Source organism: Chroicocephalus ridibundus, chromosome 12, assembly GCF_963924245.1.
Source record: "Chroicocephalus ridibundus chromosome 12, bChrRid1.1, whole genome shotgun sequence".
Classification (NCBI taxonomy): Eukaryota; Metazoa; Chordata; class Aves; order Charadriiformes; family Laridae; genus Chroicocephalus; species Chroicocephalus ridibundus.
In genome coordinates, this window is record NC_086295.1 from 5,682,962 (window position 1) to 5,786,003 (window position 103,042).

The following is a 103,042-nucleotide window of genomic DNA, read 5'->3' on the forward strand; positions in this document are numbered from 1 at the left end:
CGTGGAAGGTCCTTCATGGGAGTGAGGTCATCCTGAACCTGTACTCAAAGCTGGTGTTGCGCTTGCCAGGGTGAGCAGGGCTGGTGGGTGAGGCAGAGCAGCGAGGCCGTGGGGGTCCTGAGGGTGCTGGGGAGGATGGAACGTTCCTGGATGCTGGAGAAATGTCCCCAAACACTCACTAAGGGGCTGGTGAGGAAAGCTCTGCACTGTGCTGCTGCATCTCCCTGGGGATATTTTCAGCTGTCCTCACTCCAAAGGCATGGTGTCGGTCTGTGATGGCCGGCAGAGGCAGAGATCCTCCTGTAGACAAGGTGCTGGGAGCAAACTGTCAAGAAGGCTCCATGCTCCTTCATCTTAACTTGTCCTTCCTCCGCCTGAAGTCAGAACTCTCCTGGAAACCCCTCGGTCCCCGTTGCACACTGGGACTTCAATGATCTGCTAACAGGACCAGGAGGCTGATGAAAGTCCTGAGTCTAAAATGTTGTCCCAGCTGAGCCCAAGCTTGCAGCTCAGCCACAGATACCACTCTTCTCTGCTTTGGTCTCCTCTATAACCCTCCAAGCCACTTCTTTATTTCTCAGGATTTTTCAATTTCTGAGCGGATCCTCGGTAGAAACGAACATCACGTCACACATCGCACTGACCCAAGACACCCCCGGTGACCTCAAGTTGGTGATTAAGGATTGCAACAACCTGCTCGGCGGCTTCAGCGTCAATCTGCGGCAGGGGTGAGTGTGGGAGCCTTCACCACCCCCGGTCCCGTGTCACGCGCCGAGGTGATTTGCAAGGACAGACCCATCACACGCAGGAGCCGAGCCTGATCCCCTGGGCTCAACCATGGCCACCGGCGTAGGGCTGCGTCTCCCGCTGGAGGCAGGTTTCTCCCACCCTTGCCCCCGAGCTGCCCAGCCAGGCTCCAGTTTCCAGACTTGAGGCCACCGAGTGTTTCAGAGAAGGTTAATTCAGCAAAAATCTCGAGGGCATCACGCAGAGTAAGTGGCAGCTCCGTTATCCAGCCATGAGGAGCCCACAAGGTTTTTCGCATAGAAAAGCCAATCTATTTTTTTGAGAAACCTGCAAGGGGGTGGGATATTGGTATGTGCACGGGAAAACAGCTGAAGATAATGGTCAGGACTAGCTCTTTGCAAGTTTGCAGTGGGGCGAAATTTCAGTCTCCAATCTGGGCATGGATTTACACGTTAACGATCAAGATGTTGAGAAGCAGGTAAAAAAGTCCCGAGCTTCTATAATTCCTGCTAAAGCCTGGGGGAGCTGTGGGCTTGCAGCATCTTTTAATGCCAGAGATGAAAAGAAGAGAATCGGTGCTCCTCGCCGGCGCTCGCAGCGCTGCAGGCCAGCAGAGATCGGATTCATCTTGATGCCGAGCCCCGGGTTTTTGGCAATTTCCCTGGTAATTTTTGTCTGTCTTTTTTCCCTTCCCAGCTTCTTCACCAACATGGTGAGCCGTTTGCTGAACAATTCCCTTCAGTCTCTCGTACCCGCGCTGGTGAGTGCCTGGAAGGCCTTCCCTGTGCCAAGCTGCACGTTAACTGAAATTAGCGCTCTTGTAATTATCCAGCAGATTTACGCATGCATACATAGAGATATTTGCACGCGCAGATAGGTGCCCACAACCCGTAAGTGAATTCCGCCAACTTCCTTGCTCTTTCTTACAGTCAGGATTTATTTGTTAGAAGTAATTCAGATTCCGTCGTGCAATGTTACGGGATAATGTGTAACCAATTGCTTTCTGAAGCTCCTCCCGGTACCGAGCCGATGCGGTAAGCAGGAGCGACAGCCTCGCTTAGAAAAAAGGGGCCCGTTAGAAAAAAAATCTTTTATTCCGTTAAATAGAATCTGTGCCGTTTCGAGAAGAGAGCTGAACGATTTACACCGCTCTTTTCCCACGGAGGTAAACCGGGCTCTAGGAGCTGATCGTTCCCTCTTGATCTAAAGTCTGCGAAACTTTAACGATCGTTAGGGAAACGCGTCGCCGCCCCCACGATACTCTCACCAAGGTTGTGCCACTCGTTACCGTTGCAGCTTTGCCCGTTGGTGAATATTTGGGTCAGCATCGTCAATATGAAGCTCCAATTCCTCAACAGTAAGTTGTCAACTTTTCTCCTCTGTGTTAATTTTTTAGGGTGACAGGAGTTTTGCGTGTTTAGCCACGTCCGCAGGCAGGGGGTGTCCTCAGGAGAGCCCGAGCTGTGGGAGAAGGAGTTACTCAAAGCTGCTGTGGGTGGCACAGTCCTGGCTCACCTCCAGGACGCTGCCGGACGGCGCAAAAGCATCACAATCCTGCTTTTCTCACGTTTTTTGCTTTTTTTTTTCCCCCTAACTGGGGCCAGACCCGAGCTGCTGCCAAGAAAGATGGCTCTGCTGGGACCCCCCCCGGTTTGCATCCCCCTATCTTTGAGTCCCACACAGCCGCAATTGCTGCTCCAGCCTGTGCAACGTTGTCCCCGCTTACCCAAAAGTTTTCCCGTGTGATGAGACATGCGCCTGGTGGCTCCAGGACAGCGGGTTTCAAGGGAAACTTTGAACCCTGAGAGGTCTGAGACCCGCAGGAAGGACGAGGGGTTTTTCCTCCTCTGGTGCTGAGGATGTCACCGGGCAGGGACGTGGCTCTCCCGATCTCTCCCAGATGCTCCAGGCAGGCAGGGCAGAGCTCTCCGCAGGCTCCCGGACAGGCAGCCGGCTCTGCCCAGCCCTGATGGCCTCTCCCTCTCCCCAGATGTCGTCTCCTTTGGGCTCCTGGGGAAAATCCACTCTGCCCTCTCCAAACTGCCGGTGACATCCCAGCAGTCCGTGGAGCTGGATTTGCAGGTACGGCCGTGTCCCTGCCCTGCGTCCCCCCCACACTGCCTGCCCTCCCGCCCACCGCAGCCTCCAGTCACACACTTTAACACCTCCTTGTTTTTTTTTGCAGAATTCCCCATTCCCAAGCGCCTTCATCGACTGGCTCCTTCAGAGTAAGTCCAGCCCTGGTGGGGATCCCCAGTGGTGTCTGTGAGCCACAAAGGGGCAGCGGCTGCGGGGACGCATGGAGGGGACACAGGGGTAGTGGCCAAGAGGGTCCCCATGGCCACAGGGTGCTGATGCATCTCAGGGTGAGCCCCCAAAAGCACTTCCACCCCACATGGTACATCTTTGCTGTGGGGCGATTGAGGTCCCTGGTCCTCGGAGACATCCCCCGACTCTGGCACGGACAGGTTTTACCCGTCAGCGGCGGCTGCTTCGCCACGCTCGGTGGCTGCAGGCGTACGGTCACGAGACAAAGTCGGTGTGCTCCTACTTACGGCCTGCGCAGCCCTGGAAAAGTCACTTCACCTCTCATAAAAGGATTTAATAATATTTACTTAGTAGGAGTGAATAATGGTCCTCAGGATGCTGTGAGGATTAATTAATATTTGCAGAGGTGATTGGAAGAGGTTCCAGCTTCATATGCATGCAAAGTTAATATATAGAGGAGGGAAGGAAGAGTTGGAAGCCGTCCCAGCTTCCCCAGAGGCATATTCCTCAGGGCACTAAATCATCTCTGCCCATAAAGCCGGGGGCTCTCGGGCCGCCGGCACGTCGGGTACTGCAGAGCCCGGCCCCGCGGGCGGGGGCTCGGGGGGGCTGGCGTGCACTGACCTGCGTCACTCTCCCCCAAGCCACAGGCGTCAGTCCTGGGAGCACTCTGTAGCCGTGGGGCCAGCAACACCGTGGGGTAAGGATGATTTGCTGGCTGGGAACTGGCTCAGAGCTCTGCCGGCGGACGTGCCGGTGGATGTGCCGGTATCGGTGCCCGGGCTGGGCAAGACGAAGCCAGCAGGGCTGACTCTGCCGCCTGGCAGTGGGAGGTGACAGGGGGCACGGGGCTGCTGCTCCGAGCTCCCGCACTGCCCAAAACCTCAGCCCCCGTGTCCCCACAGGTCCCCCTGTGGGCAATTCCCACCGCTCTGCCCTGAGGAGGAGGAGGAGGAGGGAAGGGAGGATGATGACCCGATGCCCATAGAATAGATGTGAAAATGGAGCAACCCAACCACAAAAATTTCTTCTGCGCTACATTTCAGCCTTACCAGACCTTGGTGTTTTCGTCCTGACCAGGATTAGCCACACTGATGGTTAGCTTTGCCAACAGTTAGCTGTGCCGACAGTTAGCCATGCCAGGGGTTAGCCGTGCCAGTGGTTAGCTGTGCCAGCTGTTGGCCATGCTGATGGCTGGCCACGCCGGTGGTTAGCCGTGCCAATGGTTAGCCATGCCAATGTGTACCCGTACTGATGGTTAGCCATGCCAATGGTTAGCCATACCGATGGCTAGCCATGCCAACGGGCAGCTGTGCCAACGGAACTGCTGGCAGCACCACCAGAGGCAGGAGCCCCAGGTGACACCCGTGTGCCCTCCTGGCTGTCACGGCCGTAAGCCACTCGTTACGGCAATCACTGACAAAGGGACTGCCCCGACCCTCCGGCCCTTCCTCATGCACGCCCGAGTTTCGCCCGGGCCAGGGGCTGTGGCAATTGGTGGCCAAGGGGACACTTTCCTGGTGCTGGACCGAGACCTCCCAGCTGGTGGCAGTGATTTGTTCCCAGTGCAGCCGCCCCATGGGAATTTTGTAAGTTTGCACTAACTGCACCAAATTCCTGTGAAGGGAAGGCAAAAAAGGGACAAATGCTGACGAAGTGTAAACGCTTTGTCTTTGCTCTCCTTCTGCTGATTAGTTGGCCATTTCAAAAGGAAATTTTGCTGTTTTCAGTGATTTCTTACTGTTAAAAACAAGGCAAAAAAGGCCTGCAGTCTAATCCAAACGTGCACTTAGCTGATTTGTTCCCAAAGAGTTATGCTTTGAACTGATCAGAGTAAATGCTATCCTGTCTTGTAATCTCCGAGTGGATTTGGATGTGTTGCATTGTGGGTGAGGTGGATTCACATCCCTTCTGTTACTCCTTACAATAAAAAGGATTTTTCTTCATCTGCATTCAGCACGTGATTTGGTTTCTTTCCAAACTGCAGAAGGATTTTTGCATTTGCAAGGGTTTTGTTATTTATCTCTCCTATCAGCTACAGGGGTAACTCACATGCAAAGAATATTTAATAGATAAGTCTGCTGGAAAAGTGGGGAACCACGATGAGCTGCGGCCCCGGAGTCGAGTCTAAGCCCTGCCGGCCCCCTGCCTCTCGCGCCATTTAGCTACAGAAACGTGGTCAATGTGAGAAATAAATATTCCCCTCATTTGTATTTATGCAGATTTATTCTGCCCTTGTCCCTGAGCTGCTGGTTCTTTTATTCTCTGTTCCTGCTCCCCGCTTGTTGCCAGCGAGCTGGGAGCTGTTTGACACGAACAAACACATCCCCGGCACCCTGCCGGGCCAGCCCCCCCCGGGCTGGGGCCTGGACCCCGGGGTTGAGCGGGCGGCGATGGCCGGCGAGCTCTTGGGCGCAGAAGGAGCCGTCCCCCGCATCAAAATGCGTCCTGTGCCACAGCCCCTGCGCAGGATGGCTGCACGGCAAGAGCTGCTGGGGTCAGGGACGGGTCCTTGAGCCCTGCAGCCTCCAGAGCCACCTCCAGTGCCACTAGCCACTTCCCAGCGCCCACACCGGCTCTGCTGGGTGTCCCAGATGGGGTGCTCCGGGGTCCCAGGGGACACCCGGTCCCCTGAGCGGTGGGTTTGCAGACAGCGTCTTCCCCGCTGCCCCCACTCCCAGGGCTGGGGCTCCCGCTCCCGTCCCGCTGCCTCTGCCAGAGGATGGAACCTGCTTCTCACCTGACATTTACGCTCGGCTTTTTGCAGTTTCTCATCCCAGCCGGTAACGTGTCCGCCGCCGGCAGAGTTCTGCATAGTGCGTGCCACCGCGCCGCCGCAGGTATCGCCTATTCCTAACGACGTGTGTTCAAAATGTAAAACGGTGAAGAGAAGCTGAAGGGCTGAAGACGTTGGGAAGCGGGAAATGGTGGGTGCTGGCGGCTGGTAGCCAGAAAGAACAGCACGCACTGCTGGGAGCCAGCTCGAGGTGAGCATTTCCAGTGCAGACCCCAGCCCACACCACCGTTCCTCGGCTGTGGCTCGTCCCCCGCCATCGCCCTCCACACCCAGACCCCGTGCTGTCCCCTTGTCCCCAAAGCACCCGTCTGATCCCATCCAATCCGTGGCTGCTGAAGAGCTGCCGGCCGGCACATCCCTGGCCCCGCAGCCGGGAGTAGTGCTGCTCTGAAACTTCACCCCTGAGCCGGTTTTGACAATAAGTGGTTTTTTTCTGTTAAATTGGCTCTCTGCAGAAACCAGGGCTCTGCCAAGCAGCAGCGGCTCTGGGGAGGAAAGGCTCAACTGGAGGAGTTATGAGATGGTGAGAACGATGGCTGCTCCCTTGCAGCTGATCCAAAAAAATCAAGCATTTCAGCTCAAGTTCCCCATAGAATTATTTGATTTGTGGGGAAAAGCTTTCAGTTTTCTTTTTTTTTTTTTTTCATGAAAGAACACAATTTTCTTTAGGGAAAGACCGCTTTCCTGTAGCCTACCCTGCAGCTCCTGCGTGCCGTGGCTGGGCATTCAGGAGTCTAAATGTTTCACCGAACACCTCGGAGTTTCCCACTGGGCTTTTCGCGAGTCGATGGGGTGACTGAGGTGCCCCCCATGCCCAGGGACTCCAGCCCAGCTTCTCCTGTCACTCCTCACTCCATCTAGCCGGTCGTGGCACCGTGTGAGTGAGCGATGCCCCGAGCACCCCAACCTCGACAGGGGGTTGGGATGCCACCCCCACCCTGCCAATTAAACGCAGAGGTAACGATGCTATTGGGCTGTGGTCCTTAGGGCTGCATTCAGTGCCTCCCTCCCGCCTCTCGCGCCGGCTGCAATGAGCACCCATGGGCTGGGGGCTCCGGGAAAGGCAACTTTATGCCAACGAGCCGCGTGTGCTCAGCAGCAGGAAGGTGAAGAGCAGAAGCCGGGTGTCCTTCGATGGCATCGGCAGAGCTGCGAGGGGAAGGACAGGGACGGATGGCATTGCCTAGGCCCAAGCTGTCTAATAAGTAACGCCTCGCTGGGCACGTTCGGTTTCCAATTCCTAAGGAAACGGAAGGAGCTGGACGAAAGAAAGTGCCAATTCCCAACCCAGGCTCACTGGCTGTGAATAATTGCAGAGACAGGTGTAAAGATTTCCTCAGTAATCCTACTGCCAAAAATGCCAAAAAGCAAATCCTTCCAGGTGGTGCGGTGCCACGGGGGTGGTTCCTGCCTCTGCTCCTGCAGAGCCGGGGGCGGGCGGCCATCGGCCACCATGAGACCCACGGAGCCCACGGCAGCACCCGTGCCGGGGTGGGCGCCGTGCAGAGCAGACGCAGAGAATGAATGGGAGTGGTATAAGGGAAGAGGCAGGAATTTTGCACTGGTTTGATGCACTAATAGCGATGTAAAATGGTGCCACAGGGGACATCCCTGCCGCCGGCACTGCCTGGCTCTGGTGAGCGAGGGTGGGTGGCTCTGGGGCAGCTCACGAGCCCTGTCCATGAGGGCACCAAGGTGGTTTTGTGTAGGATTTCCCCAACCTGTCCCCGAGGGTGTCACAGGGCGGGTCGGGGGCACCCAGAGGCTCCTCTCACCGCGCTGGTCGGCCCCGTGGCGGCTGGGATGTGTGGCCCATCCATCGCGGTGGCTGCTGGCAAGAAGGGATGTTGGAGGGCTACTGGGCAGAGCTCCTTGGCCGGAGCCTGGCCGAGCACCGCTCCGAGCAGTGCCAGCTCCTTCTGCTCGGCAGCACCTCGGGCTGTGTTTGCCTTCGAGGGGTTTGCCCTGACCGCACGCCGTCCTGCCCTCACCCGCCTTCTGTTAGCGCAACGGGACACCAGGAGGTCTGGGACTGTGGGCGAGGGTTTATTTTGGCCCCTGTAAATGCAAAACCGAAGCCCTGAAGGCAAACAGCAGGCTGGGCTTTGCCTGTGGCTCCGCTCTCCTCTTTCGTAAGCTGCTCTGTGGTACAAGAACACCCAGCCCTGCCTCAGCTGAGCGCGGGTGGGACGGCAGGACCGGCAGGTCTGAGCATCTCCCGGGCTTTTCCAGGGAACAAGGGGAGGAAAGAGCCCTGGGAGGATGGAGAGAAATCCATCACCTGCGGCCGGGGCAGGGAAAGGCCCTTGGTGAGGGGAAGTGGCTCAGGAGGACGGGCACGAGAATGCCAGCCAGCCGCCGGAGTTTGGTTTGTACCCCGAGCCTCAGGGCACCTTCTCGCTGCCCAGAGCATCCCGGCTCTCTGCTGATGGGTACCATCTGTCCCAGCCGGCCCTGCGCTGTGCATTGTCCTGAGCATGGGATGGGGAAATTTTTCCCACCGACAGTAAAAGGGCGTTTCAAAATGGAGTTTTGATCGAGAAATCATGGTGTAAGAAAGGCAGGTATTGCTTTTGCAGAGGAGAAAAGCCGTTTCCATCAGAGGTGACGCGATAAGGGAACGACTAAGACAAAGAGGCTCCAGCAAAGGCTTGTAGAACATCTCTTATCACACAGACAAAAGGACAAACTGATTCCTACTGGATTAGTGACTACAAGGGTAGTCAAACATTTAACCAGGGCTAATGACATTGAGCAATTTTTTTTACCAAAAAGGAAAGAAATAAACTAGTCAGATAATCCCTTTAGGTGTAGCATAAAGAGAAGTAAACAGAGGCAAGACATCCGGGAAGAATTTTAGGCGCCTCGGACAGACTGTGAACCCTGGAGTACCCAACCAATGGGAAACAGGGGAGGGAAAAAAATCAGCCGGGATTAGGCAATAAAAAGGTGTGTTTCAAGAACTGAAGGGGTGCCTACAAGCTAGGTCACCCGCTCTCGCAAGAACGTGAATAAATATGTGCTTCACAGAGGATTCTGCCTGAGCCTGTTTCATTCGGACCAGCACTTATTTCTCACAATGGGAAGAATCTTTCTTTAAAATATCAGAACATTTCCCCTTTTTAAAGAGAAACTGTTTTTTTTGAAATGCCTACTGTTTTGTTCTGATAGCTTCAAAGAAAGCCTCCTGTTAGTCTTTTGTAAACTTCCTCTAATTAAATAATGGAACGACAACATTAAACACAAAAAAGAAGTGGCAGGTTAAAAGATGAGGCTAATTAACCCAAAGGGAAGGGAGCATCTTGTTTAGGCTCAAAAGCCCTGTATCAGCTCGACCGAGAGCGGATCTTGTTTTTGTTTCTGCGCTTCAGCCATTACCCTTGGCATCCTCATGGATGCAGAAAGGGGAGGAGGACAATTCTGTCTGGCTTTTCGTTTTCACAGCAGTGCGCTGAATATTAATCAGCCCCAACCCAGCGCTGTAGGCACTGCTGCAAATTACCCGTTCTGCAGTTGGTCGTAGTTTGCTGTGTAATTTTTGCATGCAAGCCAACAGCAGGGGCTGGGCAAGCTAATTCTCCTCTGCGACCTGACTTTGCAGATAGCAGACACACCATGTCCCTGAAGCACCCTGATAGCTCTATTAGAAATGCCACTGTACGTCAGGTTCTTGTCATACCAGGGTTTCCTTTCAAGGAATCGGGCACCTTTCTCCTCCTCGTTAACGTGAGAAGTGCACGGAGGGGAAACGAGGTTTGTTCTTGCATTTAATCCTCTCCCCACGTGGCCGACCCAGCCCCGCTTCCCATCCTTACCCTGCCCTGCGCCCTGCAAGCGGCTCCTGGAAATGAAGCCCAGGGAATGCGTTTTTCTTAGTCTTAAGGAGATTCGGGTGTTTTCAACACTGACAGGCTTTGCTTTTGACACTGCTGAAGATACAATGAGAAAAATCCCTCCAGGCAAAGGCACTTGGCGGGGCTGGCAGCTCTGCTGTCCCCGTGTTCCTGGTGGCAGCAGCACTTCCCAGCAGCCCGACCACTGGGGAAAGTGGCTCCAACCCAGCAGGAACCGAGACGCCGGTCATGGTCCTCCTTGGAATCATGTGAAATAATTCCCTTTTGCTTCAAATTTCCTAGAGGGATGACTTGTAATAGGGATGAGAACCTGCCAGGCACACGAAGCACTGCAGCATCCCCCTGCCGCTGGCACATTACAATATCCCATATACAGTAACGTGTATTTATACACGTAGCCGGGGAAGAGGGCATCCTTCGGCTTTGGCCAGGCTGTGATTTCCTCTCTGCAGGTCAGCAGCTGACATGGGCTCAGCCAAACCACCACGGGCCGTGTTGGGTTTCCACTGCACGGGGCGGCTGCGCTGCTCGAGCCCGTCCTGCTGCCTGCAGCCCGGGGACGCCATCTCCCAGCCAGGCCTGCTCTGCTCCTTGAAATTCTGACGTTTTTAGGCAAAATGCTGTTCGGAAACCTACTTCGCTGCTCGATCTCGTCAGTGCTCCAGGTAAAAAGTCAACATTGCGGACAATCTCCATGCTGAGCACTGAATCGCGGCTCACGAGGCTGTATTTTCCTTTAACCAGCGGCTCGGCTCAGCCCCTGTTCCTGTGGTTTGCTGCTGCTCCATCTCCCCCCGCATCCCAGAGCCGGGGCCATGCCTGAGTCAAAGCTCCGGTTCCTAAACCCTCAACTGTAACAAAAGATCTCACATCACTCATGCATGGAGATCTTTTGCTTTTTCCAAACCAGCTTTCCAAAAGGTCACCCGCGTCCCAAACCTGCCCAGAGCAGCAGCACCCATATCTGACCTGGGGGGATGTGGTTCTTCTACCACAGCTTCTGCCTCCCGCAGAAGGGCAAGGGCAGCATCCTCCTGGCATCACACCGGCCTCGCTGACTCCAGTGACCACAGGGGGTCGGCCCCGAGGAGCTGAGGATGTTTCGGGCTCTCTGCAGTGGGGGGGGGGCTCTGCCTGCTCCCCACCAGGAGGAAGGATGCTGGGGCCACAGACCAGGCAGAGGCTCTGCTGGCCAGGAGGTCCCTCCAGAGGGTTTCTGGCCATCCAGGATTTTGGGGGGTGTGGTGGTTGGAAGGGCTCCGACGGTGACGAAGCTGAGCAGTGCCATGCCCTAGGAGCAGGCTCCCTGCCCGAGCACGTCCTGAACGTGCAGCATGTCCCTGGGGCATGGCCCAGACCAGGTTTCTGGGTGGGAAAGAGGACTTGTCCGGGAAATAAGAGCTGTGAAGCAACTCTAGCCCCAGGGCTATTGCCCAAAGGCTGGAGCTGCTGCCCCGGGCACAGGAGCGGGCACACCGGGAGCCTCCCTTGCGGGAGGGGACACAGAAAGTCATTCTCTGTTTTTTTCCCAGAGAGCGTCCAATACAGCTGTCCAAATGAATTGCACCACCTTTGCCTCATGGGAGGCATTTTAATTACTCTATTGACTGATGCTCTTGAGAGCACCCGGCGTGGCAGAGCTCAGCCCGGCATTAGAGGGATGCAGAGAGACGGAGCGAGGGAGCACGTGGCCATCCATTCCAGCCCCAGGCCATCGTCCTTCCCTGCACACACAGCCGCGTCCAGCCCTGAGCAGTGTCTGACCACCTTCACATCCCTGATCCCTGCCTGACTATTAAATAACTCAGCCAGCAGAGGGAAAAAAAAAAAACAAAATACTTGACAAAAAAATATCTTGGAAGATATAGAGTCATTAATGAAAAGCATCAGAAAATAGATATCGAGTAATGACACCACGATGAGAGCTTATTAATAGGGAAGCCTAAAGATAAAACTAATTTAAACCTGATGAGACAGGACATGTCATCTTCAGGAGAATGAGACATCAATAGTTAGCTGTCAGTAAAGGAAAGAAATTGCTCTCAAGGGAGGAGGGAGAGCCACAGGGCTCCCAAGCCCCAGAGAACAGCAGTTACTGTGACAGACTTGTAAGATACGCTCTGAATTCACAAAAACCTGAAAAATTGGAGCTGCCATTCACCATCAGCGCCCCTGTCATTGACATTCAGTTCACAGCCCAGAATGGCTCCAGGGAGGCACATTGCTCTGGGGAAGGGCTGGGGACAGAGGGAAACGCTGCCGGGGTGGGTGGGCTGCAGAGCAGCTTGGGGCTGGCCTGGGGGGGACATCAGTGGGGGGAGGCAGGGGAGGCGGGCAGGCCTGCTGCGGTGGAGAGCCCGCTGTGTTTCCAGCATGGCAGAGTTCACCACCAGCAGCGGAGCAGCCTTTAGGAGCAGTTGTACCCTTCCTGCTGGAACCTGGCCGCTGCCAGTTCCAGAAAGGAGTCAACTAAAGGTATAACTGATTTTAGAAACAGAAGACGTTGTTTTAAAAGTTCTGTATGTTGCATTAAATCCCTAAGCTTTACACAAAGAGCTGGCTTCAGCAGTGGTGATGGAAAGCTGCCGAAGGAAACCGCCATGGACCTCCAGCCCACAGCAGCACTGGTGGAGGGAGGAGGAGGAGGAGGCCTGGGGGAAAAAAAGGGCTGGCAAGTGCCTGAAGCCTGTCTACTAAAGTGAAAACCCACGAGAAAAGAGGAGAAGAGGGAAGAAAAGTGTTTCAGCTTGGCGCATCGCTCAGAGGCAATGCATCTCGTCACCTGCCACCGCTTCGGCAGAGCGGAGGTCTTCGGCTGACCTAAAGCAAACTGTGCTTACAAGCTGCCATCAGGGAAAAAATGTCAATCTTTCCCTCCAACTTCATTGATATTCAGAGGGAAAACAGATTGCAGAGCACTGGGGTTGCTGGGGAAGGACGTGACACACCACAGCCAGCCCCGGCGCTGGGAAAAGCCCAACTGCTCTGCCTTGGCAAGTCTCGGAGAAGGGAGCGGGGCTGGGAAGGGGGAGCGTAGGCAACGATGGGCATCTATGTTGAGGTTGTCCTCAGGCCAACAAAAGGCGGTGATGAGCAGCTCAACACTGGCCGAGAGCGCCCGCTGCCGCCTGTCCCTCCTCCCCGTAAGCCAAGACCGGAGGACAAACAGGTTCGCTCTTTAGGGCTGTGTGATGGGGGCGGGGAACGGAGAACAAACAGGCTCTTGTTCTCTCTGACGTTCTGCCAGGTGACCGTACTTGTGTGTTCGTGATGGTGTCCAGCCTCTCTCAACACACATCGCAAGCAGAAAAAAAAAAAAAAGGCTGCAGGTTGTGTGTTCTGAAATGCCAGTGGCAGGAGATGCCTCGGGGCATGGCCAGGGCTTGAGCGTAAATGTCACACTAGGTCTGTGCCGGGAAAACTGATCTGCCAAACGCCTCGTTAGGTGTTTGCCCACGGGGGTAACTGGGGCACAACTGGCTGGACGGAGGCAAAAAAAAAAAAAGTTTGTGTGTTCTCCAGAGGGACCCTGGGACAATTGCCTGGGAAGGAGGGAGGTGTTGGAGAGGGGAAGCTGGGCAGGGCTCTGCTCACCCCCGAAAGGACCGGCCGAGCCCTCGGGACGCCGATGTAACCACAGCCCAGCACGTCCTCCAGCACAGCTCAGCCCACCCAGCACCGGAGACAGGACCCCGCATAAATCCTGATGCTCCGCAGTGGTGGGACAGGCTGGAAGGAGTAACGTGCTCCTCCCTCGTGCGAGAGGCTGGGTGACAGGGCAGAGCTGCCATTACTGTTGCTGTGAGTCGCTGCGTAACACTAGGATCTCTCTGACACTCACCTACAAGCCCGGCCCCGTCCTGCTGTGGGGGGCTTGAGGGAGTCGGGGAGTCAGAGAGGTGCGAAGGAGAGGAGGTCCCCGGAGCTGCTTTGCTCTGTCAGCAGAGGCTGCGCTCAGAATGACACTCCGCTTTAAGCGGAAACTAAATTAAAACAAACCAAGTGGCTGAAGTTACAGGGCAGGGGCTGCGGGGCCCGGCAGCGCCGTCCTGCGCCCGACACTCGCTGTCGCTGCAGCCAGCTGGCCTGGGCGCGGAGGACGGCACAGACCTGTTCTCAGCAGCAGTAAATCCCAATTTTAATCACTCCATACCTGTAACGCTGGACCGGGTCGGAGCTGCAAGGATGTGCCGGGGTCCCCAGGCGCAGGGGCTTTACCGACAGCCACAGCAGTGACCCGCCGCCCAGCACGGCACAAGTCAGCAGGAGCATCCCGAGGAGCTGCTTCGTGTCTTGTTTATGCATCCGACTGAAGTCCCCAGAGGCTCGCACAGGCCGGAGGCTGCCTGCCTTTTTTTCCCAAGCAGGGGGAGTTTAACCTGTTTTTCTCACAGGTTGGCTTGTTTGCTGAGGGACTGTCGCCCTCTCCTGCAGTCCCCTCGCCTCCCGGCCCTGCCGGTGGCAAGTGAGGGTTTACCACCTTGGCCACCGACACCGAGCCTGGGCTAGTTCTGCATGTACCAAGCGTGGCTCCTGGGCTCCTTACTGAAGGTGTTCCATGCTGATGCTCTGCATTTCATATACATCCCCTTAATCCCCCAGCTCTTACCTAAAGAATCCGTCTCAGCAAAGGAGCTGGATGTAGATCCATAGATTTATGACTTTTCCTGTACTTTTCCCAGGGTGTGTGTCCTCAACACAGCATTTCGTGGGAATGGTTAAAAGGTGGTGGGTCTCCTTGGCTTGGGAAATCCACTCTGCCCAATACTGGGAATACAAACTTGGAACCTCGGGAATATAAAGAGCAGAAAGAGCAAGCAGATAAGCCCAAAACCATGTGAATAAACACACTGATCGTGCTTTTTTTTCTTTTTTTCTTTTTTTTTTTTTTTTTTTTTTCTCCTGCTTTCTCAGGCTGGTGACTTCTGGCCTGGTGGTGTTATTGCCAGCGGTTTCCATCCTGCGTGGATATAGGAAAGCTGGATGCATAGAAAAACTCTGGGGCTGCACAGCGAGGAGGGATTTAGAGTCGTGGGTCTGACCTGAGGAAGCCGCCTGAGTCATCCCTAAAACACACCACCACCCAGCATCCAACCAGTAGTGTTTTGCCTCCGAGGAACATCTCCTCCTGTGCCCAGAAGCAATTGGAGGCCAGCAAGGGCTGACTGCAGCTCTTTTCCAAAAGATCAGGATCCAGCTTTCGAATTATACCAGGGCTGCTGTCTCCTGGAGCCCCTCGGGAACGCACCAGAACTTGTGCCCAGAGTTTGGGATATGGAGGCGAGGGCTGAGCTTCATTACAAAATGCATCTTTATGAGGACACTTAGAAAATGGGCAGAAATTAAGATTTTTAAACACTATGCTCTGGATAACAAAAACCTAGCAGGCCTCTTTGCTGGTAAGAAATCACAGATAGTAATGTTCCTACCAACTTTGGATAGTAATTCCTGGATCCGTGTTTCTCTACAGAGCGGAGATACAGTGCATGTTTACTTTAACCAGTATTCCAGTTTGGACCCAGAGCTGTCTCACAGCAGCAATCCCGGCAAAACAAATGCCTTCCATCCCTGAGGTATGCTGAAATGCCGCAACACTTCAGCTTCCAATTGCACAGGTATAAATCAGCATGGGAGATTTAAAAATCCCATGGAGTCCAGGACTCTCGTCCCTGCTCAGACTGGGAAAAGAAACATAGAAGAATGAGAGCGAAGCGGAATGAACACGAGACAAAAGTTCAACTTTCCCCGCAGCCGAATTCAGGGAGCAGATCTTCTGCCAAGTGATACAGAAACCGCATCCCACCTCTAGCCCCCGAGAAAAAAACATTCCTGCTTTCAGGCAGTGCCAAACGACTAACTCAGCCTCCAAGGTCACTGTAAGCGCTTCCTAATGGTTGCTTCGCTGCCTTAAAACCTCAGCCTTCATTCCTGAGGCCTATAAAAACTAAGGAGGCGAGGCAAATGGTAAGCGCTACGGCTCCTTAGGGAGTCTGTGCAGAGAGCATTATCACCTCCTCATCAAAATGTAAAACCCAGCTCTCCTCCTCATTAGTCTCTTGCTCTTAAAATAATGATTGTAAAACGACCACAGCTGGCCTCAAAGCTGGATGGAGCGGGGAGGGCGCACTGCGGTCTGCATTTCTCGCTTGGAATAGGTGCTTGTCAGGAGAAGGTCAAAATGAACAGTAAAAAGTAGGTGTTAGCCCTTTCCAGGGGGTGCCGGCTTGGGCCAGGGTTTCAAGATGCATGGGAAAAACCTGCTGAAAGAGATGCTGCAGAGCAGTGAAAACTGGGCCATTTACCCAGTTGTTTTAATTAGCAAGCACATACTGGCTCCAGTGCCTGTCACTTTTGAGGGATGATGCTTATACATCCTGCTCCTTCCTTTGGTATCTCAAACCAAACAGCTTCTCGCTGCCTCTTCCTTAAAATCCCGCTGGTCAAAGGCTTACACTCGCTAGGCAGCAGAGGTCCAAAACCTGGCATCTGGGCCCAAGACCATTTCCCATTTGGAGGCAGGATTGCAGAACAGCCCGGTGTACGTATTTGTTAGCACTCACACTGACTAATGCTGATTGTGCAGATTTCACTCCTACAAGAAGAGAATCAGCTCTGAGATAATAAGCAAAAGGCATTTGTTTCTCAAACTTAAGGCCTGATGAATATTCGGTGAACCATGCTGTTTTCAAAGAGATACAATTATATCCCAGAAAGAGCTGAGCAGGAGAGAAGACTTTCTAGCAAAACCCTTTCATGCTTATTTAAAAATTCTGCAAATTCACATAGTGGCTGCTCTATTAAGAGTTGATCAGCTGTTCCTTCCAAATTTGACACTGGAGAGAGCCTTTTACAATGATTTATTTTAATAACATGGTTATCTATATTAAAAGGGATGATTCTTTCTCACATCTCATAAGAGAGAGTTTACTTACAAGTGCAGGTTACGGGTGTTTGTTTGAATTTAGCAGATCAGCCTGGAATATGACACAGTGTGGCCAGGGTTAGCTGCAGGCTGATAGAAACAAGGGTCTGTCAGACGCACTTAAAGAAGTTATTGGCCATTTCAACTGGTACGGCCATATCTCTCCTCCAGCGAGCAAAGAGCAACACATCCATAGATGTTTGGATTACAAAGCTACACTTAAACTTTTTACAGGCTGGAGGTAACCCTCAGCTGGCAGCCAGTCCTTAGACGCGTTCCCTTAGGCCTGGAGACAGGGAAATCCTTCCTCTCCAACCTACATCCAAATAGCCCCAGTGCAGGGGTAAGGGTGCACTCCCTCTGCCTCAGATACAACAGATTAAGCATCACTCATGCACATTAACATCATTTTATATTCCACAGTTCAGTGCCATATTCCATCATACAAGCACAGTGCAGGTTCTTCCTTGCCCTTTCCAAGCATTTTACAAATAGGGAAGTTACCAATATTTGGAAAGAATTCATCACAATCTTCTCCTGTTCACTGAGTTCCTCATGCCCTTTGGCAGTACTGCTTCCATCCTCCAGCCGCTGCTGGAGCTATATTTTCTAGGCACTACCAGTTTTTGCAGCTCCTAAACTCAACCGAGCTAGTAGGAATGACCTGCTCTGCAGGCAGACGTTTCTCGGGCTGGGCTGCAGAAGACGGGATCGAAGTCAGAGGACAGACCGTCAGCACTGCAAGGGGGGGCCAACCTGACAGCAAGTGAAAATACAAAATCACACTGGCAAGTCCATACACAGCATCCATCCCTTTTGCCTACAGACTTGCATGGATCTATGGGTGCAGTTTGTTGCCAAAACAGAAAAAAGAAAAAAAAATTATTATTTTTTTATATATATAAATATATCTCCCTGTTTCTACCCCATCTCCACCTGACGAAGCTTTCTTGTTTCTTCCTGGGGAAAATGTGCTGCTTTTGCCCACTGGCAGCAGGGATACCTCAACGAGAAGCCGCAGAGCGGGAGAGGGTAGTACGACAGAGCAGAACTCCCTTCAAGGTCTGAGAGCTGGCAGAGGTTACCTGAAAGAAACAGCACAACAGTCCTCAGGAACAGAAAAGCTGAGGAGGATCCATTCTAATTTTAGGCTCTCCTGGCAGCAGCTGCTCTAGAGAACAGCACTGAGCAAGAAAAAGAGCCCAAGGAAACAAGTATTGTAGACAGGTCACCTTCACCACCACATAGTCCCCTGGCTGGGCTCTGACCGGAGCCTTGCAGCCCGCAGCATCCTCTGTCTCAGCATCGCGGAAGATCACCTTGATGTTGCCGTCATTCCTCCCACACAACTCCGAGGGAGAGCGCTTGCTGGGCTGAAAGGAGGACAGGGAACATTACCTGCATGGCAACAGCTCTGATTCACTGCTGGGTTTTACTGCCTCAGGAATTAATTGAGCACTATTGCCAGTATTAAAATCCACGTTCCACATTGTTAAGCATGCCGCGTAACAAAGTCCCATGGCCAGAGCTGCTGTGTTGACACCCACACACCAAAGCCAATGTTTCAAAGCTTGCAGTAATTCAGTGCTTGGCCAGAGACGTGTCTCTGACCTATCCCAGCCCCCTGCGCGCAGCTCAGTGCTCTGGAAAAATCAGGCTGTCTGCTTAAGAGTGAAGATATGGTCTTGGAGTCCTAGGATTGTGCAGGGACAGTGAGAGGGGAAGGCAGAAGTGATGATTGCTGTGTACAGCCTAAGAGCCTCTTGGCCAGCAAGAGGGGAGGACAACTCTGTTCCAGGCACACTCACCCCCTCCACCAGCACCAGCTGAGACTGGCCCACCATTGCCTCGTTTGCCCTTGCAGCCTCCTCTCGGAAGACAGTAATGAGCTCCTCCAGCCGCCTCTGTTTTATGTCTGCAGGCACGTCGTCTTGCAGCCGGTGATATGCCCGGGTTTTCTGTAAACAGACAAAGCAAATATGGCTCCTCAATAACCAGACAGTCTGACATCAGAACCTTGTCTGACCCCAACCAGCCTGGCTGCTCTTCAAGCAACAGCTTCCCACACGTTACAGTTTATATTTACAATCTCATGGAAGGCTTTCAGTACCAGCAACATCCTCGAGATCCTCACATTCTTTCTGCACCACCTTTTTGGCAGAAGGTTTGATTTAGGGTGCTGAGCATCAGTGGATGTGTGAAGAAATTCTGCATCTCCTGTGTGAGATGTCTCTTTTGCCTGTCTGTCCACAAGGACAGGCAATGGATTCTATTACTTCAAGTCCCATGTGCTGAAAAGTGATCCTTTGCTTCCTTATGTTTCCCAATCTCCTGTCTTCTTCCCCATCAGCATCTTACACTTTGGAGAGTATTCTAATGGAGACTTGTCAACTCTCCACTCTTCTCATGGAAATACCTTCTGAAAATTCACCATTTCTTTGCAGGCTCGATTGACAGCCTCTGTAGCTGGGCTGGAGCCCAGCTACACCAGCAATTTCTCATCAGCAGGGAAAAACATACCTGCAGCCAGGTTTCTGCAGACATGGCTGCTTCCTTGCAATCACTCTGAAGCATCTGCAGAACCACGTTACCCAACCACCAATCAACCATGACACCGACACAAGGGAGCTGGAAGCCTTTGAGGCACAATGGTGGCTCTTGCAGAAGCACATGCCCTAGAAGTGCTGCATGCAAGCAAAAAAAAATCTACCAATATACCATGTCTTTAGGTATTATTTTCAATAGCTTTTTTTTTTTTTGGTGTCTCATTGTGAGAAACAGCCCTCAGGGATTAGGTGAGATACCCAGAGATAAGAATCTTCTCCATCCTTGCACTCACCTGTCTCATGCTGTAGGCAAACAGGAATCCTATATTGTAGCGGACTTCCCGCAGCAAGGACACGGTCTGCTGGTGATCTTCCTCCGTCTCTCCACAGAAGCCAGCAATGAAATCACTGCTTAAGCTCACTCCTGTAACAGAGACGCAGCTTTACACTTCCCTCAAGGAAGAGACAAACACTTCACTCACGAAAGGACAGGAAGATACAGCTGTGCTGAGCTCAGACCAAGTTAAAGAGAGCCCCTACCTGGAATGGACTCACGCACATGGTGCACAAGCTCTAAATACGCTTCTCTTGTGTATCTGCAATGAAGAACATATGGATTTACTAATCAGGAAACCCCAACATTGGTGAGGAGAAACCAGCATCCTAAATCTGAGGGTAGGGCACAGGACTCCCCATGGCGGTCACTCACCCTCGTCGCATGGCCTCCAGGACTCGTGTACTTCCACTCTGAGCTGGGAGATGAAGCTGTTTGCAGATGTTGTATCGCTCCTGGATAAGCTGCAGGACCTGTCATGGACAATCAGGAGACAGTGTTACAGAGAATTCAACTCTACCAGGATGCCAAGGGGAAAAGTCTTCCCCAGGTAAAAGCCAGCAAGTTGCAAACCTGCTAGCTTTAGTACAAACATGCCCCCTCCCAGGAGCTGCTGCTCCCATTCCATGATTCCATGTTCCATTTGGGGAACAGGGCAGAGGTCCAGCTGCTTATTATTTTACACTTGCCTCATCGGGAAAATCCTTGGGGTGTGGAGAGGTGAAACGGATCCTCATTTCTGGATCAATTCTAGAAACCTGGTCTAGAAGATGCGCGAAGCGCAAGCCTCCTGGTTTAGCTTTGTAAACTGTGCTAAAGCCACGACTGAGGACTGGGGCAGCAGCTGACTGAAACTGCACCTCAGACATATCTCGAAAGCTGTTGACATTCTGACCCAAAAGGGTCACTTCTTTCACTCCCTACAAAGACAAACAGAGAGGAAAAAATATAACCTGGGTCAGATAGCTAAGCTGCAAGGGCAGCCACGGTTTTACTCTTACTTCAAGGAGTCCCCAGGGAAAGCCCTCTCTTCCCTGTCTGTCTCAGAGTATTAGAAGGGGAATCAAAAAGCCACTGGTGGAACCCTATGATGACCTTGTCTCCACAGACAAAGGTGGTGTCCTTGGTCAAAGGTATCACTGAAAACACTTTCAATGAGACCCATCCTTCCGCCCACGGTTAAGGGCAGGCAGGAAGGCTGCTCTGCCTCACCTGATCTGAGAGCATCCTCACTTCTTGCAGGATGGATGCGATGGGGCGGCTCCTTTCACGGCCACGGGTGAAGGGCACAATGCAATAGCTACACATGTTGTCACAGCCCCGCATGATAGATCTGCCGAGAGGTAAAGTACAGGTCATACTACGATCGCTCCGGAAGAATCATCCACGTTGCATCCTGCCCTGCTTTGACCTGGCCCAGCACTGCTGCCTTCAGCACGCACAGGACCAGCTCAAACACAGCTCCGCAGCTTCCTCTTACAAACTGCTCCAGCCAGAGCTGGCTTCCGCTTGCTCCTAGCTAACACCTCCTAATTTTTCACGCACATTTCCAAGAAACTCGGAAAGCAACTAATGAGGCACAGACTGGCACTGCAATCTGGCAGTGATGAAAGATTCTTCTGCATCCTGTTCCTACAGAGGGTGACGCTGTCCTTCTGTCCTCTATGGCCACACTGAGCAGAGTCTGATTTCATGTTTGGTAATCTTATTATCAAAACTAAACAAATGGAAACAAACCCCACAGAAGTTACAATGCATGGAGGATTAGAAGAATTAAATAGGAGAACCTGGGGCAGGACATAGCAGAAGGCAGGAGATGAGAGAAGCATAGACTTTAGAAAGACGCAGACGTCAGTGGACAGAAACCACTCAGTGCAGCAGCTGGCTTAGACAATCAACGTTCTCAAAGGAGAGTAAGAGAAGCCTGCAGACAGCCAGAGCACGGCGCAGCCTCTCCAGGGCTCAGTCAGACAGCGAAGAAGCAGCAAACACACAGTCTGGTAGGCTCATGCTTCTGGGCTGCCGGGAGCGAGTGCAACCAGGCATTGCATCTCTTGGGTAGCTGCTGTCACCACCACGTCTGCTCTGCACAGCAATATTTCCAAACCAGAACGTCAGAAACATGCACAGGAAAAAAAACGGTACTTACACAAATGCTGTTGTGCCACCTGCACTAGTCTGGACAGGCAGAATATCTGCGTAAGTCTCATCTAGCGATAGCAGGACATTAGCAGCTTGCTGGCCAGACTCTGCCACGGCCAGCAGCCGGGGAAGGTCACGATACGCATCAGGGCCTGCCACAATATCCACTAGCTTCTCCCTGTGCAGAATCTCCTCCTTAAGCCTCTCAGCCATGCATCCTGCCGCCAAAGGAGAAGGGTCCTTGTGAGGAAGCGCCCACCCTCCATCACACCTCTGCACCCCTTCGCTAGCTGCTTTCACCCTGCAGAAAAGGCTTGATGCCGCCAGAGGGGAAGAGGAAACGCAGCACGGTGGGATGTGGCACAACAGCGTGTGCTACCCGCAGCTGCGCATCCCACCAGGTACCTAGAATCCCGATGCGGAGAGGTAAGCGAGCCTGCTGCCGCCGGGCTTTCAGTGCCTTGAGGTGCCGCAGGCGATTCCAGATAGCCTGCTCTGCCTTCTCCCTGGGAAGCCAGGAAAAGAGTGGTTATTCCAATTGTTGCACTTTAACAACCCCCAACATGAAGCAGCTCGAGTGCTTTGAGAGGAGAATTCAACTAAAGACAGGGAATCATGCACCTGATGGATCTGATGGTGCACGAAAGTGCCGTTTGTGGTGGGTGGATTATGTCTTTCTTATCTACTATCATTTAGCTCGCTTGGGAGCATCAGCACTGCAGAAATAACTGAGGGACTAAGCGCTTGTGGAGAAAAAGTCTGCCTTAGCCAGCCAAAATGAGCTACCTTGCAAGGGACAATGAGCATTTGATATTTCCTGCGTTCAGAAAAAACAAGCAAAGTTCCCCGTATATTTATATCCCAAATTGCCCCTAAATGTATTTCCCAAATTTTTAAAGTACAGACTCTGTACTAGAGCGACAGTCAGCTCAACAGAAGACAGGATTAAAAAAAATTAAAAATTGTCAAAGCATAAATCTGTGCAGGTCTCTAACGGCCCATGACACATGCACAGAGCTTACACTACCAAAGAGCTTCTTCTCACTGTATAGAAAAGCAATTCATAGCACAATTAATGTTACGCATTGTAGCTAGCTCTACCCTCAACTGAACAGGCAGTTTTAACATCTGCAAGCTCTCTTCCTCACACAACACATTTATTGCCTTGGTTTTCAAAGGGCAATTCCTTGAAAACTGTCCAAACCCAGCAGTGACGAAAATTTCCTTACCTCACAGAACAGGTGACAAGGAGAATCACATCTGCCTAAATTGAAAACAACAAAAAAAAGATGAATTTGTAAGAGCCAAACAGTAACTACTCATGCCCTGCACAGGTAACCTGAAGAGGCAGGCTATAAAACTCACTTAACTAAGTGAAAAAGATCTGCCCGAGTACACGGTGGGTTTCAACAAACTGAGATGCAAGAAACTAAGAGAAGACAAGCAGAGTCCTCCACTTAATGGCAGAAGTAAACTCAGACAAGGATGAGGCATGAGCATCCTGCTGCGTCCAATCGCTCTCCAACTGAGAGGAAACTCAGCAGTTTAAAGGAAAAAAAACCCCAACACACAGCTTTCCACCGTACCTGTTAAGTAGCTTCCTTTACCCCACAAAGCTTAGACTGCAAAAATCACAACACCCTGCAGGATTTCACTCCATACAAAACCTGCGACTCACAGGCACAACAGTAGTGCGATGCCCTGGCAGAGCTGAGGGACAGGAGAGCTGCCAAGGTGCCTTACCTCATCCAGCTCCTTTGTCCTCCTGTACCCGTTCTTCTGCAGGATGGCCCAGGCAATCTCTGTATCATTGACGTTCATCTGGCAGCCATAGGTCTCCAAGTACACTGCAACAAAGGCGGTGTGACGCAGAAGCCTGCCTCAGCTCTCGTCTACAACCTATTCCTATGACCTTTTCCATAGAAAGGAACCTTCGGTCCCACCACTGGGGAGGCTCTGGCAAGCGTCATGAAAGCCACCTTCGCTTGCAGCCCATAAATGATAAGCCAAAAGTAAAGTCGGACTCTGGGAAGCGTGAGTGCATCAGAGCGTGTCTCTCCGACACGACAGGTCTGGCTCAGGGCTTGCAGAGAAGCCAAGGCGGTGTTATTACTGAGATATAGCATTTAGCACAATGAAAGCCCCCCTTCCCAGGGCATTGCAGCCTGAAAGCTCTGCTGTGGCCCCGCCGGCAGCCCACCACTTGGGCTGTGGAGGGGTGCCAGGAACACCCGCTCCCCAGCCCCTCTTCACGGCGGGGGGAGACGCACCAGCAGGCACATGGCCAATGAGCCGGATTTCTAACATCAAAATCCCCTTTCGGGCCCCAAAAGCACCCAAACTACCCCTTTTCCCCCACGCACGCTGCAGCGACCCTCCACTCCGGCTGCGGGGCACCACCGGCCCCTAGGGCTGGCCTTGGCCCGGCTGTAAGGCCACAGCCGCAGGGCACGGCTAGGCCCAGCCCCGGCCCGGCCACCCCACGGCACCCGGGCCGCCCGCGGAGAGGGAACGGCGGCACCACAGACCTCTCCCGGCCCCGGGGGCCGAGCCCGGCGGCGGCTCGGGCGGCGTCTCCCCGGCGGCGGCCCCTCTCAGGAAGTGCCGCAGGTCCGGCCCCGCGGGCAGCGCGGCCCCGCGCCCCACCGGCCGCTCGCCCGGGCCGCAGCGCGCCCGGCGGGCGGCCCCGGGGCCCGAGCGGAGAAGCCCCGCCGCCCGCAGCGCTCGCCCCCAGGGCAGCATGGCCGCGTCCCGCCGCGCCAGGCCGCGTTGCCGCGGTGACGGCCGGGGCGGGGGCGGCCCCGCCGTGCGCCGCCGAAGCCGCCCCGCCGCCCCCCAGCCGTCGGCGCTGCGTTCCGACCCGCCGCCGTTCCGGCTGCCGGGAGGAGGCGGGGAACCGCCGCGGGAAAGGGAAAGAACGGTGGAAAGGCGATCGTGGAATCACGGAATGGTCTGGGTGGGAAGGGACCTTTAAAGGCCACCCGATCCCGCCCCCCTGCCGTGAGCAGGGACATCTGCAGCCACACCAGGTTGCTCAGAGCCCCGTCCGACCTGACCTTCCAGGACCTACAGGGGGCTACAGCAAAGACGGGGAGAAACTTTTTAGCAGGGCCTGTGGTGATAGGACAAGGAGTAACGGTTTTAAGCTAAGACTAGATGTAAAAAATTTTCTACAATGAGGGTGGTGAGCCCCTGGCCCAGGTTGCCCAGAGAAGCTGTGGCTGCCCCATCCCTGGAGGGGTTCAAGGCCAGGTTGGACGGGGCTTGGAGCAACCTGGGCTGGTGGGAGGTGTCCCTGCCCAGGGCAGGGGGTGGCACTGGATGGGCTTTAAGGTCCCTTCCAACCCAAACCATTCTGTGATTCTTTTTCTGGATGACATACCTGTAGAAGCCTTTCTAATTATTCTTTGCATCCCTTGACGAGTTCAGCTCCAGCTGATGGTCTGTGGTGTTTGCCACAATCACACAGATAAAAATAGCTGAAAAAAAATGTTCCTGCTCACCCGCCCTCTCCCAGGGGGCTCCTGGCAGACCATGGCCAGCCCCAGGGAAGGTACCACAAACTCAGACAGTGTTTCAGACAGTGGTTTCAGCTAAAATAGAGTTAATTTTCTTTCTAGTGGTTGCTGTGTTTCAGATTTGGTAGGAAAGTAATGTCAATAATGCATATTGTTTCAGTTGTTGCTAAGAGGTGTTTATAGTTTTCAAGGACCTCTTTTCAGCCTCCCATAGAAGTTGAGAAGCCTAGACAGGAGGATGGGATGGCCAGTGGAATATTCCGCACCACAGATGCCATGCTCAGTATATAAATGGGGGCCGGCTGGGGGTGGGTACTCGCAATCACTGCTCAGGACGGTGCCAATTCACTGGGCAGTGACAGTGACTTGTGTCATTATTATTATTGTTATTTTCCTTTTCTGATATTGTTGTATTAAACTATCTTTATCTCAAACCACGAGGGATCTGGTTTTTGTTTTTTCCTTTCTTCTCCTTTTCACCCTCTTCTCCCTACCCTTCTTGAGGGGGGAAGTGAGGGCGAGCAAGCTGCTGGCTGAGGTTAAACCACAACACGGTGACAGCACCACCACAGTCACCAGACCAACGCTGGCCACCTTTATTGCCGTCAAAGGCCTCTGGCACAGGGAAAGAGGGAGGGGAGGGGGCCAGGGACCCCCAGCTCCCAGTAGTGCTGGATGAGGACCCAGTGGGGGACACAGGGTTCAGGCCATGGGATGCTTCTGCCCCCAGCCGCGGTCCAGGGCAAGGCGGGCAGTGAGGAACGCTGCAGCACAAATGGTAGTCTTCAGTTCCAGCGGTGGGTCCGGGTGGAAAGAGGGGACGAAGGGGGCATTGTTGGTGCTTGAGGTCCTTCTCCGTCACCTTATCTCTATACCCGGGGCTGATAGCGAACGTCTGCTCCAAGCAGCAGGAAATTCTAGGAGAAAGAAAGCAAGCGTGGGGCTGAGACAGGCCCTGGCAACCACTTTCTGTTGCAGGCTGCTGTGTTCCCAGTGCCCACCACATTTCGGGGAGGGAAGATGGATGGGCACGTGTGGTTCTGCCCGCCCCATGCCTAATTTTAGCCCTGGAAAGGCTGTGAGGACATTTCACAGCCACGCCTCGCAATAACTGTTCAGCATCCCCGTAGTAGCACCCCTCTGGGGCTTCCCCAAGGCCTCCCACAAGAGGGGCTTTCTTCACTTCCCAGAGCCAGCACGGCTCCTTCCACGGGGGCTGGCAGGCGCTGCCTGTCCCAGAGCAGGCAGATGTGTCCAACACACACGCAGCATCCCACCAGGCACCACCAGCCGGGGAAGGTGGGAGCTCAGGTACTGCAGCTGCAGAGCTGCACAGGCTATAAAAAGGTCATTGGAAATTCTGGCCCCGGGTTTAAGAGCTGGAGAATGGGACAGTGCTGCCCTGGGGGTGCAGAGCCCAGACCCCCACCATGTGGACAGGAAAAGCTGGGCTCTGGTTTGCAGCTCTGCTGCTGGGATCCCCGCTGACCGCCGCATCCCAGCACGGGTCAGGGAACTGGCTTTGCACCGTGCCAGCAGCAGCAGGCAGCCAGCCTCCCTGGCAGGGGGCTCGGGGGCGGTGAGACCCTGGCAGGGAGCTCTGGCACCAGGGCTGGGTGCTGCCCTCACTCACCTGGTGAAACCGCACGAGGGTATTGGAGAGCTGTATTCTGTCCGGCAGCGGAAGAGGGAAACCCTCATCTAACCTTTCTGGAAAAGACAACACACGTGGCCACATTGGGACAGGAATGGGAGCAAGAGGGAACACAGGCTGTGCAAAGCAGGCAGCCATCTCCTCCCTGCAGGGCCTTCTTGGCCTCTGTTCCTCCGGGGGTAGGCAGAGGAAATTCCTCCCAAGCTCCACTGAAGGGCTGGGGGCTGCATGTTGTGACGTGCCACCCCCACCCCAGGCCCCTGCAGCCGCCAGCCCCGCTCTGGCCCCATGTACTGGGGAGTCATGAGAAGCAGCGAGCGGGGGAGAGGGTCTGGAAAGCATTAGGATGTGCATCGTGCTCATTTTTTTCCATTGTGTTCACTGCTGGATGTGTGTCACAGCACCGAGAGGCTCCCGCTCGCTCCTGCCCACGGCCTGCCTCTGCCGGGTGCTTTTACTGCCGTCTCCTGCACTCGCTGCAGGCTTTACCCACTGATCAGGCTTGGTGACAGGGATTTAATTAGTGAGCTGGGTCTGCTCGGACAGAGCGACCTGGCCAGCGACTACCCCAGCACCCCCATTCCCCCCAGCAGCTTCTCACCGTTAAGACGCGGGAGCAGGATACTGGAAGCGTAGATGTTCATTATGGATTGCAGTGTTCTCACCTGAGGAGCGGAGAGAGGGGGAAGGAAAAGAGTTTTAGTCTCTAAAAGAGCAGGTAACCAGGTACTGGAGGATAATTAGGAGAAGAAACAGAGACGAGGAGCTGGGATGGGCACGTGCTTCGCCAAAGAACAGCAGCTTTATCCTGCCACACTGGTGGGGTAGGAAGTGCAGAGATAAGAGAGGCAGCGGCAGCTGGCTCTGTGTCCTCTCCCAGTTTCCCAGGCTGAGGTGGGAGGCGTCCATGGAGTCAGTGTGGGGCTTGCGTGCAGCCCCATGTCCCATGCCGGGGTGCAAGAGGGTATGAGCCTCTGGGAAAGGCCAAGTATAGCTCACCTGGAAAGTGCCAACATCTGAGTGCTTCAGAGAGAGCTTCATCCTGCGCAGAGACAGAAGTGGTGGTGTAAAGGCTGTCCGAACGGAGGGAGCCATTCCCACTCTGGTGACACCTGTCAATGGCTGCGTGGTTCCCGCTTTCTCCAGCCCCAACTCATCCCCTCTGCACTGTCTCCAGGAGCCCAAAACAAAAGCACACCCCCAGCCACCGCACCGCACAGCTCCCCTCCTTACCTGCCCACGTTCAGACTCCCAACTATGTGGCCAGATTTCACGTTAATGACGGCAGACACGTTGCCTGTCTGGGGAGAGAGCACAGAGCTCTGGCAGTGTTCACCGCACCTTATCCCAAACCAGACACCCAAGGGAACAGCTCTGACCAGCCGAAACTCAGGGGGACTGCTGCCCATCCAGGGGCATGTTTACATGCAGTGTTAAATCTGACATTTGTCAGCTTGAATATGTTTCTTTTGGGGACATCTCCACTGCACTAGGACTGGGCTGGTTTTGGATGACGTCCAGCATCTCTCCTGGCAGAAGTTTTGTAGCAATGGCTCAGCAATGCCGAACGCAACAGGACCAGAGTCACCACTGCAGGCTGTGCCCAAACTCACCAGGCTGAGGAGGAAGAGAGGAGCCAGGCTGGAGTTGGGAAGGATGGCGTAAGCCTGGATATCCACGACGGGCTTGAGGGAGAGCCCTCCTGGTCCAATGTTCAGGAACGGGGCGGAGGAAGCAGAGAGCCTGAGCTTCATCGGCGTGTTTGGGTACATCTTCTCTAGCTGCAGAGGAGCAGGGAGAGGGTAGGGGCAGTGGCACAAACCCCCGTTCCTGGGGGACACCACCTCGCACAGAGCAAACCCCCAGCTGTGCACGGCAGGAGCTCGGGGGAGGGAGGGCTGGAGCACTCACCTGGGGTACGAAGGCTGAGAAGGTGGTGGTGTTCAAGTGAAAGTCAACGGTCTTTGGGATCTGTGGGGGGATGACAGTCAGACTGGGACAATGTGACATGGCCAAGCCCATGGTGATATCAGCCCTTCTGTCCCCACACGCTGCTGTGCCCGATGGCCCCAGCCCCATCCTGCAGCCCCCAACTCTCAGCCTCTGGGCAGCTCATCGAGGGAGCCCTCCGAGACCGCAGGCTGCTGCTGGAGCTCCTCTGCTGACTGAACCCATTGGCTGGAGACACAGGGACAGCCCCTGTCCCACCTGCGCTGCTCACCATGGAGTCCGTGATTTCGAAAACCAGCGCTCCAGCTGCGTGGTAGGCAAAGCCGGCTGTGTTGAAGAAATAGCTGGAGGCCCCAAAGTAAACCATGCGGTCGTGATCCGGGGGCAAGGCCAGCGCCAGCGGAGGGAAGGGGACGGCAGAGCGGTGGGCCAGGGAGAAGAATTCGCCCTGGGAGGAGGGAGAGAGGTGAAACAGGGGAAGAGAGGGTGGTGGGACTCAGCCGCTGACACAGGCTGGCAAACAGCGTTTGCAGGAGGTACCTAAACCTGGTTCCCCACCCGCCTGCAGCAATGGCATCGGCCAACTCAAGCGTTCCCAGGGAAGACTCTCACCTTCAGTGCCACATCCAGGGACTGTGCAGTAGCAGTTGGGGGTGCCACCAAGGAGTAATCAACCCCAGCAATTGCATCTATCCTGGCTGTGACTGTAAAACATGGGACAAATGGATGAGTGAGAGGGACGTGGCACAGGAAAGCAGGGAGGAGATGGCCTCCACCGACATCCAGGGTGGGCTTCCCGGTGCAACCGCTCAGTACCAGCTTCACGTGTGCTTGCTTCTGTTAGGAGTCAAAAATCACATTTCCCTCCTGACTGTGTCTCAGCCATGCGGACTAACTCCTTGGCACGAGGAATGGTCTGGTTTCCCTGGCTAAGGCAGCCCGTGCCCCCGCCAGCTCCGGGGCACAGCTCATTGGAGGCTGCGTGCAGATGAGCAGTCTCTGCAGCCAGACAGTGCGCAAAGTGACAAGTCTCTGCTGATGTGGTGTTCCCCAGCTCCCAACTTGGGTGCGGAAATAGAAGGAAATGGGGAGTGGACACAAGGTAAACCCCTGCCCTCATGGCTGAGAAATGCTAGGAAGAAATGCTCCTAAAAACCTGTGCAGCGCCCGTCTTGTACCTGGCAGGGTCTGGACGTAAGGCTGGAGCTTGCTGTGCACAGACTTGACCACGATATCACAGACCTGCGAGAGAGAAATGCAGCGAAGCTGAGCACGGGCAGCTCTGCCGTCGGTGGCAAGTCCAGATCCCCCAGATCAAAGCCTCAGCCGCGCTGTCTGCTTTGCTTCCCAATGCCATTTTTCTTCCTTGCAAACGCCTGCGCCTCCTTAAATAAATGAACACAGAAGGATATTTTTCTCTACTCATTAGGCAGCATATTAATTAAGTATCCAACTCACAAGCAGGTTTACACCTGCAAACTCCTTCTTGCAGCAAGCTCCCCACCCGCAGTGCAGCTCCACGGAGGCCCTTGGAAGCAATCTCACTTGTGCCCTTAGACTTTCCCTATGGCCCGTGAGTGAATTGTGCTGAGCAGCCAAGTCTTGGCTGAAACAGAGCAACTGAAAGAGGTAACCCACCCCCGCAGGGGCAGGACCACTAATTGCACCCACAAAGCAGAGCTAACCTGAGTTCCTAAAGCTCGGTGCTGCCAGGGTAGAAGAGCAAATCCCTCTGCTGCTGTCATCCACGGGTGAAACCCCAGCATTAGTGGGAGATTTAATTGTGGGCTAAACACCAGCCCTGGAATTTTACTGCAGGACACAGCCCTGCAGACAGCTGAGATAATCTGCACAAGCTCTCTTCTAATGCTTTCCCCATAATGGCACGGAAAACGCCAGGTAGGATCAGGCCATCATCTGTTCAACTGGGCATCCAGCCTGCAGCAGCTGATGGCGAGATGCAGAGCTCCGGAGGAGCAGTGACCACTCTGACAGCAATGCAGCCCCTGCTGTGCTGCGCCAGGGAGGAAGAGGAGGAACAGAGCCTTGGGCACGGCCTTATTGACAGAGGGTTGCTGCTCTTCCCTGTGCCCAGAAGATATTTGTCTGTCGGTCTGGGAGCACCCCATCGCTGCCTGGGAGGGAGCTACAGACGGGCAAACAGAGCCCTGATCCCAGTGACTGGAATCTCCCAGAGACTGAATAACCTGCAACCGAGAGCACGAGGACTGCAGAAGCACCTGCAGCGAGCGCCCGAGGCAAACACGGGCTGCCAGGGCTGGGGCTGGTTCAGGATGGGGCCATGCCCGGAGGTCCCAGTGCAGCACAGTCCCAGCCCCTGCCCTCTCCTGCCCATCGCCCCTCGCACCATCTCACACATGGAGAAAGACACTGAGAAATGTCTGTGGGGCAAAGGGGGAATCAGGGGAGGTGCAGACGCCAGCACAGCTCCCCTCCGAGTCCCAGAGCTGCCCTCCTTCCAGAAGGAAAAACTGCAGTAAAGGCCTTTGAGCCCCAGCTTTGCCCTGCTGCCAGTCCATCTGCTGCCACAGCTCCTGCAGCCTTGGAAGAGTTGCTTCGTGGCATCGGGAATAGCGCCTGGGCAGGATGGGATCTGCTGCGGGAGTGGGATTTGCCTGTTCTCCAGCTGCCTCCTTCCTGAGCAAGGTTCACATCCAGGGAGGCTGTAACTCCTGCCAGTTAGCCTTGTAGTAATTATTGCTAACAGCTTGTTTCCATGTCTTGTTGCAGGTCTCCTGCACGTCCCCTTTTGTACCGTGTGGACGGTACCGGGGCCTCCCTGATGCACCCCGTTAAAACAGACGGCAAGGGTCTGAAACCCAGAAATAACAATCTCTTCCCCAGCGATCCCCAAAGCATACAGGAGCGCGGCCGTTCAAAGGACAGCTCTGGTCAGGTTTCCTCTGTTACACTGAGTTTGGCCGAGGCAGAAGATCTAATTAACTGACCACATGGAAAGAGAAGCCTTTGTTAATTAGGAACCAGTTATGCTGGGCTGTGGCAAAGGCTGCAGTTTTCCAATTCAGCCGGAGCCACACGATGCTACGCAGACTGCAGTTAGCGATGCCCATTCCTCCAGCTTTCACCAAACTGGCAACACACCCGTGTGCTCTGGCTCTAGTTACATCCCTGCGTGTGCTCTGATCCTTCTAGCACCTCAGCGACACGTGAGGGCTAAGGACCTCCAGAAAAACCTGGTGCTCTGCCCTCCTTCACTCACGTACCTTGCCCTCCAAGATCTTCCGGAATTTGGACTCAATAGCATTATGGAAGAGGTTGTAAAGCCATCTGCAGAGAAAAACAGAGAGGAGTCATCCTTTAGCTCAGAGGCTGCTGCAGAAGCATTTGTCCAGGAAAGGGAGACACTAGAGATGAGGCACATTTGGGAACATCATTCCCATCCCCATTTGGCATCTAGCTTTGCCTCGGGGCTTACAGTTGCAAACAGAACTGCTTGTAAACCACCTGCACGCCAGTCTACTGACTGCCTTAAATCTCCTTAAACGTGCAGCCACAGCAGGAGACATTTGGCCAGATTTAAGTTCATTCAGTCGCGCATCTGGATGAGAAGCGCATCGCAAGAGTCCAGAGACAGCTCGGCAGTGGTGTGCCAGTGCAGGCAGTACAGGGGCAGAAGGGGCAGCCTCCAGGGGACTGCAGATGTGCCAGATTCCTTGCACCAGGGCCTGGAAACCACCTTCCCATGGCGGATGGGCTACACACAGAGTATTTCTAAGCCTGGACAGTGAATTTACGTACCCCAACCTGCCCGAAAAGCGTACTCGGACATTGGAGATGCGGGTGCTGCAGTAAGGGGTGCCAATGGTGGGTTTCCCGGAGGCGTCGTTGCCCAGCTTCAGGTTGATATTGACATAGATGTTCTCCACCCTCACGTCAAATGAACCATGGTCCCGGCTGCAGGGAAAGGAGGACAAGAACGGACGTTTCTTACCGGTGAGTCATGGCGAAGGCACCCTGAATCAGCCAGAGCTTTGGGACAGATCTATCTAGCTCAGGTTCTCCCTTGTAGTGAGCACTCAGAGGAGACCGAGAAGGCTTTTAAACTCAGGGAAACCCACTTTCACTGGAACATAAACTAGGAGAGGTAACCTTTGAGTGGAGAGGACCAAGATCAAGTAGGGGAGATGGGAGAGAGACAGGAGGGGTGATGCACAGCTCCTCCATTGTCCACCTTGTTCTAGCCTCTCACTCTGCTTTATCCATCTCAGTGGTTGAACAAGTGGCAGAGACCTCTGCTCACCACCAGTCCTTGCTCAGGTCTGTCCCGCTTACACGTCATCTCCTCAGCCGCTTGCAAGTGGGCTAAACGCTGCCCGATCAGCTCCAAAGGCTCCCAGCATGGAGGGAGACCTGGCCGGGCTCCCCCAGGGCAAGGGGCTCCCAAACGTGCATCAGGAATACAGTGGCTGCAGCCCAGCTGCTGGGAAGACAAGTCAGCGCATCTGGAGAGAGCAAAGCAACAGCTGCCCAGACACAAGGGAGAGGGAGAGGAGAAAAACCACAGAGCCCAAGCAGGGAAGGGAGCAGCCAGGCACATACATGAAGTGTATCTTCACCCGCCAGTTCCCATCCACGTCGGCAAAGGCATTGGAGATGGAGACCTGCAGGCCCACGTTGGGGACCAGAGAAATCCGTGAGTGCGGCAAGTGGAAATTACGAAGGTCCAATCTAAAAATAAATAAACACGAAATAAGAGAAAAGGAACCTGAGGGGTTCTGCCTCGACGCCGAGCACACAGCCCCAGCTCATGTCCTGCAATGCCTGGCAGGGACACAGAGAGGAAAGCGGCACTTTTGGAAACAAGATCCCTGCAGCCACTCAGATGGCAGCTCAAAACCCCAGGCAGCGGGAGCAGAGAGGTGCAACCAGGCAGTGAGGAGCTGGGATCTCTGCAGGGGCTGGGCTCCTGCTCCATGGCGTGGACGGGTGCCGTGCTCCCACAGGCAAGGCCACCTCCACCACCTGGGCTTCAACTGCAGAAAACCCGCCTGCACCGAGTGCGGTCACCCTGGTTCCCTTTTTCACCTTTGGGCAGAGAGCGGAAGCAGGAGCGTCTCTGCCTGCAGCGAAGTCAGGACCAGCATCTCTGGGAGCTGTGGAGGTGACAGGACGGTCCTCGCTGCTCCAGGGTTCCCTGTCATCCCCCACCTCTCCTCCCCTTGTGTGGGCTGGGGGTTCAGCAAGCTGCTCGGGGGCACTGGCAGGGCTCACCTGGAGAACTCATAGCGCACCTTCCCCAAGAACTTGATGCGAAAGTCACCCGAGAAGTCCGGCAGCTTCAACTGGGCCAGCTCCTTCTCCAAGACTGCAATCCCCTGCTGATGGGCTGCAGGGGCAGAGGGAAAGTGTCACCATCACATGCTTCCTACAGGAGCAGGGAGCTGTGCACCAGGAGCACAGAAAGGGTTAAAGGAAAAACCCAGGCAATGCCCTGGCTGCTTTCCACCTCCCAGGCTATCTTTAAAGCTAATCTCAGAGCACAGAGCCCTCTGAGCACACTGGCAACTGCCTGATGTCTTTCCACTTGCAATTGCTAGAAGAAGGTGGTGGCAAGGTGGCATGGAAAGGGGGGAGAGGTCAGAGTACACCATCTCCAGGTTGGGCACTGTGAGAAGTGTGCGGGAGGTCCCAGGCACTGTGCCGTCCCATGCCCAGCACCCTCAGGCAAAGCTGGATGGAGCCCACATCCCGGGCAGCAGCACAGCGTCAGTGGGTGCTGCATCCCTGCATCCGTCTGGGAAGGGGAGTCACGTCCTCCTCTCCCGCACGGCTGGCAGAGCTGATGAGTAAATGAGCTGTTTCTCACACAGTGTATTTCAATCCATAACAGGGCTCCGCTGGAGCCAGGGCTCTGCCTGCCTCAATAAAACCAGCGCGGGGCCCATCCATCTCCGTCAATGCCCCCCCTGCAGCTCCCCACCTCCTCTCTCCTCCGCCGCTCACTCCTGTGGGGCTCACGGCTCGGCTGCCCAGACACGAGCCACAGGAACGGGACCCTCCCACCCTGCGCCTCCCCCGACGCCACTGGGACACAGCCCCCCCGGGACCCCGCAGGGCTGAGCCCTTTGCAGGGGCTCCATGAAGGTGGCGGTGGAGGCAGACAAGTGCATCAGCAGGAAGCCCTGGGCGATGGTGCATTCAGCACCCTCGGCCAAGGATCCCCCCAGACCCCTCACACTCCATACGAGTGCCCAGCTCCACAGCTCAACCACAAGCACGCCTGCGTGAAGAGAAAAGAGAAGCTGAACCCACCATAGTCCAAGCCTGCCTGGGTGATCCTCACCACGAAGCCGGGGTTGGTGGCCCCAGCGAGTGTCAGGAACAAAATCAGCGCCCTGCAAGCCACTGCCAGGCTCTGTGCTCCCATTCTGGCTTCCCTGCAGTGCTGTGTTGCCGCTGGGCTCTCCCTGCCCACACCGCCCTTATATCCATGCCAAAACGGGAACCACAGGCGAAGGAGGCGTGCAGAGCCACTGCCGCAGCCCACACGGGGCGTCCCCTACAGCCTCAGGGCTTCCTGCTTGGCTATGGCCCCACTCCTCTGCACTGGTGGCACTGGTGCCTACGGCCTGGCACTGCACACCTGCACCCAGCAGCACACGTGGAGCCTCACCTCGCAGACAGGGAAGGGATAGTGGAAACCAGGAGGCGACAGCTCGGTTTCCAGCTCTATGTTGGGTGCAAGCAGTCTCTGCCTGCAGCAGAGGCAGGTGCTCGGTGAAGCAGACCTGCTGCGGGCACGGGCTTGGCTCTGCCAGCTGCGTTCGATGGGGCTGTGTTCTCGCTGCATGCTCTGCCTGCTCGGCTCTGCCTTCCCCGAGCAAGGGCTGGGGACAGCCTGGGCTGTCCCCGAGCCATCTGCCCGCCCTGCTGCCCCATGCCCCATCCCATGGGGCTCCCAGGCTGCTCTGCGCTCCTGGGCATTAGCTGCTGCTATCCCGGCACACACCTGCCAAAGGCACCGGTTGCAACCAGAGCAGCCTTGGGCACAGCAAGGGCTAAAGAAAGCAAGTTACGTTCCTCCATCCATATGAGCAGACCCCAGAGAGCCCCACACCCAGCAGGGCTGGCGAAGGGGCACCTGCAAAGGGGGAGCAGCCCCATAGTCCCTAGCTGGGAGAGCAGGGCTGGATCCTTCCTGCAGGCCGCAGGGCAGAGGTGAGGGAAGAAGAAATGATTTAAGTTACTTTCATTTCCCGTTGGGCAAGCGTCAGGACCCGGCACGGGAAACCCACTGTAGCTGATGCAGGCAGATCTCATGCTGGATCCAGGGAAGTCCTGCTTGCCAGAGGACACATCCCTCCATCGGACACTTGTGAAATGCAGCTATTGCTCAAGCACAGCCCGTGGCCGTGCCCTGCAACCCACTCCCCAGCCCATCTTCCTGACAGGGGGAGAGAGACACCAGTGGGCACGTGGCCAACAAGCTGGTCCCAAAAGCCCCCAAACACCTCGTTTCCCCTGCATGCACTCTGCAGTGACCCTTCGCTGTGAGGGCACCACTGACCCCACCGGCCCCTAGGGCTAGCCTTGGCCTGGCTGCAAGGCCACAGCCGCAGGGCATGGCTAGCCCTGCCAGCCCATGGGGCCGGCTCGGCCTTGGCCCAGCCACCCCATGGCACCCGAGCTGCCCTCAGAGGGGGGATGGAAGCACCAGAGACCTTTCCCGGTCCCATGGCCCAAGCAGAGGAGCCCCACCGGCCGCAGCACTCGTCCCTAGGGCGGCATGGCCACATCCCGCGGGGCGGCCACCCCAGGCCCGGTGCCAGGCTGCATTGCCACAGCGATGGCTGTAGGACATGGTGCAGGACATCCAGGCAGGGACAGGGTGTGAACGAGGAGGGGGTGGCCCCGCCAAAGCCGTCTGCCACCACCCAGCCCTCAGCGCTGCATTCCGCGCCGCCACCACTCCACCAGGCTTGGAGTCAGGGAATCGTAGAACGGTTCAGGTTGGAAAAGGCCTTGAAGACCATCGAGCCCAGTGTTAACCCAACACTGCCAAGTTACCACTGAACCACGTCCTTCAGCGCCACATCTACCCGTCTTTTAAATACCTCCATCACGACTCCACCACTTCCCTAGGCAGCCTGTTCCAATGCTTGACAACCCTTTTGGTGAAGAAATTTTTCTTAATATCCAAATCTAAACCTCCCCTGGCACAACTTGGGGCTGTTTCCTGTTGGACTTGGCCTTGTTGAATCTCAAACCATTGGCCTCAGCCCATTGATCCAGCCTGTTCAAATCCCTCTGTAGAGCCTTCTGCCCTCAGGCAGATCAACACGCCCGCCCAACTTGGTGTCGTCTGCGAACTTACTGAGGGTGCTCTCAATCCCCTCACCCAGGTCCTCGATAAAGATATTAAATAGAACCGGCCCAGTACTGAGCCCTGGGGAACACCACTCGTGGCCATCTGCCAGCTGAATTTAACTCCGTTCTCCGCAACTCTTTGGGCCTGGCCATCAGCCACTTTTTCATCCAGCAATGCGTACACCCATCCAAGCCATGAGCAGCCAGTTTCTCCAGGAGAATGCTGTGAGAAACAGCGTCAAAGGCTTTACTAAAGTCTAGGCACACAACATCCACAGCCTTTCCCTCATCCACTAAGTGGGTCACCTTGTCATAGGAGGTAATCAGGTTAGTCAAGCAGGACCTGCCTTTCATAAGCCCATGCTGACTGGGTCTGATCGCCTGGTTGTCCTGTACGTGCCGTGGGATGGCACTCAAGATGATCTGCTCCATAACCTTCCCCAGCACCGAGGTCAGACTGACAGGCCTGTAGTTCCCCGCGTCCTCCTTCTGGCCCTTCTGGTGGATGGGCGCCACATTTTGCTGACCTCCAGTCAGCTGGGACCTCCCCATTTAGCCAGGACTACTGATAAATGGTTGAAAGTGGCTCTGTGAGCACTCCTGCCAGCTCCCTTGGTACCCTTGCGTGGATCCTATCTGGGCCCATAGATTTGTGTGTGTCTAAGAGGTGCAGCAGGTCGGCAACCATTTCCCCTTGGATTACGGGAGCTTTATTCTGTTCCCTGTCCCTGTCTTCCAGCTCAGAGGGCTGGTTCCCTGAGAACAACTGGCCTTACTACTAAAGACCGAGGCAAAGAAGGCATTAAGTACCCCAGCCTTTTCCTCATCCTTTGTCACTGTTTCCCCCTGCATCCAATAAAGGATGGAGTCGGGGACCTTGTGGGGAGCCAGGCATGGCTCTGCCACACTAAAGTGAAATAACGATGAAAACATGATGGTCCTTGGTGCTTTGCAATGACCACAAGGATAAAAATAACTACAACAGGGGTTTCTGGACACGTGCCCTCCCCCAGGGGGGCTCCTAGAAGCCCGTGGCTACCCCCAAGCAGTCCCCCATCAGGGAAGGTACCACAGTGACAGCACCAGCACAGCCACGACCCCCGTGCCAGCTGCCTTTATTGTCACCAGCTGCCTCCGACACAGCAGAGGCAGGAGGGGAGGGGGCCAGGGTTGGGTTGGGGGGGCCAGGGACCCACAGCTCTCAGTAGTGCTGGGTGACTCCCCAGTGAGGGACACAGGACTTGGGCCCCAGCGGTGCTTCTGTCCCCAGCTGTCGTCAAGGGCAAGGCGGGCAGTGAGGAACGCTGCAGCAGAACTGGCGGTCTTCAGCTCCAGCAGCAGGGCCAGGGGGAGGGAAGGGACGAAGCGGGCATTGTTGGTGCTTGAGGTCCTTCTTGTCACCTTATCTCTATACTCGGGGCTGATAGCGAACATCTGCTCCAAGCAGCAGGAAATTCTAGGAGAAAGAAAGCAAGCGTGGGGCTGCGACAGGCCCTGGCAGCCACTTTCTGTTGCAGGCTGCTGTGTTCCCAGCACCCACCACATTTCGGGGAAGGAGGATGGATGGGCACATGTGGTTCTGCCCGCCCCATGCCTAATTTTAGCCCTGGAAAGGCTGTGAGGACATTTCACAGCCACGCCTCGCAATAACTGTTCAGCATCCCCGTAGTGTCCCCGGGTATAAGAACTGGAGAATGATGTGGTGTTGTCCTTGGGGTGCTGAGCCCGGAGCCCCACCGCATGGACAGGAAAAGCGGGGCTCTGGTTTGCAGCTCTGCTGCTGGGATCCTGGCCGAGCGCACCCTCCTTCCCACCCTATCCCAGCACGGGTTGGGGAGCTGGCTTTCTATGCCATGCCGGCAGGCGGGGGGCTCGGGGCAGCAGGACGAGAACTGGCACCGGGGCTGGGTGCTCCCCACTCACCTGGTGAAACCGCACGAGGATATTGGAGAGCTGTATTCCCTTCGGCATTGGCAGAGGGAAACCTTGAGCTAACCTGGCTGGAAAAGACAACACACGTGGCCACATTGGGACAGGAATGGGAGCAAGAGGGAACACAGGCTGTGCAAAGCAGGCAGCCATCTCCTCCCTGCAGGGCCTTCTTGGCCTCTGTTCCTCCGGGGGTAGGCAGAGGAAATTCCTCCCAAGCTCCACTGAAGGGCTGGGGGCTGCATGTTGTGACGTGCCACCCCCACCCCAGGCCCCTGCAGCCGCCAGCCCCGCTCTGGCCCCATGTACTGGGGAGTCATGAGAAGCAGCGAGTGGGGGAGAGGGTCTGGAAAGCATTAGGATGTGCATCGTGCTCATTTTTTTCCATTGTGTTCACTGCTGGATGTGTGTCACAGCACCGAGAGGCTCCCGCTCGCTCCTGCCCACGGCCTGCCTCTGCCGGGTGCTTTTACTGCCGTCTCCTGCACTCGCTGCAGGCTTTACCCACTGATCAGGCTTGGCGACAGGGATTTAATTAGTGAGCTGGGTCTGCTCGGACAGAGCGACCTGGCCAGCGACTACCCCAGCACCCCCATTCCCCCCAGCAGGTTCTCACCGTTAAGACGCGGGAGCAGGATACTGGAAGCAAAGAAGTTCATTATGGACTGCAGCGATTCCACCTGTGGAGCGGAGAGAGGGGAAAGGAAAAGAGCTTTAGTCTCCAAAAGAGCAGGTAACCAGGTACTGGAGGATAATTAGGAGAAGAAACAGAGACGAGGCGCTGGGATGGGCACGTGCTTCGCCAAAGAACAGCAGCTTTATCCTGCCACACTGGCGGCATAGAAGCGTAGGGATGAGAGAGTAGGCAGTCCTCTCCCAGTCTCACAGGCTGAGGCAGGAGGTGTCCATGGGGTCAATGTGGAGCTTTGGTGCAGCCCCAGGTCCTGTGTTGGGGGACAGAGGGGAATGGTGGGGGCTCTGTAATGGGCAAGGATAACTTACCTGGAAAGTGCCAACATCTGAATGCTTCACAGAAAGCTTCATCCTGCACAGAGACAGAAGTGGTGGTGTAAAGGCTGTCCGAATGGAGGGAGCCATTCCCACTCTGGTGACACCTGTCAATGGCTGTGTGGTTCCCGCTTTCTCCAGCCCCAACTCGTCCCCTCTGCAATGAGTCCCTATGCCCGGGACCTCCCCACCTGACCTCTGTCCCTGGGAGCCCAGCAAAAAAGCACACCCCCAGCCACCCCTCCTGCACCACTCCCCTCCTTACCTGCCCATCTTCAGGCTCCCAACTATGTGGCCAGATTTCACGTTAATGACGGCAGACACGTTGCCTGTCTGGGGAGAGAGCACAGAGCTCTGGCAGTGCTCAACCCACCTCACCCCAAACCAGACACCCAAGGGAACAGCTCTGACCAGCCAAAACTCAGGGGGACTGCTGCCCATCCAGGGGCATGTTTACACGCAGTGTTAAATCTGACATTTGTCAGCTTGAATGTGTTTCTGTTGGGGACATCTCCACTGCACTAGGACTGGGCTGGTTTTGGATGGCATCCGACAACGCTCCTGGCAGGATTTTGGCAGCAATGGCTCAGCAATGCTGAACGCAGCGGGAGGATCGTGCACAGCTCAAACTCCCATCTTTGCCCTGCTGAGATGCAGGGGAGAGCTCACCAACCGCCTTGTGTCAGCCAGAGCTGTGGCTGCACCGGGAGCTGCCCAGCCAGGACCAGAGTCACCACTGCAGGCTGTGCCCAAACTCACCAGGCTGAGGAGGAAGAGAGGAGCCAGGCTGGAGTTGGGAAGGATGGCGTAAGCCTGGATATCCACGACGGGCTTGAGGGAGAGCCCTCCTGGTCCAATGTTCAGGAACGGGGCAGAAGGGGTGGACAGCCTGAACTTCATCCGCATGTCTGGGTACATCTCCTCTAGCTGCAGAGGAGCAGGGAGAGGGTAGGGGCAGTGGCACAAACCCCCGTTCCTGGGGGACACCACCTCGCACAGAGCAAACCCCCAGCTGTGCACGGCAGGAGCTCGGGGGAGGGAGGGCTGGAGCACTCACCTGGGGTACGAAGGCTGAGAAGGTGGTGGTGTCCAAGCGGAAGTCAACACCATTCGAGATCTGTGGTGGGAAGACAGTCACACTGGGACAATGTGACATGGCCAAGCCCATGGTGATATCAGCCCTTCTGTCCCCACACGCTGCTGTGCCCGACAGCCCCAGCCCCATCCTGCAGCCCCCAGCTCTCAGCCTCTGGGCAGCTCATCGAGGGAGCCCTCCGAGACCGCAGGCTGCTGCTGGAGCTCCTCTGCCAACTGAACCCATTGCCTGGAGACACAGGGACAGCCCCTGTCCCACCTGCGCTGCTCACCATGGAGTCCGTGATTTCGAAAACCAGCACTCCAGCTGCGTGGTAGGCAAAGCTGGCTGTGTTGAAGAAATAGCTGGAGGCGCCAAAGTAAACCATGCGGTCGTGATCCGGGGGCAAGGCCAGCGCCAGCGGAGGGAAGGGGACGGCAGAGCGGTGGGCCAGGGAGAAGAATTCGCCCTGGGAGGAGGGAGAGAGGTGAAACAGGGGAAGAGAGGGTGGTGGGACTCAGCCACTGACACAGGCTGGCAAACAGCGTTTGCAGGAGGTACCTAAACCTGGTTCCCCACCCGCCTGCAGCAATGGCATCGGCCAACTCAAGCTTTCCCAGGGAAGACTCTCACCTTCAGTGCCACATCCAGGGACTGTGCATTAGCAGTTGGGGGTGCCACCAAGGAGTAATCAACCCCAGCAATTGCATCTATCCTGGCTGTGACTGTAAAACACGGGACAAATGGATGAGTGAGAGGGACGTGGCACAGGAAAGCAGGGAGGAGATGTCCTCCACCGACATCCAGGCAGTGCCGTGCCTGGGCTTCCCGATGCAACCGCTCAGTACCAGCTTCACGTGTGCTTGCTTCTGTTAGAAGTCAAAAATCACATTTCCCTCCTGACTGTGTCTCAGCCATGCGGACTAACTCCTTGGCACGAGGAATGGTCTGGTTCCCCTGGCTAAGGCAGCCCGTGCCCCCGCCAGCTCCGGGGCACAGCTCATTGGAGGCTGCGTGCAGATGAGCAGTCTCTGCAGCCAGACAGTGCGCAAAGTGACAAGTCTCTGCTGATGTGGTGTTCCCCAGCTCCCAACTTGGGTGCGGAAATAGAAGGAAATGGGGAGTGGACACAAGGTAAACCCCTGCCCTCATGGCTGAGAAATGCTAGGAAGAAATGCTCCTAAAAACCTGTGCAGCGCCCATGTTGTACCTGGCAGGGTCTGGACGTAAGGCTGGAGCTTGCTGTGCACAGACTTGACCACGATATCACAGACCTGCGAGAGAGAAATGCAGCGAAGCTGAGCACGGGCAGCTCTGCCGGCGGTGGCAAGTCCAGATCCCCCAGGTCAAAGCCTCAGCCGCGCTGTCTGCTTTGCTGCCTGATGCCATTCTTCTACCTTGCAAAAGCCTGCTTAAATAAAAGAGCACACACCGTTTTTCACTGCTCATGCGGCAGCATATTAATTAAGTGTCCAAGATACAAGCAGGGTTTACCACAGAATCATTTAGGTTGGAAAAGACCCATAACATCATCGAGTCCAACTGTAAACCTAACACTGCCAAGTCCACCACTAAACCATGTCCCTAAGTGCCACATCTAGAGGTTTACACCTGCAAACTCCTTCTTGCAGCAAGCTCCCCACCCGCAGTGCAGCTCCATGGAGGCCCTTGGAAGCAATCTCACTTGTGCCCTTAGACTTTCCCTATGGCCCGTGAGTGAATTGTGCTGAGCAGCCAAGTCTTGGCTGAAACAGAGCAACTGAAAGAGGTAACCCACCCCCGCAGGGGCAGGACCACTAATTGCACCCACAAAGCAGAGCTAACCTGAGTTCCTAAAGCTCGGTGCTGCCAGGGTAGAAGAGCAAATCCCTCTTCTGCTGTCATCCACGGGTGAAACCCCAGCATTAGTGGGAGATTTAATTGTGGGCTAAACACCAACCCTGGAATTTTACTGCAGGACACAGCCCTGCAGACAGCTGAGATAATCTGCACAAGCTCTCTTCTAATCCTTTCCCCATAATGGCACGGAAAACGCCAGGTAGGATCAGGCCATCATCTGTTCAACCGGGCATCCAGCCTGCAGCAGCTGATGGCGAGATGCAGAGCTCCGGAGGAGCAGTGACCACTCTGACAGCAATGCAGCCCCTGCCGTGCTGCGCCAGGGAGGAAGAGGAGGGACAGAGCCTTGGGCACGGCCTTATTGACAGAGGGTTGCTGCTCTTCCCTGTGCCCAGAGAGCATTCGTTCCTGGAACTGGGGGCACAAGGACTACACAAGTGCGTGCAGCAAGAGTAGGAGGCAGACACGGGCTGCCCCAGGGCACAGCCGGTTCCAGCCTCTGCCCTCTCCTGCCCATCGCCCCTCGCACCACCTCGCACATAGAGAAAGACACTGAGAAATGTGTGTGGGGCAAAGGGGGATCAGGGGAGGTGCAGACGCCAGCACAGCTCCCCTCCGAGTCCTAGAGCTGCCCTCCTTCCAGGAGGAAAAACTGCAGTAAAGGCCTTTGAGCCCCAGCTTTGCCCTGCTGCCAGTCCATCTGCTGCCACAGCTCCTGCAGCCTTGGAAGATTTGCTACATGGCATCGGGAATAGCGCCTGGGCAAGATGGGATCTGCTGCGGGAGTGGGATTTGCCTGTTCTCCAGCTGCCTCCTTCCTGAGCAAGGTTCACATCCAGGGAGGCTGTAACTCCTGCCAGTTAGCCTTGTAGTAATTATTGCTAACAGCTTGTTTCCATGTCTTGTTGCAGGTTTCCTGCACGTCCCCTTTTGTACCGTGTGGACGGTACCGGGGCCTCCCTGATGCACCCCATTAAAACAGACGGCAAGGGTCTGAAACCCAGAAATAACAATCTCTTCCCCAGCGATCCCCAAAGCATACAGGAGCGCGGCCGTTCAAAGGACAGCTCTGCTCAGGTTTCCTCTGTTACACTGAGTTTGGCCGAGGCAGAAGATCTAATTAACTGACCACATGGAAGGAGAAGCCTTTGTTAATTAGGAACCAGTTATGCTGGGCTGTGGCAAAGGCTGCAGTTTTCCAATTCAGCCGGAGCCACACGATGCTACGCAGACTGCAGTTAGCGATGCCCATTCCTCCAGCTTTCACCAAACTGGCAACACACCCGTGTGCTCTGGCTCTAGTTACATCCCTGCGTGTGCTCTGATCCTTCTAGCACCTCAGCGACACGTGAGGGCTAAGGACCTCCAGAAAAACCTGGTGCTCTGCCCTCCTTCACTCACATACCTTGCCCTCCAAGATCTTCCGGAATTTGGACTCAATAGCCTTATGGAAGAGGTTGTAAAGCCATCTGCAGAGAAAAACAGAGAGGAGTCGTCCTTTAGCTCAGAGGCTGCTGCAGAAGCATTTGTCCAGGAAAGGGAGACACTAGAGATGAGGCACATTTGGGAACATCATTCCCATCCCCATTTGGCATCTAGCTTTGCCTCGGGGCTTACAGTTGCAAACAGACCTGCTTGTAAACCACCTGCACGCCAGTCTACTGACTGCCTTAAATCTCCTTAAACGTGCAGCCACAGCAGGAGACATTTGGCCAGATTTAAGTTCATTCAGTTGCGCATCTGGATGAGAAGCGCATCGCAAGAGTCCAGAGACAGCTCGGCAGTGGTGTGCCAGTGCAGGCAGTACAGGGGCAGAAGGGGCAGCCTCCAGGGGACTGCAGATGTGCCAGATTCCTTGCACCAGGGCCTGGAAACCACCTTCCCATGGCGGATGGGCTACACACAGAGTATTTCTAAGCCCGGACAGTGAATTTACGTACCCCAACCTGCCCGAAAAGCGTACTCGGACGTTGGAGATGCGGGTGCTGCAGTAAGGGGTGCCAATGGTGGGTTTCCCGGAGGCGTCGTTGCCCAGCTTCAGGTTGATATTGACATAGATGTTCTCCACCCTCACGTCAAATGAACCATGGTCCCGGCTGCAGGGAAAGGAGGACAAGAAAGGACGTTTCTTACCAGTGAGTCATGGCGAAGACACCCTGAATCAGCCAGAGCTTTGGGACAGATCTATCTAGCTCAGGTTCTCCCTTGTAGCGAGCACTCAGAGGAGACCGAGAAGGCTTTTAAACCCAGGGAAACCCACTTTCACTGGAACATAAACTAGGAGAGGTAACCTTTAAAGGGAGACCTGGCTGGGCTCCCCCAGGTCGAGGGGCTCCCAGACATGCTTTGGGAATACAGTGGCTGCAGCCAGGCTGCGGGAAAGATAAGTTGGCACATCTGGAGAGAGCAAAGCAACAGCTGCCCAAACACAAGGGAGAGGGAGAGGAGAAAAAACCTGTCCAGACCCAGAGAGGGAGATGCAGAACAGGGAACCCGATGGGGAAGGGGAGAGCGAGGCACTTACATGAAGTGTAATTTCACCCGCCAGTTCCCGTTCACCTTGGCGTAGGCGTTGGAGATGGACACCTTCAGGCCAACGTTGGGGACCAGAGAAATCTGCGAGTGTGGCAATTGGAAACCACTAAGGTCCAATCTAAAAATAAATAAATAAAAAATAAGAGAAAAGGGTCTTGAGAAGGTGTGCCTCACTCCCGGACACATGGCTGAATAGGGATGGAGGAGCAGGGCCACCACGCCAGCTGCATCCCCACCTCCTGACCCACCACAGCAAGACAATGCCTGGCAGGGAAGTGCAGAGCAAAGCTGCGCCTTTAGGAATATGGCAAAGCAGGAGCGTCTCTGCCTGCACCAAGGACAGAGCCAACATCTCTGGAAGCCTTGGAGGGGACGGGATGGTCCTCTGTGGCTCCCCATCATCCCCCACCACTCCTGCCCCTTGCATGGGTTTGAGGGGGCAGCAAGCTGCTCCTGAACACTCTCAGGGCTCACCTGGAGATCTCATATCGCACCTTCCCCAAGACCTTGATGCGAGAGTCACCCGAGAAGTCCGGCAGCTTCAACTGGGCCAGCTCCTTCTTCAAGACTGCAATCCCCTGCTGATGGGCTGCAGGGGCAGAAGGAGAGCATCAGCACTATGTGCTTCCTACAGGAGCAGGGAGCTGTGCACCAGGAGCACAGAAAGGGTTAAAGGAAAAATCCAGGCAATGCCCTCGATGCTTTCCACCTCCCAGGCTATCTTTAAAGCTAATCTCAGAGCACAGAGCCCTCTGAGCACACTGGCAACTGCCTGAAGGCTGCCTGATGTCTTCACAATTGCAATCGCCAGAGGAAGGTGGTGGCCAGCTGGTATGGAAAGTGGGGAGAGGTCCCAGGCCCTGCTCTCCAGGGTGGGCACTGTGAGAAGTGTGCGGGAGGTCCCAGGCACTGTGCCATCCCATGCCCAGCACCCTCAGGCAAAGCTGGATGGAGCCCACATCCCAGGCAGCAGCACAGCGTCAGTGGGTGCTGCATCCCTGCATCCATCTGGGAAGGGGAGTCACGTCCTCCTCTCCCGCACGGCTGGCAGAGCTGACGGGTAAATGAGCTGTTTCTCACACAGTGTATTTCAATCCATAACAGGGCTCCGCTGGAGCCAGGGCTCTGCCTGCCTCAATAAAACCAGCGCGGGGCCCATCCATCTCCGTCAATGTCCCCCCTGCAGCTCCCCACCTCCTCTCTCCTCCGCCGCTCACTCCTGTGGGGCTCACGGCTCGGCTGCCCAGACACGAGCCACAGGAGCGGGACCCTCCCACCCTGCGCCTCCCCCGATGCCACTGGGACACAGCCTCCCCGGGACCCCGCAGGGCTGAGCCCTTTGCAGGGGCTCCATGAAGGTGGCGGTGGAGGCAGACAAGTGCATCAGCAGGAAGCCCTGGGCGATGGTGCATTCAGCACCCTCGGCCAAGGATCCCCCCAGACCCCTCACACTCCATACGAGTGCCCAGCTCCACAGCTCAACCACAAGCACGCCTGCGTGAAGAGAAAAGAGAAGCTGAACCCACCATAGTCCAAGCCTGACTGGGTGACCCTCACCACGAAGCCGGGGTTGGTGGCCCCAGTGAGTGTCAGGAACAAAATCAGCGCCCTGCAAGCCACTGCCAGGCTCTGTGCTCCCATTCTGGCTTCTCTGTGGCACTGCTGCCAGGCTCCCCCTGCCCACACCACCTTTATATCCATGCCAAAACAGGATCTGCGGGCGAGGGAGGTGTGCAGAGCAGCTGCCACAGCCCACACGGGGCATCCCCTGCAGCCCCAGCGCTTCCTCCTCGGCCACTGCCCCAATCCTTTGCACTTGCGGCACCTGTGCCTACCACATGTCACAGCACACCTGCACCCAGTGGCACACGCGGTGCCTCACCTCACAGGCAGGGAAGGGACAGCAAAAACCAGGAGGTGACAGCTCAGTTTGCAGTTCTACATTGGCTGCAAACAGTCCCTGCCTGCAGCAGAGGCAGGTGCTTGGTGAAGCAGACCCGCTGCGGGCACGGGTTTGGGAATTTATGGTTCCTCACCCCATGTGAGCAGACCCCAGAAACCCCCACAACCAGCAGGGCTGGTGAAGGGCCACCTGCCTGGGCTGGGCGGCCACAGCAGGGCACCGGGAGTGACTAAATCAGCAAGGTGCCCTGTGCCTCCAGCCCCAGGCATGGGGCTCCATCGCAGAGCAGGCACGCACAGGAGACGTCCAGCACATCAGGAACGAACACCAAAGGCAAAACTTTAGGGGCCCTCACGTGTCACAGCTCTTGGGCTCAGGATGGCTGGAGATGGGTGCGGGAGCTGGGTGCAGGCAGGGGCAAAGGGGGAGCAGCCCCACAGCCCCCAGCCAGGAGAGCAGGGCCAGACCCTGCCCAGGCTTCTGGCAGCAATAATCACAGAAACATGGTGGGAGTGTTGGAATGGAAGGATACAGGCTCTTCAGGAAGGACAGCAGAAGATGATCAGAGGGCTGGAGCACGTCTGCTATGAGGACAGGCTGAGAGAGTTGGGGTTGTTCAGCCTGGAGAAGAGAAGGCTCCGGGGAGACCTTATAGCAGCCTTCCAGTCCCTAAAGGGGGACTACAGGAAGGATGGGGAGGGACTCTTTATCAGGGAGCGTTATGATAGGACATGGGGTAATGGTTTCAAACTGAAGGAGGGTAGATTTAGGTTGGATACCAGGAAGAAATTCTTTGCTGTGAGGGTGGTGAGCCCCTGGCCCAGGTTGCCCAGAGAAGCTGTGGCTGCCCCATCCCTGGAGGGGTTCAAGGCCAGGCTGGACGGGGCTTGGAGCAACCTGGGCTGGTGGGAGGTGTCCCTGCTCAGGGCAGGGGGTTGGAACTGAATGATCTTTAAGGTCCGTTCCAACCCAACCGATTCTGTGAATCCTTGGAGCCTCCCCCCGAGCCCTGCCCATCCCCCAACCCCATGCACAGAGGTGAGGGAAGAAGAAATGATTTAAGTTACTTTCATTTCCCATTGGGCAAGCGTCAGGACCCGGCCCAGGAAACCCACTGTAGCTGATGCAGGCAGATCTCATGCTGGATCCAGGGAAGTGCTGCTTGCCAGAGGACACATCCCTCCATCGGGCACTTGTGAAATGCAGCTATTGCTCAAGCACAGCCCGTGGCCATGCCCTGCGGGGCTGTGACCACAGGAGGCCCCAAGGGACAGGGTGACCAGAGCCTGGGTGTCTGTGCTGGAGGACCTGACACGTGAGAGATCGGGGCTAGGGCTCTTGGATCCACTCTGCCTTTCTTCCCCCACATTTCAGATGCTGGCATGTGCAGGCTGCCTGGCAGACACACAGCAAACACCCACCAGACTGGCATGCATGGCTACATCTTTGAAGAGCGGCACCACAGTTGTTGTCTGCTCTCGGACCCAGGGCAGGAAAACAAAGACACAGCAACCCAGCAGGTCTGATGCTGATGGTGCCTGCCAGAGTGGGACAAACGGCCCAGGGAAGAGCCGTGTCCCACAGGCACCCAGACAGCATCCGTGGCCTGTGATGCTCCCACCAGTGCTGGCCCCAATCCATCCCTGAGGTCCAGGAGCCCATGGGCAGAGCTCGTTTTCCCCAGAGAGAAGAAGCCAAGAGCGGAGGAGAAGGTTAAAATGCCAAATCCACATTTGCAGCCCCGTGGTGCCACAACCTTGCCACTGCCTGTTGCCAGCGTTTTGATGGATCTTGCTTGGTGCGGAGGAGAAGCTCCCCAAACCCACACCTCCATGACACCATATCTCAGCAAGGCGGTTTCAAAACAATATTTAAGACATTCAGGATGAGCATTGTGGAACCAGAACCTCTTCCATGAGAAGAAATGAAATTATATAAGGAGCAGCACAGAGAGGAAGCAAAACCAGAAAGTCTTCCTTCTGGGTTTGAGCAAATTTTAAAGTTGAACTCAAAAAATCCTTCAAACAGCACAAACCCTGACCAAACACTCCTGTGTTTGGCAAGGAACGGTTGAAACCACATCTAAAGCCCAACACCGCGGGCTGTTCCTGGTAGTGCTTCCTGCGAGGGATGACAGCAGGTAGTTGAGTGTGAAATCCTGCCCTGAGCCTTCGGAGGGGAAAAGGCTTCATCTCACAGGTTGCTGCTGGGGAAGGACTGGTCCCCCCCAAGGCTGCCAGAGCTGGGCTGTGGTTTGCTGGGCTGTATGTGCAGGAAAGGGCCACCGTCAGGTGGGAGCCAAGAGGCTGGGAAGGCAGGGAGCGGCAGCAGGTCCATCTCCTCTGCTGCCAGCTGTCCCTTACCCAGGGCTGTGGGTCAGGACACCCTCCCTGCTGTCCCCAGGCCAGGGCTTCCTCTGGGCCCACACGCTCCTCAGCACGTGCAGGCAGTTTCTGATCCTGCCCACAGGTCTTTCTGCATCCCTCATGTGTTGCAATGCCCCAAACCACGCTGCAATCGCATGCTGGGGCTCCCTGGGGGGACCTCAGGGGTTGAGCTGTGGCTCTGTTCCCAGCAGCCACCAGCTTGGATCCGCTGGGCTTGCGGCCACAACAAGCCCTTTCCTGGGTGAGCAGCCAGCAAGGACTGGGTATATCCCAGCTGTCCCCAGGACAGCCTTTGGCAGACGCCGGGCAGTGCGGCAGGCGTTATTGATCCTTGGGCTGTGAGCAAGGACATCCGGACATGTTTGCCTTCTGCAAGAAAATCCGGCCACATCGGTTTGCCACAGTGCCACAACCGTCCCGGGAATTCCCCAGGGCCCGGGCAGCACGTGCTGGTGCCAGAGGCATCGCTGCTGCCGCTCGTTTGGCTCCCAGCCACATTGAGCCCCTTCCCAGGCAAGGACCCGACAGGGGCCGGATTCACCCCAGCCTTTGGCAGATGTAGGGCAGCGCGGCAGGCGTTATTGATCCTTGTGCTGCGAGCCGGACGTGCTTGCCTTCTGCAAGGAAATACGGCCACATCTGTTTGGATCCACTGGGCTTGTTGCCACAACGAGCCCCTTCCTGGGTGAGCAGCCAGCAAGGACAGGGTGCATCCCAGCTGTCCCCAGGACAGCCTTTGGCAGGCACAGGGCAGCGCGGCAGGCGCGATTGATCCTTGGGCTGCAAGCAAAGGACGCTTGGACACGTTTGCCTTCTGCAAGGAAATCCGGCCACATCTGTTTCCCCGCGGTGCCACAACCACCCCGGGGATTCCCCAGGGTCCGGGCAGCGTGCGCGCTGGTGCCAGAGGCATCGCTGCTGCTGCTGGTTTGGCTCCCGCTTGCAGCTGCGGGGCAGAGCTGTGACCGGCAAACACCCTGCTGGGGAAATGCAGGGGAAAACCCAGGTACTTGACAAGAAAAGTGAGAACAACCCAGCTGGTCTGGTGGTGGTGGGGGGGCAGGGCGGAAATTGGAAAACAGAAGTCCGCAGCCAAAACCAGAACCTCTTTCTCCCCACTTCCAGCCAGGTCAAGTTCGCTGCCACCGACAGGACAGGGCTCTGTGCAGGCACGGCCATCATGGTTGTCCCCAGACCCGCAGGGACTTCACCCAGATGTCGGTGAAATACTGCCAGCACCCAGGTGCAGGGGAGCTGTGGCTCGTGCCCGCTCCCACGTGTGCAGGACCACTGCCAGCCTGACACTGCCCACTGTCACCTGCAAGTCCCTGACAACCTTTGATCCTCCAGCATCTAAAAATACAGCTGGGGGACGCGCAGGGGCTCCTCTGCTGTTGTTTTCCCAGCTGCAGGATCAGTGTGACCCAGCCCCAGCTGTTCCTGGAGCCGGGAGGACTCTCCGCCAGCACGGGGTCGCTGCTGACGCCAGCCCTGACCGCTGCATCAAAAACAGGCGACTGGGAACACCCGGGGACCCGAGAGCTAAAAAAGCAGGAGCCCTGTGGGACACGGTGAGCAGCTGCACCCGGCAGACAAGGACCCTGGGTGCAGGGACACAGCCACAAGCAACGAGGCTCCCAGCAGGAGCTGGTGTCATGTGTCCTGGTGACATCCTGGGGGTCCCCCAGGGACCAGCGCTGCAGCCAGGGCGTCTTCTCCACCCGCTGAGGGCTGCCATCGCCCCCAGACAGGCAGGCTCCTCTCGCAGCACGCCAGCTTGTGACATGAGGTCTGTGAGCCTCATGGGAGACAAAAGGGGACGCAGAGAGCTGAGGGGGATGATTTTGCAGAAAAGTAAAAATAAAAATGCAGGAATGGTGACCTCAGGCAGAGCCCGGGGGGGATCTGAATGGTGGCTCTGTGCCGGCCGAGGGGCAGGGCAGGAGGCCACATGCAGCCTGTCCCAGCAGCTGCTCGGGACAAACAGGACATGGAGAAAGAGAGCAAAAGAGAGGAGGGTGAGCTCATGGGGTCAGGGGCCCTGGGGTGGCAGGGGCACCCAGGAGGCTCCCAGGAGCTCTGCCTTTTGCTGGGCAGGCTTGGTCCCCAGCACCTCCACTCCCACCTCCAAGCCTTGCCAGGGGGCGGTAGGAGGGCGCGGGGCATTCGCAGGGTGGGCTAGTTTAGCACAGCTGATAAGAGCACCCCAGGACCCAGGCTGGGAGCTGCTGCCCTCGGGCACTCCACAGTGCCAGGGTGGTGGGGGGCCACTGGGCTTGGCTTCATGTCCTTCCCCTCCTGCTCACCAGTGCCACAGAGGGATCCTACCTGCTGGTGTGGGACCTGGTCAGCCATGCTGCCTCCCTCCTCTCCCGGCCCCGGTGCCTTTCAGAAGGCGTATGAGCCAAAGTAAGTTCTTGGGCTCATTTCCGAGGTAACCAGGCAATTAAAGAAGGTCAGAGCATGAGCTCATGGTCTCCTTGCACTCAGTGAAACTATAAAAAGGCTGAAGCAGAGTATGTGAACTAGTGCAATTAAAGGAGCAATTGGCCACTGGTGGGGAAGGGAGGAGCTGGCCCAGCGGGCCCCAATTTGCATGAGGGCTCCTGGGCAGATGGCTTGGGCTGGGTTTGAGCTGAGGGACAGCCCTGCATGGAGCTGTGGTGGTTCCAGTGGGTCTGAAGTCGTGCGATGGGCTGCAGCTGAGCACTCCAGCCCCGCTCCCCACAGCCCAACCTCTGCCCACCCTGCGCAACCACCGGTGCCTGAGCCCTTACAGCACTCGTGATCTGTACTGGCGACGAAAGGGCTCTTGCTAGCTCCCAAGGAAATGGGAAGCGAACGCAAAGCCCTCCCTGGCGCCGTCCTCCCTCCAAACAAGCCAGCAGCCCAGCTGTACCTCCTCCCGTCTCGGCTTGTTTTCACAGCGTGTCCTTTGGCCGCTCGCTAACCCCTGGCCGAATGTTCGTTATCCAGACTGCCCCGGCGGCTTGCAGCCCACGCTGTGGCCATCCCACCCGTCCCTGGTCCTGTCCCATGTCCCAGCCCTAGTCCCATCCTTGAGCCCGTGCCCATGAACATGACGGTGAACATGATTTCAGCCTGAGCAGGGAGCAGAGGGTCCGGGAGCGCTGGACACCGTGCCCAGGGATTGAAGAGCCGTGCTGAGCAGCAGCAGTTTGCGTTAGGATAGACCAAATCTGTGGCTTTGGCTCTCACGCTGATTGTTTTTGTATGACTTTTGGTTGTTAACTCACACAGTTCAGCCTTCAAGGAGGTACTTTCCATCGCTGAAACATCCCAAGAGCCATAAGAGACACTTTTCTTTTAGGCCAATTCAGAAACGAGAACTCGGAGCCGCGCTCAGTGTTCTGTTCCGAATACAAACCAGCCCTGACAGGGCCTGTGTTTGTTTAAAAACAGGGAAGCCACCACCGATGCTGCGTGCCTGCATGTGTGCACACACGCAGCTCTGCCTTTTCCCGCTGCCGTGAAGGATCCCCCGAGCCGGGAGCGGGGGCTGCTCCGGGGGCCGGGGGGCGGCGGAGCGACCCTGCCCGGCACCGTGCCGGGGAGGGGTGGGGGGAGTCCGGGCAGGACCCACCGGGTTTTTTTTAATCCGGAGGTTTTGAAAACACCCACCGCCATGCACACACTCTCCCCCCCGCCCCCCCGGCCCCCAACTCCAGGGGACGGAGCCGGCGCCGCGACTCCCCCCCACCTCCCCGCCGCTTCGGGGCACCGGGCGGGGAGCACGGGGGGAGCTCCCCGGGAGGAGCCACCGCCGCGGGAACACACGGCGGCTGCTCGCCCCGACCCCCCGTTCCGTTCCGTTCTGTTCCGTCCCGTCCCGTCCCGTCCCGTCCCGTCCCGTCCCGACCCCCCCGTTCCGTCCCGGCGGCTCTCGCAGCGACGGGAGCGGAGCCGGGCGCTGCCCGAGCCGCCCCCCGCCAGCCCCCTCCCCCGGCCCGCCCCGCCGCGCTCGCTCTTTCTTCGCCTTTTCTTTCTTTTTCCTTTTTTTTTCTTTTCCTTTTTTTTTTTTTTTCTCCCCAGAAGAGGCGCGGCGGGCGGAGGGAGCCGGGCCGGGGCCGATGGGGCCGGGGCTGCCCGCCCCCGCTCGCCGCTCGGGGAGGCGCCGGCGGCCGGGGAAGAGTCGCCCGTGGACCGGCGAGCGGCACCGGGCGGGAGAACCGGGGCGGTAGGGAAGCGCTCGGCCCCCCAGGAAAGAAGAGGGAAGGGACAGTTGGGTGCCGCGGGGCCCCCCCGGGACCCTCTGCCACTTCCCAGTAAACATGGTAATTCCTTCTGCTTTCCTATCCAACATGGTAATTCCTTCTGCTTTCCTATCCTTTCCGCTGACCTTCCCTGCTCGCTGCCGGCCCCCGCGACCACCTGTGGCCCCCAGCCCTCCCGAGCATGGGGTGGGCGTCGGGAGCGATGGCGGAGGTCGGGTGCGAAGGCGGAGGTGGCCGTCGGCCGCTCGGGCAGACGCGTGTGGGGCTGCAGCCCGCGATGCTTAAAACTTCCCTGCCAAGTTTGGCAGGGAGCTGGGGTGCAGCAAGTGGGTGCTGCTGCGTGAACCGTGCCTGGCACGCGGGTACGGGATGCTCGGCGCATCGTCCCTGGGCTGGCCATCTCGGTTGTCACTGCAGCCGTCATGCGCCGTTGCCCCGGGTTCCTGGGCGATGCTGCGCTGAGCACTGGCCTCCCACCCCGCCGGGCTGGGGCTCTTCGTTAGCGTTTGCATCGTGCCCTGCCAAAGTTGCTGACAGCGAGACAGGGAGAGGAATTGTTATTCAGGGCTGGTCCTGGCGCTCAAAACTCGCTCCTTCCTGAGCAGCGGGGAGAAAGGAGATGGAGCTGAGTCACCCTGTGGCTTTGGGTACGAGTTAAACAACTTTACAGCACCAAAACACCAAAGCCCAGCTCATCTTGTTGGTGTAAACCACTTTAAAAAATATGGGTATTTGGGGAGAAATATCAATCTCTATTTAACAGCACTTTGCCTTATTAAAATGGAAATAGCTTTGCAAATGTAAATCTCCTTATGCTCTCTAATGCCTTTTGTTTCGGTTCTGCGCTCCCTCGCAGCTGGCGGGGGGACGGGGGCTAATTGGTTGCTTTTGGATTTCTAATGGCTCCCCGGCCGGCCTGGCCTCAGCTTCTCCCACTAACGCAGCACCACTGCGCCGTGGTTACCCCAAAACCTCCCCCGGTGATGAAGTGCTTTGTGACACTCAATGAAAACATGTTTAGTCATTCCAGGCCAAAATACTCCCCAGCACAACCCAGGCTGTGTCTGGTGCCTCCATCAGTCAGTTCTCTCCTGACGCTGGCTCACGCTGTCCCTGCTGCTGGATAAAGTCCTGGCGTTTTTATTCCTTTGACAGGGGAGCGGCTTTGTTTATTCAGTCCATTCATCCTCTGGGGCATCCCTTTGCTGTCGGGTTTTGATGGTGGTTTGGAAGACATTTCTTTTTTCCCCCCCCTGCAACAGGGCTGTCCCCTCCCCCAGACACCCCAAGTTTGTCCCAGACGGTTTACCCAAATTCCAGGCATTTCTCCCCAGCCGCCAGGGTGCGGGACTGGGCGATGCCTGGCTGCGTGTGCCAGGGGCGGCTGCTCCGGGGTCTGGGGGGATGGTGTTGCGAGAGATGGTGCGTGTGGGATGGGGCTTCTGGAAGCGTGCGCCTTGGCCTCGTCGGACCGTGGTCTGCACCTCTCTGCCGCGGTGGCACGGCCAAGCTGGAGGATGGCCGGATTTGGGGCTGCCCATCACCCCGTGGCCACAGCCTGCCCGGAGCTGACCCCCAGCGGCCCCAGTCTCGGGGGACCTGGCTTCTCTTTCTGTTTTCATTTGCTTTTTTATCGATGCGCCATGAGCTCAGCTGGGAAGAGTTCCGTTCGGTTTCAAGGGAGCTGGTTGCACGTGCCAGGGCTGTGCAGGGGTGACTCTGGGCAGCTGGCTCTGGCAGAGGCAGGACAGGCAGGGCTGGTCCATCTCTCCTGGCAGCACCGGGAGCTGCACAGATCCCCCTTTGCTGTTGCAGGCAGCGGCTCCTCGCCTCTGTGTGGGGACAGGGAAGGAGCCGAGTTCGGTGGTGCCCAGCGTGAAGGTGGCGGACACCCGGCCGGACTCGGTGCCTGGGAGCTGGGCTTTACCCTGCAGCAGGGCTTTTCCAGAACAAGGTCTCCCGTCCCTCCTAGGGAGAGCCGATGCCCTGGTGTGCAAAGCAGGACCAAGTGTGAGAAGACAGGTGTCCAACAGCAGAAAGGCTGGCAGCGGAATCAGGTCCCTGAGAATGGCCTTGCTGTCCTCCTGCTCTGCCCAGGCCCCGTGGCTTCTCCTGCCAGGGCAGGAGATCTCTGTGTGGAGACAATGGAGAAAAAGCCAAGAAGAATTAACCAAAGCGTGACTGCAAAGTGCTTTAGCTAAAGAGCATTAAAAGTAATTAAGCTGAATTAACTGAGTCCACTTTGTCTCTCTATGGGCTTCCAGGCCAGGGATTAGCTGAAGGTGGGAATTAGTTTCAGGCAGCTAACCCCACCTTCAGATAATCCCACCTCATTTCTGGGTGCCCGTGCAGGAGCACGAGGACAACAGCAAGCCATGGCTGCCCCAGGCACAGGACCTGGCTGCTGCCCCGGCTGCTGGGACGATGCTCATCCCTGCGTCCACTCCCCAGCGGCTGCCTGCGGCGCTGGGGTCCCTCTGCCGTGACATCTGGAGCCCAGCCCCAGGTGATGAGCTTGGCTTTGGCGTGGGCTGCGGCTGGTGGCAGATATAGGGGCTCCTCTGTACCTGGCGGCTGACGGAGGTAACCCACCACACTCTGCAGGAGGAGGAGGAGGAGGAGGAGAGAGGCCCTGCTGCAGAGCAGCAGATCCCCGGCCAGCCAGGCTGGGCCTGACCCCGCACAAACCTGCATATGTCCCACAGCAGCACCAATTCCAACAGAAAAGGTGCCATTTGCACCCCCCCCGCCGCCATCCCCAGCGTGATTTGTTGTTTATCTGAGTTTCTCCTGCAGAAATACCTGCCAAGGAGTTGGAGAAGTCTCTGTCTTTCCCGCTCGCCAATGGGCTCCTTTTGGCAGCCATGTCTGTAGTCACCTCCGCACTGCCTGTAACGCAGCTGGGATTTAATGGGAGCCGTCTGATGGCTTCCCTCCATGTACCCACTGCACCAGCCGGGTCTGCACAGCTGACATCTCCTGCAAAGCTGGAAGAGCAAACTCAGAACCGCCAGTTTACGCGTGGCATGAAACCAGCATCCTCACCGCAGTCGGGAAGCGGCGCAGGAGAGGGGGCTGTAGCCCGGCAGAGCGCTTCGCAGAAAACGCTCGGAGGACTAATTTTGAGTTCGGCGAATTCAGCGATGAGTCTGAACCAAAACACCCTATCCATCTTCCGATGTTTGTCCTTCCTCCCATCCGCTGCATTCCTACAGCGAGCTGCTGCTGAGCCCGGCACATCCCCACGCTCCATGTCTGGCTCGCCTTAACCCCTTGGCTGCTGCGGCTTCTCCACCTCCGCATGGACGGCATTTCCGAGTGGGGCAGCAGGATGTGCTCGGGGCTCATCTCAGGCTCCTTAAACCACAGCCCAATGCTGGGAACCGGACCCGGCCATGCTCACGTCCCCTGTCTGTGCGGTGCTTGGTGTGCTCTACACCCAGTGGCTCCCCGCACTTTCCAGCCCAGGAAGGTTGGAAGCCCCTCAAGGCTCCGCGGCGTTGCCAGCATGGGTGTATCAGGGACCCGGCAGCGTGGGATGGTGGGCACATGCTCCGCAGGGGGTGATGGCGTCCCGTTGCCGGGCCACTCTCCCCACTAACAATGCTTTCCTCCCGCAGGACGCCGGGTCACTGGACGCGGCGGTGCAGAGTGCCCTCCAGGCCCTCTACCCGCCTTTCGAAGCCACGGCCCCCACAGTCCTGGGCCAGGTGTTCCGGCTGCTGGAGACCAGCTACCGGGGAGATGGGCTCTGCTGCCTGCTCCAGTTCCTCATCCCGGCCAAGCGCCTCTTCGAGCACGTGCGGCAGGCAGCCTGTGTAAGCCCGCACGCCCCCCGTGCCATGGTGCCCTGCGTCCTGCTCCTGGCCATGGGGACTTTGCCCTGACGCCTGACACCCTGCACGGCCATGCCCTGCGCCAGGCTACCCCTCTGCTTGTCCCCCTCCCTGTCCCCGTCCCCTCCCCACAGATGGGACCTTGATGTGCTCCTTGGGTAGCTGCAGCACAGAGCCTGGCACATGCAGTCCCCAGGATAAGAGCAGGAGGATTCCCAGGTCACCTTGCCTCACCCCTGGAGAGGCTCCAGTGGGGGTTTCCCCTCTGTTAGCATGTGGGGAGCACTCAGCACCCCGGGAACGGCCGCGGGCTTGGGGTGGGCTTGCAGGATCTTGCTGTGGCTCAGCTCAGGGACAATCCAGTCACCAGGCTCTAAAGTGCCTATTGTAGGAAGTACAGAGCCAGGCAGTGAGAGCATATGGGGCCAGCTGGGAGGGTACGGAGCCGGTGGGAGCTCTTGTTCACGCGCTGTGTTCTTCCTCCCTGCCAGGCTCCCTACTTTAACTGCATCTTTCTTCATGAAGGCTGGCCCTTGTGTCTTCACGAAAAAGTGGTCGTCCACCTCGCGCCGCTCAACCCCCTCCTACTGCGCCCCGGGGATTTCTACCTGCAAGCGGAGCCCTGCGAGGAGCACTCGGCGCGTATCACCGTCAAGCACCTCTCCCACGACCTGCGCACGGTGGAGGAGACGCCCGTCCCTGAGGCCGCCTACGCGCTGCTCTTCACCAACGAGTGGCTGGAGGAGATCAATGGCAACCGGGACAGAACCCCCCTGCACACCTGCCTGGTGGCCACCGAGAACGGCATCACCCCGCTGCCATGGAGCAAGATTGCCACGCCGGAGTTCATCGACAAACCCAAGGCCGGTGCGGACCACACACCTGCAGGCACATGGCATGGTCCCGCTCCTGAAACTGCGGCCGAGCCAGCAGCACCCAGCACGCCCATGCCCCACAGCACAGCAGACATCCCGGCATCCTATGGCAACGTTGCGGGCACCATCCCAGGCTGCAAGGTCACCTCTCGAAAGTCAAGCCAGGGAAGATACCCAGGACTGATCAAAGTGGACCAGGCTGGGCTGCGGAAGAAGCCAACCATGCTGGCCATGCCCAGCCTCTACGAGATCATCAGCCAGAACCTGGAGGGGGAGTACGTGGACCTGCTGGAGCTCTCCCAGGAGCAGCTGGACCTCCTGGCCAGGTCCCTGCCACCTGCCTGCCCAGCGGGGCTGATGGGGTCTGGGGCCGAGGCGACGCTCCCCTGGGTGAATGGGGGGACAAGGGCAGATGCCTGGCCCTGCCGGGGGACACCGAGCTCCGAGGAGGGTCCCTGCACCCCGTGCCTGGGGAGGAAGCTGAGCCAGGAGCCAGGGCCACACAGCCCACGGTGCCGCCACCGCGACTCCTACCTGGCCGCGCTGCAGAACCCGGTGAGCTTCGGACTGATGGCAGCCATCCTGGAGGAGCCAGATGGCCCCAGCCCTGGCCCCAAACCGCCCCCTGCCACCCCTCATGAGACCCCTGCGCAGCTCGGGACGGGGGCTAGCAGCCCCACAGTCCTTGCCCGCCATCCCCGCCGAGCGAGTCCCGGGGCGCAGGTGGAGGCATTGGCGCGGCAGGGCAGCCCCCGGCTCCCTCCGGGCTCCAGCCACAAGTTCTCCTTCCTGAAGGGCCCACGGCTCGGGGTGGCCCCCGGGGACGAAAGAGCCACCAGCCAGCACGAAGGAGCCTGGAAGAGGATGTCTGCCATCTACTCGCCCAGGATGGGCAGAGCCAAGCCAGCCGGGAAAGGTACAGTCCGAGCAGGGCTGTGGCACCTGCCCGGACTCTGCGGGGGCTTTTGCATTTCTCTGCCTCGTTGGGTGTCACTAGCTCCTCTCTCCTCTGTCCCCACGGGCAGGTACGGATGCGGCAGCCACTGCCACCATGGAGGAGCGGTCCCTGGAAAGCACGGGCTGTAAGAACGGTCCCTCTGCGCCCAACAAGGGCACCTCTGGCCGGGAGCCACCGGCCTGGCAGGACCTGCATGCTGGGCTGCTGCGCTCAGGCATCGTGTGCCTGCCAGGTACCACGGGACCCTCGGGGGGGTGTCGGGAGAGTCCTCCAGAGGGAAAACGTGCTGCTGGAGAGGGTTTTCCGGAGGAAGGTTTCAGGGCTTTGCTGGAGGCCAGAAAGCCCCCAGGCGGAAAATATCCTTTCAGCTGGGCAAAAAAACAATTAAAAACATAAAACCAAGCAGTCTGCTCTGAGCAGCTGCCCCGGTTCCCAGCTGCACTGAGCCCTCCCACACCATTCCTCATCAATGAAGCCGTTCAGCTTTTAGCTGCCAAACACTAAATATTTGGCTTCTTCCTTTTCCCAAACGCTGAAAAACAGTGACAAAACCCATCTCTTTTTTGGGAAAAACGTCACCAGCAGCTCTGCCCTGGCATTTCCAGGGCTGGCGTTCTGCTGAGAGCCCTCGCGGGCTGTTGCTGCCCCTCTGGAGGGGCCGGGAGAGGCTGCACCATGGTGGCAGGAGGGTGGCACCGAGGTGGCCACTGTGCTGCCATAGCTGCACAGTATTAACCAGGGCTGAGCCCGCCGAGCCACAATGGGGCAGAGCCCGCTCCCGCACCCCTTGGCAGCCATCCCCGCTTGGCAAGCGGCAGCAAGGCCAATGGAAGCCCCGGCCCCTCTGGGAGGTTGCTCAGCACTGGGGCTTGCAGCTGGTGGGTGGCTGCTGGAGGGATCACTTGTCCCTTTCCCCACAGGGAGCTCGGACAGGATGGGCAGGGCCCTTCTGCAGGTGACCACCAGCGGCAGTGCCTGGGGGGCTGCGTGGTGCTCGGCTGCCGAGCTGGCGAGGCTCGTCCTCTACCTCTGCTCCCTCCCCAGGTAAGGGCCAGGAGGACCTGCCAGGTCCCCCGGCTGCTTCCCAGCTTAGTGGTCCCTTAGGCAGCCCCCGGGCCAAGCCAGGATGGATGCCCAGCATCCCACACATGCTGGTTTGGGCACAGCCTGCACCGTCCCCACGAGTCCACTGTCCCCGCTGAAGACACTGTGCGGTGCCTCTGCTGAAGGCATGTGTTAGTGAAGGGCTGGGGCATCTCATGGGGATGAGGCCATTGCCTGCAGCTGCCAGTTCCTGCCTGCGCTTACCCTACTGCCCGGGGTTGCGGAGCCATGGGAGAGGCCTTTGGGAGAGGGCTTCGGGAGAGGGTTTCAAGCGGGTCCTGCCCGAAGGGAGGGACCCCCACTTCACATGTCGCTTCTAACCAGTGCGATCTGCCTCCTGCTTTATTTCCCCTTGCTAGGCGAGAAGCGAAGGACGGCGGGCTCACCGTCGTGGTGGATGCTAGGAAGCAGCCGCCCGCTCCTGTCCTGTTCGCGGCCCTCCGCTCTGTCCAGGTACACCAGGCTCCACGTTCCTCTGCCATGGACTTGCTGGGAGGGGGGTCCCTGCCCGGGAGTGAGTACTGTCACCCTTTGGGGGCCCTTCAGAGCCTCCCCTGCGCCTGCCGCCCAGTACGATCCCCTGACTCGCAGCAGCTTCTCCAGCAGCCCCCAGCGCTGCCATGCCTGGGGCCATGGTTTTTATCTTGCTCACAGATTTTACCGATAAACATCGTGGTGCAGATTTACCGAGGCAGCTCTCGGCTGCCTGCGGCTGGACCGCAATGCACTGATCTAGAACACCCATGTCCCTCTTGCTGCTTCCTCCCCAGAGGCCAGTCCTGGCTCCCTGTACGTCTGGCAGCGCTTAAACTGCCACTTTGTTCACAAAGTTGCTGATAATTCTCTAACTTCTGAGCACATCTGCAGCAGCACAGACTTGTCCCCCAACAGAGCACAAAGACCCCATTTCCCCCAGCCCCCAAACCAAGCTCACACACGGCGCTTGCATCTCTCCAGCTCCTCAAACATCAGCCATCAGGCACCCACAGTTTGGGACCAAAGGTCCCTTTCCAGCCCCACGGGATCTCTCCTTGGCTCCTTTATCACCCAGCACCATGGTGTGCCCCCAACCCCTTCAGCATCCCGCTAGCTGAGCTCACCTGGAAGTTGGCTCCACAGCAATGGTCGATTCATCCTGGCAGGGTTTCCATGCTTGTGCCAAGGCAATGCTGCAGGTGTGCCCCGCGCTGTCCCGGGGGCCGTGAGGTTCTCCCTGCCTCAGTGCCCTGTACCTCTGCCTGCTCAGGGCTTGGCTGCAGCCTGTCCCATAAACCCTGTGCCAATCCCAGTGCTTCCTGTGTGGAGAAGCATGGCTGGTGCGAGCGGAGGGTTTGCTCACGAGGCTTTGTCCTTGGGTCCGTTCTGCCGGAATGCTGGTGGATGGGGACGGGGTTATGGCTTGAGCGACCCATTTCTATTTCCCATATCCGGGAGCTCAGGAGCCTCTTCCTTTGTAATGAGCTCACTGGCTTCGGCTGACTCAGGCAACTGGGCCCCGGCGTGACTGTGGGAAACCGGGGGGGCTGCGCCGTGGGGTTTGCTGGGGTGACTCTTCCCTGCCTCCCGCAGAGTGTCTCGCCGGGCTGCATCCACACCGTGCTGCTGCTGGCCGAGAAGGAGCTGGCTGCCCACCGCGAGAAGCTGCCTGGGGTGCAGGTGAGCCTGTCTCTGTCCCCTCCTCGTGTCCCTGCATTGTCTCCTGTGGGAACAGAGCCAGGGTGAAAGGAGCCTCCCACCTTGGGGGACCCTCTGTCCCCTCACCTGGAGACCCCAGGTCCCCTGCTCGGGGACCCTGGGCAGAGCAGGACCTTGCTGGGGCAGGTCCCCATCACACTGGGTGCGGGGTGAAGCCCTTGGGTTCACTGGACCGTGGAGGCAAGTAAAAGCTGCCCCAGGGCAACCAAATGCTTCCCCAGTTACCTCCAGTGGCTGGGCACAGGCACTGGGATAATAAATCTAAACTCAAAAGGGTTTATTGTTCTTTTAGTGCTGCTGGGTTTAATTAATATAATGTGACATATTAATGAGCTTCATCACCTAGCTTGGCTGTCGTGGCAGATTATTGCAGTGCCAGCGATCTCCCGTGCATTCAAACACCACGGAGCCGCCAGGAGATGCTCTGAGCGGAGCTGCCACACGGCGTGCTCAGCCCCGCCAGCACGCAGCATTCCCAGGGCCACCACGCCACACAGCTTAACGGGGCAGGGTGGCTTTGGGACAGGAGGGGGTTATGCCCCCTGCTCCAGGCTGTCCCTGGGGATGTTTCTGGGGAGGGACCTGGCACGGTCTTGCGGCACTCATGATCCCCGTGCCCCGCAGGTGGAGACCCTGGCATCGCTGAAGGCTCTGGGCCGCTACGTCGACAGCTCCCAGCTGACACAGGAGCTGGACGGCACCTTCCCCTACTGCCACGGCGAGTGGGTTCAATTCTTCCAGGTGTCTGTTATCACGCCATTTGCCATCGCCTCACCTTCCCACGGTGCCCTTCCATCCCCGTCGCGCCTTCCGTGTCTCACAGACGTCCCCGGAAAAGCGACAGGAAAACCCAGGAGAGGGGAAGGCAAAGGAGAGCTCAGCGCAGGAGGGCAACCCCTTCCTGCCTGTCTCTGCCGGCTCCTGCCTGTAACTGCCCATCCACCTCCACGCTCCCTGCCTCCTCAGCTTTAACCCAGTGCCCCATGGTATTCCCTGCTCAGGCCTGGCACTGCTCCTCCTCCTCCTCGCGGGAAGGCTGCCCTCCCACCCCAGCCCCACTGACCTGCTCTGTGTCCTACCTGCAGAAACTGCATCCCTTCACGGCCGGCCTCAGGCGGGCATCGGAGCTGCTGCAGAGCTGCATCCGGGAGCTGCGGAGCGCCGACGCGCTGGCGGGGACACAGGTAACGGGCAGGTTGTAGGGCTTTCCAAAGAGCCCGGCTGCGGTCCAGCACACAGCCACATTTCGCCCCAGTTGCCCAAAGCCTCGGTGCAAACGCTCCTGAACCAGTCGCTGTGGCCATGGGGCTGTCCCCTGTCCCCTCTGCTCGTCCCTCGGGGTGCAGCCCCAGGTGCCCGTCCTGCGCTGCCAGGTGGTGCCCCAGGTGAGACGCGTGTCTGACCCTCCCTCCGCAGGACGCGGCCGCGTGCATCAAGAGGCACCAGGAGCTGATGCAGAGGGTGCTGAGCGACCCGCAGCTGGTGTGTGTGCAGCGCGAGGGGGGGGCCGTGCTGGCCAGGCTGCGCAGGGAGGCCACCCGGCTCAGCGCCTCGGCCAACGTCAGGTAGGAGGGGGTGGCTTCACCAGGGGAGGGGTGCCAAGGCTAGGGACCTCCATCCTCCGCTGGCCGGCAGAGCCACCTCTCTAGGGACAGCCTGGTCCCCTCAAGCGTCTTTCCAGCGCACCCCAGAGCCGGCGCCGTGCTCCCTCCTGCCCTGCAGACTCCCTCCGAGCCTGGAGCTCGCGTCTCGGACAGCCTTTTGCAGCATTTCCCGGCTGGGGAAGGTGCACATGTCCCCGGGAGGGTCTCCTGCCCCAGGGCCAGGCTCCGGGGCTGCTCAGCGAGGCCTGCAGTGAGCCCTCCAGGCTCGTCTCAGGCAAAGCCACTAGATGGGGCCAAGCCCCGGCGATGCCGCACTCGTCCGGCGGCGGTCCATGCATGTAGGCAGCACTCGCACAGTCCTCCTCCCTTCTGCTCCCTTCTCTCAGCTGGGCCACGCCACACTGGTGCCAACGCTTTCCCGTCCCGTTTTTCCCGATATCCAGCTTGCTCCGTGGGATGGGGAGGTGCTGGGGTGGGTGCTCTGCTGCAGCACGGAGCCCGTGTGTGCAGGACCTGGAGCCTGCGCCCCCCAAGGAGTGCCCTCGTGTCCCAGGTGGGCTCTGAGGATGCACGAGGCGAGTGGGGAGGTCTCTTGGTCGGGTCCTGCCCCGGGCACCTGCTGGGCTCTCACCAGCCGCACGTGCTGGGGCATTGCCCATCTGCTCCTTTGGCTCCTTGCTGCCCGCGTGGCCACATGCCAGCGCCCACTTCCAGAGAGCTGCCCCATCCAGAGGCTCCTGCCCGCCGGACAGCTGCCTCGGCCGGTGTCTTCAGGAGGAGCCGGCAGCTCGCCCGGCAGCACCCGGCACTGACATCCCCTCTCCTCCCCAACCACCAGGACCAGCATGGAGTCGGCCGAGGGGCTGTACAGCCAGCTGGAGGAAGAGCTTCACAACCTGGTGTCCCAGTCCAACAGCTGCCTGGAGCACCTGGAGTTCCTCCAAAAGGTCCGGGAGCTCGAGGCCGAGTTCAGCAAGGTGAGTTGGGGGTCCCTGGGGTGCCACAAGTTGAAGTTGTCCTCTGCGGTGTTCCCACGGCTGAGCATTTCAGGCACATTTCCTCAGTTTTTGATGATGGAGGAAGCCCAGAGAATAACAGGATTGCTCAAGCTTTGATTCTCATTACGGGGTGACTGTGTGTAACCGTGCCTGGGACGGGATGCCCTGGTCGGGGAAGGAAGGGGAGGTGCTGCGGAAGCGCCAGTGCCGGTGGCCGGTCCCGCCTGACCCTCGGCCCCGCTCTCTCTTGCAGCTGGGATGCTGGCTGGACGGGGAGGCAGCGGCACGGCTGCAGGAGATGGGCACCGAGGAATGGAGCCCCGACAACTTCCAGGGCTCTGCTGAGCAATTTAACGAGTTCTTCGTCCAGGCAACAGTATGTTTGGAGGGGGCTTTTCTGTAACGTGCATCCCTAGGGTATCGCTGCCAGCAGCGCTGTTAGGTGGCTCCAGCCCCTGCCTGGTGCTTGGCAGAAACTGAAAATCCCAAATTAGAAATGTTCGAATGTCATTACAAAGTTTGATGCAGTCAGCCCAAATTCCTGAAGTTTAGAACGAGGCTTCCGGGCAAAACTGGGTGTCCCCAGGCTGGCTGGGTCAAGCTGTAGTGTTCAAGTCCAGCTTTGCCGGGGTCTTTGGGCAGCCGTGCTCTGGTGAGGGGGATGGTCGTGGTGCTCCTTGGTGCGCTTTGGGATCACAGAATGGGCTGGGCCTTTGGAATCATAGATGGGGCTGCTGTTCCCAACCCCTCCTGACCTCCGTGTCCTTCACAGCCCCCTTCCTTCCGCAGGGCTGGGCTGCAGAGCCTGGACATCCATCAGCCAACAAATAACATAATGACAAGGATTTGTTCCTCCCATACCCCTAGATACAGAGGCCCTTTAATTACCTGCACTGCACGGGGAGCAAAGTGACTGACCTTAGGACAGGATGATGCATTTTGTGCATTTTGAGCTGAGCCAGGACAGAGCAGAGGTTTGGAGAATCCCCATTGTCTTTGTTTCTTCTCACTTGCCCAGAAACATTTCCCATATAGCTTTGGTAGCGATGCTGAGCGCTGACCTGCAGAGATCCTCACCCTGCACACATAGAATCATAGAATCTTCATGGTTGGAAGGGACCTTTGAGATCATCGAGTCCAACCATACACACACCAAAAAAAACAAAAACAAAAAACCAAAACCCCACAAACAAACAACCTACACTACAATCTCTGCCACTAGAGCATGCCCTGAAGTGTCAAATCTAGATGTTTCTTAAATACCTCCAGGGATGGTGACTCAACCCCCTCCCTGGGCAGGCTGTTCAGTGCCTGACCACTCTTTCAGTGAAGTAATTCTTCCTAATATCTAATCTAAACCTCCCCTGCCGCAACTTCAGACCATTTCCTCTGGTCCTGTCATTATTCACCTGGAGAAGAGCCCAACACCCACCTCTCCACCCTCCTTTCAGGGAGCTGTAGAGGGCAATGAGGTCTCCCCTCAGCCTCCTCTTCTCCAAGCTAAACATGCCCAGCTCCCTCAGCCTCTCCTCATATGCCCTGGTCTCCAGACCCCTCACCAGCCTGGTAGCTCTCCTCTGGACACGCTCCAGCACTTCAATGTCCCTCTTGTGCAGAGGGGCCCAGAACTGAACACAGCACTCGAGGTGAGGCCTCACCAGTGCCGAGTACAGAGGCACCATCACTTCCCTGCTCCTGCTGGCCACGCTATTTCTGACACAAGCCAGAATGCTGTTGGCCTTCTTGGCCACCCGGGCACACTGCTGGCTCATGTTAAGCTGGCCGTCCACCACTCTTCCCCAAGCCTGTAGCGTTGCATGTCCCAGTGGAGCAGGTCAGCACCATTCCCTGAGCACGGAGCTTGTTCCTTCCTGCCATCCCTGCAGGCTCAGTACCAGCACGGCCTGGCCCTGTGTCAGGAGGCGGCTGAGGTCCGAGACGTGTCATTCCCCGAAGCAGACCCCTTCCAGGTTGCTGCAGCCCTTTTTCGGACGAAGCTGATGAGCTTCTACAGGCAGGTGGAGCGGCGACAGGCTGAGCGGGAGCTGCTGCAGGAGCTCAGACGGTTCTCCAGCAAGGTGGGTGCGTGGGCACTCCTCCTGCAGGACCCGGGGTGCCGGCTGGGCAGCCGTGAAAATAGCCGCTCTTGCATTCTTTTCTAGATCACGGGGCTGAAGCTGGACTGCAGGCAGTGCTCAGCCCGGGTAAAACGTGGGGAGGGCCAGGCGCTGCAGTGCCTGCAGAGCTCCTTCCAGAAGCTGTCGGTGGAGTTCGCCCTGGAAAAGCTGCAGGAGATGAAGGCTCAGGTGCACAGGATGCAGAGCAGCCAAGGGCTGGCAGCCTGGACCGAGGCACGGCAGAAGTACCAGGAGACCCGGCAGGTCCTGGAGGAGATGCTGGCGGAGCTGCAGGAGGCCTGGGGAGCACAAGCTGATGGGCAGGGAGACACCTTTGGCTCCCCCAGCTCAGGGTCTGCAGCCCCTTGCAAGGAAGCCCCAGTCTGCAAAGCAACCGCCAGCCCCGAGCCAGCGGTGTCGGGGGGCCGCGGGGCGGTGGAGCAGCCAGAACCCAACGCCCAGGGACCAGGACAGCCCCCGAGACGGGGAAAGCCCCGGGCCAGCAGCATTCCTGGCCCCACGCTGGGGACGGAGCTGAGCTCCCCACAGCCCCGCTGCCGGCAGGGGACAGAGGGTGACGGTGCCCTTCAGCGCCGTGTCTCTGCTGACACCCCCCTCACAAAACTCGAGAGCGGAGCCCGCCTGGGAGCTGCAGGACACCTCGCCCAGGAGCGTGGCCAGCCCCTTCAGAGGCATTCCTTCACTCTGCCTCCCCGGGCACATTTTCCAAGTTCTGACCCATTATGTCCCACCACTGTGCCCCACGGGACTGTCTCAGCCCCCGGCACGCATGGTCCATCTGCAGATAAACGAACAGAAACCACACAGTACTTCCAGGTTTCCAGCCAGAGCAGTTTCTCCTCTGAAGACTCAGACTCACAGAACTCCACCGAAGAAGCCCCAGCAGCGAGCCTGGCTTTGCCCCGGGACCTCCAGAGTCCCCGACCATCTTGCCCCTCTGAAAAGCCACCCCAGATTGTTTATCTGGAGAACCACCACACCGAGAGTCCAGCAAATGCCAAGTAAAAAACAGTCCCTTCCAGCTGGGGCTTTTGTGGAAGTCTCAATCACCAACTGGATGAGACATCCCATGCTCGGAGGTGGGATACTGGGACCTGTTGCCCAACCCTCGGTCCCCGAGTCCTTCAGTTCCCCATACTTAGCACTCACCCCGCTGTGGAATGGCAATAACCCCATCACGAGCCTCATGAGGTTCGTTAATAATCTACTAGGTGTGTAGCAATCCTCACGTAAAGTGCATTTATCCTTATCAGCGCCAGGTTTGCCTCCGGACATCGGTGAGGGTTCCCTGCAGTCAGCAGCCGTGCTCGGAGCGTCCCATGGGAGCGCAAACCCGTGCCGAGGTGTTTCTGCCTGCGCTGCTGCTTTGGCCCTGGCCGAGCAACAGCGACAGGCGTGTTGTTCACGTGCACTCGTTCAGGTGGGACTAACGTTATTAGCATTAATAAATCTAAAGAGAAGCGCCCAGCACGGTTCTTGTGGAGCAGAATGTAAAGCCGTGTCCTGCCAATAGCCAGGCGCTGGATGCTCGCCCAGGCTCCCCACCACTGCCCCAGCCCAGTGCCAACGGGCAGCCGGTGCCACCCCGACAGCCTCCCGTGTCACCTGCATGGGCTGTGGCCACAGCCTGGCTTCTCCTGCCCACTGCCAGCAGGATGGCCCTGCTCAAACCGCTGTTGGCTCATCCCTGTTGTGCCCTGCCCTGTTGGCCCCCGCTGCCAGGTTGTGGCCATTTGCAGAATGAGTCCTTCTCCCTTTTTTGGGGGTTAAAAGAAATGCCTCGGTCTCCAGTTCTCACTCCCATCCTATCCCCTCCCCGGTACATGGGCGAGGGTGGTGTCATCCCGCTCAGCCTCCCCACTTGTTGGGAACGCGCCGTCCCCGAGCCTTGGGGATCCAGCTGAGCTGGCTGCGACCTCGCCGATCACCGTCCAAAACCGCCCGGGGTCCCCGGGGATCCCGTCCCCATCGGCACATCCCGCCGAGCCGCGCTGCCTGTTTGGGCACCCGGGAGTGGGTGAAGCCAGGCGAGGGACGGGCTGTCCCGGCCAGGGCCCTGCGCCACCCACCACCCCAGGCAGCCGCATCATGAGCTAATCAAGAGACATCGTAGAAAAAGCAATATCTCACGTAGGAGCCGTTCCAGAAAACCACCCTCCTCCTCCCAGCCACGGCGCAGTCACGGCTCACGACGCTGCGCCTCAGCAAAGGGCAGTTGCCCATCCCAGTGTTTGTGAGCATCACTCATACCCCCCTCAGCCTTGTTTTTGCCAAATCCCCAAGCCAAGCCCCGCTGAGCTCCTCTCTGGCTGCTGCAGTCTTGGCCGCCCCCCATGGTGCCGCATTCCTCCTGCCCAGGTCATTAACAGCAGTGTTAATGAAGATGGATCCCAGCCTGCTCCCCAGGCACTGCCCTGGGACCTCCTGCCTGTTGCCTCTCCCAGTCCTACCCATTGTCTGCTCTTACATCTCCTTACACTTCTTTTAAGCTTCATCTTTTCCAGCTCAAACACTAATTTCCCCAGTAGCACTTCTGTCACTGCTTCACTTAAATCCCAAGAGCTGAGTCTATCCCATTCCTTTTGGCTTAAAAGTAATTATCATAAAGAGACACCGAGGGAGGTCTGCAAGATCCATCCTGGGTGAACCCAGCCAGCTTTGCCCCATTCTCCAATCAGTGCCACGTCCTGAATGTCACCGAGGTCACCCCAGCCAGGACACTTTTCCCACCTCTTCATGTTACGATATTTACCCGTGCCCAACTCTCTGGCCCCGTGCCGAGTTTAAAGGGCTCCGGGAATCCCCTTGCTGCAGAGCCGATGTGGTGCATAAATCCAGAGAAGGAGCAGACGGACGTGCCCTCCCCTGCTCCGACATCCCCGCGAGCCACCACGGCTGGCTGTCCCTGTGCCAGCGAGCCGAGCACACCGGCTCCCTGGCCCCGCACACGCGCCTGGAGAGGGCCGTGCCTGCCTGGACGGCACCCAGCTCATCGCGAGAGCCAAAAATCTCATCTACCTCCAAAAGCATTTAAAGCCTGACAGTTCCCTCGCTCAATTTGCTGCTCTACCGAGAGCTGATTTGTTGTATCACTCCGTTACACACTCGCCTCGGCAGCGCACTGAGGAAGCAGCATGCTTTCCAAATTCCTCTTTGGATACCGATTTTTACCTGTCGTTTCACAGAAGCCCGTGGCTTCGGAAGTCCTCGTTATCAGACCACGTGCGGCTGAGCGCAGCCTCCTGCGACCGGCACAGCGCACACATCCCACCCTGGGCTTGTGCTGGTGTTTTGATGGGGCTGGACATGCCGCCCGTGTTACTCAGCTCCTTTGGGAAAGGCGGACAGTGCTCATCATTGCTGCCACAGGCAGGGCAGGGACGTCTCTGCAGGGACCCGTGCTATGGCAAGGCAGCTCCAAGCCCAGCGAGGGCCAGCCAGGATGGAGACCCCAGCCGGGATGGGAGACCCCGGCCGGGATGGCTGGGACCAGCCGGGTTCTGCTGGGGCCAAGCTTCCCAAAACCCAGACAGCTGCCACCATCAGCCCACCTGGCATCGGCGGGTGCGGACGGTCCCCTCCCCATCACTCCTGCTTTCTTATCATGTCGAGGAGAGTAGTAAATAGACAGGTATTAAAAATGAACCGCTGTGTAAATTGAACAAGGGCAAGGAAGAGGGATGAGGATATTATTACTGAAGTAATAGCGCGTGGGAGCGTTTGGGTGACGCCGTCGTTGCATACAAACCCCTCGCTGTTACGCGGTGTCACTGGATAAGCATCCCCCGTCCACAGCTGAGGCTGCTTTTTATCAGTCTGCAACGCTCCCGGAGTCACGGCACTGCCAGGCTGTGAAGAGACAAAAATGCTAATCAATACTTTTGTCATTTTTAGGATTGATTATTCTAATTAATTCTGGGAGATGTTCAGCCCGGCCGCGAACAAATAGCTGCTGGTACGCAGGGTGGCAGCCGGATTGGGATCTCGTTTATCCCATCGTATAATTCAGGTGATGAAATCTCTCTAGAGGCCATGAGTAAAACTTCGTATTGATTTCGAAGTGCTTTGCCTGTGCCCCAGAAGATGTTTTATGCTTTGCAGTTCTCCCGAGCCATCTCCAGTGATGATACGAGGTCAGAGGCTGAAATGACCCAAATCCGGGAAGGGCAGAAATGGCAGGGACCGAGCCTTGGGCTCGACAGCTCTGTGTCGGGAAGTTGCTTCTTTACTTAACTGGGGCAAGCAACATCTATTTTAGCTTCCACATTGAAATGAGAGAGGTGCTCGCCATTTTTCATTTATTTTACCTGTGTTTAAAAAGCCAGTTTCCTGGGAGCCCTTTGAAAAGGCACTCACACCCGTGCTGCTGTTCTTGAGCATCGTCACACATGCAGCAAAGCCAGTTTCTGCGTCTCCGCATCCCCTAACCTCTCCTGGAGGGATGTTGGCACCTGGGCTGTGCAGGGGAGCACCCCCTCAACCCCCATCCCTGCCCGGCTCCCTGGATTCAGACCTTGCCCTGACCAGGACAGCTGGGTCTTGGCTGCAGGACAGGCTGGGAGGGGACAGGCTGCCCCAAAGGCTGTGAGGAGCCAGAGGTAAATCCAAGAAGACCTGGATGCGGGATTTGAGAGAATCATAGAATCATTTAGGTTGGAAAAGACCCTTGGGATCATTGAGTCCAACCATCAACTCCACTCTACAAAGTTCTTCCTTACACCATATCCCCCAACACCACATCTAAACGACTCTGAAACGCATTCAGGGATGGTGACTCCACCATGTCCCTGGGCAGCCTATTCCAGTGTCTGACCACTCTTTCTGGGAAGAATTTTTTCCTAATGTCCAGCCTAAAGCTACCCTGTCGCAGCTTGAAGCCATTCCCTCTTGTTCTATCGCTAATGACCTGTGAGAAGAGACCAGCACCAACCTCTCTACAATGTCCTTTCGAGTAGTTGTAGAGAGTGATGAGGTCTCCCCTCAGCCTCCTCTTCCTCAAACTAAACAGTCCCAGCTCCTTCAGTTGCTCCTCATAAGATTTCTTCTCTAGGCCCTTCACCAGCTTCGTTGCCCTCCTCTGCACTCGCTCCAGCACCTCGAGATCTCTCTCGTATTGAGGTGCCCAGAACTGGACACAATACTCAAGGTGCGGCCTCACCAGTGCTGAGTACAGAAACTCAGGCAAAGCAAGCGCCTGGAGGCTGGGAAGAAAAGAGAATAGCCAAGACAAGACCTAGAGGCAGCAATCCCGCAGCAGGATGGATGCTCGGGGCCATACCGAGCCCCTCTTTTGCTGTACGTCAAGACGAGGGTCTGACGGCGTCGAGTCGGGGCTGAGGCAAACCCAGTGAGTTGGGGGCATTCTCTAATTTACCGTTTTTAAGCAGCAGCAGCGCGGCAGCAGTAATAGGGATGTCCGCAGCGTGGGTTTGAGATTCTTCATTTTAACGTCCTAATTGCTCAATAAAATGCTGGGGAGAATCAGGGAAGAAATAATTACTGACATGAATAAGAAATGCTTCACATCTGCAATGCCATTCCCTGCCTGCTCTGAGCTCTTGGCCAGGAGAGTCCTGGGTGCCAGGGGTGCCTGCCAGGTCCCGGGGCTGCAGGGACCTCTGAGCTGGGCCAGTGCTGGCCAGTGTTTGCCTTCGCTCCAGCCCGTGCCGTGCAGGATCACCCGAGGCAATGGGATGCCCAAACCAGCCGGCGTTCTCAGGGCAGGAAGGTGCTGCCATCAGTCCCCTCCCCTCTGCCCTGCCTTTTTCTCCCTCCTCCACTGCCTTCCTTGGCCAGGAAAAAAGTTGGGACTTTTTATATTGTAGTTTTTAGTTTAGGGAAAGTAGCACTTCCACGGAGAAACAGAATCATCTTCCAAAACAGATGGAATTCAGATTCTTTTGAATAAAGCAAAAAATGCCTTTCCTGTTGTTTTTCTTTTTCCAAAAGGAAAGGAACAAAAAAAAAGGATATTTTGCAGATCCTGAGATTAACTGATAACAAAAGGGAGAATTTCCGGCCCCTCGCTGGAGGGTGAATTGTTTCCTCAGAGGAGCCCAGCGCTCCAGGCTGCCCTCAGCCCCCACATCTAGGTGGGCACAGCTGGATACCTCCTACCAAAAGGTGTTTTTGCAACATTCTGCAAAAATTTTCTTATCTCCGCTGATCCTTCAGCGCGTGATTTATGACTCCAAGTCTGACCAATTAAGCTATAACCTTTCCAGAAAGGCGAGTGCAGGAGTTAATCAATGTCTCTTTCCCACCCATGAAATGGCAAAATCATTTGTCACGGGTTGGCGGGGGGTGGCCGGCGAGGCTGGGCTGGGGGGGTCCGGCAGTGCTGGCGTGCAGGGCACTGTGGCCGGCCCAGCCCATGGAGAGGAGCTGGAGAAACACTTTTTTCCAAAGGGAAAAAGGCAATAAGTGTTAGATGCAGAAGATGACAAAACCAGCCTGGAGACAGAGAAGGGCTGTGGATCAGGTAAGGACATCGGACCCATGGGGGGACTGCCCTCCTCTTCCCCAGGGAAGCTCTTGGGGGCAGGCGCCCCCCCAAAACCCCTCACTCCGGCAAAGCAGCCAGTACCAGGTTGGCACTGAGCAGGGAGCTCCGGCCAAGGTCGGCAGCTGAACTCTTCCTCTTCCTCCTCCTCCTCGCTGCCAGGTTCCCATCAAGACTGTGGGGGCAGGAGGGACGCTGAGTTATCAACCACAGCGAGACGGAGAGAAGAGGAAGGAAGAAACAGGCAGGGCGAGAGGATGCAACGCTCCCAGACAGAGCCGTGGCTGGAGGAAAGCATGGACGATGGGTGGCAAGGCAAAGGCATGGGGAAAACCGCAGGCGGGACAACACAAATGCCACGGACATGACCCCCAGCAGTTCTGGTGCCAGCGGAGCTGCCGTGGGCCCCTTCCCATTACAGCAGCGCCCGGTGTTAGGGCTCGGCCGCAAAGAGACGTCGGCATTTCAAAGCGCAGGATGGGCACTTGGCTCACGCTGCACAGGAAACGTGATTGTGCCCGGATTTGTGCTCCTGGAGGTCAACCAAGATACACGGGTCTGGTTTCAGCAGGTAAACACAGAGGGAGCCTGTAATGCAAGAGGAAGCTGAACGGCAACACAAAGCCATGCGGCACCATCCTTGGCATTTTGGAAGCGGCAGCAGAGATGTCCCAAAGCAGCTTCGTTATCTCCAAGCTCCTGCTCCAACAGGACAAACTTGGGTCTCGCCCATCATCAAGCCAACGTGGCTGGTGTAGGGTGGCCATAAATCAAATGAAAAAACCAAAGAAACAAGCCATTCCAAAGGAAAACAGGAATGTTGAAACGTTCGCCAAAAGGTCGAACTCAGAGGGCCGAACATAACTCCAGGCTGAGCTGGACAAGGCAAGGCCAACCCGGCTGCTTTCCAAAATCCCAGCTGTGCCCTGTCCTGAGGGACTGATGGAAAACGCGAGCATGTCAGGGGCCTGGCGGGAAGGCACCAAGGGGACAGAGTGGCGCAGGTGACCCCCTGCATGGGGGAAGTGCATCCCTCACGTGCGAATCCTGGGGAATCATGCGGCTTCAGGCATTTAGACGTGGACGCGTGCGCTCACAGAGGAACACAAACACGCTACACACCAAAGCCATGGCCAGCGAGTGCAGACCCCTCTTGTTCTCCTCCCACAAACCCATAGGAGCCTGTCTGCAATGAGGGCGGTGGGGGATTAATGGGGAGACACACTTCGGAGGAACAGGCACCCTGGGGGCAGGAGGGCTGGGGGGTTTCCAGCAAACTGATAGGAAATGACACTGGGAGACTGGAATTCAGCTCGCACAAGGTTCAACCAAGTTCACGTTGCAAAACACCGTGTCTCTGCTCACGGCTGCCCCGGCAGCGGATACGTGTCCGTCCCGCACAGCAACGCAGCCCATCCTCCGGTGCTGTGGCACCCCGCCGGCGGCTGGGACCAGCCTTGTGGCTATCCCAGGGCCACCAGCTCGGAAAGGCTTGACACAGCTGGAGAATCCCCGGCACACATTGCTGCTGCCCGCCCACAGGTCCCAGGATGGGCCTGCCCCATCCCCGGGGACCCCTGCCAGGGAAGCCCGCTCTGGAGCAGTGGCAGGGAAACCCTCCTGCCCCCTCACCAAGCCGACATGCAACAGGTTTGTGTTTCTCCTTTCTTTTAAACAGAAACACGGACTCGGCCTAAGAACAAAGACAGTGATGTAACAAATTCCTCCTCAACCCCCCCTTTAGCCGCGGGTTGGAATGCCTTTCCCCAGCGCTTTCCAGGGAAGCTGGTTATCAGCTGGCGGGCTCACCCCTCCCCAGGCGATGCTGCCTCAGCGCTCTGCACTTCTCGGTAACAGCCTCCGGCTCGGCGTGCGCCAAACGCCAGATCCAGAGCCTGGGACTTGCACATCCCTCCTCCCGCCTTGTGAGCAGAGGACACTTCGACTCCGTGCACCGCATCCACCAGACACCCCATGGCTGTGACAATGGAGCACGTCTGGCTCCACGGACCCGGCTGTGGGACCAGGTGGAAAACCAATCTGCTTTTTCCTTGGAAAAGCCACTTCTCCCCACCAAGGAAAGGCTGCCCGTTCCCTGTGCTGTGCTGCCTGTCCCGGTGGGCAGCTGCCCCCTCCTGCCCTGCCAGCGCTGCCCGCCGCACATCGCCGGGAACAAGAGCCCCTTTGTGCCGGCTCTCGAAGGCCTGCCGCCGCAGGAGCCCCCGCGCAGCTCCCAGCCCATCTTGCCCAACTGCTGGCCCAGCGCCAGAGCTGCCTGTGGCAACCAAAAGCCACAAAACAGGAGCCATGCCCGCACAGAGCCAGCTGCAGCCCCTGTCCCAAAAGGCGATCGATGTCTGTCTGTGCCACAGTCACTGACCCCAGCTTCCCCCTTCCCATCTGCTGGCCCGTCATCCCTCACCCTGGGCTGCGGTGACCTTACCCATGCTGTCTGCCACCGCTGCCCAGCCCTCGGCTCTGTCCCTACCAGGTACGGAGCAGCTACAGGTTTTTTCCCCCACTTTTGAAGTATTTTTCCGTGCTCACAGATGAGAGCACCTCTCCAGCCCCGGCAAGTGAGGGATAACTGCCATGTCCTACGTGCCAGGATCCCTATGGCCAGACATAAACGCTCCCCAATGGCCCCGTCATCAAGAGCATAAAACACTTTCTCCCCCTATAACCTTTTCCCTTTCCGGCCCCACCACCCCAGCACAGAGCCTGGGGCAGGGATGGGATGATGCCAGGCTCCCCGCTGAGGGTCTCCGGCTGCCGGGGTTGCCGTGCCAGGTGGGGAGCAGACGGGTCACCCTGGCTTTGGAGGGCTGCGGGAGGCAGCGGCTCTGCCAAGGGCTTTGGGGAACACCCCGGGGTGGGAGGCGATGCCGGCGAAGGGGCGGCAGAGCTGTTAAAAATCGGTTGACAACTTCACAGGGCGACTCAGAGGAAGACACTGTCCCTTTTCACGGCTTGTTTATCTGCCTGCACAAGAGACTGAGTCAGGATGTGCGGGCGCAGCCGGGGGCTGCCAGCCTCCCCGGCACACACCCAGGAGAGCAAACAGAGCCTCTGCCTGCGCGGGACCGGGGCAGGCAAGAAACCAGAACACTTTGAAGCAGCTCCAGGACCAGGGTGGGTGCCAGGGAAGTCACAATCCTCCGCTGAACACCTTGAGCAAATGAGGAGTTATTTCGGGCATCCAGCAGCGCAAACACCCTCTTAATGCAACCTTGTCTTACTAAGGAGAGTAAAAATAGTGCCATCGGTGTGGTTGGTCTCCCATGCGCGGCATTTTCCAGTGCCTGGGCAGACAGATGCCTCTGCGATACGTGGTGTTGAACAAAGTGGGCGCTAAAGCCGGAAAGAAGGGAGGTTTCCTCTCCCTGAGGTGCTGGAACCAAGCCCGGGGCTCGCCGGAGAGCCCCGGGGACAGACGGACACTCAGCTCCCGCCACTTCTGACAGAGCTGCCAGAGCAGGGACAGACGCTGCCAGTCGTTCCCGCTCTGTGCTTGGCCACAAAACCAGACAGAAGTTATTCCCTACAGCCTGACCAGCGCCAGGAGTCCCGGTTTGCCTGGCCCTGAGCACCCCAGACACCCCGACACCCCTCACGGCCACGAACTGCTCCTGCTCTGAGCCAGGAAAGCCTGTTTCCGATGGCTGCGCGGCAGACGGTGCCATCGCAGGCTGTTTGTCACACATCACCCGGAGGAAATTAAACGCATCCCGAGCGCGGGACCTCAGGCTGCCGAGTGCATCCAGAGTTCACGCAGGGTAAGGGAGGAAGTCCAGGCTTGTGCAGGCAGAGACGGAGCCTGCACGCTCCAGCGTGAGCCCAAACACACTGGCACATGTCACCGGTGATGGCTCCTGTGCCCAGGAAGCAGCCCTGGGAGCGGGGCCAGCTCGGGGCAGGTGAAAAAACAGCTGCCGGCGGGGCTGTGGGCTCCCACTGCCACTAGTTCTCCCCTGGCTTGGCAGGGGAGAGGGATTCCCACATGCCTGGAGAGATGGGCAGCTCTCCACATCCTCCCCTGCATCCATGGGATCAGCTGGACCCAGCTCTGCCCACGCTGCTGGCACCGAGGGGGCTGGGAGGAGGAAGAAGGTGACACCTTTAGAGGCTCCTCCTGTTGTCCCAAATCTGGGTTCTTCACCCAATGTGTAAAAACCAGCTGATGCATGGAGTCAGGATATTCGTTTTATTCCAGTTCTGGGCAGAAAAGCGTGCTAGGCAATAACTGGCAAAGCTGGCACACCCATTAGAAACACATGGGGTCTTCTGTACAAGAAGGTAACGAAGGAAAACCACATCAAAATAGCTGACTGGTCACTTGTAATTATATTAGAAAAGCTCATTTGCACAGGTCCCGATTTCTGTCTGGCTCAGTGAACTAAGATGGTCTTACATTTACACATAAAGTCTCCTCCTAGAGGTGTGATTTTTAGTATTAAAATTATCTCAGGTAACTAGAGGCTATTACCTTCATCCGATCCGGTACCACTAGGTTGCTGTTTAACGTTCTATTCTGTTGGGGCTCCACTTAGAACAATGACTAACTTCAAGAGTGGATTATTTATGTTTATGGGCTTTCTGGTTTAGGGATTTTTTTCCACTCCCGTTGCTATCCTGTCGTTCGTCTCAGTGGCCAGTTTGGCCCAAACCACGACACTATGGTTTCAGAGTAGGCCATCACATCATGGTTGCTCAATTTTCTGGATTTTTAATTCCTTTTGACATCAAATTCCCCCCTTTGAGACTTGTGGATATGCTTTACATCTCCCATAAGTCTCACCTTGTGTTTTTCCCAAGTCCTGGGATTCCTGTTCTCCTATTTTCCATATAAAAGTGTTTTCCTCTACTTTAGTCATCATTATTTGTGGGGGTTTTCTATCTTCCAGTGCCTGTTTGCAAAGACTTGCACACACAGGCAAACATTGAATCATACAACAACTCAATAACTAGATGATCAGTATAAATACAGATATTAAGTAGAGTCGCTTTAGCCGATTTAGGTTTGGTAACCAGGATGTTAGCTAGGAAAGATCTAATCCTTCCCGTTCCTTGACATTCGAGGCCAGATCCGTTAATTTCTGTATCTTCTCTTCTACTAATTGAGAATTTCTGTTAGATTTACGCAACGCATCCCCTTAAACTCCTTTCCTTCTTTACCTTTTTGTATAAAAGGCCCTATGTGTTTCTAACAGGTGTGCTGGCTTTGCGGATTATCACCCAGCACCCTTTTCTGCCCAGAACTGGAATAAAACAAATATCTCAACCCCTTGTGTCAATTGGTTTTTTGCACACTGGGTAAAGAGCCCAGATCTGGGACAACAGGAGGAGTCTAAGCCAGGAGAGCGGGACGCCGTGGCGGTGATGGCAGGGGCGCGCTGACAGGGTACATCCCGTGACGGGGCCAGCACTGCTCTGCGTTGGTGGCTGCGGGGGGGAGAAGGGCAGTGCCGACAACAGCAGTTCCCCTGGCAAAGACTCATGCACGCATCCAGCCCGTGCGCACGCATGGTGGAGCAGTACACGGACGGCTTTCCTTAGCACCAGCTGTCCCGAGCTTTCCCTCAGCGAGGATTTGCTGCACTGGCCTCAACCTCCCTCCCCACCTCCCTCGCAGATGGTGATGAAGGAGGGGACTCCCCCGGCCGCTGCGGCTCGGCTCCTTCACCCAGGATGCTGCCTTTCCAGGGCCCTTCTGCCCGCTGTCACACAGGGCAGCGCTGCTGCAGAATCAGCCGTGTGTCCCCACAGCGGGGCCGGGGCCCAGCCACACCAGGAGTCACTGGCTCACAGGGCTTTTCCTGGGTTTGTGCTCTTGGTGTGATCAGACCTTACAGTGACACCCTCTGGACCAAAAAGCCCTTTGTGGAGCTGGAAGAGGTTGCACAGCTTGCTGCAAACCCTCCCAGCACAGTGCTGCGGTATGTCCAAGCAGAAAAGTATCACCCATGGCCAGGGAGCCTTCACCAGGACCACCCCGAGTGCCAGGAGAGCAGATCCAGCTGCACAACCAGGACAGGACACAACAGGACACGGAGAGAGCCCAGGACAGCTGGGCTTTAATGGGGTACAGCCCATGTGTGGGCCCTGTGGGGCGACCCTAAGAACACCAAGTGGTGGACCCCAACCTCTTTCAGGACATTGCCATCCACCAGAAGGTCCTTGGTACCCACAGCAGCCTTGGAGCAACACACCAGCCACCAAACCTCCTGGGATCTGGGAGGGGAATGTGGTAAGGGGTCTGCAGGAGGGGACCGGTTGGGCTGAGAAGGATTTTCAGCATGCAGCCACCTCTGGCACAGGGGCTGCAGCATCCTGCACCCAGCCAAGGGCCAGAGAAAGGGGGTTTGCAGGGGGCTCCAGCAGGACCATCCTTGGTCCTGGCTCTGGTCAGCTTAAATCACGCGAAGAAAAAACAGTAACTAAAAGTCTGCTCCAGAGGAGAAACTTCTCAAGACCTTAGTCATCACAAGCCAAACCACTGCTGGGGTACCAAGGGCACTCCCAGACCCCAAGACCCCATGAAGGGACTCTGCCCTCAGCCCCTGCTTGGCAGTCTCAAGTCTGTCGGGTCACCCTTGGGGTGCACTGGGAGGGACAGTACAGGCCAGGCAGCCCCAGGTCACACCGCTGGCAGTCCCATGGGCCCGGAGACCCCCAGGCAGGAGAGGGACAGATGGTGCGTGGAGCAATGGGTGCCAAGGAAAGCACCAGCCCCTGCTCTGTGCACACTCCCCGTGGTGCCGTGCCACAGAGCAAACAGAAAGGTTTCCAGCCCATTTTCCCCTCAAACAGCAAAATTCCCATCACGTTTTCCCTCTGGTCACCGCATCTCTTAGGGATGCATTTACGGGAAAGGGGGACTGACGGCTGCAATCCCGAGCAGCCATGTCCCTTGCCAGAAATAGCCGGGTATGGAGATAAGGCTCAGGGGAAGAAAACTTTATAAGGAGAAAACGTTCCCTGAGTTTCTGGCACCTCGGTGTGAACTGCACAGCCCACTCTCCTCCCCCCACTTTTTGGTTTTTTTTTTTTTTCTTTCTTTTTTTTTTTTCCTCTCCCCTCTCCACCGGCAGCGTTTCCAGCCCCAGCCCGGGGGCGGCGGCGGCCGGGGCCCCGCCGCTTCTGGGTGGGGGCTGAACCCCCCCACCCCACCCCCCCGGCCACTAATTTTTTTTTTTTTTTTTTTTTCTTTTTGGGTGGTTATTTTAAATAGGTGGGACCGAAACCGCTCCGTTTCCTGGAAACTTTGTTTTCCCTTTCTTTCCCTCCGCCATCCCCGGCCGCGGGGGTGTGCGCGGCGGCGGCGGCGGTATAAATGGAGCGAGCGGCGGGGCCGGGCGGCGGGCGGTGAGGGGCAGCTCCCCTGGCACCAGGACCAGGACCAGGACCAGGACCAGGACCAGGACCAGGACCAGGACCAGGACCAGGACCAGGACCAGGACCAGGACCAGGACCAGGACCGCGACCGCGACCGCGACATCCCGCTACCAGCACCAGGACCGCGACATCCCGGTACCGGGCACCATGGCCGAAGGTAAAATTACAGCAGGACGATCCCCTCCCGCCGGTGCCCGGGGTTTCTGGCCCGCGGGCAGCGCCGACCGGCCGGAGCCCCCCGCCCCCCCGAGCTCCCCCCGCCGCCGCCCCGGCACCTGCGCGGGGGCGCCCGGGAGCGAAGCGCTGCCGCGGCCGGGGCTCGGCGGCACCTTCAGCCGTTAACTGCCCGCTCCTTTTCCTGCGAGCTGGCCCAAGAGCCGCTCACCCAACTCCCAGCTAAAGCAAAGGGCGGTAGGGAATGGGAAAAAAAACTAAAAGAGTGGACGGTGGTGACAAGAAAAGAGCGGTTACGCGCTGGGTCTGCTCCCTTCCCTCCCTCCACAGCTACAATGCTCTCCGCTGGCCAGAGCGACGCCAGTATTAACAGAATGAAGTTTGGTGCTATTTAAAGCTTTCAGTGCCCTCCGAGATGAGTGTCGACAGCTAGACTGGGAACATGCGCCCACGTCCCAGCCTGGTTTAAGGAGGATTTCTGGAGGCTCAGTCAAAAGTACTGCTTTTGGCCTTCAGAAATCCCTCCACACGGGTGGCTTTTCAGACCTGCACAGGGAGGCAAAGACAACCCTGACCTACCACAGACCTGTCTCCAAAATCCCAGGAAACAGGACTGTGCGATACCGATGGACGCACAGCCCTCTGGGTGAGAGACCATCACTCTGCCCCGGTGCCCAGCAGCACCGTGGGCTGTCCCAGCTCCTGGCACCGCAGCAGCGATGTCAACACAGGTCCCTCAGGTTGGACACTGGCACCACCACCTCCCGGCGTAAAGCCGAGCTGCTACACTCTTACTCCGGTGCGGTGGTGCCTGGGACCCCGCTGCCACCTTCATGCCCTGGTAGCACTGCAGCCCCCTCCCTGCCCATCTCTTGGCACTGCTCAGCTTGGGAAGAAGCACCTGTGGTTCGAACACTCTGTTTTCTGGGTGGCTGGGACAAGGAGGAGCCCCAGTCCTGCTCTCTTAACACGCTTATTTGCAATGAGTTGGCTCAGCGTCAGCAAGGTTCGCACTCACACAGCTCGTGTGCTGTAGCACGAAGCTGTATTTCTGCTTACAAAGGGGGAGGTGGCAAAGGAAAGGACCTTTCTGTGCTCTGTCCCCAGTCCAGGGTCCCAATAGACCAGCTGGAGGGACCTTGCCCTTATTTATGGACAGCCTCAGCTGTCCACAGCAGCTCCTGCAGCACGGTGAGGGTCGGTGATGAGCCCGACCACCTCCCCTGGATGCACGCTACGGTGTCCACATGCCCGGAGAGCCGGGAGTGGCGTTTCCATTTAACTCTGGGAACAGGCAGACATTTCCACCTGGCACCAGCCCACAGAGGGCTCGGTGACTACCGCTGCTGGCATGCCAGCACGGGGAAAGGCACAGCCAGGGAGAGCTGCAGCACAAGGCCAGCGAGCCCCGCATCGTCCCTCACGAGCCGCCCCGGTCCCTGGCTGGTGCTGAGCTCACTGTGTGCTCTCCTCCACTAAATGCTTTTGTTTATTTTGGCAATTAACCGGTCTGCTGGCAGAGCATTCCAGGGTCACTAGCCTTGAGCAATGATAAACGATAGCACATCGCTCCAGCCCAGCACCTGGGCCGGCGAGGACATGGCCGCTGGCTGCCCCGGCACGCAGCCCTGCCTGGGCTGGGAGGCAGAGCAGGGCAGAGCGCCCGAGGCCAGGGAATCAGACACCCTCTTTGTCACCGAATTTACGGTGGATCTCCCCGATTTGTCAGCAGTCGCGGAGCGGTAAATCTGCCCAGAGGGCTGCCCTCAGCCTGGCCGAGGCACAGAACCATCCCTGGCATTCCCCAGGCTCAGCGGTGCTCATTTGGGGCGGGGGCACACAGACAGCAAAACCCAGCCAACGGGCCCCACACCTCCCAGAAAGCAGAGATGAGCCCTGGGCTTTGCTCCAGCGCTGGATGCCATGAGCCGTGGACCTGGCACAGCTCTGGCAGCACATGGTGCCTCTTGCTCCGTGGTGGTACCGTGGAGGGCACAAGAAATACGGCACAGAGCTCGGGCGGGAGGGCAGTGCTTTGCTGCGAGCTCAGCTGACACCTGGCTGCAGAACCCCTGCCCCGGGGTGCTCCGCTCGTAGCGCAGGATGTGAGCCCAGCCTGCAGAGCCCTCCAGGAGGGATGCTCACACCAGGGGAGGACGGGGCAGCTTGGGCAGAGGCGGCTGCCAAACCCCGGCACCGAGGTCCAAAAACCGGCACCGAGGGTGGGGGTAATAGTCCCTTCTGCCCGAATGCGGGGGCTGCGTGTGCGGGGCACGGCTGCACCCTGGGAACGCGCGGCGGAGGGTAAGAGCTGTACACGCTGCTTCCTTTGCAGAGCTGGTGCTGGAGACATGGGACCTGCAGTGCGAGCGCAACAGCCGGGAGCACCGGACGGTGGAGATGGGCTGCCAGCAGCTGGTGGTGCGGCGGGGGCAGCCCTTCACCATCACCCTGCACTTCTCGGGCAGAAGCTACGAGGAGGGGGTGGACAAACTCGCCTTCAACGTCGAGACGGGTGAGTGCCACCGTGCCCTGTGCCATGAGAGAGAGCCAGCCCCAGGGCTCGCCCCACGCTCACGAAAAAGATGGGGCAAAACTCTTTATCGGGGAGCATAGTGGTAAGACGAGGGGTAACAGTAACTGAAAGAGGGGAGATTTAGATTAGATATTAGGAAGAAATTCTTTACTATCAGGGTGACGTGGCACTGGAACAGGTTGCCCAGAGAAGCTGTGGCTGCCCCATCCCTGGAGGGGTTCAAGGCCAGGCTGGACAGGGCGTGGAGCAACCTGGGCTGGTGGGAGGTGTCCCTGCCCAGCGCAGAGGGGTGGCACTGGGTGATCTTTAAGGTCCCTTCCAACCCAAACCAGTCTACAATTCAGATAAAGACAAAGAGAATAGGTAGAAAGTCTGCTCCATAACGAGAGCTGAAGGGAAGCGATAAAGAAATAAAACAAAAAGCTGCTGCTGCTGCCTCCTCCTCCTCCCTGGTGCCAAGCCGGACTTGGGGCCAGGCTGGAGCTGCCAACTCACCAGGAAGGGCCAGAGAACCCTCCCAAGTCTCTTGCCCTTCCGAGAAACAGCAGCAAAAGAGAATCTTTTCAGCCAGAGGGTTTTATGGCGCTTTTGCTGATGGTCTTTTTACCCAGCCACCCCTGCCCCCCCCCCGTCGCTCAGACGTCCCCGGAGCGGGGTTTGCTCAAGAAACACAAACCCTGGAGAAAGGAAACGCTCCCATTGAGCCCCCCCAGCTCACAGCCCTGCTGCACCCCCACCCCCCTCCCCGAGCGGTGCTGGAGCTGGTACACAGGAGCGGGGCAGGTCCCCGTGGGTCTGCGCTGGGGGCTTCTCCCACTGCTGCCATAGCCCTGGCGAGAACCCGCTGGGAGTGGCGGGGACAGGGACATTGCTCCCACGGCCAGAGCCGGGCACAGCTGTCGGGAAGGGGCTCAGCCCCCGCCAGCTCGGAGCAAAGGGAGAGGAAACTCTTTCTTGGGCAAGAGTTATTTTGAGGCTGCAGCGTCCTGCTGAGTCAATCAGGGCAGAACTCAAAGTGAAACTGCACCCGGGTTTCTTCACAGGGTAAAACACTCTTTGCCTTTTCTCCTGAAAGCTCTGACCCCACCACGGCGTGACAAACGCTAACCCAGCACCTCCCCGGCTTCACCCTAAACCGGCATCTCCCCCATCGCCCCCCGTCCCAAAGCAACCATGGCGGGGGTCTGCCCCCCTTCCCCCCGCTCAAACCCACCGGGTTTTTACGAGGTCGTGCTGCACCCCGGGCGATGCCAGCCTGGTTTCACAAGCGAGGAGAAGCCCCGTGGCGCAGCCTCCTGGGGCAAAGGCACAGGCTGGCAGCGGCTGCCATGGGGCTGGAGCACAGCCCCGGCGCTTGCAGAAAAAGGGCAAAGGTGCTTCTGCTCTCGGTGGCCCCAGCAGGTCCCTCACCGAGGTTGGACCCACAGCCCCATCGGGGCAGGGGCTGCCAGATCTATCCTCCCCAGGACAGCGAGGCTGCGTTGCCACCTCCCGCAGGAAAGAGGGGAACGGCTCTGTACAAAAATAGAGCCCGTATTTTTAAAGCAGCTGTGTTTGAAGAGCTCTGCTCAGACATCTGAGCCCTGGGGGGATGCCGTGGGCTTTGCAGGCAGGGAGGAAGAGGAGGCGGCAGGCTCCCATGGCTGGCCGTCCCTTCAGCAGCACCAGGCTGACCCTTGCCAAAAGGACACAGTTAGCTCAACCCAACCTCCCCCAAAAGGGCAGAGAGGAGAAACTGTGTCACTCGCATGAGTTCATGAGTATTTTCGGTGACTCGCCTGGCGTCCTGCCCACGCTGCGGGCGAAGGCTGGCGGGGGACCAGCCCGGGGCTGTGCTCCCAGGGGTGATGGGGTGGGGGGGGGAGCAGACCGTTGTGGCACCACTGCACGGGCTGCCAGCCAGCCCCCCACAGGCACCGGCATTGGCATCACCGCGGCCGGGGCTGGGCGTCACCGCTCCCCGGAGGAGCGGTGTTTGGAGCTGGCTCGGCGCAGGTGGCTTGGCCACAGCCACGGCAGCTCGGAGGGGCCGGCAGGGATCACGCTGTCCTCGGCTGGACCGCTGCGGCCAGTGATGTCACGGCCAATCGTGGGATGTTTGCAGCAACGCCTGAGGCTGCGCACGCATAGCGGGGCTCCCACTGAGGGCACCCCCGTGGCGGGGCTCCAGGATTCGCAGCCAGGGCCCCCCTGCTGCGGCAGGACCGGGCTGTGCGGGCGCAGGGACAATGGCACGGGGACTCTGCTCCGAGCGGGAGTGGGTGCAGCTGAGGAGAGGAGACATGGCCCTGGGGTGAGCACCCCCTCTGCTCTCCTGGCCCTGGGGCACCCACGGGGCAAGTTTCTTCCTCCTACCCCTTCCCAAAAGCAAAGGACGTGCCTGAGCTTCCCACAGCTGGGCTGCCCTGTGCCCCAGATATCCAACAAACCAAACAATGAACATTCCTGGGTTGCAAGAGCCGAGGTCCGGGCAGCTGCCGCAGGGCAGAGGGCATGGGAGCACCGCGGGGTTCTCGTGGGGCAGGTCCCCTTCGTGCAACCCCTCATGGCACGGGGCTCCCAGGCCCCCCAGAACACGGGGAGAGCCGACATCCTCCTTCTTGGCAGGGCCCTGCCCCATCGAAACATCGGGAACCAGGTCCCACTTTGCCGTGACCAACTACCCAGAGGAATCGGGCTGGAGCGCCGTGATCCAGCAGGAGGACGAGGGGTCGCTCTCCATCTCGCTCTGCTCTCCCCCCAACGCCCGTGTCGGCCGCTACAGCCTGACACTGGAGACCTCCACCGGCTACCAGGGCACCAGCTGCCACATCGGGGACTTTGTTCTGCTCTTTAACGCCTGGCACCCAGGTGAGGCTTTCATCTTCCCAAGACCAGGGGTTCCCAGGGAAGGCGAGCACGAGCTGCCCCCCAGCTCTGCCAGGGCGGAGCATCCCCGCAGGTCTCACACCATGGCAGGTCCCAGGTGCCCCAAGCTCTGCCCTGACCTCAGATCTAAGCAGGAATCCCCACTTTACTTCCACCTTTGCGTGGTTCCCGCAGCAGGTCAGGACCACGAGCACCGTCCCCCACCCCAGGACACACGCAGCCCCTTTGCCAGCGCCCCAAACACCCAGTGACCCATCCACACTGTCCCCACCACGCGACACCCCGCAGGAGCTCACCTCTGCGGAGCTGGTGTGAAGCCCCGGGCAGCCTCCAACAGCAACTCCTGTCCAGGAGGCAGGCAGAGGAAAAGGGCCTAATTACCCCTAATTAATTGCCCCCACCTGGCCCAGACCTGCCCACCCCCACCTGCCCCCAGACCCCACTGAGGGCTCAGGGACGAGCTCTGGGCGCTCCCGGGGGTGTCACTGTCCGGGTTAAATTTGGGCAGCCTGACCCAGAAGGGAGGATTGGTGTTGTGGGGTTTAACGACCCTGGGCAAACAATAGCTGGGAATTTCATCTCCGTGTCCTTCCTCTGTCCCGAGGAGCAGCCCTGTGCTGCCCCGCTCCCAGCTCCGTTTCCTGAATCCCAAACACTCCGTGCTGGCTCCACTGAGATAAGGGGCTTGAGGAAGCTTTGCTCGCCCAGGACTGTGCCGAGCACTGGCGCTGGGGATGTGTGTTTTGGTTTTTTTTCTGAAAACATTTCCAGTAAATAGTGATTTTTCCAGGAGTAACTGCTGTGAGAGCAAAATGGCTTCAGCTGCCATCTCAGGCAGTGTTCCTGGTTCTCACTGCTCGTTTCTCCCACCAGGGAAGTTTCCCTTCCTGGGAAAAGACTCCACTCCATAAAACACAAGGGAGGAAAGAAAGGGAGAAACGAGAAAAACTGGAAGAGAAAACCACAAGCCCACTGAAATTTTCCCACCAGCTGAAATCAACCCGAGTTGAAATTCTCCAGCTGCTTTTTCAGATGGGAGCAGTTCCAGCCCCTGTTGTCTCATTTCCCACCAGACCCATCCCCAGTCACTGCCCGGCACGTCCCCGGGGAGGGGGGGGGACCCTGAGCCGGGCCGGGGGGCGCGGGGCAGAGCCCCATCCCCATCTCTCGCTCTCCCTGCAGAGGACACGGTTTTCCTCCGAGACGAGGACGAGCGCCGCGAGTACGTGCTGTCCCAGCAGGGACTCATCTACCAGGGCTCCCGCGACTACATCACCTCCACCCCCTGGAACTTTGGCCAGGTGAGCGGGGCATGGTCCCCCAGGACCCCCCAGGACCCCCAGTTGAGCCCAGCCCGTGCAGCCCTGGCAGTGCAGGGCATAGGGGCTGGTGCCACATACGTGTCCCCAGACATGCACCCCAAATGCGGCCAGCACATCGGGGAGGATCCGGCCCCGCCATGCAGCCGTGGGACAAACCAACCGAGATCCCATTTCTGAGAGGGGAAAGCGCTGGCTTTGAATTGTGGCGGAGCGAGGGGAGCGTTCCTGCACGGTTCCTGGGGGCCCCTGTGGCCACACGCTCCTAATCGGGGCGGCCACGCTGCGCCGGGAGCTGGCAGCCGATAACGCGCTCCCCAGCGCCGTGCCGGCTGCGCTGATAAGGCAGTGCCGGTGCCCCGAGCTGCAGCCCCCCATGGCCGTGCTGGGATCCCAGCACTGGGGGAGCCCGGACACCCTCCCCGAGCTCCGGGCTGTTCCGGAGGGGCTGTGAGGCTGGTGGGAGCGGGGGTGCCTGTGGCCCCTGCAGCATCCGTGTGTCAGCATCCGTGTGTCAATTCGGGGAAGGGCTGTGACTCACCCGGTGATGGGAAATAGGTGGGTTTCCCCGGGGGTCAGGTCCCTGCCTGACCCCTGTGCGGCAGCGGCTGCAGGAAGCAGGATCCGGCCCCGGCGCGAGGGCGGGAGCTTACCCTTGGGTTCCGCAGGCTGAGCCTCGGCCGGCCGCAGCACCAGACCCTCGTCACGGTGACAAAAAACCAGGGAAAGTCACTCAGTGGATGCTGTCTTGGGGAGGGGACCCTGGGGCTGCGTGACCCCACCGTGTGCCCAGCAACGCCACTCGCAGGGGCATCGTGGTGAGCCAGGGAGGGGGGACCGAGGCAGGAGAGCCCCCCCCTGCACCGTGGGGACCTCACACATCTTTTCTCCCCGGCTCTGTACCAGTTCGAGGATGACATCTTGTCCATCTGCCTCAACCTGCTGGACATAAACCCCAAATTCCTGAGGGACCAGAACCAGGATTGCTCCCGCCGCAATGACCCCGTGTACATCGGCAGGGTGGTGAGCGCCATGGTGAGTCCCGTGGGGTTCCGGCCACCAGCGCAGCCGGCAGGGTGTCCCCAAGCTCCCCAGAACCCCACGTCCCATGCAAACACCCCCCTGCTGTCCTCCCCCCTCGGTGAGAGAGAGGTGGTGTTTGCCATTCCCCTCCCAGTTGCACCAGTTTCCTTCGCTGGGGAGTTTCACATCCCCTTTACAACCTTCCCACTATATATATACATATATCGCATATATATAAATATATATATATATAAAAAATGTCCTTTTAAGAGGAGAGAAATAGCAGAGGCGGGCACGCACCATCCCGGGAGCAGCCTTTGCTCCTCTCTGGCTGCTGCGCTTTATAACCGCAACCCAAATGCCAGGCGGGAGGACACGTTTCTAAAATCCATCCCCAATTAGCACATCCCGATTACAGCCTCGCCATCCACCCCTGCATCCCGGTGAGCTCCTGCACTGCTCCAGGGTGGCTGGCACGTGTGAGCTTTCCTTCCCTCGCCAGCTTTTTCCTGCCCCTCCGCGCCCGGCCATCCCTCCATCACGGCCCCTTCTTGTCTCGTGCCGCAGGTAAATTGTAACGACGAGGACCGGGGGGTGCTGGCGGGGCGGTGGGACAACAATTACGAAGACGGGACGAGCCCCATGGCCTGGATCGGGAGCGTGGATATTCTCAAGAGGTGGAAGAAGTTTGGGTGTCAGCCAGTCAAGTACGGCCAGTGCTGGGTTTTTGCTGCCGTGGCGTGTACCGGTGAGAGCAGACGTGTCCCCCTGTCCCCTTTCCCGGCAGGATGGGGTCATCCGTGTCCTCTTCCCATCTCCCACCCCCGCAGCCCGCTCCCTGTGCTGCAGCAGGAGGGAACAGGCTGGGACTGATTACAATCAGCCCGCAATGATTGCTTAGCAATTAAGCTCTCTGTTATTCTAATTTGTCGGGAAATAGAGGGGGAAAAAAAATTATAGAAAAGGGCTTTTCAGTTGGCAGAGAGGGAGGTGTTGGACTCAAGGCGCAGGAGAAGGAAAGTGGCTTTTAAGGTCAAGTTTGCAAGAAAGCCATGAATCCACTGAGATCAAAATAATTTCACTGCCACCGAGGCAGTCAAGCTGGGGCAAAAGAGAAGAAAAAATTCCAGGCTCGCTTCTCTTGAGAAAAACACACACACACACACTTGCCCTGCGAAGAAACGCTGCCCTTGCGGGGTCGCGCGAGCGCGCATGTGCGTTTCTATATCACAGATCTATGAGGTCCTTTTTTTTTGAGGAGAGAAAGAGCAGAAAACTAAAGTGGATTTTCCGCAACTCTCAGAAGTTTATAGCCTTCCTTTGAAGCGTTATAACTACCTCCCCGTTCCCCGGGGAGCTCCGCTCGCAGTAAAAGGCAGCTGTGAGATTAAATAAGAGGTTGCAGCGCGCTGCTGCCCGTGCACTCCTTCAAAAGCACTCGCAGCCGCTTTTGTGCCTTTTTTCTCCTGCAATATCAAAACCCGACAGACTGTCAGTGCCGCCTGCCACCCGCCTGGCGTGCAGAGTCCCACGGCGACGGCAGGAGCCGGTTTGTCCTGGGGATCGGGCCCTGGGTACCTTTTTTGGGTGGGAAAGAGAAGGCCAAGGAGCCGTGCAAACCCGGGGCTCCGTGGGACGGGAGCCGTGCAAACCCGGGGCTCCGTGGGACGGGAGCCGTGCAAAGCCGGGACCCCGTCTCACCCTGCCCTGCCTCCCCGCAGTCATGCGGTGCCTGGGGATCCCCAGCCGGGTGGTGACCAACTACAACTCAGCTCACGACACCAACGGTAACCTGATCATCGACCGCTACCTCAACGAGACGGGGAAGGAGGACCGGCGCTCCAGGGACATGATCTGGTGAGCGGCGCGGCAGGACCCCAGCCTGCCCACCCCTGGGGCGGCGTTTGCTCCTTCCCCGGAGCCCGGTGGGCGCTGGGGGAGGCTGAAGCCCCTACGTCCTGGCTTCCCTTGCAGGAACTTCCACTGCTGGGTGGAATCCTGGATGGCCCGTCCAGACCTGGCACCCGGCTACGATGGCTGGCAGGCGCTGGACCCGACGCCCCAGGAGAAGAGCGAAGGTACGGCGTGCACCACACGGGTGCTCCATCCCGCCCCCAGCACAGCAGGGTCTCCCCCCGCCATGACCGTGTCTTGCCCCTGTGGTGGCCAAACCTTGGGTGGTGACAGCGGTTCCGCTCCCTGCAGGGGTTTTCTGCTGCGGGCCGGCCCCCGTCAAAGCCATCAGGGAGGGCGACCTGCAGCTGAAGTACGACATCCCCTTCATCTTCGCGGAGGTGAACGCCGACGTGGTGTACTGGGTGGTGCAGGGCGATGGGACGCAGAAGAAGAGCACCCACTCCTCGGTCGTGGGGAAGAACATCAGCACCAAGAGCGTGGGGAGGGACAGCAGGGAGGACATCACCCACACCTACAAGTACCCGGAGGGTACGGGGCAGCAGAGGGGGCAGAGACACCCGGGGGGGGGGGGGGGGTCGGCTGTTGTGAAACAGAGTGGGGGGAATGATTAATTAATGCAGAAGCTGCACCAGGAGGGCTCCAGGCATCAGGGCAAAGCAGCCCGGACCGTGCCCTCCCCATATTCCCCCTGAGAACCAAATTTTTTTTCCGTGCGCCGCAGGGTCTGAAAAGGAGAGAGAAGTTTTTGCGAAGGCAGAGCACGAGACGAGATCGCTCAGGGAGGAGGACGAGGGGCTGCACCTCAAGATCAAGCTGTCGGAGGGCGCGAACAACGGCTGCGACTTCGACGTCTTCGCCGTCATCAACAACAGCACAGACACGGAGCGAGTCTGCCGGCTCATGCTGTGCGCTCGACCCACCAGCTACAACGGCACCGTCGGGCCCCAGTGCGGCATGAAGGACCTGCTGAATGTCACCCTCGAACCCTGGGCAGGTAAGGGACCCGCTGGCGAGCGAGGAGAGGATGCTCCAGTCAGGGCTGGGGTCAGGGCAACCATTTTCCCCGCGTTTGGCTGCATCTCTGGGGTCTGCGGTGAGGCAGGGATGGGTCCCCCCGGCACAGCACCACCGTGGTGTCCGGGGCAGCCCTCGCAGCCGGGGGAAGGAGCCACCACCGCCAGGTCCTGGCTCCACGCTGACAGCATTCCAGAGAGGAAATCCTGTGGCTGCCAGCCGCACACACACCAGCCAAGCAGCAGTAAGAGCTGGGCAGGTCCCATCGGGGGGTCAGCGCGGGGAGCCGGGAGCAGTGGGGAGGGCTGCAGGCTCGCACGGAGCCCCCCGTGCAGGGCCTGAGCGTCAGCACCAACCTTCCATGAAAACAAGATGTGAGCCAAGGGCCGGATTTTGCTTTCAGCCTTCCCTTCTTCTCTTCTCCAGCCTGGCACTGCCCAGCACTGCAGGGGTTGTATCCCCTCTGGTGGCACCATCACCACGGGTTGGAGGTATCCCCTCCGGTTGTACCATCAGGTCGGCACACACCAGCCTGGTGCAGGGCAGCAATTGGAGGTTTCTGTTTAATCCCATGGAATAACAGCAGCATTAAAGCACAGCCTGGGGCTGGGCGGTGGGAGCTGCCAGCACCCAGAGCCGGCGCCGGGGTGTTTCTCCATCCGGCAGCCCTGTGTTCCCCAGCACCCCCGTTCACCAGCGACTGCCTCGAGGGGCAAAGCCCCAGGCGAGCTACGAGCTGCGCTGGAAAGTGATGCCTCCCTCCTTCAGGGCTGCGCCCTTATTTATCTACCACTGCGGATTTTTAATCTTTGATGAAAGGCTAAGGAACGTTGCTCAGGCAGGGGGCTGGGAATGCATTTAGAGAGGACGAAAAGTTACTGCCGTTGCATCTGTCGTGCCGAGGGAGCAAGCTGTGCGCATCGCAGGGCTCTCATCCCAGGGCGCTCTGCCGCATCCCTCTCTCCTGCACCCCTCTTTCCTGCATCCCTCTCTTGCTCTTCCACACGCCTCTGCTCCACAAGCCGGAGCTGGGCTCTGCGGCAGGATTTTCCCACAGGCAGGGAGAGCGGGACTGACCCCGGGTCAGCTCCGAGAGCACGGTCCCAGGCTGGTCACCGCGGCGCTGGAGCTCTCGACGGCTCCTTCTTGGGTGGGCGCGACATCTCACAGCTTTCACCGCAGAGCTGTCCTGGGGCGGCCCGTTGAACCTTTGTTAGCCTTTGTTGCAAATTAGCATTACCGCCTGGTAATTAAACAAGAGTTTTGATTTATGTCAGTTTTCCACAGACCCTTCAGGGCTTGGAAATGCAATACATCTGCTGTCCTGGAACAGCTTAATTCTTAATCTAAGCCAAGATCTGCTCTTCTAATAGGGCCCGTAACAAATGCAGCGCTCGGCGCTCTGCTATTTGTTGAGCTGCATTAAGGGAACACCGAATGTGCCCACTCTTGCTGTCACAAAGGGAATCGGGACGCTGCCTTTGCTCACGCTGGCACCCCATCCCTGCGGTGTCGGCACCGGCGGGTACCAGCATCTGCGAGTGCCTGTAGAGATGCTCTGGAGCCTTCTGCTGTGGGGCTGGATGGGGTCGGTGGGGGCCAAGCCCTGCTGGACTTTAAGGTCTTCAACATTCCCATCCACAAGTTAATCCAACATCACTTTCTCTGCAACTTTAATTACAAGCTCCTGAAGATTCTCCCCTCAGCTCCCGCCTGGGAATACACACCCTGGGAATCCCCAGAGTCCCCTTTAGGGAGCCCTTGCACTCTGTGCCGGCGCAGGGAGCCCAACCGGAGCAGTGCTGAGGCCATTCCTCTCCCCGCAGCCTCAGCCGATGCTCCAGCACTTCACGTCTTGTCCTGGGAACACCAGGCTTCGCTTCCAGCGGTCACGGCCTCTCTGAGGTCCTTTCCCACAACAGCTCGGCAGCTGGTTGCCTTCCTTTCCACCCTCAGCACGAGACAGCCCAGTCCCTGAGACAGCTTTTGGATAAATGATGCTCAGAGCTGAGCGAGGCCAGCTGTCGGAGCCCCCCCGGGACCCCGGTGCAGGTGCAGCGCCGGGGTCCTGCCCTGGCACGTGGCTCCTTCCCCTCCTGTGTCCTGAATGTCACCTCTGGCCCCTGGTTCTGGAGCTCGGCCGGGCTGTGAGGTCCCCCCCTGCCACCCCAAGGCGGGCGCTCGCAACCCTGTGTCCCTGCGGGGTGGGAGCAGCACCGGCACCCAGCACCCCGAGGACCCAGCCGGGCACAGGGTGACCAGCTGAAGGTGTCTGAGGCTCATTTGGGAAACGTTGGTGATCTGGGGGTTGGTGGCAGCTAAATATAACCCGTTTTCTTGGGGAAGCAGTTAGGCAAGACATCCCCCAGGCCAGGCTTTCTTGTGGGTGCTCCAGCCGGCAGCTCGTGGTGCCTGCCCACACTGTGGTACCCCTTCCCAGCACGGGTGTCCCCAGCTCCCCCAAGACTTCCCCATCCTGGAGAAGCTCCTGGGGAGCCCAGAACAGCTGGGTGCCATCATGGGGCTGCAGGTGCTGGGCTGGGGAAGGGGCGAGCTCTGACCCCGCTCCGCTTCCCCTTCCAGAAAAGAGAGTGCCCCTGCGGATCCTGTATGAGAACTACAGGGAGAACCTGACCCAGGACAACCTCATCAAGGTGGTGGCTCTCCTGACCGAGTACCAGACTGGTGACGTCATCGTGGCCATCAGGGACGTCTACATCCAGAACCCGGAGATCAAGATCAGGGTAAGGGCTCAGCTGCTCTGTCCCGTGTGGGTTTGGAGGGGACATTTCCCATTCCCAGGGGGTTCCTGCAATCACCCTGGGGTCTCGGTCCCAGTGATCTGAGCCCTGGGGCTGGAGCAACCCCACCACAGCAGGGCTTGTTCCTGCATCTCCGAGCATCCCCAGGGACCTGCCTTGGCCCCGGGGCAGGGGGAGCGCCATGGCCCCCAGGCAGGGTGATGCTGGGTCTTCAACTCCATTTCCTTGCAGATTTTAGGGGAGCCGATGCAGAATCGGAAGCTGGTGGCAGAGATCAGCCTGGTGAACCCCCTCGCAGTCCCCCTGAACAACTGCGTGTTCGTGGTGGAGGGCACCGGTCTCACCGATGGGCAGCAGGTCAAGGAGCTGTAAGAGCTTTTCCTTCCTTAACCCGGCCGGGCCATTGGGAACGGGGTAGGGGTGGATTTTTGTGCCTGGAGCCCCCAGTGGAAGGCAGGCCCATGGCCTGGCTCTGCTACGGGCACAGGGGGAGCTGGGGCTGCAGTGGTCCCCGCGGGGTGCGAGGGGCTCGGAGCATCTCTGGGGAGAGGGGGGGGGCTGGGCCATGCCAAGGGGGGTCCCTGCTTCCCAGCATCCCAGTGCCGTCCTGCAGCACCGTGGGCACGGGGAGGGTGACAGGTCAGCAGGAGGGAGAGTGGCCACCCTGCTGACCCCCTGTCCTCCCCCAGCGAGGAGCCCGTGGAACCGCAGGCGGTGGCCAAGTTCAGGTTGGATTTCGTGCCGAGCCAGGCCGGGCTGCACAAGCTGATGGTGGACTTCGAGAGCGACAAGCTGACGGGGGTGAAGGGCTACCGCAACGTCATCATCGCGCCCCAGCCCAACTGAGCGGCCGCCGCGGCCCCCCCCCGCCCCTGCTGCAGAGACCCTGCCTCCCCTCCTGCTCGGGGGCTCGCCGGCCCCCCACTCGCTTTACCCAAAGACGGTCCCAGCGGCGCAGGGAAGGACAACTGCCGAAGCCCAGCCTGACCCCGACGCAGCGGCCGCGATGCCGTGCTCCTCCCCGGGAGCGCTCGGTGCTGTGGGGAGAGAAGCGACGGCAGCAGGGAGAGGAGAGAGGGGCTGGGGGTGTTCGGGGGCTCCCTGCGGCAGCCGCTCGCTTCACCACCTTTCCCTCACCCCGCAGGGTGACAATGTCCCCGTCCTGCCTGTCCCGGGTGCAGCAGGGACCCCCGAGACCAGCACCGCCGGGCTGGGGCCGGCCCCCTCCTCCTTCTGCAGCGCTGCCAGCCCCGGCCCGTGGAGCGGATTTCATAAATCAAAGAGCAGAACAAACTTCTCCAGCACTGACTGCACCTCCGCCGTGCTCACGCGTGCCGTTACAGTTCTCTGGACGTGATTCAGCAGAGAAAAGATTGTATACTGTGAGCACAAGGCTGTTTATACGCTATATACATATATAACAAATCTATTTATAGCTATATAAATACATACTGCATATAACCCTCCTGCACAGGTAGAGCGGGGTATTCGCTTTCATAACAGTTGCTGTCACTGCACCCGCTGCGCAGTGACGGATGGGACGTTACCTTGACATGAATTAACTATGCAAGCACCGAATAAAAACTCTATTTTTCACTTTTAAAGCCAGACCCAGCTCTTCTTGAGCATCCTCTCCGAAGGGAGGCACCCAGCAGCTCCTCGCCCAGTGCCCGAGGGGTGGGGGGGGGCGAGTTCACCCCCAGCCCGGCGCTGTCGCTGTGGTTTATTGCTGTGGCTGGTGCGTGGCTGCACTGAACCCCCGCTGTCGGCTCCGCTTCACCCACCTCCCTCCGCCCCCGAGCACAGCCCAGCACCCCGGGGTGCTCTGCAGTTCAGGGGCTGTACCCCCAAAAGAGCGGTGACCCCCGCGGCTCTCCGGCTCCCACAGCACGACCCGGCAGCACCCACGGGTGAACCAATGGGTCACCAATGGGTGAACCCGCGTCAGACTGCGAGGCAGCGCGGCGCCAGGGGCTGATGCAGACTCCACGCGTCCCTGGTGTGTTTCTCCCATAGCAGGGATGGCACGGTGCTGTGGCTGGGCGCTAAGGACAGGAGAGAAAACCCATACGGGAAATTAAACAACCAGCTTTTGCACACCCAGGCTCTCCTAGGGGCCGGAGAAAGCATGAGCCGGCAGCCGAAACACAAGAAACACGACCTGGGAGCGAGGGAAAAGGGGTGTCTGAGCACAGGGATGCGGGAGGAGCGTGGGGGTTTGTCTCAAGCCTGGAAGAGGGGTCAAGGCACTGCTGAAGATAAACACTTCCCCTGCCAGAACACAACCCTCCCTCTTTCTCCCCATGGGAGAGAGGTGACTCTCTCATCACGGGAGTCCCCCTGCCCACGTTAAACAACGTCCAGAAAGACCATTACGGAACTGGTGGGCTCCTGCTGCAGCCACATCCCACATCCCCAGCAGCACGAGGCAGAGGGGGGACGCGCCCAGCCCAGCCCCCGAGCACCCAAACTGGGGGACAGTCTGGAGCACAAGGTGACCCTGCTCGGTGAGCTCACACCCAGCTGGTCCCTGTCACCCCGACACCGACGATAGCTGTTGGAGTCTCCCATCCCAGCCAGGATCCGGGGTGGATGGGGAGCTGGGAGCATTTTCTGCCCAGGACAACCCGTCCTCCAGCTTCTCTTTCTGTTTATCTTTGAGATGAGATAAAATGTCATGTGTTCCAGCCACAGCTGCTCGCCTCTCCCAAGTCTGGCAGGGGGGTCCCCAGCCAGCCGTCCCAGTGCCCTGGCTCTGCTCTACCCCAAGAGAGCTGGCAGGAGCAGCCCCTGGCTCCATCCCGGCCAGGGGCAGGCGGCAGCCCCGGCTTCTGCTCCAGGCGAGGGCTGGGGCGGGCACTGCCGGGCTCAGGCTTTGTACATGGCAGCGGGTTATTTGTCTGCCAAAAATCCTTCAAGACAACCCTCCGGGACGGCCACGCGATCCTTCTCGCCGTACCGTGTGGAGGTTTAACCGCCACATCTCTCCATCCTGCTTTTCTCAAATGCAACCAGAAGATGCAGCTGGGACCACCGCGGGGCTGTGGAGGGACTACTGGTGGTGCCTCTCGCGGGGGCAGGTGGGGAGGAAGGGTCCGGCCCCCGGGAAGGCTGTGGAGCTCCCAGGAGCAGCTCTCCCAAGGGAAGAAACTGAGAGTGCCCACCCTGCAGTGTTGGAGCAGGACAGGAACTCCGGGAGAGACGGGGATGGGGATTCTCTCCTCCTGCAGCCAGGAGGGCGAGCGGTGGGGACCACGCCAGCTCCCAGCCCTGGCACCATCAACCCCCGAAACACGAGTCCCAAGAGCACAGAGAGCCCCAGAGGAGCAGCGGTGGCCGAAGGAGTTAACAGCATGAACCCAGCCCTGCCTTCCCTTGTCAGGAACATTCCTCAGAGCCAGCGATGATGCACAGCCGTACTTTAAAGAGCATTTGTTACACGCGGCTCTGCTGAGCCAGGCTTCAAGCTGCTCAATGCCTGGTTTAAAAATAACCGGCAGCTCCTCTGGTTCGAAGCTGGGTCCTGATAAAATAAACATTAGCACAGCTATTTCTGAAGGTCACTCCCATCCATCTGAGGCTCGGCAGAGCACGGCTGCTTGTCGAGAAACGAGCTCCTAAGAGACTCCAAATGCGTTCACGGTTTGGGTCTGGGGTTTGGCGCTCTCTGGGGCTGGTTTCCCCCCCGTTATCCAGCAACCACCACCCCCTTCCAGACTGTTTGCAGAGCCTAACGAATTACTTAAGGCACCTCCACCAAGCTCACAGGTGCTTGCTCCACGCACCTTCTTGGTCGTCCTTTAAGGACCGTGAGAACAGTGCGACGGGTCCTGCAGCCCAGGCAGAAGAGGCTCCGTTGGCTGCCATGGCTTGGGGACAGCTTCCCTGCGCACATCCCTGGATGCCCGAACGCTGTGCACTGTGCTACACCTGTGAGACTCTTCGGCACTCTTGCCATGCAAGCCATAAATTATAAATTAAATATTTACAGCATCCATTGCACGGGACAATTCGTAATTCAGCATTAGCCCAAGTGCCAAAGCAACGCGAGACTATTTACGCGTAGAGGAGAGGTTATTAATACATCTCAGCTCGCCAGAGATGCTGACTTGCCATGAAGTGGCTGTAAACTCATTTCAGACTCGAGGACCTTTAACTTCCCTTCACTGATGGATTGAGACTAGGAAAAACCACCATAAATCAGAGCGTGCACAAGAACAATTCTGTGGGATTTTCAAAATCCACCACCTCTCCAAAGCTCTCCCCTCTTCTCCACAAAGAGAGACATGTTTTTACGCTCACCCAACCAACGGGACACCTGTGGCACTGGCAAGCAGCAAGAAAAAACCCACATAATAAATTCCAGATGGCCAGAGCTCCCGCTGCACTCCCACGGGAAACCATCCACCTTTTTTCCCAAGACCACAGGAGGTGCAGGAGACACCACGGAGAGACACTCCTTTCAGCGTGGCCATCAAGTAGAGTTACCACTCAAACAGCCTTTCTGTGCCGGCCCGAACCCGTTACCCAGCCCCCAGGAGGGAACAGCCACCAGCCCAGCCCAGGGATCACAGAATCACAGGGGTGGGAAGGGACCTCTGGAGATCATCCAGTCCAACCCCCTGCCAGAGCAGGGTCACCCACAGCAGGTGGCACAGGAACGCGTCCAGGCGGGTTTGGAATGTCTCCGGAGTTGGAGACTCCACCACCTCTCTGGGCAGCCTGTGCCAGGGCTCTGCCACCCTCAAAGTAAAGAAGTTCCTCCTCATGTTTAGGTGGAACTTCCTACGTTCAAGTTTGTGCCCATTGCCTCTTGTCCTGTCACTGGGCACCACTGAGAAGAGCCTGGCCCCATCCTCCTGACACCCACCCGGGATTTTGGTCCTGGGTCTCCTCTGCTCTGCAGGGCAGGTCCCCATCCTGCCCGGGCTGGACTCAGACAGACAAACCAGTAAGGAGACTGGTGAGAGCCAGCCAGGCGCTTCCAGCAGACGGGAGTGCTTTCGGTCAGCCGCTTGTCTCTTCCCAGAAAGAAAAGACAAGACCCTAAATCTGCTGACAATTTATTATTAGCTCTCACACCGATTTATTTCAGCAGCAGCCAGGCTGCAATCCCACAGCAAATCCCTGAGCGGAGGAAAGCTCCGAGAAATGTGTTCGCAACCGCTGTCAAGGGTCCAGGCTCGGTGGGGCTGCAAAACGCCAGCCCTTCAGGCTGCTGTGTGCTCAGTGGGGATCTCAGTGCCCAAAGCGCTCATTTACCTTAAACATCTCCCTCCCAGGGCTGCACCGCTGGAACCTGAGCTGGATGGTCCCACGGAGCCTCCCTGCCCGCTCCCCAGCTGTCTCCCCGCGCTGGGGATGGAAGAGAAGCGTCCCCAACAGGCTGCTGCCACCGCAGGAGCCACACCTGGGCAGGTTCACCTGCAGAACGTCACCGCCAGGTCCCTCCACAAAACCCCGAACAGCCACAGCAAGCCGGGCAAAGGGAAGCCAAGAGGAGATTTGGGGTTTTCCCCACCGCTGCTGGCAGGGTGGCTGACCAAAGCCAAACAGAAGACCCGTCTGAAGCTACTCAGTCTCCCCAAGACAAACACCAAGCTTCCTTCGCCCCAGAGCATCAGAAAAACTGTTAAAAGGCACTCACACAGTTTTAGGAGCAGAAATATGTTTCATAGTTAACTCCGTGCCAGAAAATAGGAGGCAGATGCAGGAAGAACACAACTGGGTGTCCTATATTAATACACACTTTAGCCTCCATTCCCTGGACAGCACACAAAATATCTCCAAAACCGTATTTGACGACTGCAGCAGAGTAGATGATTGTCATCTGCTGTGGCAATTAAGAGTGGCAGATGTCCCGTCATCTCACTGGAACGGCCGCTTCATTGATTCAGGCGGCAGAAGCTGAGCAGCTTAGTAACAAGAACCAGAGGATGCCAAGCAGGGGATTCAGGGCATATTCCCGCTGCTGCCACACTCTTCCCGGGTGAAACCCCCCTTCCAGGCCTCGTCTCCCACCCTTCGCATCGCTGCACCGCCCACCTGCGCCGGGCATTTTACCCCCAAGAGCGCTGGTCCCCTCCATAAGGGCCCCGAGTGCTCCTGCGTGAAAAGCCTCCTGCATCCTGCACCAGCGTAACCACGAAGGTTCATCTGCTCCAGCACGCGCGGAGGCTTGGTAGGGTATTAGCCTTCATTAAACTTCTTGCTAAACGGTGCTGCGTGAAGCCCCTACTGTAAATACAAATAAAGAAACAATTTTCTATCTGCTGTTGCCTTCCAGCAGACTCTTCACATGATCCCTGCAAGTGGAAAAAGAGGGGAAGGAAGGAGAAGGGAAAGGCTGCAGCAGCTCTCCAGGAGACATGAAGGCATTTACGTTGTAATTCACACCCATTTCCTTTCAATCCTCTTTCCGCAAGACCTTGCTTTTCACAACATAATCCCTTAAAGAAGCTTATTTGCTTTTTAGACTTGCTAGAGAAGCCCCGAGCCGGACACCTCCCCAAGCCTCCCCGCGGCTCAGCACACTGACTGGCACGGAGGCCCCCCCGGCACGTCCCAGATCCTCTTGCAGCAAGCATAAACCTGCGAAATCCAAGCCTGCAGGTATGTAAAACCTCCACCCTTGATTCTTCCTTTCCAAATCAGGTGCCGCTCAACCCAGCCAGCTCCCTCCACCCCCAGCCCTCCCCACCGTCCATCAAACCGCCTCCAGCGCTGTGAAACCAGTCCTGGTATTTCCTGCACCACGAGGCTTTCAACCCGAGACCCTTTACTTGCCATATTTTAACAGGAATATTTTTATCCTTCTCTATAAACCACTGATTCACGCTTCGCTTTCATTTTACTTGGCTACAGAGACAAGAATTTGCTCTCTAAGCTGGCACAAAAATAATACTTCAGTGCTAATGCAAAATCCTTTACCATTGTACCGGAGTAATACTGAATCCTCCAAGGCTTCCAAAGCTTCCCAGTTCTTCTGGCTCGTCTTCCTTGCTTGTTTATCCAAAAATACAACTAGCCCTAGGAAACTTGGTGGGCCCCAACCTTACAAATCATCGCACAGTTCAAACAGGGAGAAAAGGCAGCTGATGCCGGTGGCACTTCCCCAAAAACAAGTGAAATCACCGGCAAACACGTGTCCCAGTCTCACTCCAGTAACAGACTGTCGTCGCGTCTACGGAGATGTTTCATTCAAATGTTTTACAAGATCATATTTTATTTTTTTTTTAAATGGCAGGAGGTGCATTTCATTCTTTTACTGTCTAATCTTAAAGATAAACGTGCACAAAGTTTAGAGCTGACGAGGGAATGTGTCAACACTTGGCCCGAGGAAACAACCGGACTGAGCCCACAGCAATCTCGCTCCGGGGCCAGACGTCGGGCACCAGGCAGCGACTGCTCTCCACCTCCGCAGGAAGCCTCCGCCAGCCTGGCTTCCTCATCGCCTTTGTAACCTGTGATCCTCCAGAATTACGCGTTCGTTAACTAGGATGGAGTTCTCACCTTCTACAGACGCACACACCAACACGAGTTCGTTCTGCGGGCGGGCAGAGGGCAGGGAACGCACACCAGGGCGCTGAAGGAGTTAACCGCGCTGAAAGCTGCAGAACAGGCAAATGTTTTTGGAGGCAGTTGTTTCAGTTCTTAAAAAAATAAATAAATAAAAAATTAAAAAATTCTCAAAGGCAAGAAAGGACATCCAGTACCTAGACACATTTTATGTCTTTGAAAGCCTCACTCTAATTCCTACAAACAGGATACAAAGGTGGCTTTTAACTGAAAGGAATCACATCAGACTCCCTCCTGCTCGCAGAAAGCTGTATATCAAACTTCTGTGAGTCTTTTATGAAAGTACCACTAAATATAGTCTCTTTAATGGAAGATTTGCAAGTTGGTATAAAGACGTAAGCAGCTTTACAGATACTCTCCAAGGCACATGAAACAATTACTCAGTTTGCCCAAAGAGAGCATTGCAGAGCAGTTAATTGGCGTGAAGAACCCCTAAGCCCCCCAAAAACCTCTAAGAGAATTAACACCCAGTAAGATGTGAGGCGCCCCCCCCCCACCCCTAAGGCAGAAAGGCTTTGGTGACGCAGGATCACCAGTCCTACTGGGACAGCAGCGCTTGACGCCTGTCCAGGAAAGTCCCATTCCTGGCTTCCAGGTATTGGCTTTTGTTTGTTTCTTTGTAAATAATTACTCTTAAAAAAAACCAAAACAAAACAACCCCAAACACATGTCCTCCATATAACAGACATCAATTTATGAATGGAGAAGCCGGTCTTTTGCGTGTTGTGCCCCTCGAAGCAGAGGTTAGCGCAGG

The 103,042-nt window shown here is 57.6% G+C and overlaps 7 protein-coding genes across 12 annotated transcripts in view; 3 read left to right on the top strand and 4 right to left on the bottom strand.

Annotated features, from left to right (window-relative positions):
* LOC134522559 (uncharacterized) overlaps positions 1-4,967 on the top strand; it is an 8,675-nt gene extending 3,708 nt beyond the window's left edge. The window contains exons 7-14 of the mRNA XM_063350322.1: positions 1-70; positions 582-728; positions 1,444-1,507; positions 2,044-2,104; positions 2,738-2,829; positions 2,933-2,975; positions 3,660-3,715; positions 3,921-4,967. The exon at positions 1-70 is cut by the window's left edge and continues 35 nt beyond it. Of these exons, the coding sequence (XP_063206392.1) occupies positions 1-70; positions 582-728; positions 1,444-1,507; positions 2,044-2,104; positions 2,738-2,829; positions 2,933-2,975; positions 3,660-3,691 (509 nt within the window). The 3' untranslated portion in view covers positions 3,692-3,715; positions 3,921-4,967. The remainder of the gene's footprint in view (positions 71-581; positions 729-1,443; positions 1,508-2,043; positions 2,105-2,737; positions 2,830-2,932; positions 2,976-3,659; positions 3,716-3,920) is intronic.
* Positions 4,968-15,745: 10,778 nt separating this feature from the next.
* CDK5RAP1 (CDK5 regulatory subunit associated protein 1) lies at positions 15,746-24,367 on the bottom strand. 3 transcript variants are annotated; one of them, XM_063350232.1, is made up of 14 exons: positions 24,139-24,367; positions 23,354-23,457; positions 22,840-22,874; positions 22,016-22,116; positions 21,618-21,828; positions 20,681-20,801; positions 20,158-20,388; positions 19,844-19,941; positions 19,675-19,730; positions 19,428-19,558; positions 18,397-18,546; positions 17,821-17,961; positions 17,592-17,673; positions 15,751-17,344 (listed from the first exon to the last, which is right to left on the bottom strand). In XM_063350232.1, exons 1-13 carry the CDS (start codon positions 24,350-24,352, stop codon positions 17,593-17,595), a joined length of 1,674 nt encoding a protein of 557 aa, XP_063206302.1. In that variant the 5' UTR covers positions 24,353-24,367; the 3' UTR covers positions 15,751-17,344; position 17,592. The 3 variants fall into 3 exon arrangements, with proteins under 3 accessions (XP_063206303.1, XP_063206302.1, XP_063206301.1); XM_063350231.1 differs by having other exon boundaries at positions 15,752-17,673; XM_063350233.1 differs by lacking the exon at positions 20,158-20,388 and having other exon boundaries at positions 15,746-17,673.
* A 1,328-nt stretch (positions 24,368-25,695) lies between these two features.
* On the bottom strand, positions 25,696-35,189 carry LOC134522625 (bactericidal permeability-increasing protein-like). Its single transcript, XM_063350435.1, has 15 exons — positions 35,027-35,189; positions 33,986-34,100; positions 33,314-33,442; positions 32,513-32,668; positions 31,978-32,041; positions 29,911-29,974; positions 29,345-29,436; positions 29,004-29,180; positions 28,694-28,753; positions 28,396-28,563; positions 28,016-28,083; positions 27,782-27,824; positions 27,384-27,447; positions 26,762-26,838; positions 25,696-26,045 (listed from the first exon to the last, which is right to left on the bottom strand). Exons 1-15 carry the CDS (start codon positions 35,139-35,141, stop codon positions 25,998-26,000), a joined length of 1,440 nt encoding a protein of 479 aa, XP_063206505.1. The 5' UTR covers positions 35,142-35,189; the 3' UTR covers positions 25,696-25,997.
* A 3,049-nt stretch (positions 35,190-38,238) lies between these two features.
* On the bottom strand, positions 38,239-47,108 carry LOC134522560 (bactericidal permeability-increasing protein-like). The gene is made up of 15 exons (XM_063350323.1): positions 46,994-47,108; positions 45,942-46,056; positions 45,457-45,585; positions 44,873-45,028; positions 44,338-44,401; positions 42,304-42,367; positions 41,727-41,818; positions 41,386-41,562; positions 41,076-41,135; positions 40,778-40,945; positions 40,284-40,351; positions 40,013-40,055; positions 39,627-39,690; positions 39,005-39,081; positions 38,239-38,537 (listed from the first exon to the last, which is right to left on the bottom strand). Exons 1-15 carry the CDS (start codon positions 47,106-47,108, stop codon positions 38,490-38,492), a joined length of 1,440 nt encoding a protein of 479 aa, XP_063206393.1. The 3' UTR covers positions 38,239-38,489.
* A 6,705-nt stretch (positions 47,109-53,813) lies between these two features.
* Positions 53,814-71,027, top strand: KIAA1755 (KIAA1755 ortholog). Of its 2 annotated transcripts, XM_063349638.1 has the most exons (15): positions 53,814-54,052; positions 57,613-57,810; positions 58,320-59,258; positions 59,499-59,619; positions 59,729-59,893; positions 60,582-60,705; positions 61,125-61,218; positions 62,335-62,421; positions 63,085-63,201; positions 63,546-63,644; positions 63,877-64,025; positions 64,903-65,041; positions 65,316-65,438; positions 66,949-67,140; positions 67,225-71,027. In XM_063349638.1, exons 1-15 carry the CDS (start codon positions 54,050-54,052, stop codon positions 68,203-68,205), a joined length of 3,531 nt encoding a protein of 1,176 aa, XP_063205708.1. In that variant the 5' UTR covers positions 53,814-54,049; the 3' UTR covers positions 68,206-71,027. The 2 variants fall into 2 exon arrangements, with proteins under 2 accessions (XP_063205708.1, XP_063205707.1); XM_063349637.1 differs by having other exon boundaries at positions 58,320-59,619.
* LOC134522228 (uncharacterized) lies at positions 54,100-63,665 on the bottom strand. 3 transcript variants are annotated; one of them, XM_063349640.1, is made up of 5 exons: positions 63,540-63,665; positions 61,866-62,464; positions 56,795-56,881; positions 55,920-56,123; positions 54,100-55,824 (listed from the first exon to the last, which is right to left on the bottom strand). In XM_063349640.1, the coding sequence occupies exons 2-5, from the start codon at positions 61,897-61,899 to the stop codon at positions 55,298-55,300; spliced, it is 852 nt and encodes a 283-aa protein (XP_063205710.1). In that variant the 5' UTR covers positions 61,900-62,464; positions 63,540-63,665; the 3' UTR covers positions 54,100-55,297. The 3 variants fall into 3 exon arrangements, 1 of the variants encoding a protein (XP_063205710.1); XR_010072973.1 differs by having other exon boundaries at positions 54,100-56,123; positions 56,795-56,979; XR_010072974.1 differs by lacking the exon at positions 56,795-56,881 and having other exon boundaries at positions 54,100-56,123.
* A 9,891-nt stretch (positions 71,028-80,918) lies between the features above and the next one.
* TGM2 (transglutaminase 2) lies at positions 80,919-96,318 on the top strand. The gene is made up of 13 exons (XM_063349639.1): positions 80,919-81,254; positions 83,607-83,786; positions 86,415-86,657; positions 87,858-87,976; positions 88,901-89,029; positions 89,585-89,765; positions 90,739-90,874; positions 90,992-91,095; positions 91,223-91,462; positions 91,656-91,928; positions 94,532-94,692; positions 94,942-95,078; positions 95,400-96,318. Exons 1-13 carry the CDS (start codon positions 81,245-81,247, stop codon positions 95,554-95,556), a joined length of 2,070 nt encoding a protein of 689 aa, XP_063205709.1. The 5' UTR covers positions 80,919-81,244; the 3' UTR covers positions 95,557-96,318.
* Positions 96,319-103,042: the final 6,724 nt, after the last annotated feature.

Excerpts from the sequence above, each read along its gene's own strand:
- LOC134522625 (XM_063350435.1), bottom strand. The coding sequence starts at position 35,141 with ATGGGAGCACAGAGCCTGGCAGTGGCTTGCAGGGCGCTGATTTTGTTC. Across the intron at positions 29,437-29,910 it reads TTACGTCCAGACCCTGCCAG|TCACAGCCAGGATAGATGCA; the intron begins GTACAAGACGGG and ends CATGTTTTACAG. Across the intron at positions 27,825-28,015 it reads GGGAGTCTGAACGTGGGCAG|GATGAAGCTCTCTCTGAAGC; the intron begins GTAAGGAGGGGA and ends GTCTCTGCGCAG.
- KIAA1755 (XM_063349637.1), top strand. Across the intron at positions 64,026-64,902 it reads AGCGCCTCGGCCAACGTCAG|GACCAGCATGGAGTCGGCCG; the intron begins GTAGGAGGGGGT and ends CCCAACCACCAG. Across the intron at positions 65,042-65,315 it reads TCGAGGCCGAGTTCAGCAAG|CTGGGATGCTGGCTGGACGG; the intron begins GTGAGTTGGGGG and ends TCTCTCTTGCAG.
- TGM2 (XM_063349639.1), top strand. Across the intron at positions 83,787-86,414 it reads CGCCTTCAACGTCGAGACGG|GGCCCTGCCCCATCGAAACA; the intron begins GTGAGTGCCACC and ends CCTTCTTGGCAG. Across the intron at positions 86,658-87,857 it reads CTTTAACGCCTGGCACCCAG|AGGACACGGTTTTCCTCCGA; the intron begins GTGAGGCTTTCA and ends CTCTCCCTGCAG.
- LOC134522560 (XM_063350323.1), bottom strand. The coding sequence starts at position 47,108 with ATGGGAGCACAGAGCCTGGCAGTGGCTTGCAGGGCGCTGATTTTGTTC. Across the intron at positions 41,563-41,726 it reads CCCTGGATGTGGCACTGAAG|GGCGAATTCTTCTCCCTGGC; the intron begins GTGAGAGTCTTC and ends CCCTCCTCCCAG. Across the intron at positions 38,538-39,004 it reads TCCTCGTGCGGTTTCACCAG|AATTTCCTGCTGCTTGGAGC; the intron begins GTGAGTGGGGAG and ends TCTTTCTCCTAG.
- CDK5RAP1 (XM_063350232.1), bottom strand. The coding sequence starts at position 24,352 with ATGCTGCCCTGGGGGCGAGCGCTGCGGGCGGCGGGGCTTCTCCGCTCG. Across the intron at positions 22,117-22,839 it reads CTTGTCACCTGTTCTGTGAG|GGAGAAGGCAGAGCAGGCTA; the intron begins GTAAGGAAATTT and ends CTGGCTTCCCAG. Across the intron at positions 20,802-21,617 it reads GGTGGCACAACAGCATTTGT|ATCTATCATGCGGGGCTGTG; the intron begins GTAAGTACCGTT and ends ACCTCTCGGCAG.
- LOC134522228 (XM_063349640.1), bottom strand. The coding sequence starts at position 61,899 with ATGAATCGACCATTGCTGTGGAGCCAACTTCCAG. Across the intron at positions 56,124-56,794 it reads CTTCTCCAACTCCTTGGCAG|AGATCTCCTGCCCTGGCAGG; the intron begins GTATTTCTGCAG and ends GTCTCCACACAG. Across the intron at positions 55,825-55,919 it reads TGGAAAAGCCCTGCTGCAGG|AGGCGAGGAGCCGCTGCCTG; the intron begins GTAAAGCCCAGC and ends GTCCCCACACAG.